We start from the raw sequence: 144,179 nt of genomic DNA on the forward strand, positions 1-144,179 counted from the left end.
CTTCACTAGCAGGTTTACCTTTGAATAGAAAATATTATTTATGTATAGTATATAACATATATAATATATATCACATCATATATGTATGAATATATCATATAGATAGAGATATTGACCACAGAAATATATATAGTTAGTATTAAAACACCTGGGAGTTTACAGAGTTGACCAAGTTGCACAGGAAGGTGAGGAGCTCTGTGTGTCCCAGACCCCTGGAGATATTTGCAACAGGCTCATAACATAGAATATGGTGGAAATACACAAAAAACCCTTGTTGTTTTATTGTTTTCTGTAGCTCTTTTTTCTGATGGCCATATAGCACTTACTTAACTTTCAGTAGTGTCAGCAAGTTCCCAAAGTTCTAGAATAGTTATCTCATTCTTTAACAATTTAATTTTGTGGAAAGTTTCTTATCATGTTTAAATTTGCAAACCCCAAACCTCTTTCCCTCTATATTTCTCTTAGTCCTGCTTTCTGTTGTAGCAACTCAGAAAAAAACTCTGCCTGCTCTTCCAGTTAGATAGTGGATACTTTGTGTATTTCCTTGGCTGCCCAACATCTGAACCCTCCTCTGTTTAGAGAACTCACTTATAGAGGGAGAGAGGAGAGGCTAAAGCAGAAATATTTATTCACAGTCTTCCTTAGCTCAACTTTAAGTCTAGTGCTGGTGAACCTAGAAAAAACGGACCGCAGACAATGCCCTGTAGCAGCAAGCAATGGCAAGAAAGATTGAAAGGTTGTGTTTCTACAGGCAGTAGAGTAGGAGAGCAACAGTGGCGTCTGGAGTTCAGAGCCAGGGTGACGGCAGTACAGGCCACGAGGTCACGTGTCCAGTGGCGTGGCAGCACAGGGGTGTGTTTGCTGGTTTTGTGGGATGATTCTGGATGGGATCCTGGCTGCTACTAAGCCTTCTTTGTTCATGCCCTTTCCCAAGCCTGGTTCTGAGTCTTCCTAGTGATTTTATGAGCTACTCCATAATTGACTTTTCTTCTTAAACCATTCAAAGTCCATCTCTGTTGCTTGTAACAAGCAACCCTGGCTGATACAATATGACAGCCATCCAAATGGTTGAAGATAGCTGCTGTGTCTTCCACAGTGTGCTGTTCACTTTTCTGCAGAGGCAGAGGCAGTTAACACCTATATCCTCAGTAACATGCTTTGCTTACATTCATGTGAAGGTCTGATGACTAACAAAAATTTTTAAGAATCCTTATAAATTTGAGATTTTTGGAAATGTTTACATTCTGGTTGTTTCTGCACATGGGATAAGATAATTGAACTTCTTAAATATAGACTATATACTGCATCCTCTTTCTGAAATTTCCTATTCTCCTCAGAGGAGACCAGGTTTTCCCTGGAACCTACTCTTCCATGGTCTGTTGAGCTATGGAATAAGACGAGACTGTAACCTGTTATCGTAACAGTGAACAACTGGATGAGCATGAATGGAAGGAAAATACAGATTAACGGAGTTTAAAAAGGACGCTGCTTATGCATTCTCTATGTAAAGTCTAATTTAAAAATAAGGTACAATGTATTGAATGTTTTCTATGTGTCCTTCAATAATCTGGGTGTTTTACATAAGATTTCTTTCCATTCAAAAAATCTTCTAGGTAGATTTAAATCCTACTTTCATAGGAAAACAAGCCCAAAAAGGTTGAACAATTTACCTCAAGGTCTGAATGTTGGTAGGTGGACTGGAAGTTCACTTTGATGTTTAAGATTCCAAAGCCCTTCCCCATGCCGTGTTGCTTCCTAAATGTGATCAATGTTTTAAATGATTCCTCATATGAAATATTAGTTAAAACAGATTATCATACTCAATATCACTTATTATCAAAATGAACTAAATGTAAGTTTGTAACCGTGTGTGTGTGTGTGCGCTCAAGTGCAACACTACGGTATTTTTGAACCATTCCTGTGGATTACTGCCAGACACATGTGAGTTTACATTACTTGACCTCTAAATTGAAATCTATAAAATTGTTCTTGAAAATTCAACATGTCAGCTAAGTGGAATTAGGGCGTAAGATCAAAACTTTTTAAAAGCCATAGCTGTATATTTAATGTATATATTTAGCACTACCTGTGTCTTAAATTGCTTCAAGGTAAACCTAAATCTAAATTGATTAATATTAAAAGATAAGTTCTAAAGAGATAAACTAAGTACTTTAAAATTAGAGAAAGAACTTCAGAATTTCAAACAGAGTAAAGCAAAGAATTTCAGAAGAAAGAAGTGAATTCTTTCTGGCTCTTTTGTATACACTGTGACCTTAAATGGACTCAACATCAGAAGACTTGGTCACAGTACTGACTGCCATGAAATAAATGAGTGACCTTGCATAATTTCTTAGTCTCTTTGAACCTCAGAATACTTATCTGTAAAATTAATGGGTTAAGCTGATGATCTCCTGTAGCCCTAAATCATTATATGATTGTAAGACTCTCTGCAAGTAACTGGAGAAACAAACCAATAACTATTAATTTTATATGACCCTATTAATTTTACAAGTCAAAAATTTATTCCTATTGTTAGCATGAAATAAAATTAACTTAAAGGTCTCAGCAAAATTTGTTACCATTGAATGATGAGGTTAAAAGCTCTTGTTAATTTTATATAAACTTAAATCTGTCATTACTTACTAGATACATTTATCTGCATAATCTATAGATTACATGCAAATATGCATGTAACATGAAGGAAAATTTATGTCTATTAAATATCAAATATGCATGAATCAAAACCTGAGAGAATATCAAATCTGAGGTAATATCTCAGAAAAGAAGACAAAAACTGATTTTTTTTTGTTAAAAGTTAAAAATACCATTTCTTTTATGGCAGAATAATGTTTGTTCATTGAGTAATATTAGAAATTTCAGATAAAGCAAGAAAACTTCCACAACTGTCACCTAAAGATAATCATTATGAATTCTTGCTTATATCTACTTAAATATTTTCTTTTTTTATTCCTTGCTCACAAAATTATTAATGACTATAAATATTGTTTTATAATTTACCTCTATCATTTTAACAATACATTGCAAATGTCCTCCCATATTAATAAATGTGATGTAATGGCATTCTCTATCTTATTTTTGAGATCAATTGCTAATTCATGCCCTTTCTCCAGGTTTGGCCAATCTGAGAGAGCTCCTCCATTCAGTCCAACAGAGACTTAGATCTAGAGCAGGAAAAGGTACCATCTTTCCCACAGCTTAGCTTAACCTCTTCCAGATACCAGATAAGTGTGAAAATTAACTCCCCATGTGGTGGTGTATTTCTAAGGACTTTAAACATTATCTAACAATACGACAGAGTGACATAGTTTGGAAAATTTGATGTAACTTTTTGAATCTGGTGTTTACAAAGTCACTCCCATGGAGCCTTACAATTTGTAGGTATTATATCTAAACAAAGTTGACTCAAGGAGGCAGGAATAAACCATGGAGAAAAGACCGCCTCTTCAGAAAGTGGTATTGGGAAAACTGAACAGCTGCATGTAAATCAATGAAGTTAGAACACTCTCTCACACAACGTAAAAAAATAAACTCAAAATGGCTTAAAGATTTAAATATAAGCCAAGACACTATAAGCCTCCTAGAAGAAAACACAGGCAAAGCATTCTTTGACATAAATCTTAGCAATGTTCTCCTAGGGCAGTCTACCAATGCAACTGAAATAAAAGCAAAAATAAACAAATGGGACATAATTAAACTTATAAAGCTTTTGCACAGCAAAGGAAACTACAAACAAAATGAAAAGACAACCTACAGAATGGGAGAAAATATTTGCAAACAATGAGACTGACAAAGGCTTAATTCCCAGAATATACAAACAGCTAATAACAAAAAAACAAGCAATCCAATAAAAAATGGGCAGAAAACCTAAACAAACATTTCTCCAATGAAGACATACAAATGGCTCATGAAAAAATGCTCAATATTGCTAACTATTATAGGAATGCAAATCAAAACCACAATGAGGTATCACCTCACACCAGTCAGAATGGCCATCATACAAAAAAATCCACAAACAATAAGTGCTGAAGAGGGTGTGGAGAAAAGGAAATTCTCCTACACTGTTGGTGGGAATATAGTTTGGTATAGCCATTATGGAAAACAGTGTGAAGATTTCTTAAAAAACTAAAAATAGACTTACCATATGATCCAGCAATCTCATCCTGGGTGCATATCTAGAGGAAACTCTAATTTAAAAAGATACATGCACCCCAATGTTCATAGCAGCACTATTTACAATATCCAAGACGTGGAAGCAACCTAAATGTCCTTTGACAGATGATTGGATAAAGATGTGGTATATATATACAATGGAATAATACTCAGCCATAACAAATAATAAAATAATGCTATTTGCAACAACATGGATGGACCTGGAGATCATCATACTAAGTGAAGTAAGACAGGAAGAGAAAGAAAAATACCATATGATATCACTTAGATGCAGAATCTAAAAACATGAGACAAATGCACTTATTTACAAAACAGAAACACACTCACAGATATAGGAAACAAAATTGCGGTTACCAGGTGGGGAAAGGGTGGGGCATGGAGGGATAAACTGGGAGCTTGATATTTGCAGATACTAACTACTATATATAAAATAGATAAACAACAAGGTCCTACTGTATATATAGCACAGGGAACTATGTTCAGTACTTTGTGATGGCCTATAATGAAAAAGAATTTGAAAAGAAATATATGTATGTATATATATGACTGAAACATTATGCTGTACACCAGAAATTGACACATTGTAAACAACTATCCTTCAAAAAAATAAGCACAGTTGACTCAGTATGTCCTATACTTATTTAACTATACTACATTAGCAACATATGCTTTTTTAATTTCTAAGCTGTTCTTACAACCGCATCACATACAATTAGAATGAGGTGTAAATAAGCATGGCTCACAACTCAATTGATGTGTGTGTGTGTGTGTGTGTGTGTATGTGGGATTGGGTATCAGCGGACTTTAAAATCAACTTTTGTTACATGAATAGACTTAACCTCAACTCTGGCCTTTTTTTCCACCTCTCCCAGACTATTCCTGGCTATTTTTTAGAATATGGTTGTATATTTTTCTAATATCATTCTTTGAATTCTGAGAAATATCTGAATTGTGTAGGAATTTTCATAAACACAATTGACATTTGGGGCTATAAGTTGAAATGGACTATGTATATTTACCCAGATTCTTAAAATTATAGAGAATTTATAAAAGTGTTTTAAAAATATTTATAAAGCATCTTTAATTGCATTTAGGCTTTGAATGCATCATTTCTTTTGTTTAATGTGCACATATCATTCAGTGTCTGAAAATAAGTTATTGTTGCTTGATAAAATCAGAGTAAAGTGTGTCTAATATCTATAGAAAGAAAGTATAAATAAAATTTGGAAGAGAGATTAGAATGACCCAAGCTTGTGCTGCTTGATGGAAAACCGTATTTTGAAGAAACCACATACAAATACTAAAACGTCACTCTAGATCTTGCCTTACCAGTGGCAGGGATAGCCAGGGCTGCAAACAAGGGAGAGGTGTGAAAGAGATGTTGAAAATAGGTGAAAAGTTTTCCCTCCTAATGGAAACTTTTCCTTCCGAAACCATGCCTAAATATGTGTCAATGTCTCAACTATTTTCACTCTAGTAGTTTGACTTTATGTTTCCCCTTCCAAGAGACTCTTTTTTAATTTACCCAAGTATTGTTTCCAGACGTTTGTATTTGTTTCACACTGACCTCTAGGACTCTTCTCTATCATATGTGTCACTGCTTTAAACTAATACTTGTCACATGGTATTTACTGCAAAGTTATTTTTGAGGTTCATCTCTTACATTTCAGCAATTGTTTGGGTAGGTAAGGAGAGATTCTTTTTATTTCTGCTTTTAAAGGTGTGGCAAGTGAGTAGAGATGAATTTTAATTGATTTGCCAGAGGTCAGAAAGCAAGTCAAAGACAGTTCTTGGCCCTGGGCTTCAATTTGCTGAAATCAGCTCAGTGTTCTTAATCATCTATATGTATTGATCAATTTTTTTTTTTTTACTCCTCCACTACCTCCTTGAGAAGTAAAATGACACATAAACCCTATTTTTATTTGCAAATCATCAAGCAATTAATCATTTGATACATATAATTTTTTAAAATTCTGGTATTAGATGGTATAACCCACTTATGGCCTTGAAATCAGACAGATAAGCAGGGAAATAACATCGCTGGCATGTGAAAAAAATTTTTTTTTCTTTTCAGCAGAGAGCCTACTTTCTGAGTCAAGGAGATGAAATAAGTTGTTTTCATGTATTTTGATTTACAATTATGGCTACCCTGTGATCCAGCAACTAAAATAGAAATATTGGCCAATGTGTCCTGCACCCTAGTCCAGCATGATGGCCAGTGAGGTACTGGATGTGTATTATTTTTAATGTCATATTTGCAGGCCCTCTGATAAGTCCCATAGCACCCCCCTTCCTATCCCTACTTCCTTCCAGGCGAATGTCATCATTGGCTTAGTTTGCTTTTAAAATTCTCTCATTTAGGAATAAAGATTTGTCTTCTGTAATTAGTGGTGACTTCGCAGGAATAAGCCAGATAAAGTGGGCACATCATGCACTACAGATAAATGATTATGGACGTATTTCTCCAAAGCACAGAGTTCTATCAGGGAAACTAGAGAAATATTAAGCCAAATGTGGAAGATGGAAAAAAGAGGAGATTTGAGGATACTAAAAACTTCCCCTTTTCTGAGAGTGCTGCTTGCTAATGTTCCCCAGGACTGAGGGATGTAAGTAGCACAGTGACTGTGGATTCCAGGGGAGACGGTCATTAAAGGAGAAAGTTGATGTGATTCCTGCAAAGCAGGCTTCCTGGCTGGGGCTCTGCGGTAGGGCGAGGAACGCTGGGTGTGTATCACACAGCTCTAGAGCTAGGAGAGCTATTTTGGGGAGTGATTTTCAGGAGTGGCTTTTTTCAGTACTTCTGCAAGGATGACTTCACTAGTCTCTAATAGGATGGCTTGGTAAGAAAAGTTAGGAAGTATTATTTTCACATTGACCATGGCTTCACTGTGTCCTTCTGGTCCGTGTTCGCACTGTGTTCTCTGTTCTCCGTGTGAGTACAGCCAGCCCGCGCTGTGCGGCTTTCCCTCTTCCTTGCATCAGCTACTCCTGCTCCTTTTAGGTCCACGGAGCCTGTGTGCTCAGTCACGTCAGTGTCACCACCTTTCTTCACCATCCTCATTTTTGGGGTAAGCCACCAAAATTTCACTTTTGAAGTGTACCTCTCCCAGTCATTAATGAAAAAGGTAAACAAAAGTGCATTATTTCTGAAATTTGTGAACACTTATTATATCCTTTTTCTAACTCAGTCAGTTCTCCACACACTTTGTTGTTTTCTGTTTGTGCTCTTTTCTTCTTAAGAAAATATAAGAAATTCAATTCCATAATAAATGCAGTTAGTGTGGTAGGGTTTGGTAGAAAAGAAATGTAAAAATACAAAATGAGAGAATGATCTGGTCACATCTTTTGGAGTTCACAGTTTTGTTTCTTGTCTAAACCTTTGAAAATACACTCTTTGTGTTTATGAAATACCTTCTCACTTCCCTTCACTTGGTTAACTCCTCTTGTTTCCTTCTATGGCCCACCGTCCCCTTGACTAGCCCTGGCTGGGTTACCTACTCCCTTACATCATTCTGGACCCCCTGGGTTTTGTACTCTTTCACTGACTCTCACACTGTCACTATCACCATTACTCTGAGAATTATTTGAGGACAGTCATACATGTTTGCATGTTGTTACCGTTAAATCTCACAGTCTGGTCCAGCGGATTCAATAAATATTTGAAGTGGGCAGCAAGGAAGGAGGGCAGGCAGAGAGGAAGGAAGATGGAGAGGAAGGGAGGGGGAGAGGAGGAAGGGCAGAAGGAAAAGAAAATGCAGTTTTTAAGTGATTAATGAACATTAAGTAATGCCACTTACCCTTTTGACTTTAACTTCACAATTCTGTGACTATTTACATTATTTTTTATTGTTGAAATATAATTGATTTACAGTATGTCAGGTGTACAGCAAAGTGATTCAGTTATATATATGTGTGTGTATATATTTACATATCCTTCTTCAGATTCTTTCCCATTATAGGCTACTACAAGATGGTAATTATAGTTCCCTGTGTTACACAGTAGGTCTTTGTTGTTTATCTATTTTATATATAGTAGTGTGTATCTGTTAATCCCCAATTCCTAATTTATCTCTCCCCACTTCCCCCTTTAGTAACCATAAGTTTATTTTTTATGTCTGTGAGACCATTTCTATTTACATTCTTTTTATTGGTTCTTGGAAACGCAGCAGGAGGCTGATGGGTGGAGCAGTTCTCAACTCTAAGCACATCCTCAAAAAGTGGAGTATTTTTATTTTTTGTTTTTAAAGATCATACTGTGCCATGATAGTTGAGAAGACAATAACAAAAGGCATGAGATGAATCACTGTGAAATCCAAACTCAGAGACAGAAAAGGAATGACGCCCCCCTCAAACCACTCCCTGGCTTTAGTGTCATACACAAGTATGTATTTATAACCATGCCTTGATGGTGATGGTGCTGATGAAAGTAGCAATGGACAGTAATTTCCAGGAGCTTTCCTTTCCATTATACATACGCACATTCCCTTGAGTCTAGGGATAGTTTGGACTAACACCTGTACTGCTTCATTTAATGCAAACAGATTAGAGATGCAACTCTCTATGAGAAATAACTCAAGAAATTTAAATGCAGTTAAGTGGCTTCCATTTTCACTTGTGTGGAATAGTGCTATTTCTATGAAAATGCCAACTATTTGTGATTTATACAGCTAATGTGAACTCTTCGCCAGATCATGTATTTCTAAAAACTGCAAAATAAGGGTGGGCATTATCTGCGTTGTCACCATGACTCAGGTTATGGGTGGCTGGATTTCTAAAGATTCCAAGGATTTCCTTTAAACACCTAGTCCTAGAAAAGCTCCGGGCTGGATTCTTCAGTCTCCTTCCAAGCGAGCTATTAAGAAATGCTGCGGAAGGCATTTCCTGTTTCCTCTGCGCTTCTCTCAGATTTCCATGACATATTTAATCTGGGTCTTGTGACCTGTCAACTTTTAATAGTTCTAATTGCCCAACTCTCTGCTCTTATGTGATCATAAAATCCTTTTAACATTTTACTTTTCCCCTCAAGAAAATGTATCCCGATTTCCGGGACGTGACCTTCAGCTTCTCTGGTAAATACACAGGCAGAGAATTCATTGAGGCTCTCAGCAAAGGCAGCCTCCTCTGTTGCCAACTGCCCACTCACCCCCTTAATGGCCCTAAGGATGCCTTGCTGGGTTGAGTGCTTTTAATGTCATCAAAGAAGTTTATCCTCTGATTTGGTAAAATTTTTGGTCACATTTTCTCCCCTGGGCCCTTTCAGCGTTCCCTTCCAAGGGTACAGGATTTGATTTTCAATTTCTTTAAAATTTCTGGATCTTGGAAAAGGGTAGGGGAGCCTTTTCTTTGCTGCATCATTCTAGAAACATTACTTTTCCACTTTGATCTTGTAAAATGCTAAAACAAATTTACCACTTATTAGTGGGACTGGCATTCTGGGTGATGCTGTGTTTTTAAAAACAACTTCCCTGTTATTTACCCTAACCTTAATTCAGTGGCCTGTCTCTTTCTGAATTAATGATTATATGCTGTATTTTATTTTCGGTCTTCCTAAATTTCCATGTCTCTAAACACCTCTAGCTTCTATTTGGGATTAAATCATATGCTTAATGAGATTTAATCACTGCTTTCCATATTCTCTCTTTCCTTTGAGTCCTAAATATTATTTAATTGGAAGCCTGGCATTCTTTCCTTCCTTTTCAGGTTGATGTACACATTAAATTAGAAAGCAGCTTTGCACCAGATCCAACCCTACTTCCTCCACTTGATGTAATCCTGTCCTATGCGTAGGTAATTAAAATCTTCCACTATTACTGCCCTGCCCTTTTCTTGCTCTGTGCACGTGTGTGAGTGTATGAGTGTGCGTGTGATATTTCATAGTTCATTTCTGCAAGACAGCCTATAACATTACTGTTACCACATTTTCAACCAATTTATAATACATAACCCCCGCCCTTCCTCACACCTTGTTTCAGAAAATCATCAATCAGGAATAATCAAATTTGCCCTATAAACAAAGTATATTTTTAAATTTCTGTTGGTTCTTAAAAATACGAGTGCCTAATATAGAACAGTCATTAAAAGGTTTATAAAAGCCGCAGATTTAATGTACTTACATTAACAAGGTTTTGCTCAACCATAATTGACCACTTTAGGTAAGCAGTTAGAACGAGGTGGCTGGGAAATTATGAAAATATACGCACACGTCGCAGGTGGGCTGATGACCTTATAAAATGGCCGCATATTTTAAAAAGAAACAGAGCCCTGCGTAGAAAGGAAATTTTGAAAATCTAGGAGCAGTCTTTGGATTGTTTGCTGCCACTGCTTCTAGGCAACAGGCAAGAGATGTTTACAATCTGGGCTCTCCCCTGCCCCCACCTCTGGAAGCTTTTCATCTGCTGCCGCCGCCGCCGCCGCCGCCGCCGCCGCTGCCGCTTAGATGGAACCACAGGCCCGGGTGCTGGTCCTGCCCCTCCCCCGCGCGCTGCCGGCTCCGGAGCCCAGCTGTTCAGGCCTATCTAGCTAATCACCCCGTTTACCACCAGGCTCCTTTGTGGAAGTTAATGTCCTGTTCAGAGAGGACAGTGCTGCCGGGAGAGGCAGGGATTTGATTTCCCGTTTCACCTGTGAGAAACACAGCATCAGGACGAAGGTGCCTCTTTTGTCCTTGACGCTTGACTCCCTTGCCACCGCGGTGGGGCAGCCCAGTGAGGTGCGAGCAGGGCCCCCAGCTGAAGCAGGCCTTCGAACGGGGACCCTTGACCTGAGTGTCACAAAGAATGCTTTTCTTCAAGTGAATGCCCACGTTTTCCAAAATAACAGGAAGGAATATGATTTTGACTTTTTAAAAACGTGTAACCTCTGTCTGTTAAGAAATGGAGGGGTGGAAATTAAAAAGATAACATTGTATTAAAAAAAATAGCAATAATGGGGTATCAAACCCTGAAAATAACTCATTTCTGGCCTCATGAAACAAGCTTTAATTCTTCTTTTTTCTTTTGGAAAGCCAGAAGATATTTGACAAAGAAAGGAAAGACACGTACGGGTGAATTGAGGGAAAGAAAAATCGAGGGCTGGGGCTGTTCGGCCAAGGTTACGGTTCTAGTTGCCAGGAAACCTCTTACACCTGGATTTGCCACCACCCAGAGCTGGCTCAGGCTGACCAAACAGCAGCAGCTGAATTTGAGATGTGTCAGCTCGACAGAGGCGGGGTGGTGATCTTTCAGGGATGTTGTAGGCCGACTCTCTCCATCTGAGGGAAGGGTAGACTAGGGGATCTTTTTGCTTCCTTTCGTTCTGACTTTGACTGATTAACAGTCCTCTCAGTATACAGTAGTCATGTGGAGAGGTCTTCCAGTCCACTCGTTATGAACCCAGGCTCGGGGGCTGATGGCTCTGTTCCAACTGTGGCACCGTTGCTTCTCCCTCAGGTAAATGCTCTTCTGCTCTTTCCTTTCTTCATCTGTAAAGTGGGGACAATTCCTCATAGGACTGTTACAACGATTTAATGAGATAACACACGTGTTCACTTAGAACACTGCCTGGAACATAGTAAGCATTCCAAGAAGTGTTGGCTGTTAAAATTCATATCCTTTTTAATGAACTAAAGGAGAGAATTGGTCATTAAAATGCATCTTCATGCTATTTGCTATCATAGTATCACCAACAAAATGTGGTTAGTATTCAGTATTACTGGGCCTGATGTCAGAATTCCACACAAATTAGAAGAAAAGAATCCAACCTAAAAATCAGAATTTAAAAATGGAACTTAAACATAGACATTTATGAGGTCAGCATGGCACCTTTGCTATTCATATGCCTATGAATCCTTGTTTCCTTCAAACTCTTTAAGGAATATTAATAAGGAGCACTTATTTACTGCAAGATGCTTTAACGAAGATGATATCTGATCCTCAACTCAGATCTTAAAATAGTATGGTGATTATTCCCATTTCACAAAGTAGGAATTAAGTTCACAAGGATTCAAAGATTTTTCTGATTTTCACAGCTATCAAGTGATGGAGCTGAGGACTCTTGAGTCTTCTGATTTTAGATTCTGGGCTTTTCTCACTATGCACTTGTGTTTCTGCCATGGGAAATGGGGCATTAGGGTTGGGGGGGCAGATTGAAAATACAGAAAAAATGAATGAGAGGGAAGGGAAAGAAGGACATAAGTGTGAGGGATAGTAAGTTATTTATATTTGTATCCTGCGTAGCAAGAAATATGTTGCTGGAAGGAAGCCACCCCAGACCCTATTGTCTATGCAACCTTTATCATCAGGGCCTTAGTTCTGTTTAAAGACACATTAGGAAAAGGCATGACCCTGACTTCTGGCTTTTACCCACTAATCCAGGTACAAACAGAGTCTCTTTCTCAAGGACTCCTTGTCTTTTCTGTCTGTCTAAATTTCTCTTGTATTTCAAACAGTTACCATTCCAGGTAAAGCTTTATCAGGAGAACAAAGCTAGAGTTTGGCTGGAAGTTTTGAACTAAGATGCTGTAATTACAACCTGTTTGGTTAAGGCTGTTGGTCATAGAGAGTATGGAACACCTGCACCTCACAGCCAGTCCAGGATACCATTTCGTTTTAATTTTAAAGTGTTGACTTTAATCTGTATGGCTTTATTTGACTTGGACACTTGTTACCTTAGAGATCAGCTGTCTTCCTTTATAACCTCATAGCAACTGGGAGCTACTAAGCAGCGTTTGGTCATAATTTTTAACTGCCAAAGGCAGAGGGGTATGAGTGTGTGTGTGTGTGTGTGTGTGTGAGAGAGAGAGAGAGAGAGAGAGAGAGAGAGAGAGAAAGAGAGAGAGAGATAGAGAGAAGAGAGAGACAGCTTCTTGTTTTCCTTCCCAATCAGCCCCCTTTGATGCATTTATGAATTGTGCCTATATGCAGGATTTCAACTCAGGGTCTTTCTTAAGAGGGCACTTTCAATGGACTGAAAGAATACCAGAAGCCATGGTATATGTTGGCAGTCACCTCCCTCACATACTCTGGATCTTCAACTAGATCAGGAGTCCAACTCTAGAATTGAGATTTCAGGAGGAGGAACGGGGTAAAGTTTGGCCCACCCCTCTCTTGAAGAATTCTGAAGAATTCCAAGGAATGAGAATTTTAAATGATCATAAGACATACCTAAACTCACCAGGAAAGGAAGCTGTAGTGGGTCTAGTTTCAATGTTGTCCTATCTTGAAATTGAGAGGGATTTTTGGCCTCTGTTTCTAGGAGTGCTATTAGATTTTTCTTTTTAAAGCATATTAATAAATACAATACTGACAGAGGGGGAAGAAATATCTCCTCATTAAAATGGAAGTAATGAGAGAGAGAGAGTTGATATTGCCTGGGGATTAAGAGAAAGCAATATCTAAGAGGGACACCAAAGCACCCAGGGGGAAAGAGCCAGTATGAAGCCCTGAAACCAGTGGAGCTGCGGGAACTGAGAACGCGGATGATGTAGGACCCCGGAGACCATGGAAACAGACAGAGGAGGCATTATGAGGGATTGAGGATAATTTTTAAGGAGTATGGTACTTTTGTGACTTGATGTCCATTGCATTGTGTAGTTAGAGAATTTGCTGATATTATTTTATATTAATTTAGCAACATTCTATAATGCTGTTCTGTGAGAACTTATAATTGGCCACATAGAGCTATTTAAGGACATTATTTCTCCAGTAGATAGATTGAGTCCATTGTAATTCTGCTCAAAAATACCTTGCTCCTCTGTGGACAGGGTGTTTCTGCTACAAGAGTTATAGCACATTTTACATCCTAGAAGCCAAGCCACATGATATACCTTAGACTGGTTGAAAATCAGAGGTTTAATCTCTCATGAGTCTGTCCCAAAAGACATAGCTGAAGGTGGAGAGTCTTATGCTGAAAAAAGTGAGATTATGTAAAAATCTACATTCTGAAAAGTGAGAGAACTTCCCTACTTGAATCTAAGAACAGTGGCAGCCAGGCTATAAATCCCAGATGGGAAAGTAAAGCATTCCTTTTGGTAGAAGAAATCCTAGAGGTATTGAGTGTTCCAGATTCCCTGGTAAAACGGTTCAGCCTGATGAGAGACAGTAAATAAGACCAGCCCATGGACACAGAGTATCCAAGCAGCTTCTTAGCACTGCAACTGAAATATGAATGGACGGCCATTTTATGGAGGGAAAAAAGGCCCCATAACATGGGAGAGAGAGCACAAATAAACCAAAGGCAAAAGAACTTTGAAGAATTACTAAACAATTCAGAGAGCAGAAAAAATATTAAAAACATTATAATTAATGTCTTCAGATAAATAGTGAAGTGGCTGCAACCTTAAAATGAGAATCAGAGGCTGTAAAAAAGAGAAAATTGAAAGCAGGAGATGTCCAACCACTAGAATGAGGGGGTAGGGAGGGTACAGCTCAAGTAGTAGGGCACATGCTTAGCATGCATGAGGTTCTGGGTTCAATCCCCAGGACCTCCCCCAAGAATAAATAAATAAATAAACCTAATTATCTCCCCCCACCAGAAAACAAAAAAGAAAAATTAAATTTACAATGAATAGTGAGAAAAGGAATCCTAGGAGAAGAGGATACATATAAATCTAGTTGGTCCTCATCACAGACCAAGAAAAGTTCCCAGAAAGCTGTTTAAACAAGGAGGCAGTGTTACCAGGCATCAGTAAAGGATGTGGAATATGGTAGGCATTTGGTTTAATATTCGCAGATACTCTGGAAGGTGAAAAACCATATAAAGTGGCTCATGAATGTCTCTATGTTGGCACAAACTCTTCATAATTATTTCATGAAACCTGCCTGCTACCTTTTGTTTGAACAGAAAATTCAAAAATTATTAGTAGCTGATTGCTAATTAGGGTGTTTAAAATATTTACTAAGAAAAATAAGTTTCTGAATTGTCTCCATAATGTTGAAAATGTTCTTTCTATGAATAATTTGCTAATAATTCAATATTGTGGTGGCCAAGTCTTGATCTATATGGACTACAAAGGCAGTTTTCAACCATCATAACAAAGATACTACATGTATATTTATGAAAATGACTTATGGAAAACAGATCTGTTACTTACAAAGGAAGAGGAAGTATCAAATTACAACAAACTGTAGAAGTCTGATAACTTTATTTGGTGTGTATCAGGAAGGATTTTTATAATCTCTTTTTGAAACCTACATAGTCAAGTCTTCCATTTTTTGACGTCTAGGCAGTACCTGGTATGTGGTGGGCACTCAGATATCTTCTAAAAGAATTATTAAATAAAATTCAATTGAGTAAAATTGAATAAAATTTTGGAAGGTGAACTATCTAGAATCACAATTATAGCAAACCAGAGAGAAAATGACCTATTCTGTTAAAAAGCAAAAACCTTAAGTCATAGAAATTCTGTAGTCCTCATTCTAGTCTCTTGAAGTCCCACTATCATAAAACATATTTTTGTACTTAAATTAGACTTCTAGTTTCAGAGTTTAAGATCATTTCCTCTTTTCCGCCCCGTCATTTTTGGATATGAAAGCTCTACTAGCCGAATGAATTGATCGCACGCAGGCCTAAAGCCTGAGCAGGCAAGGGGTGTGCTATGCCCGGAAAACATTCAACTCAGATCTGTGCTGAGGTTTTTACAAATTTCTTGAACCTGGTGAAGAGTCAAGCACATGGCCAGAGTTTCAATAACAGGTAGAAATAGCCAGAAGTTACAAAACCTTTGAGAATGATAAGCCAAGTCTGTTTGAAGGATGTGACAGAATCTTAACTCCGATTAGGTAGTATCCAAGTAGAAAGACTGCTTCATAAGGACTTGAAGGGTCAGGAGGCCTGGCTTGCCTCTCTGTCTGGATGTGGCGCTCTTTTTGCCTGGCTTGTACAGCTGTCTGTTTGTAGTAAATTATATGTTTTACCTGCCCTAAGAGAACTCATATCCTTTGCCTGTATGTGTTGCTGTCTTCCTGTCAATCACAGAATCATCACCTTTTTGACAACCATGCAGACCTATTAGTAAGAATCCTTCACATATGTGAAGACCATTCTGCCTTTCAGCTTTCTCGTCTCTGGATGTAGTACCCTTTTTTTTAATGAATTATTTCCAAGCCATCTAATCATCACTGTTTCCATCTACCTGCCACTAACATGTTCAAGCTCTTAGAACTTTTTTGATATTTTTTCTTAATAGTTTTAACTACGATCTTCTTCTTCTTCTTCTTCTTTTTTTTTTTTTTTTTTTTTTTTTTTTTTTTTGCTGTAATCCAGTACAAAAGGCATCTCTACTTTGACATCAGAGACCCATGTTCAGATCACGTTTTGCCATATATTCTGGATCCTTTGGGAATTATTTCACCTGTGAGCCTAATTTTTAAATGAGTATCAACGTAAATTAGAGAATACTCTACAATGCAGTTGTGAGGATTATTATGGTAATGTGAAAGGTGCTGAGAAATATTTCATGCATAATGAACATTCAGTGGAAGTTGATTTTTCTTTTATGCATTTAATTATCAATATATGATAGTTCTTACTATCTCAAACACACACAAAGCATTTATTCTTATATATTTACCACAGGATTTAATAGTCAGTGATAAAAATAAGACATGATAATTTATCATAGAGGTTGAGAAGTGGTCTTATTGGGAAATACATTTCCCAGAATTCTCTTCTCTGTGTGGGTCCAAGTTAGGGCTGGCTGTAAGAAAATTTATGCAAGATTTAAAAGATGGGCGTGAAGCAGCAGTAATTATGCTGGGAGGGTTAGTGTGCAGGACGCCAGAGGCTGTATTGTAGCTGATCTTCAGATACACGTTGCTGATGTCCTGCAGCAGCTGGGTCTGCGGCTTCTCTGGCTCTCACTGGATACTCCCAGCTTCCCTGAGACCTGGGCCAGACGTGTACACAACTGTGAGGTCGAGTGTGCCAGCTTTGTATACAGCCATTGTGTGGTCAAGTTTAGAGGCACGGAGAGGGAGAGCCGCCGGCAACTTCTAGTTTGTCTTGTGGGTTCCTGTTTACTCTTTCACATTCCAATTTGCATTTGCTTTCACCCATTTCATGCCCAGCTTTTTATCTTAAATATGTGCCTGTTTACATTCCATGACTTCAGACCTCCCCAGACACAGAGACAGCGGCTTTTCATAGACGCCATCACCAGTTCCCAAAATTCAGTAAGTTCTATCATAAATCCTTTATTCCTTATCGTTCATAGTGGACCTTCTTGCTTGAACTGATATGCCATAGGTAACTGGCTTACTTTTCCCCAAAATAGTTTTTTTCTTTTGTATTTGAAAAGATGACCCTTTTTTATATCTGAGGCTCAGGAACTGGTCATGTTTAATCATTCCATAGCCAATGTAGTGTGAGTTACAAAAGCATTATTTAAAAAAAAAAAAGCATTATTTGTGCTCACTTCTCTATCTGAGGCCCCAAAACTGGTCTTGTTTAATCATTGTAGTGTGATATACTGGGAGTTACAAAAGCATCATTTGTGTCCAACTCTCACTCACATTTATTATCCTTCTTTTTCCTTTTATCCTTTCTTTCCCTTTAGATAGTCCAGGTTTATTGAATCTCTGTTATGTGCCAGGGACTTCTTTGCCAAGTAGTTTGCATTGTATCATTCAATCTTTACAGAAATTCCATGAGACAGGTTACTATTGCTATTCTCTTTAGAAATGAGAGAGTAAAAGTTCAGAGACAGCTGAGTTTGATATTATTGTCTCTGTGTTCCTGGAACATAGTTGGTGGCCCATTTGAAAAACTACCAACACATCAGTTTATAGAAAATCATAAGTGTTATTTACAAAGTAAGGGGACATACCAAATTTCAGACAGAGCAAATATCACAGTGAATTGTGGAACTTTATTTGGTCAAAGGTCACACATGGGAATAGAAAATGGTAGAGCCAGGAGTCTGCGTGCAGGGTCTGAGAGCTGAACCAACTCTCTACACTACTACACATTTTAGCATCGCACTCTGAATCAGTTTGGCATTCTCCACAAAAACCTGCTAGAATGGTTATTGGGATTATACTAAATAGATTGATCCATTTGGGAAGAATTAACAGCTTAAAAATATTGATTTTTTCAGTCTATAAATTTGTTATATTTCTCCATTTGTTTCCATCTTCTTTACTTTCACACAACAATTCATTTTTATATTTAAGTATAGAGGATTTACACATCTTTTGTTAAATCTATTCTAAGTATTTTAATCTTATATGAATTACCCTTCCAAGGCCAAGGAATTAGGTAACTTGAATAATGTAGCAAAACACACAGTGACAGAATTAAACTAGAAAAGAGCTACTAGTTAATGGCAAAATTTTCAAGTTGGGTAAACCCTTTGCAACACTGTTGGGTAATATAAACATATAGACCAAAATATAGATAAATGTAGATCATTGTACCCTGAATAAGTACACTAGAGTACATCGTTAAATGATGCTCCAAATTAGGATGCCTTGAATTGTTCTTAGTGAGTTGCTGGATTTTGATGTTAGATGGCAGAGTAAAAATTAGCAAATAATAATAGGAACAAAGAGAAAATTGGTTCCATAGGCTGTTCAACTAAGATTGTCAACCCAGTAAATGGCCTAAATGGTTCTCGGAGCAAGGCTGGTGGAAATTTCTAGAGCAACAGGAATAGAGCGCTTCATCCTCTCACAATTTGTGGGCATTTATGAAGGATAATGTGAGACTTAGTACAAACTTCTAAGTGATAGCAGATAAGATGAGCATTTTGAGGACCAAGTGGCAGTTCTAATACTATGACAATGAGAAGAAAGGAGATGATAACCTTCATCATGAGTCTTAGCATTTTGTTCATTCACATAAGAGTTTCCAGCACCGAAACAGGTAGGTAACATAAGGTGTTTTTAGAGTGAACTGACAACAACATGTACATTTTTACCAGTGACAAACTAGAAGTTATAGAATAATGAGGCACCAGCTGATTATAATTCTAGTATTAAGGATTTATCAATAAAGAAGCAGATATTCTTTGTGCTGGTCCTGCTTATAAATTCTTGGTGGAAGACAGGACTATTTGGGACTCTCGAAGTGTGGTATTTTAAATTATTGACCCCAATCCTTCCCTGCATGAGTATTCTGCCATGGCCTCATCAAGAGTGGTATATATTTCTTTGTTACTGGATTTTAGGCTTAGCTAAGGGACTTCCTTGGTCAATGGCAGGTAGGGGAAGGAATAACACAGTGCCAGTTCCAAGAGTAGGCTGTAGGGGCCTCAGGTGTTTCCACCATTCTCTTCGGACCTCTGCCACCATCAGAGAAAAGCTTCCCTGTGTAGCTATTATTCCTTCAGCCAGAGCCCTGGGGTGATCACACGTGGAGTAGACCTGAATGACGGTCAGGATTACCTGGACCTACAGCTCAATGCAGGAGCCACCAGGCCATGCCTTACCTCACATCTCTGAGAATAAATGATTATCTTGTTTTGAGCTTCTGAGTTGAAGTTGTTTGTTCAGCAACAACACTGTAGCAATAATTAACTGATACAAACTTGGTACTGGAAGTGGGGTGCAGATGGAAGTAAAACAAATGAAGTACAAGCCATTGGATTTGAGACTGAGTGGTGGGTGAAGACTGGGAAAATGGCAAGGAATTGAAAAATACCTGGAAAAATAATGACTCATGTGGCAAAGAGGCAAAACATTGAGATTTCCACCTCATACAACTTGGATGATAAAAATGGACCTCACCAAACTGTAGACTTGGGCAAGATGATTTCTAAGCAAACTATAAAAAGGGTGAGCTGTATATTATCTATTTCTAAAAGAGATTGGAAAAGAATTTACCAGTTTGTAAGCAGAATGTTATAAATCCAGAAATTGTGGGCTTTGAAAGTTAAACCATTCCTCCTCGTCAGTTTTCCAGTCAGTAAAAGATTTTCAGATTAAGGTACAGAGTGGGAGCAAAATTAAATCAGTATTAGCATACTGCCTGGGACATAGAACAAATCAAAGTTTGGCCTTCAGAACTTTTGTTAAGATTTTGGAAAGTATTAATTTGGTACCTAGTAGATCTCTTTCAGCTCTAAAAAAAGGGCATCTTTAGGAAGGTTTTCTGGAAAAAGAGCTTGTTGTTTTTTTTCAGCTGTTTATCAATAACATGTAAAAACACTGACAATTTTATATAAATCTGGCAAGCTTAATTTTTAACATAATTATTTATTTCAAATTATACAGAAGAATCAGTTTATATATTTCTAGAAGAGTAACATTTTATTGTTGGTAGATACCTTTTTTGAACCTCAGGAGCAATTTTTTTTTTTAATCACAAAATAAAGCATTTGCTACGTAGGAAGATAGTCACAGTAAGAAAATCTACTGGCATAGTCCCACAGAAGCCTCATGGGTCCAAGATTTCAAGTAGGGGGAAAAGTGGACATTTAAGAAACTTGTGTCTGTGTTTTGGGGCCCATGAAATATATTGAAAAAAATAGAGAAAGTGCACGACACTTTTAAGAGATTTGGTTGGCAAAGTACTGAAATCCAGGACTGAGAGAGCTGGACCTGGTGGAAATGTTGGAAGATCTCTGGGCTCCCAACTGTCTACAGCAGGGAACAGTCTGAGAGAGTTGGTCGGTTTCCATAAAGGGCACTTGAGACAAAATTCTTTTCAGAAATGGCCAAAGAGGATAACTGAGGAGAAAGGCCATTCAAGAAGGCAGAACAGCAAACCTGGAGAGTGAGTGATTGGGGAACCATCCCCTGGAAGCAGAATTAGGATCTTATCTAAGACCACTCCCTATCTCCAAAAAAGGGGTGCCTGGCAGCATTCTCCCAGTGGGATTTCAAAATGTTTATAGTCCAATGCCTACTATAAGCCTGCATTTCATTCTTCCCTCTTCCCCTTTCAAATAGGAGTGTTTATTGCAATTATTCTTTCACTCTTCCAGTAGTGTCTGTTGTGTTTGGGGGAAGTAACTTGCCATTTTAGTTGATAAGTTTCCAGATCAAAAAAGGCCTCATCTGGACTGCTGCTGATGGCAAGATCCTGGATGTTGAGCCTTATGTCACGTGGCATGAGACTTCTAATGATTCTGGGAAGAGGGTGAGATTTTTGTTTGTTTCTGGTTTTTTTGTTTTGATTTGTTTTTATATGCGGGATGTTTTGCAAATGAATAATTGTGGTCAGAGCAGGGTAGATTGTAGTAGACTGAAACTTTATCTCCAATTTTTCATCCCTTTCCACATCCCTGTTCTTGCCATGACCTTATCTGGAGCATGATAATTCTTTCCTATGCCTTGTTTCTGACCTTAGCCATGTGTCTTGCACTGTTCAATTTCTTGTGGAGCAAGCACTGTCCAGTGTGCCTACTCTGAGCCTAGACCTGAAGTGGCATTATTGTTTCTGTACTAGACCTCTTTGTATATCTGCCATCTCCATGAAAAGAGCATCCTTGCAGCCTCTTCAGCCAGAATGAACTAAGCGAACCAAGTCCAACCAGACATACAGATTGAAGCAGAGCCATTTAGTTGGGTCCGATCTAGATTAGTTGATCCCCAGCCTACCTGCAGCTCTTTGAGAAAGAACAGATTATTGTGTTTTAAGCCACTGAGTTTTGGAATGACTTGTTTAACAGCATTAGTGTGGCAGAATGTAACTGATACATGCTGTATTGGCACTCACAAAGGAGGAGAGAGTATGTCTACTAGTGCAGCCACCTGCTTGCCAGTGAGACTGCCCATTTTAGTTTCTGACTCCTGCCCTGTTCATCCTAACCTTGTTAAACCCTTTCTCATATTCAGATGACCTTAGTTTGCAGTGTTTTGTGCTACAGAGATCTAGAATGAAGTGGACCAACAATATCCCCTGGTTAAGAAGACACTGTCTTCTAGAAAGCATTCTGAATGAATGGAGATGAAAGATATTTTTTTCCTGTGTGAGAAAAGAGAGTGGAGTGATAAATTCAAAGTCCTGAAGGAAAAAGAAAAACTACCAACCAAGAGCACTCTATCTAGCAAACTTGTCCTTCAGAAATGAAGGAGAGATAAAGACTTTCCAGACAGAAGTGGAGGTAGTTCGTCACTACTAGAAATGCCTTACAAGAAATAATGAAAGGATTTTTTTCAAGCTGAAATGAAAGGATGCTAATGAGTAACATGAAGACATATGAAAATATACATCACATGCTAAAAGTAAATATACAGTCAAAACCAGAATCCTATCATACTGTTATATAGCTACAGTAACTTGTTAATGAATATACATTATAAAAGATCATATTGTCTGCAAAGACAGTTTTACTTCTTCCTTTTGATTTGGGTGCCTTTCATTTCTTTTTCTTGCCTGATTGTTCTGGCTAGTATTTTTAAAAAATGCACATCTTTTCATGATGAAAACTCAACAAATTGGGTATAAAAGGAACATACTTCAACATAAAAAAGGCCATATATGACAAACTGACAGCTAACATCAACAGTGAAGGGTTAAAAGCTTTTTTTCTAAAATCAGCAATAGGACAAGGGTCCCTACTCTCACCACTGCTATTCAACATCGTAATGGAAATCCTAGCCAGAATAATCAGGCAAGGAAAAGTAAATGAAAGGCATTCAAATCAAAAAGAAGTAAAATTGTCTGTTTGCAGGCAATATGACCTTATAGATAGAAAATCCTAAAGACTCTGTAAAAAAAAAAAACCTGTTATAACTAATTACAGGATAATAATCATCATAAGAAATCAGTTGCATTTTTGTAAACAGTGAACTATCTGAAAAAGATATAAAGAAAATCTCATTCACAAAAGCATAAAAACAATAAAATATTTAAGAATAAATTTAGCCAAGAAGATAAAAGACTGTACACTGAAAACTAAAATTTTGATTAAAGAAATTGAAGAAAACACAAATACATGAAAAGATATGTGTTGTTCATGGATTGGAAGACTTAATATAGTTAAAATATCCATTCTACCCAAAGCCATCTATAGATTCAAAGCAATCCTTATCAAAATCAAATTCATTTTTCGCAGATAAAAATAAAAATCCCTAAATTTATATGGAACCACAAAAGACCCTGTATAACCAAAGCAATCATGAGAAAGGACAATCCTGGAGACCTCACACTTCTTGGTTTCAAACTACTACAAATCTGTAGTAATCAAAACAGTATGGTTCTAGCATAAAAATGGATGCATAGACCAATGGAACAGAATTAAGAGCCCAGAAATAAACCCTCACATATATAGTCAACTAATATTTGACAAGAGAGCCAAGAATACCCAATGGAGAGAGGATAGTCTCTTCAATAAATGATTTTGCGAAAACTCAATAATCATATGCAGATTGATTGGATCCAATGAAATTGGATCTCTATCTTACATTACTCACAAAAAATTAACTCGAAATAGATTAAAGACTTAAACATAAGACCTGAAACCATAAAACTCCTAGAAGAAAGGGAAAATGCTCCTTGACATTAGTCCTGGCAACAATACGTTGTATATAACATCAAAAGTGCAGGCAACAAAAGCATAAACAAACATGACTACATCAAACTAAAAAGCTCCTTCACAGTGAAGGAAACAATCACCACAATGAAAAGGCAACCTATGGAATGGGAGAAAAAAATCTGTAAATCAGATATGTGATAAGCAGGTAATATCCAAACTGTTAGGAACTCATATAACTCAATAGCAAAAAAAAAAAAAAAAAAAAAAAAACAAAACTGATTTAAAAACAGGCAGAGGAACTGAACAGACATTTTCCCAAAGATGACATACAAATGTCCAATAGGCACATGAAAACATGCTTAACATCATTAATCATCAGGGAAATGCAAATCCATATCACCTCATACCTGTTAGAACTGTTATTATCAAAAAGACAAGAGATAACAAATGTTGGCAAGGCTGTAGGGGAAAGGGAGATCATGTGCATTGTTGGTGGGAGGGTAAGTCGGTACAGCCATAATGGAAAACACTATGGAGGTCCGCAAAAAATTAAAAGTTGAACTACCATGTGACCCAGCAATCCTACTACTTGGATATATACTTTGACATATGAAATGAAGTCAGTGTCTTGAAGAGATATCTGTATTCTTGTATTCACTGCAGCATTATTTACACTATCCAACGTATGGAAACAACCTAAGTGGCTGTCAACAGATGAACAGTTAAAAAAGATTAGGTATGTGTATACAATGTAATATTGTTTGGCTACGAGAATAAAGGAAACCCTGACATGTGAATGGACCTTGAAGGCATTATGCTAAGTGAAATAAGTCAGAGAGAGAAAATACCATATGATCTCACTTTTAGGTTGAATTTTTTAAAGGTTAACTCAGAAACAGAGGCTAGAATGGTGGTTGCTAAGGGCAGGGCATGGGGGAAATGGAGAGATGTTGGACAAACTTCCAATTGTAAGAATAAGTTCTGAGGATCTCATGTATAGCATGGTGACTAGTTAACAATGTTATGTTACACACATGAAAGTTGCTAACAGAGTGGATTTTAAACGGTCTCACAACAAAAAAGAAATGGAAATTATGTGAGGGGATGGAGGTGTTAACAAATCCTACTGTAGTAATCATTTTGCAATATATGTATCAAATCATCACATTGCACACCTTAAACTTACACAATGTTGTATGTCAAGTATATCTCAATAAAGCTGAGAAAATAAAATGAGGCATGAAATAGGTACAATTTATCATTATTTCTTTCACTGCACTGTGCAGTAAATCTGTTTGCCCAACTAGATACACTATCCACCTTTATCCATGTTGCTCTCTGCCCTAAGTGTTAACCTATATGGATTACCTTGTGTGGTCCCCAGCCCTCTGGCTTCTGGTGGTGTTCTCCCAATAAGGAGCCCTGGCAGGAGATCAGGGATGGGGAGGAGACTGAGATCAGGGTACTTATTCTTCTGGCTCCTTCTGTTCAGGGTCACCATGGGTTGGCAACTTTCCTAAGTGAAGAAGTCACAGATCCTCTCTTGGCAGTGCTCCTTGCCTGACCTGCCTGTTCCTGCTAAGTTCCTGTAAGAGCTACCTCTCCTCAGGTCCCCAGGGAGGTAATATCATTCTCAGGGATGACCTTCTGGCTTGTGATTTCCCTATACCCTGTCCTTTATATGGTCATCCCAATTCAGTGCTGGAACCTTGATGGAAACACAAATAATCAGATCCACATAATATAAATCATGGCTAGTTGATCTCACCTGAAATAATCAGAAAACAATAGTGTATAAAGATAACACATTTCTTAAAAATTGTGACTCCTCAGCATTTCCACATATACTGTCATAACATAAGTATTAATTAGATACACTTGTGTCTCTAGTTTTAATTTATGATATCTAAAACTCTAATATTGATAATAGTTTTATACAAATCAGGCACATTTAATTTTGAGACATTTTAAACTATATGAAAGCAATCAAGTTATACATTTTGGAGAACAAATGTTGCTATTTGTGATAGCATGTTTTGATTTTTGACCCCCGGGGCAATTTTTCCTTTTATCATACAACTAAAGGGTTATATAGAAAGTTAGTCATGTTATCTGGAAATATGTCTAAGTTGAGAAAGCATTGAATACATTAAAACATTAGCAGGATTCATCCATCTGTTTGGGGGTCACACATTTATGTTTCATTACTCGTGACTCAAGTCAGATTCTTTAGAGCTCTGTTCTCAGCCAATGCTGGAAAAGCGTTGGTGTGTATTATCACCAGAAACCTGTGCCTCACATTAAAGCTATGGCAATCTGGCCACGTTACAGCATGAAGCTGGCCGTGCACAACTGAAATGGATCCATCTAACTTTTTAAGAGAAGAAGTCGATATCCACTTAGGGTGTTCTTACAAAATGTAAATTGACCGATGTGGGGACCTCAGCATGAATCCCCTGATTTTACTTGATGACATTTAACACCATCCCTTCCTAAAGAAAGGAATAAAGCAGGATGAAGCTAAATTGCTAACTTTAGAAAAGAGAGAACATTTATAGAAAATATAGTGTATTTTAAGATAAACTGATAACTGCTGTCACTCAGAATTATAGAAATTCTGTATGCTTCCATTTGAGAAAAAGGAGCCCAAATATTTATGTTGAGTAAAACTGTGGTGTCTCACACACACATACACACAGAGTGGTTACAAGACATGATTCGTTCTTTCCATTGAAAACATTGGTTAAGTTTTTTCTGAGGCCTGGACTGCAGTGCTAGCTCTGTAGCTGCCCATGATGCTGTATGTTTGAACCACTAATTTTAACAGGCTGAGATGGAGGGGAATATAGTAGAACTGAAAAACTGAAAAGCAGAGGATGGAGGATGAGATCAGCTAGTTTTATTTCCTTTCCCAGTTCCTTCACAGAGAGTCTGGCTAAGGGGTCACCTTCCATGAGACCTCAAAGACAAAATAAGACCCTGTATCTCAGCACCGTATCAAGACCTCATCGTGAAAAAGCGATTCAGATCTAAATTGTAGAAAACAAGGCCTATGCAGTAATAAAAGTGTCCAAGGATCCAAAAGTATGCATTGAAAATAATAAAAGAACGTTATAAAGATCCTGTAGGAGGATACCCACCAACAAAGGAAACCTAAAGTTTAGCTTAGACATGAGGTAAAATTCAGAGTAATTCAGTTTACCACATAGCATCTTTGACTCTTTTCTACTTTACCAATCAGTCACCAAAAACTAATGGTTTTCACAGCCTAAATGCCTCATCAGTCTATTCCTCCCTTTCCATTTCCATGACCACTACTCAGCCTTTTGGCCAAATACCTGTGTACAGGATAGTAAGCCCCTACATTAACCCTCCAGTCTCAGAACTTTCTCTCTCCAGTCCCTGCATCACGACTAGATAACTTATTGCTAGCACTCAGCTTCTAACCTGTCTCTACCTTGCTTTAAATCTTTAAGGATACTGGAAAGTAAAGTCCAAACCCTTTTACTAGCTATGCAAATCCAGCACAACTTAAAATTTTAAAACCTAATGGAGCCATGAATAAAAGTAATCTTATTACGACCATTAAAATCTAGACCTACTTAACAATTTACAAATTGTATTCACACACATAATCGCATTATACCCTCTAAACAACCTTGTAGAAAGGTGATATTTACTATGAATATCATTATTACCATGTTTAGATACTTGGGCATGAATGGTTTTTATCTCTGTGCCTTGTGCTGGCATGAAGGGAGACAGTAAAATAGGAAAGTGGCAAAGAAAAGGAGCTGAGACAGGCTTTTCAAAGCAGCCTGATATCTAGGGCAGGGCTGCTCTGTGTGGTCAAAGACACCAACTTCCCGGCATCTGAAGAGCAAGAGAAGCAAGTGTTTGACCGTCTTGGGACAAGTTGGCCTCTGTAGGGGAAGAAGTGCCTTTGCTATTAGGGATAAGCAATTTGCTAGAAAGAAGTTGGCACTATAAGGTTTTAATGCTCCTGGCGTGGTGCTGTTGGTGCATGGTGGTGTGGGTGTGTGTTTGTGTGAGAATCACAAGAAGAGAAGTGGAATTTAGGGAGGGGATTAGGGAAGTGACTTACCAGCCCTGTGTCCTGTTACTTCCTGACTAAAAGACCTCCACCCATTCAGATTGGGCTCCACAGCTGACCATCCAAATGCCTTGCTCCTCAAGTCTCCTTGCCTTTTTCTTATGTTACATAAAGGATTAGGGTTCATCTTAGATTATATTTACTCAGGGTACCTAAAAAAGGAATTTAAGAATACTCATAAGTGAAAATTGGCCAAAAAAAAATATACTGGATAAAAGATCTAAAGAAAAGCTTGTCTTTATGTTTTTCTCATGTTGTACTGCCTTTCCCTGTATATAAGTTCAATAGTTCTTGCTACCCACTGACGGTTCCCCCTACATAGTCCATAGTCTGAATCCAAATAGTTGGCTTAGTTAGTTACCAGTGTTAATTAATTGCTGGCAGAGCGCTTCATGCAAAGTCTGTCCATGGGTTACTGACAAGATTGTCGATCCCACTTTTGTATCAAGTACCTGCCCTTAGTCCAATAAGTAATTTTAATAAGGCTTTGGGGTGCAACAGTTAAAGCTAGGGGGAGATAAACAGGACAGCCATCACGAGTGACATGCCCAGTAAACGGCCCCTCCTGTAATGCCTCCTCTTTCCTTTCTACTGACGCATATTTCACGAATCCTTCAAAGAACAGCTCTTATCTTTATTTCCTTCATAAAACTCTCTCAACTAGTCCAGGTCCCAGCATGCTGCAGTGGCAAAGATGTGAGGTTTGCCCTCACACGGATCTCACAATCAACACAGACCTTAGCCAGGTGCTCTCCAGACTTCAAGGTGAAGGTGCATTTAGAATCACCTAGAAAGCTGATTGAAACACAAATTTCTGAACATAAGTCCCAAGGGTCTGATTCCACAGGTCTGGGTTGGGCCTCGGAATTTGCATTTTTAAACAAGCTCCCAAGTGATGCTCATGCTGCTTGTCCATGGAATAGACTTCAAGTACAGCTGCCTTACTTCACTCACCTCCTGACTACATGGGTTTGGACATGTTCCTTCACCTCCATCTGTAAAATGAGGGGTGCTCATAATATTTCATTAGACTGTCATGCAATTTGTATGAATCAAAATAGTTTCTGTGTTTAACGTATACGGGCAATAAAAACTAACCTGTCCCCCTTCCCTTTCTCTGATCTTTCTCATTTATTCCATTAACAGTGATAATTCAGTATCTGTTATATGGTACTTCCTTAAAATTAATTGAACACAGATATAAATTTAGATGGTGGTGCATTGTAGCTCTCCAGTTAGATTCCGAGTCATCGAGAGAGGTGACCTAGCCCCCACAGCGCTCTACACAGCTCGCGCTTCCGGCCCCCTGGAGAGGCAGTGCGGCCACAGGGTGAGGAGCAGAAGCGCGCGCTGAAGAACTTCAGTTGGAGTTCTGCCACTTAGAATCTGTGTGACTTCAGGCAAGTTGTTTAGCTTCTTTCTTCCTCTGTAAATAAGGAGTAATCATACGAGTTTCCTCAAAAGTGTGATGTAGTAAATGAGACAATATGTATAAAACACTTGAAAAGCACATTTTTCACTACTTCACACATAGTAAGAACTATATAAGTGCTAGTTGTTATTATTGAATTCATTGTGCAATTTCTCCTAGTAGAAAGATCAAACATTTTTTAAAATGTGAATAAAAGTTGGACATTAAGATAGCATAAAATGCATTACTAAAATACAAGCATTTTTTATTTTTAAGTCTTACAAATTTCAGATTTCAGGTTATCCTGGGTTCTTTGTTCATAGATACAAATCCACATACATATATTCACAAAATATATGATAACTACTGCCACATTTTAAAGATAGCTGTAAATGTTTCAATCTCCTTCAAATTTACATGAGCTGCAGGTGTCAGAGATGACCCCATCATCCTTCTTTCACCCATGGGACACAGCTACTTTGGTAAACACATTTCTTGAACATGTGCTTTCTACACGTTATAAAAAGTGGCCTTGGGATATGGCTAAGAAAGAAAGCCTGTGTGCAAAGCTGTGGACTATTGAATCAGCTATGGTATAAACATAATAAACATAACGAGTAAAGCATTAAAATAAACCTAGAGCAATAGCATTTTCTTCATTGTTTTATAACTGTTCACTTGTTTCTCTCCCTGCTAAAATGTCACCTACTTGATCATAAACATTTTGCTCTTTCCAAAAGCCAGGGAGGGTGTGGATATCACAACAGGAAGAGGACAATCTGTAGAGTCAGACTGCTGTAACTCCAAGTTAGAACTTCTTCAAACCAGCTGTGTACACGTGGGAAAGATCAAAGAGTGGAAATAAAACTTGTTGATAGTATCGCTTACCGTGAAGTATCACAGTAAAGATGATATTTGATAATACACGTAAAAGCACTTGGCTTAAAGTACATATTCAATTCATAGTTAGTATTTATTCTTCTTTCTTGTGTTCTTGGCATCTACCATGGTGAGTAATATAGCCTAGGCACTTGAAAATATTTCTCATATAAAATAAACAACAAGTTTCTACTTTATATCACAGGGAACTATATTCAATATCTTGTAGTAACCCATAATGAAAAGGAATTTGAAAAGGAATATATGTATGTATATGGATGACTGAAACATTATGCTGTACACCAGAAATTGATGCAGCATTGTAAATTGACTATACTTCAATACAAAAACAGTAATAATTAAAAAAGAAAATGTTTCTTGCAATAATCAATGTATGAATTCAGCAGCTTGGTGGTGCTTCATTTTCAATGCTGATTAATTTCAGATCACAGATCAGCGTGTTCAGTAGCACTAAGTCACTAAGTTACGGCTCTCCCCACATTTTCCCTCAAAAATTATGACGATTGTAGGTCACTCAGTGCATTAAGTAAATAACCAAATTACTCTGTGGGTTAGCTCAACCCAAGGACTCAACCACATGAGATAAGAAATTCAAACTCAACTCTCCCTTTTGCCTCTCCCCGAATTATCTTCCTCTTCTGTTTTGCTTGTCTCCATGGAAGGCCATAAAAGTTACTTTATTGCAATAGGATAAACCCCATCTAAAAGCAACTGTCTGAGGGAATTCCAAAATAGCATGTTCTGGGATGAGCGTAATTGTTGGTTATGATTCTTTGGACAAGTTATTTAAAACATTTCCAGACCTCAGGTTTCACAGAGTCTAATAGGAATGCTAATACTCACTAAACTGTGCTGTAATGAGATTTACATGTCTGTCTAGCCCTTTTCCTGGCTATTTTTATTCACTAGAGCCCACAGTTGAAGATGCCTTGATTATCCTAATTCCTTCTGTTTATATAGTCAAAATATTTATCAGTGTGGATTTCTTCTTATGTGAGGCTCCTGTTCAGACAGTTTCACTTATTGCCTTGTCGATAGGCAGGGTGGGAGTGGCAGTCGCAGCTATCTGTACACTGGAAGTCACACTTTTCCTACAGTGTAGACCTGGGACTGGAAAACAGCTGCCCAGCCAAGGCAATATTCCTTTAGGTGTGGCCGTGTGACTAGCTCTCTCCAAAGGGATGTATGCCAAGATGGTTATCAGTGGGCAAGCCTTCTCCACTCTCTCTTCCCCGCCTGCCGGTTGGATGCAGAGGACTTCAGGCCCCAGGAGATGGTAGAGACATAATCCTCGTAAACCTGGATGCCTGTGTAGGGAAAAGCCTCTGGCCGAAAGGGAACAATTGCACCAAACTATTACATGAATGAGAAGGAAATTTCTGTTGTGTTAAGGGACTAATACTGGGGGATTTATTTGTTAGAGTACCTAGCATTACCTAAAGAAATACAGTAGAGAAATGAATTTTTCGTAGAATGGCTATGGGGTTCTCTGTACATAAGCCTGGCAGAAGACTTCACACTGAGAAAAAAGTAATAAACTGTTACATAAGTTGTAAGTGGAAGTTATACATTTCTAACCTTCAAGTTATATGGGGTCTGCAGAGATGTTTAATTTGGCCTGCAATCTTTTCAATTAGCTGCCAATGTTTTCTAGACAGCAGATTTTATGTAAAAATCTGAATGTTCAGCTTCTTGTGAAAATTTGGAAAGTTTTTGACCATACTACATCCGTGCTCCTACAATATGCCAACTGACCATAGGCGAGGAGCAGGTGGCCAGAAGGTTCCCACCATTCCTGGAATCTTGTCAGCTATTCTTGTGTCTCAGCTTATAGATTCCATCAGTCAGAGTCTAACCAGGAATAGAGAAACCAGAACTGTAACATAGGAAACTAGTGACACAGGTGATGGAGTAGAGGAGAGAATCATGGAAATGTGAAGCAAACCAGAGACTGACATAGCAAGGAGCTGTTTCTACCACTTGGCTGGAGAGAAAAAGGAGAGAGTGTTGTAGGAGCCCAGGGGCCATGGCTACTCACAGGTACTGGAACCATAGGAGAAGCTGCTGTTGCTGGAGAAGCTGTTAGAGGCAAAGAGGGCGGGGATAACTTGGCTTCCCTCTTTACCTTTGCCTTCTGGCCCACTGTTGACTTCACCTTGCAGGAAGCCAGCTGACCGAGGAGACTGGGGAATGCATCCTGCAGGGATGAACCCTTCTATGGTACAGAGCAGAGCAAGGAAAGGAAGGCCTAGATATCTGAAGGCAAACAAGCCTGGAACCTGGATATACATCTGCTTTAATCATTTATGTTGTCTGCCTGACCCCTGTCAATATTTCAGTGTATCATGTCTTTATAGGGTGAGAAGGTATGCCTTTCAGTTTCTTCTCGGAGAAGTAGCAACTTATCCACTTCTTTTACTGTCTTATTTCAATGCAGCAGTATTGATGAAACCACTTTATTTCTTACTTTAAATTGCATTTTTCTATGTCATGAGAAAACTTTCCCTAATCTCAAGAGTTATGTTGGGGTAAGATCAATAATATGTACAATAATGACTATCACTTACTAAACACACAGTACGTATCAGGCCCTGTATTGTGTGGCTGATCATGACAACAGTATTGCAAGGTAAGTTATTATTTCCCTCATTTTGCTGAAGACAAACCTGAATCCCAGGTAGGTTAAGGAAATTTCCAATGTCATATAGCTGACAAATAGCAGAACAGAATTCCAACTGAGGTCAACTAGACCACTATAGACACTGGTTATTTCCATTACTTATTCTCCATCTCAGAGTAATCATATTTTTCTTCCTGTGGAATTCCAGGTATCTGGTTGTCCTGAGTGCCTCATAATCACCTGCCTTTTTGCTTAGATGTCAGAGTGATGTGACTGCACAGTGCAACTCTTCGACTGTACGTACAAGAGCAAATACACGGTTAGCTAAGAATCTTCCCTAATAAGGCCAAACACGTTTGTATGGAAGAAAAGTCCAGCTGGAACATTTTGTCAAAGGAAATTTAGATTTTAGTTCAGGATAAAGTGACAGGTTCCTTCCAACATGTATATAACTGCCGCACCGACATATATACAGATCCTGAGAGATGTAGGAAGGCTCCCAGAGAACATTTTGGAAGACACCTACAGAAGATTTAGAGATGAAAAAGAGTCCATATTGGGGTTCTGATGTAGGTAAAATAATAATAATAATAATAACAATTTTAGTTACCTCTGGAATCAAGTATGTGTTATTTTTGCTTTCCGCCCTCCTCATTTATTATTTAAGTCACTACCCAAGACTGATACTTCAGCAAATAACTAGAGTACCTGGCTTTTCAAAGAAGATGAGTAAAATTCAATTCCTAGAAAGGCTTAATTTTAGTTTCTTTGTGTACTTGGCTTTTCTGCTGTGATTCATATTGATGATGGCTCCCCTCCTTCTGAAACGCTTCACTCCCATTATTTCAGACAATACCTGCTTTGGGCCCTCCTCTATCTTGAGCTCACTTGTCCACATCCTGAAGCGTCCTCTCTCTTTGTGCGGGGGAGGCGGGGCAGTGCCAGGTAAGGGTCCAGAGCACGGGCTCTGGAGCCAGACCACCTGCACATGAACTTTTTTTTCCTGTGGACCAGAAAGTTTATGATAAACTTTGCCCCAGGCCTTTGGAAATCTCTTATTTGAAAGATGAAGAAAGTTGCTTATAAGGAAGATATGATAAAATATTATATAAGTTAAAATTCATTTCTCTTGGTAACATGATCCTGGGTCACTGGATAAGGGAGCTTCATGTGAGGGTGATCCGTGACCTCTGGTCCACAACACTTCATAGGATTCTGCTGAATCACAGCACCTCATTTCCCACAATAAGAAGGTACAATATACAAAATCTCCAATTTCAAGACAAATGAGTTAAGTATGTTTTCAAAAGACTCTTTACTTTTAAAAAATTCTTATTTTTTTATTGAAGTGTAGTCAATTTTCAATGTTAGTGTCATGTGTACAGCAAAGTGATTCAGTTATACATATGCATATATATATATATATATATATATATATATATATATATATATATAATATATATATATATATATATTTAGCTTCTTTTCCATTACAGCTCATTACAAGAAATTGAATGTAGTTCTCTGTGCTATATAGTAGGTCCTTACTATTTATCTATTTTCTATGTATTAATATATATCTATTAATCCCAAACTCCTAATCTATACTCCCTGTTTCCCTGCTGGTAACCAGTTTGTTTTCTATGTCCATGAGTCTATTTCTGGTTTGTAAATAAAATTTGCATTTTTTTTTTTTTTAGATTCCACATATAATTGACATCATATGATAGTTGTCTTTCTCTGTCCGACTTACTTCACTTAATATGATAATCTCTAGGTCCATCCAGGTTGCTGCAAATGGCATTATTTCATTCTTTTTATGGCTGAGTAGTATTTGTGTGTGTGTGTGTGTGTGTGTGTGTGTGTGTGTGTGTGTATGCTGCATCTTCTTTATCCAGTCATCTGTTGATGGACATTTAGGCTGTTTCCATGTCTTAGCTATTGTAGATAGTGCTGCTGTGAACATTGGGGTGCATGTGTCTTTTTGAATTAGAGTTTTCTCCAGGAGTGGGATTACTGGATCATATGGTAACTCTGCACTTACTAACTCTCTGACCTTGGACTGGTTATAGAACTTCTCCTTACTAGGCATTTGTGGTATAGAATATGCATTAAGCTGAAAAAGTTTGATTTTCATGTCTAATCTGAACAAACATCTAGATGCTTACCAGATTCTATACAGAATGTTCACTCTCCTGCTCAGTTTAAGCTCACAAAGTATATGCTTAATATCTAAATGAGCTTTTGGCTCTGTGTAACAGAAATCCTCTTTGGATAGACTTTTAGAGAAAGGGCATTTGTGTGTTTGTAAATGAGCAAGACCAGAGCTAGGCTATGCTGTTCTGCGGGGTAGGTCCCAGGTTCTTTCACTGGTTCAGTGGAATCACGTGGACCAGGTTCTTTCTGTCTACTTGGCTTGCCACATTCAGAGTCCAGTCTCAGGTTCCTCTATTGTGGCAAGTTTGCTGCCAGTGGTAATCTGGGCTTTGTGCCTAGTCACATGGCTTGGGATGGGAGAAGTCAAGGGGTGATGAGGAGAAGTCAGGGAGTGAAGAGAGAAGATACTGAATTCCTGAGAAAGGACTCCTTTCCCAGAACCACTAGCAAGTGTCTTCTACCCTTTCATGGGCCCACAATGCCTTAGTCCTCCCCATCCCTAAAAAGAGTGAAATTAGATGATGAGTTGGCTTAATCTGGTTGAGGAAGAGAAATGGGACATAGGAAAATGACTACTACAGTGTCAAACTTCTTCATGTGTAATGATAGAACTTCTGATGAAATGAGAGTATTTGATTAAATTAAACAAATTTTGTTGTTATGGGAATTACTTCATAATCATATGACTCAAGTTATGTGTTAGGAACATCTTGGCAGCTATGTAGGGGACATTTTCATTTAAATTATCATTTCTACATGGCCTTTGATTAGATAATTTAAATCTCTGTACTGCAGGGGAGATAGAAAAAAACACTAATTGATTACTATTCCGTGTGTGACCAATAAAATGGAGGCCAACTTAAAAACAAACAAACAAACAAAAAAAACGAAGGCTATACTAGTATTTACTGTGTGAATATCTGTTCTGTTATGGGAAAATGTACTGAAAGTAGTAATACACATGGCCCTCTTTCCATCTGCCTCAACTGGGAGAGGTATTTCTCACAATCATTCAAATTAGAAGGCAAGTAAAATTAGAATGGAGTGGAAAGCCAACTGAATTCTACTGAAGTATGTTCATATTCATATCACCAAAAAACACAAGTATGTCTTAAGTTGCCTAGGAATTAATATTTGAAAATGAAATATAAATGGTGCCTCTCAGACTGACTTTAAGAAGACCAGCAATATTATAAAGTCCTAAAAAAGCTTTGTAGACCTTTAAACCCCTCCAAGATAAATGCATCATGTTTCAAAGATAACTTGGATTTACAGATTAATTTTACAGGTCAATGAGGTTGCCAATAATTTTTACAGAATTATCCTTAATGAATGTGAGAAATGCAGCAGGAAGAACATATTTGATTTTAGTCATCTTAGATAGTCACTGAAATGTTAAAATTAAGTTGCATTGAACATTCTCATGCCACCAAAAAATAAAATGGATAGAAAAACTACAAATGAGGAATAATGATGAATAATGCTATTTTTTTTATCAAAGAAATATCCAACCAAGTCCTGAAGGGATTGATGTTAGGTATAGTCATGTTTAATATCCACATTAATCCCCTGGAGATGGGAGTAAACAATATGTTAATGAAATTTGCAGATGGTACTAAATTGAAGGGTGCTGTTAGTATGTATAATGACAAGATGGATAAATGATAGGAAAAAGTGAATGTGAGAAAAAAATAACTTTTTACTTAAAAAATCAGATGATACAATGGGTATAAAAACTTTTTAAATAGTCATTCTATGGAAGGAGAAGCAAGGCATATGTAATGTTCATAAAGAATTTAATGTCTTCTTACAGAAGATTTGACTTTAGTAATAATGTAATGGAATTAAAAACTAATACAGTATTTGAGGACTAGCTATATTGAATTTTCACTTTACAACGAGAGGAAAACACTGTCTCTATAAAGTTCTAATGAGACTAGGGTTTAAATAATGAAACCAATTTGGTATTTATCAATGCACCCAAATTTAGGAAAATGGGAAGAAACACATCTGAGATAAGATGGGCAATAAAAATGGTTAAGGAGTTAGCCTGATGAACTTCTAAGAAAAGATTAATCTTGTAGTCTGCAAACCCCAGAAAAGGAAGCACAAAGGATGGTATGTTGTAACTTTCTTCACTAAGGAATAGTCGAATAAACCTCTGTTCCCTCAAAGTGCTAGGCATTCCTCTGAGTAATCCAGATTATCTGGTATTTCATTAAAACAACTACGATGTCTCTGATAGAATAGTAAATAAGCAGTTGTATCAAGTTATACAACTATCTACTATGTAATCATTTTGTGAACTCCAGGGCCACGTGAGAAAAGGAAGGTGATGAAATGAGAATCATTTACAAGAGCAGTAAGGGCTGAAAAGTCAACTAGTTGTCCAATTGCAGTCTTGACAATCCTACCTTCCAGCAAGAGCAGGTGGGATTTCCTCGTTGGGTTTCAGGCATGGCCACAAGACCACCGCAGTTGAGATGAACCCTCTGACTAAAGCCCAAAGGAAACAATAGCATTTTGCTTTCCCACTTCTTCAATCTTCAAAAAATTCATATACTTATTTTACTCACTAACTGTTTCAAAAACTATTTTATTGGTGAAGTTTTTATTTCTTGGCATGTTTTTGTTTTGTTTTAATCTTGGAAACATAGATAGTAAATGATGTCACACAAGTCTGGGCAAGTCATGCAAGCAAGAGTTTTGTCCTCTCTGTATAGGTTACTCACCCTTCTCAGAAAGAATTAATTTTAACAACAACCAGGAAATGGGTTTTTATCCAATTTGAGGGGCAATGAGTTTTAACAGTTTTTGTCTGGGGTCAAAGGTAGGTGATCAGTAAAGGCAACAGTTCCAGCAAGTAATTAAAGGGAACATTTCTGCCACGTTTCTTCATCATCCCCCTCTATACACTAGTTGATTTGCTCATAAACTGTAGACAGAAGAGGGGGACACGTGCTAACTCGGGGAAAATGCAACTAAGTTTTGCTGGCTGTTGAAACACTATACCTGTGTTATGGAGCAGTCTTAATGTGTTTTAAAATATTTAGAAGAAAGAAAGGACATTACTCTATTTAAAAAAAAAAAAACTAATTTAGAAAGATCCAGAAAACTGCTGAGTTACCATATAACCTTTAGCATTGTATGTCTTCAGGGCTAACTTCAATGATTTGGAAGGCCTTTCATGATTTGTCTCCAAATCGTCATAGTGTCATCTCCTGCCACTCCCCCCACCCCCATAAATGATCCACACCAAAAAACTTGATATTTCCCAAACATGTTGTTGCGTTTAATTAGAATGCTGTCCTACTCCCTATCTGGCTAGAAAATCACTGCTGATCGTTCTAGACACAGTTCAGATGCCACCTGCTTTGGCGAGCCTCACAGTCCTTCCTTACAGCCCCTTCCCTGCTCAGTCAGACAGAATCGGTCGCTTTTGTCTCCACAACACTTACATATGTCATCACGCTGATAACGAAATAGCAACCACAGCCACGACAAATTGCGAGCATCATTCATGAGGTACTGAATATGTGCCACGCACTGTGGTCGTATTTTTGATGTCTTCTTGTCCTTACAACAACACTTGAAGGTTCTCTCCGCGAATAACTTGAGACCCAGAACATTTGAGGAATGTGTCCAGAGTCACAAGACAGTTGACAGAACCCCACATGCTCCAAAATCTGCACTTTTCACGTGGCCCTCTTGCCCCTTCTGCCTGTCTCACTTCTTGCCCTTATCACTGGATTCAGTCATTCTGTCATTGTGAGGATGCAGTACATCATTATCTTTAAAAACCAGGCTTGGTAGCCATACTGTTTGGTTTGAAATTCTGGTTCTGACTTCTATGAGTTGAATAACCTTGAGTGATTGATTTAGCCCCTCCATGCCGCAGGTTTGTGATCTATGAAGGGAGGAGGCTAAGACAGCCCCTACCTCATAGGGTGGGTTTGAGGATTAAATGAGGTAATACATACAATGGACATAATAGCACCTGCCCTGAGTAATCACACCTTATTACAGTGCCCCATACCTGTTAGCTGTGATTATTGGTTTATATGCTTCTCTTTTTTATGGATTGTGAACTCCTCAAAGGCAGGAAAAAGATCTCATTCATCTTTTCATATCCTCCACCTATCACAATGTCTTGCCAATACCAGCAACATGAAATGTAGAAATAGGAAAGTAGATGCACATCGGTGGTGAGTGTGGCAGGGGAAGGGTCACAGGCTTGGGGCGGACAGAGCCACATATATGACACCAGTATACGGTTGCTATGAGTCGCTTCTTCCTGACAGGGGAAAAAAAGAAAGAGCCTGTCAGCCGTGGTGGACTCCAGCAATCTGTAATTGCACTCTTCCAGCTGGGAAGCTACGATAGAGGCTGCCGAGCCAATTTCCTCCTGCAAGAGGTACTGAACAGATAGCGGAAGCTCTCAAGAGCGAAGACGGCACGCTAAGGTGTCAGGAGCCGCTCACCAGCAGCTGCTACTGATCCCCTGTCCCCTTAGCCCAGAGCTGCCAATTCTGCTTCTTCATGCTGTGCCTAGTGCTGCAATCCAGAGTTTGCGCCCGCTAAGTGCAGTGGTACAGAGTCCCCCGAGGGAGGGATGCGCTTCAGTGATGAAGAGCTCCGGACACTATTGTGGGCTCTGCTCTCCTGCTTGCTGCTGTCTGACTCTATTCTGATGTATTTCCTAATTTCTGTCCACTTTCCAGGATTTCAAACTGTCCTCCTTCTCCTCAATCCATCAAAAATATCCTGTATTTTAGTTCTGTGTGCCCCGTTGTCTGTCCTCTTGCTTGTGGCTGACTCCTATACACACTGACACAGGATGTTTATCTTTGCCTTGCTTCATGCTTGATGGAACCTCCTCGTCCTAATCCTGTGTCCAGCCCAGCAACACTGATGATCTGCCTGGGTGTCAGGAAGCAAATTTGCACCTCTTCTCAAATAATGGACACTTTACATATGCACACGTACACACACAATTCTTACAAAATAAGCTGTATGAAATAACAGATAACAGTTAAGATCATAGGAATCAGAATTAGACAGGTCTGATTTCAAGTCCCAGCTCTACCATGCCCTCCTCTATGACCTTGGCAAAATATTTACCTATTTAAACCTCAGTTTCCTCATCTGTATAATGAGGCATATAATGATATCTTACCTTCTAGGATTGTGAAATTTGAAACCGAATTAATGTGTAAGTTAGAACTAATATTGTTTTTTATAAAATTTCCCAATTTACTGGTTCAGAGATGAACCACAGATGAATGTTTCAAAAAATTAAAAATCATCATTATCTCTGTTGCTTATTTTATACAGAGAAAATCACCTTAAATATCCAATTATCTTCTTTACAAGGTGAGGAGACTGTGAACCAGAGAGCACGATTCATATAGTTCTGTCACTAACTAATTAAAGGAAAATTTCCCACTCCCATGTCCCAAGTGAAGATTTTTGGTCTAAATTTCATAATTGCAGTTTTGAATGTCTTTATTCAATTTAGTCATGTCTCCATCCATCCATCCATCCATCCATCCATATCCTTTAGGAAATATTAATATAGAGTACCTGCTGTGTGCCAGTCTCCTTCCTAAGTCCTGGGAATTTGCAATCATAGTCCTCTTCATGGTGCTTTCATTCTTCCTTCTACTGCTTCCTCTATTACTTTAAGCTTCTATTTTTGCCATTAAACGTTGCGTTAGTGTCTTTTCTACATGTCAAGAGTAACACTTTTAGAATGACATAAGCAGCAGCAAATTTTGAGGAAAGAAAGTTCTCACTGATAGAACTGGATCTCACAGATAAGTCACTTTCATCAACACATCACTTAGAAGCTTTTAGGTAAACATATTCTTCATGTAAACATAGTGAACTCTCTTTTCCTCTTTTTGTCTTCTCTTGTCTTTGATGTTCTCTCTCTCTCCGTATTACAGACTAGGACCTTGAGCAAACGTAGACACCTGAAAAATTTGTGTGTTTTAATAGATTGTAAACCATGCAACAACAGTGGCTGCATTTTATGTCATTTTTGGACCCTGAGAACTTGCTGGGTCCCCAAGAAATGTGTTGATAATAACAATAAGGTTTCAGTGAATAGTCAGAAGCTCTTCTGCCAAATGGTTAATTAATGACTATTGTTAACAGCTGAAACTGTCAGCCTGTTGCGTTTCACCTTTGCTTTTGTCTAGGATAAATGTGCTTTGGGATTAGTCAGCAGGTGGGGTAAGTACCATTGACTGACAGCTGATAATAATCAATGCAATTAAAGAGTTGTCCCTTTCAGCATTTATACCTCAAAGTTTCCCATTTATGACAAGGCTATGCTCACCCAGAAAGCTTTTTGACATCTTAAGAACCCTAGCTATTTGGAAGCTGAAAATATTCAAGATAAAAAGGATGGGAGCCTAGGTGAAAATTTTAGCTCGTGGAAACCATTCACAAGGGGATCCTTGAAGTGTGGGAAAGACACGAGCTGCTGGAGAGACTCCTGAGCTGTCTTGTTTGACATAATACTGGGTGAGGACAGCTTTCCTTTTTCTCAAAGGATACAACTCATTTATCTATGTCCTTGTTTGTTAAACAAACAAACAACTCACAGGTATTTTTGGTCTTGCAAAGAAGAATCAATTTTTGAATCAGATGCTCCTTTTAAATCTCAGCAGAACATTCAGGCACCTAGCCCTCCTTTTCTATTCATACTTTCCCAGCTTCATCTTTCCAGTAAATCTACCCAGTTGTTCAACCCAAAGATTTTGTCATCATCCTTGACTCTTTTCTTATAGTCTACAGCCCCTACCTCATCAGGAGCTGTTGTTCCCATCCTCAGAATACATGCAGGATCAGATGACTTCTCATCACCATCATTGCTACTATCTTAGCCCACTTATCTGTATGATTTCAGTTGCTTCTGAACCAGGTTCCCTATGCGGTCCATGCTTCCATTAGTCTGTTCTCAACAAAGGAGCCAGAGTGAGTCTGTTAAAGGGGGAGTTACTTCATTTCGTTTATGAGCTAAAAATCCATCAATTGCTTCCCCCCTCTCTCAGAGTCAATGCCAAATCACTGACCATGGCCAATAGTTCCCTACATAACATGGCCCACATTCCCACTGGGACCTCGTTTCCTACCACTTCCTCAGTCCATCGCTATTCCTTCAGCACATGCCAGGCCCACTACTGCCTTAGGAACTTGGCACCTCCTGTGCTTTCTACCTGGAGTCCTCTTCCTCCAGCGTCTATGTGGCTCACTCTCTCACCTCCTTTAGGTCTTTGCTCCAATATTTTTGTGTAAGTGAGGCCTTTCCTAGTAATACTATCTAACATGGCAATCCACCATGTGTGCTTTCTGTCTCCCTTCCTGTGTGTTTTTTCCTTCTTTGTATGTATCACTATCTAATATACTATATATTATGCTTATTATTTATTGCTGGCCCCTGATGAGACTATAAAGAACAATGAGGGTAGAATGTTTGTCTGTTTGTTTATTACTTTACTTCTAGTGCCCATAGCTCTACCTGAAACAGAGAAGACACTCTACAAATATTTGTATAAAAAATAGATGAATTATTTTACAGGAAGGGTGTGGTAAATTAATTTCATTGCTATTTTATCCAGTTCATGGCCTCCTGGTATCACTTTTGTGGCAGGTTTTATTTTCCAACAATATCTCCTCTATTGTATGTTCTTCCATAATGTGATCTTGCCACTGTCCCATCAAGAGGTCAAGATGGGCTCATAACTGTTTCAACTATTAGGGTCTGGGTAAAGCCAAGGGTCTGATGATATAACCCTTTGTTAAGACTGCAAAAAGATTAAGAGACATACTTCATAGACCCTTCAAACAGATGACCATCTTTCTAAGGACTTAAGGGCATGACTTCTAGATGGTTTCTGTTAAAAACTAGGGCTCCTAAGAATCTTAAGAGCATTGTTCCAGGGTAGCCTGCCAGGGAGACTTGTTAGATCACAGATCCCTAGAATCAGAGAACCAGTGGGGCTCTAGTCCAGGAGCTCAAGGCACTGTACCAAATCAGCCTCATCCACAGCTGGACCCAGTGTAGATAACAAGCTACTGGACTACCATAATGGGGGTTTTGAGGAACGAGATGAGTGTATTTTGCATGTGGGGTCGTGTGAACTGCTGTGGCTAGAGCACGGATTAGAGCAGATTGTATGTTTCTAAGATGACTGCAACAATACGTCCTGTCCCGACAGTGTGGTTCTGGCACTTTCCTATCCAGAGGTGGAAGCTGATTCCTCTCCCCTTGAGTCCAGGCAGGCTTGTGATCACCTAGACCAATAAAGTATGGTGCAATTTTTGCTGTATGACTTCCAAGACTGTGTCATAGAAGGCGATGCAGCTTCTGCTGTGGAGCCCTGGCCTGGCGGCCTGAACTACCATGTAATGAGTCTGACCTTTTGGCTGCTGTATTGTGAGAAAGCTTGACCACAAGGGGGAGGCTACACATGGGCTCCCCATCCAGTACTCCCAGGGACCTCAGCCCAGGTCCCTGACATGTGAGTTAAGGAGCCTTCAGATAATTCTGGCACCCAGATGCCAAGTCACTCCTAGGCTTCAAAGTCTTCCCTGACACAGTGGGGTAGAGATGAGCCACTGATTCTGTCCAAGTTCCTGACTCACAGAATCTGTGAGAAACATAATATGACTGTTTTAAGCTGCTTTGTTTTGGAGAACCTGAAACAAATGGCTTTGCAGCTTCTCCATCAGTAAGTGCAGTCTCACTTGCATCTTTTAAATCTGGGCCAGGAATGAGGCGGAAGTGGAGGTGTGCCTGTTCTGAGCCTAGGCCACACAGGGCCTTGTGCACTTCTGCTCATGGGACTCTGCCTCTGCCTTAAGTTTGGGCTGGCCTGATGCAAGATCAGTGACCAAGACTAGCTTACAGCAAATTGATCAGGTGTTCAATTGATCACGTGGTCAATTTGCCCAGCCTCGCTCACCAGAACTACTTACTTGACCTATAGTTAACCACAGGTGCATGAGTGAGCCTAGCTAGGACCAGAAAAACCACCCAGCTGATTTATATAGATGCATGAGAAACAATATATGCCTAATTTTAAGCTTCTGAGAGCTTTTTCTTTTTTCTTTCTTTCTTTCTTTTTTTTTTTTTTTTTTTTTTGGTTGGGGATGGTGGGGGGATGTGGGCAGGGTGGGAAGGATTGTTACACAGCAATAGCTAACTGGTACAAGAGGAGAAAGACCTTTCAGGTAACTGAGCTCATGCATATTTTTGAGTGGGAAAAACTAGGGTTTGAATGTTGGAAATATTTATTGTGGTCAACAAGTTATTCCCAGTCTTCTCATACTTAAACACTTCCAAGCTGATAGGCCAAAAAAACATGCAAGAGGGACTATTTCCTCTATGTTATTCCTTAATGGGATAAAATAATTTTCTTCTTCTCATTCTACCATTCTACTCCTTGCATCAAATCCAATGAATATACCTTGGCTGACTTTATAACAGCCTACTTCCTCTGTAGGATCAGACTTAACACATATAATGACATAAAGTGCTATATAAACAAACAGTGTTACCATGCTCCCAAGCCTAGAAAGAGGAAAAAAAAAAAGAATAACTTTTAAAGTGCAGCTCAAGAATTCAGTTTTTCTCAAAGCCAAATTGGAATGTGGAAAGAGATTTTTAAAAATTCTAAATTTAGGTGCAATGGTTTTCCTGTGTTTAGAATCTGGCAAACCAGCTTCTTCTCTGCCCTACTTTATAAAGGTTGTGTAGACGAGGGAAAACGAAGTTTTGTTTAGTTGTAGATGAACGTTTATGGTCCCTCCCCCCAAAATAATAATATATGAATGCTTCTATCTTCCAAATGTCAAAAAGAGGAATTAAATGTATAATTTTTAAGAGCATCTGTTTTTAAATTAAGGTATACTGCATTTCTTGAAAGACTAAACATCTAATTTTTTATATAGAAATAGTCAATTTCCTAGTGTAGTAAGGTGTTCTTTATAGAACACAACTTTCTATCCTTGGGATAAGAATGATGCAATGAGGACAGTTAAACTTGTGAATTTCAGGAGATAATGAAAATAAGAATAATGCAATATAAGGGAAGTAATTTAATAAGAAAATGAACACCAAGAATTTAAAATGTGTGTTTTTAGTTTCTTTGAAATGATATTTTAATGATAATTTATAAGAATTCAAGTAACCTATGATCAAATTGCCTTCCTTGCTGCCACATACACTATGGCTGGTTAAGCCAAAGTCACCTACAGCCCAATCCATTGCTGGGAGTAGGCATGAGGTTTAGAAGGAGTCTATAACCTAGTATGGGTGCCTGTGTGTTTTCTGGTTCTGTTTTCTAAGCCCACGTCTTCTGGAGGAGAAGAGAATTATTTTGTCAAATCTGTTTTGTTAAATTCTAGTTTCCTCTAGAACATTCAGGAGGGGATGGGATTCAGAGTTGGATGACTGTTGTAGATACTTGATATTTGTATAAATCATGAAATATGTGATATTGCCCTAAGAGGCAGCAGAAAGTGAGAAGCCAATGGAACTACAAGGAGTTCCAGTGTTTTAAAGGGATCAGAGGAGGAAGACCCAAAGGAGGTGACTGAGACTGCAATAAGGATGAACTTATCAAAGGAGTTAAGTACCAGAGAGACTTGATAAGATGGTGTCTGAGACAAGTCCGTAGGATTTGGCAACTAGGACACCACTGTAGGGACATTCCCAGGGATAGTTCTGGTGGGATGGGAGGGGTGGCAGCCAACTGTCAGAGGCCTGAGATGTGAATATTGTTGAGGAAATAATCATGGCTGTAAAAGTAAGTTAGGAAGGTTTGTATGGGAAGGAAAAGGAAGAGTAAATATAAGGAGGTCAAAATCAGTAAGAGAGAAAAAAATGAGGGAGCAGTTGAAGAAATGGAAAGTTGATAAACCAGTTATTGGGAACTTTGTCCACTTTATGCTACTTGCAGATATATCAACTTTTCATCCAGGACCTCATCTAAATTATTGACAGAAATGTCCATCTGAACAGAGATGGAAGGATTCCTGAGACATGTCCTTGAAGTTCTCTACCAAGAAATTCCCCATCACTAGTTAAAACATCTTTATATATCTTGTTCAACCATATTTCTGCTCTGTGAAATTTTCTAGATCCATTTGGGTCACCCATAGTATCCTTTATTTATGGGTCCTTTGGCTTTCATTTGAATGCTTCTACTCTATCCTCATGGACTTCCCCACAGTTAGAGAGCTCCTTGGTGTTCTGTGCTACTTGGCCCCCCCCCCCCATCTATATCCTTTAAACCAAGAATCATTCTACTTCCACTTTCCATGTATGGCCTTGTCTTATTAAAGTAGAGTTCCCTTTAGAGGGCTCATTTATTTTCTTAGTTTAAAATTCAAGTTAACTCAGTTGATTTTCTATATCAGACAAACAAGTGGCTGCAAATTTTGTTTCTCACTCCATCCTCAGTATATTTTCCAGTGAATTATAAGTCATCTTCACCTCCAATTGCCATCCTGTTTTAGGCAACCAAGGCCATTGTACACACAGAGATTACATCTGGAAATGTTCCTGTCTCTTCCTGATGTCTCAGATTAGAATATCCCTCTTCTCTCTCTCTTGATTTTTTGAAAATATTATGAGTCTCAGAGCTATATCAATAATCAATTAATTCTGAGCTTTTGCCAAATTACAAAAGTTCGTTATATTTCTGGCAGGCAGCGGGTCACAGGACAGGAAGGACAATAGGCAGGAACCTGAGAGCAGGTCTGCAGAGCAAGAAATAGGGAAGCTCGTGTTTAACATTTCTCCACAGTCACCTGAGTCAGTGCTTTCTTGACTCCGGTACAAACTGAAAAAATCTCTCTAAAACTGGTTTATCAAGTATAAGTCATCAAAAAGTAAGCCTTGCCTAATCGGCTTTAAGCCCCTCTATAATAGGAGCCTTAACTTCATGATTTCTACACAATTTAAATTTAGTCTGCTTACCTCATTCCCAAAGTTGGCTTCTCCACAGTTTTCTACGGAAACATTCTAATTCGACTAAAATGCTGCCCTAAGATTCTATGACATTCTGGCTTACTCTATGACATTCTGGCATAATTCTTTGTTTTTTAATCAGTAAAGTTTATAGAACTTTTTTATTGTTTTTCTTTTTCTTTTTTTTCCCCTCTATGCTTAGATGGCAAATGTTTTTTCTGGGGTTTTTTTTTTTTTTAATGTCTTTACTCATCACACATTTGAAGAAGGCCATGAATTTTTATCCACCTTGGAGTTCATCCTGTACCAAATGAGTCCACAGGCCTTCTTTGCTCTCACTTGTTCAAGTTCTGAAATTTTAAATCAGATTGGTTTTATTGAGCACCGAAGTGAATGATAGCATTTTCACAGAAGCCTCTGAGAAGTATAATTGTGTCTGAGTTAAACTGGGAAAGTTGTCTGTATTGACTGAAAGGAGAAACTTGGAAAAGGCTAAAGTTTGGAAAGGCTTCGGAATAATTAAGAAGAATGACTGCTAAGCCAAGTACCATATTCTTAGTGGTATAGTCTATAGAAATTGAGAGTGGGAAACAGATGGAAGTTGAGGTATAGGCTCAATATCACTGGGAGTGTCAGATCAGAAATCATTTTTGGAAGTGTAAAAGGAGCTTTGTGTGTGGGTGGAGCTCAAGAGGTGGGATGCAAATCCTGGGAGGTACCAGACAAAGAATGAAAAATCGAGTCTTCGGTAGTAAGTAGGGCTCATCTGCTTTGCGGAAGAGCTATGTGATATTTCCCTAAGTACTGATTACACGTATTTTCAAATCCCATAGCTTCTGAATTTTTAAAATTTGAATGCAAACCCAGACGATGTGTAACTATTCTACAGCAAGAGCAGGGAGTTTTTAGGTGATTTTCTTCACTTAGGCTTCTCTTCTTTTGCACTCTGGTGTTCTAGAGGTATCACGTTTATCTAGATTTAATTCTCACATGGATTTTTAGCTTCCAAAGATCACAAAGTAGATGGAACAGCTCTACGGGTAAGGCAAAATAATGAAAGGATTTACCAGACTTAAGGACTGGAGGAAGAGACTGAACGCAGGGAAGCTGCTGTGCGAGCGTGCTTGCCGGGACTTGCTGGGCTCCTGCGATCCTGGGGAGGAACAAAGGGCTGGCAGGTGGAAGACAGCCGCAAACACTGTCGGGCCAGGTGCTCGGCATGAAAACTCGGCTGTAGCCGGGATCCCAGATGGCTTGAAAGAGAGGTGCGAATGAAATGACCCAGAGACGTCAGGAGATGGGAGAGGAAGGCAATAAGCTACATTTAGGGTCCTCGCAATTAGAAGAATTTCACTTGCTTGGCAGCTATCTGAGCGATAATGAACGTTTGAATCATTCTTGAATTGTGGATAGGTGGATTTACTTCTGGAGAAGTATTGTCTAGCTTCCTTCGGCTTTAGCTTTCCCCAACCCACTCTCAATTGTTTTCATTTGAAAAGAGCGTGAATATATTTAAGGACTTCTTAAAGCCAGAATGAAAGGCTGGAATTTTTAATTAAACATATGCTACATAATCATATGTATTATCAAAGTACGAGAATCTAAGGCACTAAAAATAAGTTGTCCATATTGAAATATTATATATAAAACATATATATACACTATATAATACTATGTATATTCTATATAATATATTCTATATAATATATTCTATATATATTATATTGATGGGCCACATATGTTTTATAGTTAGAATACTGGTGGGATTTTTCTTTTCTGGAGATGTAAGCACGTTAAATAATAGTATCTGTTATGTGTGTGTGTGTTTGTCAGTAGCAAACTTATAAATTTTAATTTTGCTTAACAAACAATATTCCCTATGGTTTTCATAAGTAGCATAAAATAATTTTGTGTACATTTCTGTAAAATTTTTCAATATACAGATATTTCATGAATATAGTACTAATTCTTCCAAGTGCTGTTTCCTTATCCTAAATTTTTTTTGGCATTTTGATTGAGTTTTATGATTGACAAATTTACTTGGAAATACATTCTTTAAAAACATTGAACTATTTTTTTTTTTAATGTGTCAGTTTGAAGATAAAAACATAGCCACAAGCTAGCTCTAAAAAATGCCAAAAACTGATAAAGGCTTTATATACCTATATATTTTGTGTATTTGAGAAGTTGAAGAACAGGTTCACAATCTTGAAACATACACAGGCATTATCACTAGACATGAAATATTGAAGCTGTAAAAGAAAGGAAAGATCATATATCCCAATAAGGTTAATGTGACTATGTAGTTCAGTATTCTTTTTATATGGTCAGAAATCATCACAAAGTACTAAATATATAGCAAATGATGGGAAAACATTCTCCGTGGTGTGTTGTATTTCTATACATCTTCGGAGTGAGATACTCACTTCCCTTTGTTCTTGACTACCTTTCAAAGATTTTTGTTTTAGCAAACATCCTTGGGAGATAGAGATAGTATCTTTGTCCAGAGTAGAGGGCAGACATGGCATCTGCCCATTTATACAAAAAGGATACAGGAGCTCCAAGGCAGAGTTCTGTAATGCAACCTCTTGGGTGCGTTGCTCTGTAGAAAATGAAGCTTGAGGAATCAGCACAAGAAATGCTGATACTCTGGCTGTTGCTAGCACCATAAATAACAAAGTTTTTTATTTGTGACTCAGGAATCTCATGAGTCTGGGACAGCATTTATGAAACTATGGCAAGCTAGCTTGTTTCCTAGAAAGTGGAGGTCCTTTAAAGTCCTCCACAATGATCATTAGTAGGAAAAAATGCAGGTAAAGTACCCTGAAAGTAAGGAAATCCTTTTCTACGAGACTATGGAATCATAGTGTGTACCATACAGTAATCAAATGGCAAGTGCATCAATTTTCATATGGTACAAAACTCACATACTTGTTATGATATAATGTCTCCTATTTTTAAAAATAATTTGCAATTCTAAAAAGTACGTACACTATATATATATATATTTCTAATTTTTAGCAATGCTACAAAAGATTTAATGCAAGAATCTGATGAAATGTATATTTTAGGAGTTTATATTATAAAGCCTATCAAATTTGAAATATATTGTATTTAAATAATGAAGGGTCCACTCCACATCAATTGATGATTCAAAAGATGTGAGTTATAGGGTGTTTAGATTATTACAGTACTTTCAAGCAGAGGTGGTACCTAGTTATAGAGCGAAAAAGATAAAGTATGTTAGCTTGTTCCCTTTTGATGAGCATCTCTCCCCCTTTATCCTTGGTCATCATTCATTTCTCACATTTGTTGTTAGTCTTTCTCTCCAAACATATTAATATATACTCAGGTTTTTTCCTTAAAGAAAAGTATGGCTTAATTTTTCCTGGTAATTTTATATTTTAAATGGGCTTTCTGAAGAAATTTTAAAAATTTCTTAGGGACCTATTTAGTCAATCCAGGATGGTAGAATTCTAGGATTGGAATGAATGAAACTTTTCAACATGTATCATGACTGACACCAGTCTTTACAGTCTTCACTCCAGTCCGCAAAGGCTATTCCTCTGTCTCTTGGTCTCATAATTACATAAATTTTGTAAGAAAAGATCAACACAGTAGGTTTAGCAAACAATATTTGGAATCAGAAGACTGTCTATAAATTTTATGCTAACTGCTAGTTGGATAAACTGGGGAAAGTTACTGAATTGCTCTGAGCACCTTTTCTCGGATTTATAAAATAGAGAAACAATAGCCAAACTTTCCTCTGATAGCCATGTTGAGGATCAAACTAAATGACATGCCTGAGTGGTCTTATAAATGGTTAAGTTATATACAAATGTAACTAGGAAACATAAAAATGAGCAAATAATTTTTGAGGCAGAATTGAATGATCTATGCACTTTAATACTTGTCAAGGTCTTTATAAGTTTATATCACTACATGAGCCTGAATGTTTATCAGCATCACACATTTAATACTATTATTTGATAGTCAGCCAGTTCAGCACTGTGAACATGTTGATAAGTCTTGTTTTATGACTTAAGAAAAAAGATGCCAATGTCTGATTCTCTTCATTGCTGGCCCTTGATGAAGTTACTCTAATAAATATTAATTTACTTTAATAAGGTTCCTCTGGAACAATGATCCTAGGCATAGCCTAATAAAAACTGTTAAGCTTATGGATGAAGAAAATGTCTTATAAAAAATCAGACAGGAAAAATAAAAGACACCTGAAAAAACTGAAAACATGGTGGCTGGATATTTCTGCTTCACAATACTAATTTGCAGAACATAATCTGAAATATCAAATTTTTATAAGGCAAAAATATGACATAAGAATTCCATGGTAAACGAAATAGTTAACAATTTGTGAGGAGTACAAGAATTATACTTTCTCTAATATGTAAGTGCTTGGAAAAACCACCCTCTTACCTTAACTGAAAAAAAAAAAAAAGAAACGTTATTAGTTGTGACAATAAATGTGAATAAATTAAACTCTACATTTAAAAAGCTAAAATTTGTATTTTGAGCTAAAATGTATTTGTATATAGAAGCAAGTAAAATGTCAAACAATAGGGAAGGAGGAATGCTTAAATAAACCAGTACAAAATCTGTATAATTTAATGTCATCCAACTATAAAAATCACATTGAAAAAATATTTAATAAAACTGGATGGAAAATATATAAAACAGTACTTAATTTAAAAAGTGGAAAACAAAACTCAAGGTGGATATTATTTCATTTCTGTTAAATATATTAGGCATAAAGAAAGCAGGGGAAGTATCAGTCTGTGACAGTAGTAATTGCTAGGTGGCATGATTATGCATGATTGTATTTTATGTTATTTTCAGGGTAATGTTTAATATCTAATGTACTATAATGGCCGTATTTTACTTTTATAATCAGAAATTAAAGAAAGGGACATAAGAGAGCCATTGACAAATCCTGCAAAAAGTAAACATACTAGTGAGCCTACAAAAGAGTTTGAGAAAAAACAGATGGAGGAGGAACTGCCAAGAGAGGAGACGATTTAAAGATAAAGGAAACAGCTAACAGTCTCAAATACTGTGGTGAGATCAAATAAGATGGGGTGAAAAGAAGCCATGGGGAAAGTCTAATTGAAAGGGTCATGGATGGACTTCTCAACAGTAGTCCCAGGCCTTGCCAGGGTCGTTTGCCAGATTCTTTGCTTCTGCAGCCTAAGGAGTGAATGCAGGAAGAGATCATAATCCATTCTTTTGAGGAACTTGTCTTTGAAAAGGAGAAAAACTGGGTCTCGGCTAAAGGGTAGTACAAAACTAAAGGTTTTTGTTTTTGTTGTCCTTTGTTTTTTAAGGTATGAAGAGTTAGGCAAGAATTGAATAATGTTACCATAGTGGTTAAAAGCAAAGGGTTTGGAATCAGATGAACCAGACTTGAATCTGGGTTTCAGGGAGGCTGTGGTATAGAGGGGAGCATACAGTAGATGCCATCCAATGCTGTAGGAGACTTTGGTTGATTTGTTAATTTAAAATATAAGTTCAAATAGGAAATAATGAAGTCTAACACATTTTTTGATGTTTATTTTAACTTAAAGTATATAAAGACATATTTTTTCATCAAACTCTACATATAGGTTAAAGCTTTTATTTAATTCTTTAACGATTTTTTGGAATAAATTACACTCATATGACATCATTTGTAATTTCCAGTTGTGAATTCTTTAAAGTGGAGTTAAAATGTAAAGCCCTTAGGAAACAAAGGCTTTCCCAAACTTACAGATGGTTCCTGTCCACATCTAATTGAACTACAAATTACAGTTTAACTTAATCGAGGCTTTTCAAAGCATTCAATTTAATTTTCATAGAAACAAATTGTTTTTTTGTTGGTGGTGTTTATTTTTGCACATATGCTTAAATGGTTTACAAAATGTTTATTTAAATTTAAAATGACAACAAGTGAGATTGAATAAAATAACTTTGGGGGCAAACTCAGCTGACTCTTGGTAAACCTACAACTCAACTGGAGGGCACAGAGTGCTTGAGCCTATGGGAGGGTGGCTGACCAGCCCGAGAGCCCTGGGTGAGTTTTACAGAGGAATGGAGTGTTGGTTACCAGTGATTTGGGTAAATGAGGGTGGGTTAAGAGACTCTACAGAAACTAGATTGAACAAACAGTAAAGCAAGTTCCTAATCCAGAAAAAAAAAATCTATACATTGAAATGTATATGACAGAAAATATGTTTCTTTTTTTTTTTAAAGAATGATTTATTGGATGATAATAAGGTTACAGAGATGATAGCAGGTATCTGAAAACTAACTAATAAAAGCACAGTAGAAGCACTGCAGTACTTATCAAAAGTCCAAGAGTAAAATAGTACCATTATAATTAACTGGAAATCATACACCTTACTGATATGCAATGTGAGACTTTCCTAGTATAAAATGATAAAAACAACAACAACAAAAACTGGAACCACATGAACCAGATATTGAAATATTATTTGAAATAAATGTTTATTTCACAAGAAATAAAATGTTGAATGCTTTTTTTGGCTGGAGGTTTGAAGGGAGATAATTTTAGTAGGAATCCTTAAAGAGATAGACTGAGAATCAAGGTCTGTGATGATTTTTATTTTAAGAAAGTAATGTGGAAGTTTAGTTTTTTGCCATTTTCATCTCTCAACTGTAAATTTTCATGAAGCAAACTGGACAGTAGATCAAGTTATATAAATTTCTGCTGTGATTGAAATCAAGATCATTTTGTTAAAAATGGCTGGTTACTTGTTAGGGTGCTAACTTGTTATAAGTGTTGAGGAAAATGAGGCCAGATACATAGCCCATGAATGTGGGGAGAATACACACCCACAGGACTGCCTACTGAGGCATGTATACAAAGCATGTTTCTGAGCCAAGACAAAGAGGTCAGTGACCAGAAGCACTTTCCAAAACAAGTGGTAAGCCAGAGAGGAAATTAAGCCATCAGCTGGGGAATAAAGAGAAGCAGTAGAGAGCCAGAGAAACAGAATGATTGGTTTGCCAAACTGGGAAATCTAGAGCAGACAGCAGATTGCTGAGACAAAAAGAGACAGGGCTGAGACAGATGGAGGTAGGGGAGCTCAAGGGCCAGTTTCCAGTCTTCTGAACATTGAGCACCATCACTCCACTTCTGTTTCCTGTGTCTGTACTTCCTTTTTCTGGGATCATCCCACTGGGTCTGAAGGTGGAGTTCGTGCTTATTGCTGCTTTCAGGCAAGTCTCCCTTTCTTCTTCCTGAAGTGTCCCATGTCATCACAGCACAGTATCTTTTACCCTCCATTTTTACTGTCTGCAATTCCTCAGAACCTTCTTCTCAAATGTCAACCGTTTATCTCTTAGTTTTTTATTATTCTATGCACTGATGCTGTCTTCTTATTTTAGACCACTTCAGTATTTCACAAGGATGAGACTATGGTGAGGCCAATAAAATTTTAAGGAGACATTCACTTTCACTCTTAGGGTCATGCCAGTTTCTTATCATTACCAATAATTTCAACTCCTTGAAAACCTCAATGTCCTTTCCAGCGCAACACTTCTGGTACCCCTATTCCAATAGTTCTTCAACCCCACCAATTGATTGTTCCTACTAACTTAATTGCCCCTCATCCCCTTTATCCCTTCACTCTTTTTGTTACCATCTTTAATTCTGTGCACCATCATTATCATCATCATCATTCCCTTGCATATACATCCTCTACTCCCCTGCCTTTCCTGACTTCCTTGTATTCACTTGGAAAAAACACAGACCCAAATAAATTCAACTCACTGCCTACTTCATACTGGCACCATGCAGCTAAATGTGGTTGGAGAAAAGCATACAGTCCTGCTGAAAGCATTTTCTTTACATTGATGGTTACTAAGCTCAAGTAGGATATCCAGGCTGCTGGGAAAGCATACTGTATTTCCCTAGTTTCTTTATTCTGTCATCCTCCTACATGACAATTTCCTGCTTCCTCCTCTCCCCTCAAACCCAGCCCATCCTTCCCCATCTAATGCTAGTTGATTTTGCTTCCTACTTCATTGAGAACATTCAACATTGAGGAAAAAATATATTTATAATATATAGAGATAGATGATGGATGGATAGATATAGATAAGTTGATAGATAGATGGTTAATTAGTTAGACAGCTATCTCTCTGGCTAGGATGTAAGCTCCTTTAGGACAAAGATCTTTGTTTTGTTCACTGATATTCTGACAGCTTAATATAGAGTGACACCTAGTAAATTCAAATAAATATTTATTAAATGAATGAACAGGAAATACAGAAAGTAGTTTAGAATTATACTTTATACCACAATAAATTTTAGTTTTATATAGTTAAATATTTTTTAAAAATCAAAGTATTGAAACCCAGAAAAAAATATGTGTATATGTTTTGACTGTGAGTCTGGCTGATAATTTTCTAAACTTAAAAGCAATGGGGAAAAATCACAGGGAAACTGTATAAACTTGATCACATAAAAATTTGAAATTTCTAAATGGCACAAAACATTACAAACATAATTTTAAAAAGAAACACACATGATAGATATTATTTAACAGGAGTAGAGCTGCAATGAATTAATTTCCTTACCATGTAATCATAAAGTAACTGAACAAACATGGTGCAAAAAACATAAAGAAGCTTACAAAATCTAGAGAAAATGTTAAATTCTATTGATTTAAGAAATATAGATTTACACAGTAGAATTTTACTTCTTTTAAATTACCAAAGTAGAATAATAATAATTTTAAATTTTTAATAATTGTTATTAAACTTAATCAGTAAATACTAAAATATAATGTAATAAATTTAACATAATTTAATTTAGAATAATAATAATTTAAAAACTAGGGCTGTAGTGAGCAGGAAACTCATTTTTCTCCTAAAACAATTTAAAAATATATGTACTAAATTTAAAAAAAGTATTCCTGTATTTTTGATGCAATAATTTAACATCTGGGAATCATTTGCATTTCAAAAGAAAGCAGCAGTTTCAAATATATAGATGTCCTTGTATAAATAAAAAAAAATTATGATAGTAATTTTCCTAAAAGCAAAAATTGGTAATGAAGAAATCTAACTTTATAAAAATAAAGGGGAAAAAAAGACAATTTTTGTGTAGTCATAGGGTGGAGAATCATGCATCCATTAGAATTGCTATTTTTAAAATAGAGGCTTTAATATGATAAATTAGTTATATAATTTTTTTAAAAAGGAAATAAACTTGTAATCACTATGCCCTTAATTCAGAAAAACAAATGTATAGAAAAAAGACAGGAAGGAAATAAAGCAAAATGTATACAGCAGTTATATACTAAATAGTTATATACAGCATTACAGGTTATTTTGATTTTTTAAAAAATGTTTACATAGTTTTCAAAGGTGCTCCAACAAGCACATTTTACTTTTTTATTCAGAAAGAGACTTTATTTTTTTTAATAAGGAGAAGAATATAGATATAATTAGCAGAACATCATAAGCGAATCACCGTACTTGGGCATGTCCTATAAAGATCTGAGTAAAAGTACATATCTATATACAATTACATATATATATATATAGTGAATATAAATATTCATTTCAAAGTCAATCAATTCTGTTGACCTAGATTTGTTAAATATAGTCCAGGCTCTCTTTCTCTGTATTATTGTTCTGTCCTCCTAGTTTACTTTACTTCTATTTCTAAACCGAGTCTGACTACTCTGTCTCCTTCCCTCACTACCTTTGTAATAAAGATATGGGGAAGTTGCTTGGCAGCCTCATCTTCCTGCTTACTCTTGAGTCTCTTCTACACAAGTTAAGCTCTTCTACCTGTGGCTTATCTGGTTCTTGCATTGTGTGTCCTAGATTTCTGCCTCTGTCCAGTTCCCATGCCATAGAAATGTAAGAGCCCTTCTGGGAGAGAGACGGCAATTCAGGATAGACTTTCCCCTCTTCTATTCTGTCTGGGTTTGAAATGCTCCCCCTTACTACCACTTCAGGTCTGTAATGATCTATTTCTAACTACTTAACATCTGAGCTGTTGCAATTTTCAGGGCCTTGCTAACTGAATGCCTGATAAGCGTCACTTACACTCCTGAGTATCTCCCTCAGTCCTCCAAAGTAGTATGCCCCAACCCGTTCAACACTTGGATTCTTTCTTTTCCCCTCTTCCTCTCTTCAGGCTCTCTTTTCTCTTTAGGTGCGCCTGCCATCATTTGTTGTTGTTCCCAGCCTACCTGCATGATCTGGAGCTTCCAGCCTCATCGGGCATCTCTTCTTTTAGGTACATCCTCATCTCTGGAAATTGTTCCTTCACAACAACACTTACACAGATCACAGAAACATTAGAAATTAATTATAGTTCAATTCTGCTTTTCCTGAAATCAGAGGATGACTTTTGTAACTTTGTGGCAGGAAAGAGTCATGTTGGGAGCATTGCCACATTAACGTTGCAGTTGTATGTTAATGTGAAATTACACTGTAATCCAGTATTTAGAGATTATTGGAAAAAAGTGATGATAGGCTCTTTGTTACTGTTGTTATATTTGAATCTCAGATAAGCACTCATCTTCATACATTTAGCAAGCTGCAGGAATTAGCTGCATGAATATGATCTATCACTGAGATTAGTGTCCTGTTTGTATGAACAAAAATACTCATTTCTGAATCATGTCATGGCCAATGAAACCCCAGTTCCTTGTACATGTAGAGCTTAATCATCAGGTGCATAAATGATTTTACTATACTTCCTGTCCAACTTCACATTCGTTGTATTCCTCTTCCAGTCCCGAATGCCTATTTATTATATTCTGTACCCACATCCTTGAGATATTTCTGCATAATGAAAACAGCAATGTCAGTAAGCTCTACCACTTTATTGAGTTTAGCCGACAGCAGAGTATCTAATATATTAACAACAATATACTGGTTGCCATCAAAATTTTGCCAATATATCTTATAGCTACTATTTCAACCATTTGAAATTTGTACTTATACCACACTTATACATATTTTTATAACAATTCTCACTTAGGAAGCAACCATACAACCTTAGTAAAACCATAAGAATTTCACCAATATTGTATAACATAAGCAACTATAGTTTCTATCATCAAATTATGTATTTTAATAGCTAACTTGCATCTTACCTACGTCAGTTGTGCTTGCTATCTTTTATCTTTGCAAACAGCCTATCTTGAATTGCCACAGTCTCTCTCCAAAAAGGACTCATATCTTCCACAATATGGAAACAGGGCAGAAGCAGAATTCTGGGTGGTGCAACGTAAGAAGATGAGCCACAGGCAAAAGAACTCCTTTCACGACCTGAGAAGGAGATCTAAGAGCAGGCAGAAAGAAGAGGCTGCTAGGAGTCTTTTTGAAGCAATTTCCCTGTACCCTCTGATACAAGAGGAAACCAAACCAAGATCAGTGGCTGTAGAAGAAAATATGTATCAGCAGATAGGGTTCGAGGAATCATTCTTTTCACCCAGCATATTTTTGATATTCTGCAGCACTTTTTGTTGTTGTTCTGTGGATTTTTAAAAATACCAGTCTGCTTCTGAGACTATGATTTATCTCTCCTGGTCATCAGGAGGCGGGGGTGGAATTAAACATTGAGTTGGGATCCCAGCTCCCATCTTTGGATAAATATAGTTCACTAAGTTCTAGAGGAACCTGCCCCAACCTCAGCTGCCATTAATCATAGCACCTAAGTATATGAAAGTTGTCGGATTCTTTTTGGAACAAGAGGAAAACTTTTCCCACTTAGGATACTCTATCCAAAGTAACATCTGATGCTCATAGGTGCTGGCGAAGGGCTGCCCACAGAGTATGGGATCCTGCCTGGTCCTACTTAGATAGAGCACTGGGGAAAAAAAATCTTTCCAGATGGTGGGAGTTGTAGGTGAAAGCCACAGAATTAATAACTTTCTGTCATCAGGGTTTCTAATATGGCTGAATAAGCTGGAGGAGATCAAGAAAATTTCATGCTAAGAAAAGCTAGGAGTTCAACTCCTATTAGTGTTGGCTTTAAAACAGTCTGTAGTGTGACCTGACAGTTGATCTGAACCACATTCCTATAGATAATTATTTATAGTAAAATTGCAGATGTAGCTAGGGTGAAATACTTGGCCTAAACAATATAGGAGCACTAGAATGGGATATTCTGAGGTGAGGGGTAGGCTGTGTTAATAAAACACGGTAGTTGGCAAAGTAGCCAGCCGCACTGTCAGTGTGAAATGCAGCACCGGGCGAACTGCTCTTGCATGCTGTTTATACAGTGGAGCTGGCCTTCAGGTGAGCATTGTTGTTCAAACAGCAGAAGTACCTTGATGTGAAAGTTGTTTAAAAACAGAGATCACTAGATGTCCAAGGTCCAGGATACTTGGTTTTGTCAGCTAATGTAGGAGGGAAACCAATCTTTTTTTTTTAAGTGATAGCCTTTTGGTGGTAGTCACGTTTCTTTAAACAGCCCTTTCCTGTCCACAGTTATCAGGCTACACTCCATCCGCCTGCCCGCCCCTTCGCCCCACCCTTGCCCTGGGCTGGCTCTTGTCTTTTGCAAAGTCCAACCCAAGTCTTACCTCTACCTCTTCCTCTCTATCCTGGTCCTCCAACCATCAAATTTTTTATTCCTGTTAAACCTCTGCCTTGTCTTTCAAATCCATTGCACACCATTGCTTTCTCCTTTACAAGCTGTGTTCTATAGAATCCATTTATTTGCCCAAGAGGAAGGACTACAGTAGCTTCTTGGTGATAGGAAAAAGGTGAGTAAAAGGATGGAGCTGCACTGTTGTACTGCTGCACAGGATGTAAGAGCTTTTATTAGAAGCTCTCTTAGCAATAGCAATACAGAAAACAAGTGTAATGAATGAGAGTGCATGTAAGAAACTCTGAACTGGTTCAAAGTTTATATCCCTCTATCTATGTACCTATATATCTATGTATCTATGTATCTATCTATCTATCTATCTATCTATCTATCTATCTATCTACTGATCTATGTTTCTATCTATGTACATTTTGAATCAGTTCAGAGTCTCTTATTCACATTCATTCATCACTTTTATTTTACATACTGATAGATGGATACAGATATAGCTATAGGTGTAGATGATATAGAGCTAGAGAGACACTGTTGTCTACCACACTGGATTGAAAATTTAGGCATCAAAATTTGCTTGATAACTGAAAATTCACCAGTTGGCTTTATAATGTGTAAATGACAAAAATTTTCCAAAATACAATTTTTCTACTGGTATTCTTCCGCACAAGAATGGTTTTACATTTCAAAAAACATCTTTATGTATTTGTTTTCATACCATTTATTTGAGTTTTTCACCAAAGTGCTGAATTTTGGTATATTCCAATTGGAAGTCAATTTGGAAAAATCTGAGCACTTTGGTTAAGTTAGTACCAAAGATATTCTTCCAGATAAATTTTGCCAGAAAAGATTTTGATTTTTTTCCCTCAAGTCAAACTCAGATTAATCTAAGAAATGTAGTGTTAACCAAGTAATTTAATTGATTAGGACTCACAAATTATTCTTTCTTGTCTACTGTAATTTTTACTTCTTTACAATTTGAGTAATAAATGTCTATAATTTAATAAATTAAAAAAAACAATTACCTCTATTTTAAGAGTAGTAAAGGAGAGTATCCAGGATGCTAAAACAATAAGATCTGGTGCTAAAGTTATATTGTATAGTGTTTCCTAGAGCAGGAAAGACGAATGTGCATATGCGTGGCCCCCGACAAAGTAACAGAATAAAACATCACTTTCAAAATAGGTTAGATTAAAAATGAGCTAATTTCACACCAAGTTCAGAATGATTAAAAACTCACTGCCAACACCTTGTGACTTCACATTCAGCATCATACTATACCGTATAAAGATGGTAAGCATTACTGCTGAGTGATGTAAAAGATTTGCTAGAAACAGCTTTCTGTGTGATGTCTGAAGATAAGGCACAAAATTCCTGCTCCACTAGAGAGCACTAATGACCAGACTCCCACTGCTGAAACCTCGGCAGAGACAACTTCACATCTTATACGTCTCCTCCACACACCTTAACCACTTCACTGGGAGATGCAGGAATTCCACTGATACATATGGGAATGAATATAGCATCCTTCACAGAGAAGATGCTTCAGTGTTTTTTCTCATGGTTAATATTTGACAAAAAATATAGAAGTAGATTGAAAAATCATTGATATTACCCTTCCTTCTTTTCTTAATTTTTTTAATTTTTAAACTTCAACATAGCACCATAGGACTTCCAAGTTGCAAACAATGTCAATATCAGGAGAGGAAAGTGATAAATACGACTGTGTGGGATGTGGTGTCATTTCATGTCTCAAAATGCTGACGTGATATCAGCCAGAGTTATGAAATGCTCTCTCCTTTCCCAAATAGCAGTTGTGTGTTCCCTGAGGTTCACTGGCAAACTTACAGGACTCTCCTAGTTTTTTGGATACCAAAGAAATCCAGAAAGCAACACCCAGATTATTACGTCGTTATTGAAAAACTACAAAACCATTGGGTAGAAGTGATGCTAATGGGTATTAAATATATTTCATTTCAGCAACCCCAAACTAAAATAAAATAGCAATTTAAAAGTTTCTAACTAAAATAATTTTTTAACTTTTATTTGCATTTGCGTTGTGCTGTATTTATTCCCAGGATATATGTTTCGGTTTCTTCTGTTTCTTTAGAGGTATATTCTTCTGTGCAACCTGGTCTTGTGATTTAAGAACGAGTGGTTCTTTTTAAGTAAGAGCATCTCGCTTTGGCAGGTGGAGCTCATGTAAGGGTTAATCCACCCATGAGTTCTGGAGTGGGAAGCATATCTAAGGGGCTTTGTTCACCTGGATGTGCTTAATGATTAGAGAATTTACATCTAAGCCATTAAGTTCAGTATTACTCTGCATTTTTAAGTAAGTGCAGCAAAAATTCAGCATTCTTTTTGGGCCCCTGACCCTATGTGCAGCCCCACTGTTTTGTCTGGACAAATGTACCAACTCCACCACTGTAGTGATAGAACGGCACACACTTGCTTCTGCAAAGTGATGTCTTTCAGATACTTGGTGGCTTTTCAGATAGTCTGGGCAGTTTCACAGGTGCTCTCAAAATGACCACAATGATTTAAACTCTTGATTTGCATGATTTGCTGGGGTTCTCTGGGTCAAATAAATAGCAAACTGATTTCAGAGATCACCACTGGCTGCTTATAGGAAGAGCAAAATGCAATATTTTTGAAGAGAACATTTTTATCTTGTCCTGGGAAACTTTGAGAAATGGTGTTGTGTTGAGCAGTCTTGTACAGAAACACGTTTGGTTGCCAGCTCCTTCTGAGTCAAAGTCCATAGGTAATTAGGAACTAAAACTTCCTGGATATCAGATGAGTATTAGACACAGAATTTTCAGGCTGGGTTGTAAGCATGCTGACTTGGGATCTCTTTGTTGTGGTCTCTTTCCCTCTCCTCCGTGTCTCACACATATTTCATAGTTGGCTCCACACTTCCTTCTCAAATCTGTTCTCTCGCCGATGTTTCCGTTTTCATTGAGATACACCAAGCCATTCAGCTAGAAAGCTCTGTCATCGGTCTCTCCCTATCCAACTGGCCAAGTCCTAGTGCTTCTGCTTCTTAAACCTCCCTCCATTCTTGCCTCTCATTTCTAGCCTCTCTCTGATCCCTGTAGTTCAGCCCTCATTTCCCTCACTTGGATTTAGAAATTATTACTTCATCTCTGCCTCGAGTCTCCTCCTTTCCCATTCACCCTCCCTATTAGCATATGTGTTTTCTCTCTCAGCTGTCTAAGTGATATGTCATTCCCTACTTAGATACTCAAATACTTGTACGGCTCCTTATTGCCTGTGAGCGTACTCTTTGTATTTTTTTAATGTTACAATATGCTGTAATAAGTGCTAGAATGGACATTTGCGAAGCGTGTCAGTGTTGCAAAGGTGGGAAAGGTCAACACCAACCCGTTAGGCGGCAAAACCTCTTTGTCTTCCCCACCACTCAGAGGAAGGCTCGCACCCTTGGTATACGGGAGGACTGGCAAGAAAGTAGGTGTTTAATTAAGCTGAAACTAGAACACAGGCTTTGAAGTCAGTCATCAGTTCAGTTTTCTGACCTACCTTGTACAAGATGCGTATCGGGGCGCGTTGTTAAACCTTTCTAAATCCAGTTTTCACCTGTGAATTTGGGATAATTAAGCCTATATTAGAATTTCCAAGACAGTTCATTAAGGCCATTGACTTACTGCCCTGAACACCATGCCTAGTGCATAGCAAGTATCCATAAATGTTTGTGCTTGTCCCTGTAAAGATACATAGGGATACAATATGGCCTCACTGTGAAAATGATTTCTAGCAGGAAAAAGCACACAAAATGGCCTGTGCATGTGACACAGCGTGGCCCATCTGAGGAACTCTAAGTGACAAAGAAGCTTGAAAGGGATAGAAAACAGAAAATGAGAATTGGGAAGAAAAGAGCGGCTTGCTCATAGATGGTCTTATGCTCTGCTTCACCTTCTGACCTTTCTTCTCTTCGATCTCTTCAATCGAGCCTTTTCAGTTTTCCTGTCATTTTCATTCCCCTCATAACTGGGCTTATGAACTGAGTAGATCACAGTCACTGTTTTTTCTTCCTCCGCCCACTCAGTCTAGAATCCAGCCCCACCCCGCCGCTGACACCAGCAGCAGAAGCAGCAGCACATCTTAACGGTCACATCAAGTGGACGCTTGTCAGCCCACAGGCTTCTTGAACTCTTGGCAGGACTTTGGTATATTAATTGCCTTCTGAAAGGTTACTTCCTTCTTGATTTTGGTTATTTTTTCACTCTCATGGTTTTATTTTTATCTCACTGGACGTTCCTTTGCCATCTCTTTCAAGAGATCTTAATCCGAGTCCATCTCTTAAATATGTGATTCTGTCCTTGGATCTTTTGATTCTCTCTTGTAGAACTTATCCTCAAAAGTGATGTCAGGTATCCACTAAGTACTTATGATTCTCAAACCTGGAATGTATCTGTACTCCACACCTATCTACTGATAATTTCCATCTCCCCACTAGGCTGATTTTTGTAAAAACCCAAACCATATCTTTCCTGTTCTCTCCTTTGAACAACTGTCTAACTGTGGTCAGTAGCCCTTCTGTTCTCAATTCTTTGCCCGCTGCTGTATTCACACCACTGTGACTTTATATTCTTTCCTTTAGAGACAGCATACTTTTCCCAACACATGGATTCGACTTGGCCAGATGACTTGCTTTGGCCAATGCAGTATGGGCAAAATGACAGTATGTTAGCTGCAAACCTAGTCATAAGAAGTGCCATGTGTTCCTACCCTCCCCTCTGGGGGTTTTCAGACTCAGTCATGAGAAGCTAGATGCCCAATATCATTGGCCTGCTTCTCATTGGCTTTATTCCTTCTATTTCCTCAATCGAGAGGGAGAAGACACAATTACTTGAGACACGGACTAGGTGCAGAAGGAAGCGGTGAGAAGAAATTGAAATTAGAAAAGTCTTGAAGTATGGGGAAGTGGAGAATGGGAAAAGGGAACTAGTTACTTTTTCAGGCAGTCTAGTGCTTTTATTCATAAGTTTACTAGCCATAAAATTTTGCCTTTTGTGAGTCTTTTTTTATATTTTCTACTTATTTTTAAAAATATGAGTCATAATTTTCTTTTGAATTTGTGTGAGTTTTTTCATATATAAATATAATTTTGCTTTGGCATATTTCTTATAAATATTTTTACATTTGGGAGGTTGCCTTTTTTTGTTTATATTTTTTGGGCATAGAGTAATTTATTTTTATTTACATGGCATAGAGAATGTTTTATTTTATCTGAGTGGTAAAAATCTATCAGTCTCTTCCTTTATAAATATAATATAAATTGGAATTTATATGGAAAGTTCGGTAAAATAAGGATTTTTTTTTCACACTAGAGAATCTTAAGCTGGAAGTTGTCATTTTCATATGGTGAATTTCATCGAGAAAAATGAGGGTTAGAGAGGTTAGAAGACTAACTCAGCAAGGAGTACAGCCTAGGGTAGAGAGCAGTTCTGCCTCACTCCTGGGCAACTTATGAAATTAACTGATGGTCCCAATCCCATCTCTTTTGGTAATATCTAATATCTCAAAGCTAAGGAGCTTCAGAGTTCACTTATGGTTCATATGGCATAGAAATGATGAGAAAGTAACTTGGCTCTCTGGATAGTCTAGAGCATTAGGCTTTTGGGTCCTCAGACTGGACTAATGATCTGTTTGACCGTGGGATAGCATTCAAATACTATTAATAGTTTAAAGCATAACAGTAAGAGTAGGATTATCTGCTGTAAACATGATTTTGATATTTGGGGCTGTACTGATGATACTCTCTGCAGTCTGTGCTTTTGGCGGGAATGTCCCTGATAGAACGGTATTTTCCTTCAGTTGCTAGTGCAAAAAGGGAAAAAAAGGATACTAATTTTTGAGAATTTTAGCATGTAGAATAGCACATAGAAGTTGGAACATAGTCCTAGGATCAAGGAGGCACTTTAATCTATTTATATGGATTTCAAAATAAGAATTTTGCCTTAAAATCTTTCCTAGATGAAAATTATTCTGATATTAAGTAAAATTTCTAATTAAATAGTCACTTTGCAATAAGATCTTTAAGAGAACTGTTGAATCAGATGTAAAGAAAGGCTCTTGTATTCTTCTTCATAAATGCACATTGAAAAGAGGAGGGGAGCATTCTAATTGTCCTCTGTTCTTATATTCCACAAATCCACCCAATGCTAGTCAGAAAAATTATGTTACAGCTGTTAGTCCAGGCAGGTATAACTTCTTCCACGTGATGATGTGAATGTCTAAACCTCCATCCCACTAACAATACAGCACAATAGCACTTTTACAAATAGCTAAAAACAATTTTAGCTGGCAGAAGTTCTTACCGGGTTGGGAAATTTTCACTAGCCCTGCTATTTACATCGTGATAATGACTATGCATCTCTTAGCCCTCAGTGTCTGTATCTAGAGGATACCCAACATCATTCCTGTGGATTATCATTTACATTTTTATTCCAGCTCCACTTCTCAGAGAATTTTTCTTTTAGTAAACAGAGCCTGTCTCAGTCTTATTTGCATAACAAGTTGTGTGCGGGTAACTGTGTGTTTGTATGCACGTGTCTGTCTGTGGCCTACGTGAGCTTTGTTCTCTGGGTCTGAGCAGCTTGTTTTCTTGGTTGTGTGCATTTTCTTGAAAACAGGAGTTCTCAGACGATCAGAAGTATATCCTAGAAAGGAGCAAGTCTTTTTAAAAATTTTATTGAAATATAGTTGATTTACAATTTGTATTAGTTTCAGGTATACAGCAAAGTGTTTTGTTATACATATACATATATATATATTCTTTTTTAGATTCTTTTTGCTTATAGGTTATTAGAGATATGGAATATAGTTCCCTGTGCTATATAGTAGGTCCTTTTTGTTTGTCTATTTTATATATAGTAGTGTGTATATGCTAATCCCAAACTCTAGGCTTTTTTTTTTTTTCTGATTTCCCATAGCAAGGGATTGTTTAGACTTTCTGTTCTTGATATTGAATATGCCAGCTTGAATACTGTAGAATATACTTACATAGCCAGAGTTGTAGGTGATGGATGCAGAAGTAACTGCTTTGTTATAGACTGAGTCCTACTAAGTAACATGTAAAACCATGAGGTTATGTTTAGTCTAGCAGCGTATCTGCATCTATACTGTATTTCTCAGTTGGAGTACCAATGACATTTCATGTAAACCAGTTCTTTATGAGGCTAGATTTCCAGGAATATACACAAGATATTTACATCCTTGGTCACTGCCAACAATATGAAAGTAATACATCTCAGTCACTGTGATGATCTGAATGCCCCACTTATTTTCAGATGCTTCATAGAGTGACAGGTAACATTCCAGGTTGTGAATCACTAAATGAGAGATTACATAAAGATGTTTGACAAATTTAATAAAATTTTGCTAAGTGAATATTTGTTTTACCATTAGACTTTCTAATGGCTTGTTCTAAGTGTTACTTTGTTATACTACATAAAATATAGAATTTTTTCTCTGTAATATTTCACAAAACACAGTATCCAAATGGGATTTGAGTGCTGGCTCCATCTTGGGTTCATTCTCTGCTGCCACAAACTTTGGGTAAAGATTTAGAGAGATTTCCTTAAAAACCTAAAAGTAGAGTTACCATATGACCCAGCAATCCTATTCCTGGGCATTTATCTGGAAAAGACAAAAGTTCTAATTCAAAAGGATACGTGCATCCCAGTGTTCATAGCAGCACAACTTACAATAGCCAACACATTAAAGCAACCTAAATGTTCATCAACAGATGAATGGATAAAGAGTATGTGGTGTTTATATACAGTGGAATATTACTCAGCCATAAAAAAGAATGAAATAATGCCATTTGCAGGAACATGGATGGACCTAGAGATTATCATACTAAGTGAAGTAAAGACAAATATCATATGATATCACTTATATGTGGAACCAAAAAAAATGAAACAAATGAACTTATTTACAAAATGGAAATAGACTCACGGACAAAGGAAAGAAACTTATGGTTACCAAAGGGGAAGAAGGGGAGGGATAAAATAGGATTTTGAGATCAATAGATACACACTACTATATATAAAATATATAAACAACAAGGACCTACTGTATAGCACAGAGAACTATATTCAGTATCTTATAATAACCTACAATAGAAAAAAATCTGAAAAAGAATATATATATATACACATATATAAGAACTGAATCATATTGCTATACACCTGAAACTAACATAACATTGTAAACAACTATAATCTAATAAAAATTAATTAATTAAAAATGTATAGATTTTAATATTTTTTTCAGTGCACATGGGTTAGATTAAGACAAGAGTAAAAGTGGCCTTATTACTTTTATGGGAGTGATTTATCCCAGCTAGAGAATATTGATAGTACTGTTTTCAGATTTTCACAAAATTAAGAAAATTAAGAAAAGAATGACTGAGAAATTATAAAGAATTTTGATTCTATAGATATCAGCCATAAATCCCTTAAATGATTGACCTGTGTTGATAATACTGGAACTCTCAGAAAGTAGATGAAGATGTAACTGGACTACTGTAGACTTGATTAAAGAAATAAAGGAGAGTTGATGAGCGAAAAGAAAGTAATAGGAACTTTGCAAGTAATCATGTAGTTTTGAGTTTGATTGGTCTGTGACAGGGACATTTATTTCAGAACTTTTCATGTGGTTAAAAATAAAATTTGGAAACTACTAGAATGTTCCCTTGTATGAAAAGTTGAACAAATTGTGGTACATGAAAACCCTGGAAAATTACACAGTCATTCAAAAGAAAGCATTAGATCTATGTCATTTGTCTGGGACAGAATCCATGATTATAGTGAGGGAGAAAAGCAAGATGCAGAGATGAATACATAATGTGATCCGTTACTCAGGTTGGATTCTCCAGGAAGCAGAATCTGAGATGGAGTTTAGACTCTATGATATTTATTAGGGAGTGTTTTAGAATCAACACCTGTGGAAGGGAGGGGAGGGAAAGCCAAGATAGGGGCAGAGGGTGAAACTGAACTGTGAAACAGACCTGATGAGAATCTTGGCTGACCCAGGGGGTAGTCTAGGACCAAAGTGGGTCATCAGCATGTCTCTGCACTGGGCCAAAATGGCCAGTAGGTCATACTCTGACCTATATCAGGTATTTACTTGATCTGGGCTGCTTGGGAAATACTGTGATCTTGGGTGTGGCAGCTCTCTGCAGCTGAGGCAATCCCTGATGGAAATGAGAGCTGACAGCAGTCCTAGCTTCTAGTCTTTCATTAAAGGGGGATCTGGGTGGTACCTCTACAATACCTGAAGCAAATGGTGCCCAAACTTGCAAGGTGCAAATGTATTTGTAAATGATTATATATACATGGAGAAAAGTAGAATATAAAACTTAGTGATGGGGAGAGCAATTGGGCTGGGAGTAGTGCAAATAATCAAAACAAAACAAAAGATAGAAATATTAATAACAAAGATAAATCTTACTTAGGTAAACTTAAAAATATATTTATGTAGTCCTTAGAAAGAATATTAAAGAATGGTCATCTGACAGTATTTCTCTCTGGATTGCAACATTACCTGTCCATTGTGCATCTCTTTGCTATCTGAGTAAAAATTACTTAGGTAATTTGAAAAATTATAAAGGCATTTAAAAATTAATTGCAAATTATATAATCACTAGATATACTTAAAATAAGGTTTTAGGTAGATTTCAAGACATTTATTTCATATAGTAAAGTGCTCTAAAACAAGATAATTTTAGAGGCATTAAAATTACCAAACCAGTCATAACCTCCAAAAGTTAAAGTTAATAAATTAAGCCTTCAGATACAACACTCATTTATTCAAATATTTCTTGAGTGCTTTCAATGAACCAGGACCTGTTCTAGGATGATAGATTATACTTGAAAAGGAAGCAAACAAAAATTCCTGCCCTCATGGATCTCACATTCTATAGGGAAGAAAGAGAAAATAAGCAATAAGAACAATAAATGAGTAAATTCTATGCTAGATTTCAAGTTGTTGAAGGCCAATTCTCAGGGAAACAGGCTGTCAGACTCTGTAATTCGGAGAATGCTCTTGGGAAGAACAGCGAAGATGGGGAAAGGAAATAGGCGCAATTAGCCCAAAGTGACCCATTGGCAGCCGTAACTTAAAGATGAAGGCACGCTCACCAGGACTCCTGTTGGAAGTGTTCTCTATCTGGGACCATGTCCACTGGGCTAGTAGAAGCTATAGTTGAGGAACCTTTAGACTATATATCTTGACTCAGGACAGGAGAGTTAACACAGTGCTGAACTGAGACTGTGAATCTGAAGTGAATACAAATGGTTTCTTGCTCTCTTTCCTGAAGAGATAGAAAAGAACACTCTGGCCACATCACTTACTCTGTGCCATGTACCTAAGGAGTTGTTAACTAGCTCTGGCAAAGATACCACATTTAGCAAAGCAACTGGACTTGGGATTTCTAGGCTGAGTTTTCAGTAAGTAGTCCACTGTAAAATTCAGGACCCATCTGGGTTTTGTAGGGACCCGACTGGTGAATTAAATGGAAGTATAAGGTGGGTCACTAGTCCTGAATCCATTATGTCTTTCACAGAGGCAGTAATATTTCCTTACCCTCCCCTGGTTTCAGTATACTACATCCAGATATATCCGAAGGGCAAGTTTCAGAGACTTTGCCTTTGCATTTCTCACTTTGATAGTTCTTAACCTAAAAGCCAAGCAGCCAATATCGGCAATTTTCAAAAGCTAAGTATGTCAGTTTTAATTGTGCATTCAGAGACCAAGTGAGTCCAAAAACCCAGTGATGCCGGTGAACCCACTGTGAGCCATGCTTGGGACTACTCCATTGATTAAGTCCCCCTACTTCTACCCCAAACAGAAGGGCCCTAATGATGCTTTGGGTCTCCATATAGCTATGTCAACTTGGACCCCGTCTCAAGAGATCTTGAAAGGTTTGGACTTTCTCTCTCACTCCAGTGTAAAGTTACCCAAGTAAATGTCAAGGTCTACTTAGAAGGGACTGAGATAATCATTACTGTGTGGGTACTGTGTACTCTTTCCATGGTATTGCAGGTTTCTTCCTTCTGAAGTATGTCTCTCCTTCAAGTAAACATTTCTAGCTCTGAAAACTCACTCAGGTCTGGAATTGGGTAAGAGATTGAAACTTTTTAGGATAACTATTTCAGTCTCCTGATCATCCATCCTTTATTTTTTGTTTTACAGCTTGAGCAGAACCTCTGTTGGCTGCCCATACAGCTTACCCTTAGCTGCACTTCTGTAGCTCTCTGCAGGTCCTCTCCTGGCCTCCACGCTGATGTTGCAGTTCATTATAATAATTGCGCCAACTGGTTTCTGACAGTTCAGCCCTGCCACCCTGCCTCTATTAACTAGAGATCCTATGGGTCTCATTGCTGTCAGTGAGCCCAGTTATTAACTGTTATCTCCTACTGTCATCCCTAATCTCTAGAGGACAGGCACCACTGAGCATCTCAGTAATGCTCGCAGTCTTCTCACCAGCATATCCCTTATCTCTCTGGTAAATGGAATTTTCTCCGTAGAACATAGTGTTCTGGTAGGTATTCTGACCTGAGTGTACCCGCTTGGGCATGCCTGCCTCTGTGAGCCCTTTGATCCCTCTACGTCTGTACTGTACAGTCCCTGTACTTCTGCCTCACAGAGTAGAGTCCATCATTTTCTCTAAGCTTCTGGGAGCTATCCCAGCATCCTGTTTGCCCCCCTTCCAGGACTTTGCATGGGTTTTAAATCCTGTAACCTGGATCAAAAAGCTCTCTTTTATCTGACATCCTCAGAAAGCCATCCCATGTGTACTCTCCTGGATCCAGCTACTCCACATTGGCTAGCTTTTCATTCAGCTTACAATCTCCTTGCTGATTTAGCAGACTCAGTACTCCCCCAGATCAGCTAGTTTGTAACTTAACCATAGTCATTGGCTTAGGGACTAGGAGGGAGGAAGGGGGAGAAGTGGAGGCATATCCTGAGAAGAGCACATCTGGTCTTGCAGTGAAGACACTTCAAACAAAGTTAGTCTAGCTGATTAATTAATAAGGAGTGCATCACTTTGACAGTCTCAGTGGGTTCAGGAATATCTGGACATTTACTGTGTGGAACTTCGGCAACCCAGACATGTACATCCCAGGTTTCAGAGTTCTTCTCCTTCCCAGGCTGGGGCCTGACTTTCCCATAGCAGACCTCCTGGAGTAGAGGGGTCTGCTTTCTAAAGATCTCTACTCTTCTTTAGTTAAATACCGAGTCTTCACTTTTCATTCTCTGCTGGCCACAGGGGATGAATCGTAGTGTTAACAATAGACTGTATGAGAAAAGGAGGGAAGGAGAGGATCAACCATGAGGGTCTCTAGGTGAGAGATGCTGATGGTATGAACCAGAGTGTCAATAGCTTAGGTGGTAAGAAGTTGTCTGATTCTTGATACCTTATGGCAGCAGGGCAAATAGGATTTGCTAATGATTAGTTGTGGGTTCTGAGAGAGAAAGAAGAGTCAAGAATGATACCAAGATTTCTGATATGAGTAACTGGAGTGATATAGTTGACATTAACTGAGTTTCAGTTTTGGTGGCAGTAGGAACAGAGGTGTTCAATTTTAAATAATTTCAGTGGAATTTTCAAATTGTCAGATATAAAAATCTGGATAGGAGATCTACATATTGAAGACTTTAGGATATAGATATAATTGAAAACTATGAGATTGGATAAAAACAAAAAGGGAGTGAGTGTAGACAGACAACAAAAAGAAGACTAATGTCTAAACCATGGGTCACTTCACTGTTAAGAGGTTAGCAAGGCAGGAGGTAAACCAGGAACGTGGTTTCCTAAAAGCCAAGTGAAGAAAATGTCAAATGCTACTGATGGGTCAAATAAAAGGAAGACTGAAAACTCTGGACTTAACGAGGTACAAGTCATTGAAAATCTTGATGAGAGCCTGATTGGAGTCAATTCAATACATAAAAAGGACAATGTGACATTTCATATATACCATTCCACCAGGAAACTTTTCTGTCAAAGGAAGCGACTATACTCTAGGTTGGGGGAAATGGGGCTAAATATATTTATTTATTATCTATCTATCTATCTATCTCTCTATCTCTCTCTTTGTGTAGTGATAGTCTGATGGTAATGGTACAGTTAAGAGGACTAATTTGATGATGAAGGAGAGGGTAGAATTGCAAGAATGAGGTTCTTGAGTGGGGCCAGAGCAGATAAAGTCTAATGAAAATATGGCAGGGGGAGGGCACAGCTCAGTGGTAGAGCACATGCTTAGCACGCATGAGGTCCTGGGTTCAATCCCCTGCACCTCCATTAAAACAAGAAAGAAAGGAAGGAAGGAAGGAAGGAAGGAAGGAAGGAAGGAAGGAAGGAAGGAAAACATTGATTTTAAAAAAGGAAATGTGCAGTTTGACTTTAAGTAAGAACATTTAGAGTTTATTCTGATAGGAGGAAAAGAAAAAATGTCTGTATACAGATTCTAGATGAGTAGTTGTGATGATGGGAGCTTATAGAATTTTTATTCTCATGGTTTCCATGAATTCAGTGAATGTAGAGAACTGGAATAAAGAACCAGGAAGAAGTTTTAAAGGTTTGATATATGAAACAGAAAGAGAGGAAAGAGGGACACTCAAAGTAATATAATTATTCTGTATCATTAAATGCCCACTTGAGTAATCGCCACAAAGCTAAAGAGAGAAAGAGATTTGTAAATTTTTTTTTTCAGCCACATTCAGCAGTTCAGGCACAGGAATGAAGGAAGTATCAGGCTGTGTTTAACTAGAGTAAGGGTTTTGCTTACGAAGTTTAGCCAAGAGAAAACCAAATGAATTGAGTCCTATGTAAGAGTGTTCAAACTGACCAATCACGGGAAATGGAGAATGTTTGAAAGGGAGTGTTTATAATAATTGAGTAATCTGGGTATAAAGGGAATCAAAGTCATGATGGGTGAGGGAAACTGTTATAGGATCAGTGGATTTTAGGTCTGGTGGGAGGGAGAGTTGAAAGATATTTGAGAGCTAAGGATTTGAGGAAGTGATCTAGAAAGATATGAGGTGATGAGTAGACAGTGGGTCTAGAGTGTGAACACAGAGTTTGGTGACTGAGTCAATGTGGAAGAAACTACCATTGGAGGGAGACGGTCTAGGACTCAAGAGTACTTGAATAATTACATACCTAAATACTGAAATTACTCCAAATCAAGGAAAGAGTTATGGTGGAGTGAGCCAGGAGCTAATGCTAAATTTGTCCAAGATTAAGGAGAACTCCAAAGTCCTTTAGATGATTGAAACAAGGAACAGAAGTAGATGGTATACGGTGGTGACATTAATGTTAAAGCAGGAAAGACAGGTGTTGGGGAGCATAGACTAGTCTGTAAGTGACAACAAAGAGCAAGGATGAACCTTCCATATCTTCACCATTTGAGATACAGGGCATGCAGTGCCTCTAAAGGAACCACATTTCATCATGGGCAAGAAGATAAAGGGAACTTTCAGAGAAGTTGTTGAAGACACGGGGGATTTTGCCAATGACAACCCGCTTTAGGAGTCAGGGAGCTAGCTGGCTACTGAAAGCACAAGTAGAGAGCTGTATGGAAATAAGAATGTGGAAAATAAACTACGTCCTGGGAATCCAGGGTTACTGGTTTTGAATGACAAAAATAGTGGTAAAGTGCATGAGTCTTGACGATCCTGATGAGTCCTGATGAGGAGGTGAGTGTTGGGAAGTAGGCAAGGTTAGAATCTGTGGACCTCTCTTCATCATCTTGATGGAGGTGCAGAGACCTTCATCAAGGTGTGGCCTAACTGCATAGTTATCCTTGTAACCATAAAGTCTTTGTTAATGGCAAAAAGCCCTTATTGCCAAAAGTGTTGGCTTCTACGTGGGGCAAGCTCAAATACACAGCAGGCACCTCTAGTTTCTGTTTTTTCCACATAAAGTAAATAATAGGTTCCCATAAAATATCCCTAGTTTTGGTACATGAATGAGCAGAAGCCAGTTGTGGGGTATACTCAGAGCAGTGATAGTAGTGGGAGTCTGCCATCTCTTCCTGAACCAATTAGTGGTGAGAATAAAACTGCTCTAGTACAATCCTGGCATTGCCCCTGGCAGCTTCTTTCAAGCCTTTCTGGACCTCTCAGCATCGTTATTTCTGTGGACCACTCAGCAATTTAGGAATATCCCTCCTTTTGGGAATTCCTTTCACTATCTCCCTTCCTGATGACTCTTTCTTGTCTTCTGAAGCTCGTCTGTCCTTTAAATAAACTGTAGGCATTTCTAAAGTTTTCTACGTGGTCTCCTTCCTGTTTTATTTTGTAGCAAGGATCTGAATCTAAAATGTCCTCAAGGGACAGAATGTCTCTCCTTCCTCCAAATCATACTCCAATGTAAATCAGAAGGACTTTCTTCAAAAACCCATAACCAAAAACCAAAAACTGATAGTAAACATCCTGTACTCAAAATATTTAACGGTCTCTTTTTACTACTAAGCAGGTCTCTTTTTTTTCCTTAGCATAATGTTAAGGTTATATGCAATTTGACTCTGTTCTTCCTGGGTCTCATTTTCCATCACTTTTTCTCTTCTTAGAGGGTCCCTGAACTGTAGCCACATTTACCAACACACTGTTTGTGGGTTCTGATACATTCTTGTGTTTCTTCAGCTTTTGCTTACACTATTTCCTTTACCCCACATATTCTTTCTTCTCTTCTCCATTTATAGTCAATCCAGTTCAAAGAAGAATTCTTTTGTGAGGTCTTTCTAAGGAGCATCCCAACCCTCCAAATTGTCCAGTCCTTCCTATTTGCTGTCACGACACTCTACTTAACACTTCCAATATAGATGTTCGCAGGGTCTGTTTTTTGTTACACTTTACTATTCATTTCAATTCTTCTTGTTAAAAAAAAGTGAGATAATTGTCATGCAATCTGCACGTGTGTGTGTGCTTTCTCCTTGGCTGGGTCGTCTCTGTTAGATGATCAGTTTCTCTGGGGCAGTATCTCATTCCCTCAGTTCTTGACCCTATGCCGTGTATCTAACCGGTATTTAAGAAATGTTTATTTAGTTAAAACATGATAGAGAATAATCGAGGCTGGAAAGGAAGAGTGGATGGCCATCAGCTGACCATCCATGAGTCAGGAGAAGTCAGCAGGATGTGAGTTCCAGAGATAGGGATTTTTAAATTGTTTTATCTCTTGGGAGTGCTGTCAAAATTCACTGAGTGAAAAATACTAATACGGGAGATGACACACTTATATTTCAGCACTTAACCTTGAACAACATACAGGTATTATATAAAAGGTGGAGTTTGCTACCTCCCAAGTCAAATACAATTTCGAGAAATGGTGGCTACTTTACTCACAGTCAACCTTTAAGAAAATCTCAATATACATAAAGGAGAAAAATGTTTTCCCAAGTATAATATTACAATAAAATGGTCATTCTTCTTTTTTACCAAACTTTTAGGTTTAAGGAATGCTTCTCCTCCTTAATTCTATTCAATTTTTTAAATCAATCACTCTTGTGCTGAATATTTTTAAATGAATATGGCACTTTTGCATGGATCCCATAAATAAACAAAACGTGCACAGCTTTGTTTATGTTAGGAACCTTCTGCTAAGTGTTGCTTCTATTTATTTACTTTTAAATTATGCCAGATTTTTGCAAATTTGAGTCAGTTTGGGGATCAACTTGAAATTTTAAAGACTGGCTATTTACTTTGCTTCAGATACCTTGCAAATATAGCAAAGTAATAGTTGTGAGGGCCAGCAGAAGTTATAAGAGGAAATTATTCATGACGGACTTAGTTATAGAAATAGATGTGTCATACCAGAAAATTTTTTACGATTTCTCTTAATTTAACTTACTTTAACTTCCTCAGTCTCTTTGCTTTTATCCAGAGCTTTTAGCCCCATCTCTTTTATCTTCAGCTCAGATATTTCTTGATTTGTGTAGCATAACACACACTTTTAAGAAGAACTTGATGGAATCTCGAAGGATAGGTTGATAAATCAAAACCTGGCCCAGAAAGCCATGTTGCTAAAAAAAAAAACCTCTGCCTACAGACATTCATGGCCGAAATTATAATTCACTATTTCATTCGTGATAAAGAGCTGGCATCCATAAGCTGACTTCCTCTTATCATGTATAATCTGGCAGGATTCATGAGATTTAGAACTGGTTAGCTTTTCTAAGAGAGCAGGAATGAGGTGATGGAGTTATATAAAGCAACGGGAGACACTGATACCCACCTCACCAACACCCATCTAATCCCCTACCTCCTTCTTCCTCTTTCCTAATTGAACCAAGATTATGCTCAGGTATTTCCTATCCGCCACACTGGCGTGGCTTCAGGATGATCTCATCTCTAGCTCCAGGGATAGCAGATACTTATGAAACCAAGTCAATCTCATTCTCTTTGAGAGCGGTTGGTTTAGGGGGTGGGCATGGGACCTAATTTTGCCTAATGAGATCTTAGTGGAAGTCAGCCTCAGTGCTTCTAGGAAGTGTTCTCACTCTAAAAGACACAGACACACGAAAAAAGACAGTCCTTTTCTTTACTTGAATGTTTTTTATGCCTGGATGTGATGCCTGGAACTGCTGTAACAGGAACTGTGAGGGAAGCCTGCCTTGGGGAAGAGCCAAAATGATGAGGATGTCAGAGCCAAGAGGTGGGAAGAGCCTGCGATGCCCGTGACACGCCGGAGCCTCAGATGGCTCCATGCCTGGAGCCTGCCCAACCTGCGAACTTCTCACCTAAGCCAGTTGGAGGAATTCTCTCTTTCTTGTAGTCAGTAGAAATCTGACAATGTCCCTTCTCTATATGGTTAAAGAACCAAGTTATATTATGTTTTGTATAGAGAAAAGATCCACATAGCTGGATTTCTTTGGGGAGTACCTTAGTGGTCAGCAACATAGCTAGAGGTTAGCTTTCATTGGACAGTGTTCAAATTTTGGATGCTTGAAATTTGGTAAGGGAAGAGGTGTAAATCAATTAGTGTTGCCCTTGGATAACAGAATTGTTTCTTCTTCACTGATGCAAGGTAGCCAAAATTACAAGGATAGAATAGCTTTAAAAATAGAAACACTCAAAAGGAAATGTCATCAAATCATCATGCATTTTGAAAGAGCTAAGTTACAAATAGGTTAAAAACCACCCCTGTTCTTTCAAGCCATGGTACCATCATATAATGTTAGCGGTTACGGGAAAGAGACTAGGGTGTGAACAGTGGCCTCCTCTTTCAAAGAGCAGTTGTCTCCAAAGAAAGAAATATGACATTATGATGACTATCCAATATGTGTTACCGTTTTAATCATTTTGCTAATTTTCAATTAAATACAGTTCCTCTTTCAGCTGCAGTGAGTTAACACAGTTAAAATTTTCATTCTGTTTGTAAAGTAGTTCATACTGGAGTGTGTTTCAGGTGAAAATGGGTCCATAAAATAGGAGGCTGAGATAAAACTGACTATGATTTTAAGCTTAGTCTAGATGTAATTTTGCAGGATATAATTTCAAAGATTGGATGCTGATTTTCTAACACTGATTAAGGTGGCTGTGACAGTCACGGCTGTATTTCATCGACTGATAGCTGGGGTACCAAGCAGGCCATTTCCGGTCCCCAGAATGCCTTTATGCAAATGAGGCCCACCAGAACATGGCATGGCAAGCAGAGCTCCGGGCTGGAGTCCAGCTCCTGCTTGTCCTTCCGGCCAGGCATTGTGGTGCAGTGAGCAGCTAGAGCAAGTGTCCTCAGAGGCGCTGGGTTGCAAATTCCAGTGTTTCGGTGGACACGTGTTAGGTGCTAGGGAGCGCTAAGAATGGGCTCACTAGAGCCTTCGTCTCTAATCTCAGAGTCAGCTATTATTTTGGGGAGAGAATGTAGACACAGTGTTTTCAGATCCCCCAATTTTTGAAAGAGACTGGAAGTCTAATTCAGTTTATTCAACACCACAGACCCAAGCTAAAGGTGTTTGAGGCCCCAGTGTAAATTGTGGACAGGCGGTTTGTGATTCTTACCTAAAGGAAGCGCGGAGCCACCGCTGCTTACTCAGATACCACGTTTATCCTGATCCTGTTGGGTTCAGGAATGTCTGAGCTCCTAGTGACGGTGTAACTGAGAGAAGTGGGGCAGAGGCCATTTTTCATCCAAGGTGTGAACAAAAAATACTGCGAACCATATCAGTAAACAAAGAATGCTGGAGCCATCAAGTCATCAGTGGCTGCCACCAGACCCCAGTGAAGACAAGCCTGCAGCCCAGCCTCTGCAGCCACTCACAATGGTGCACCCTGAGGGGACTCAGAATAAGAAAGGACAGGATACTGGCCCTAGATAGCTAGGTGCTCGTCAAAGGAGTGAATTCAATGAGCCCAAATGTTTGCTTCCTCCCATACATAGAAAAGCGCTAAATTCCTTAACTTCAGGTGTCTGGTTTTCTTCAGTTAACAAGTAAGATTTTAATGTTCCAACTACCTGGTCTTTGTTGCAAAACTCCTTATATCCTAGCTCCTCCCCTGTCTCTTCAGAGCAGTCCCTCAGAGTGATCTGAGAGGCTGTCATCCCAGCTCGAGTCCTCCCGCCAAATAAAACATAACTCTCAACTTTTAGGCTGTGCATTTATTACAGTTGACAAAGGTAAGTCTCAAGTAGAAAAGACCATAGACAGAGATATAGCAGGCAGGGGGCAAAGTAATAAATGTGATGCTAACGCTGAAGACGAAAGAGAAGGAGTGTATAACATTAAATACTATGCAGGGAGGAGGGAGATGTGATTTTCAGGTAGTTTGCCTTTTATAGTACTGTTCTACTAAATAGCTCCAACACTTTGCTAACATTAACTAAACCTCACAAACCCTTGAGATAGGTAATTACTATAATTAAACTGATATTCCAGATCAGTAAAATGAAACTTAGAATGCCCAAGGTCATAGCGAGATTGTGTGGCCACATTTGGCAGACAAACTACATGTTCTTACAATGTATTAATCCCCCGGAGAGGACTGTTCTAGTTCTCTTTCAATCTCTCTCTCTCCCCATGTTTAGATTAAGAAGATATAATGATAGGATAAATAAACTTGATCACTGAGAAGTTAAACTGCAAGTTGATTAGGGAAACTTAAAAGACTACATGGAAAAATATCTAAAGGAACAATCCATAGTGCTAAACCTTTACAATATGCAAATTCCATTTCAATTAATTGAATTTATTTAAAATATTTCCATTTAAATTGCTGGTTTAGCTGAATTCATCAATAAATCAAGAAATCAATGCACGTAACGCTTTCTTCATACTATACAACAGCTTAGAAAAGACTGTCATTAGTTTGGAAAGAGAGCACAACAGACAGACAGAAGGAACTCTTCTTGTTGCTATAACTACAGCATAACAAAGGTCAGCCCTGGGGAAAAAAACACAACAAACCTTCCTGGATTGAACGTTAACAACTCAGGGGTCTTATCCTGAATTCTTCCTCCCAACAAAGAAAGATAATAATCCTTTATATTGAGAAGGGTTAGTTGAAGACAAACTAAACAATGGAGACCTATATTTTTTTAAAATTCAAGCATAAAAAATTGGTTTTTATTTGAAATCTTGAGAGTAATATCAGAAATCTGTGCTTTTGCAAGTAGGGACATCCAGGTTATGATGGAAGTCAAAATCTCAAATATAGGAGAAAAAAAAATAAAAATCACATTTTATGAAAAATTTCTCCATTGTATTTAACCCAGCAAATTTTTTTAAATGAGTTCAATTAACAGTATTTACTAGAAAATAGTTTAAAATAAATTTAATTTCAAAGTTGTTTCACAGAGCTTAAGAAGTATGACTTTAACAAGCCTAATTTTGTGTCTGTAAAAAGTGAATTTTAGAAATAATGTCATTATTCAAATTCTTGGAGATTTTTTACTTGTTTGTTCTGAATAATTACGCTAGTCCTGTCTGGTAATTTGAAGATTCAGATGCCTATTTACAAGATGTCCAGTTTCTGCAAATAGGTTCATTCAAAACAAAGGTCTACCTCTGCCTTTGAGCTAAGGATAACATTAGTTACCTGAGTTTGAGGTTTTGACTGGGAAGAAGGAGAGGGATTGAGAGAGGAGACTCTGTCACTTGCTTTCCAGTGCTCAGTTGACACTTGTATACGGGGAGGATGGCTGGAAGCAGAGGAACTGATGCAGTCTCAGCCTGGATGGCTCTCCGGGAAACATGGCCGCTGTGACAGTCAGTGCTTGTTGACGGAGCTCTAAGAAGTGTTTTCTGGTTAGCTCATAAGATTCCCAAACTTCATATTACTTTATCATTACTTATCTACCTTAATAAGGAAGGAAGCGTGCATGTCTAAGGCAAATTTTCCTGGGAGAAAGACCAGTGAAGGGTGCCTTGATCTGCCAGGCAGAGGAAAGAGAGACTTCAGACAGCAACTTGGGGCTCAAATTGCAAATGTATGTTTATATCTGTGAGTGTCTGGAAGCTACCCACCATGACTTGGTGGGGTTTTTGTTGTTGTTGTTGTTTTTGTTTTTGTTTTTTTACGAAAGTTGACCCATTATTTCCTTCATGATACTTTGAACAAATCTGGAATGTTATTGCTTGGATTTTTTCATAATCCAATGAACAAAACATACCAAATATTTACGGTAAAATACAAGGAAGCCCAGATCTTATCAAATCAAGCCAAGTTAGGGAGCCTATGGAAGAAGTGTTCTTCTGGAGATTTTCATTTCTAGCCTATTGTTATTTCATCTGTATGGCTTTGTGCATTTGGGGACAATTCTATTATACTGCCATGGAGTACTAAAGGTGTAATTTTATAGAAATGAGAATTTATATAATGAGAAGAAGTACCATGAAGAAATAAGAAATGGCCTAGACCAAATAAGGTCTTGCAAAGAACAATTCTAAAAATTAATGCCCAGGCTAGTATTTGATACATATACATCTAGTGTCCAAATTGTATGTAAAAGTGAATGAATGTGGGTACTTGATTGGCGTGGTTGATTTGAATATGGTGCTAATGAGGCCAAGGTGATGGGTTCAACCCTGTGACTCATTATTTTCATTATCCTCTATAGTCACCGGTTTTATTCTTACTAGTGGTCAGCCATCCCATAAATGCATCCTAATAGTCATTAGAAAGACAAGGCAAGAGAGTGTAGATAGCTTAAGACAAGTGTATTATTGCTGGAAAACAGCTCAAAGCACACGATCTGCTGTTGGTAGGTTAAGAGTACCAGCTCCGAAGATGAAGGTCAACATTGTGATAATGATGTATCAATACTGAATTTAAAGTGGAAGAAAATAACAGGTGTGCAGAATATCAATTTTAATGACTAATTTCATCAAATTCTACTTTATTGAGTCACTAAGAAAATCTGAAAGTTCCCTTAAAATGTTCACTTAAGGGATTTTAAAATGTCATTTTATTATGAAAGAATAACTCATTATAAGCAAAAAGTCTCTTTTAGATCAATAATAATACTACTTTCATCTTAGCTTGTGGTTCTTTACTAATTAAAGAGTTTTTTGATATGGTCATGGTAAGGTGATCAGCGTTTTCTGGAAGAAGTGAGTCTACTACCAGAAATAGAGAGTTCTTGCCAGATGTAATGGAAGACAAGATTCAAAAACTGGGGCCAATTGGAGAAGAGCTTTGAATGCCGTTTAATGAATTTTGCATTTTTATCCCGTGAACAATGGGGAACGTCCTTCTGCGTTTTGTGTCTGCTACTTCCTTCCATGCGCAGAGCATGGAAGGTTAGGTGCCCTCTGTGAGACAGGCGCTGTATGAGGCGGGGCACAACGCTGAGCAAGACACAGTCCCTGATGTCAAGGACCTCCAGTTCTGGTAAAGAAGAGAGATAAATAAAAATCCCAGGTAGTTATAGTCAAAGAAGACTTAAAGGAATTTTTCCCTATTTGTTTTATCGGCACATTGCTCCTAAGAAGGGTGTGATTACTGTATCATTATTTTCAGCATGGATCACTACGGAAGAGGCACGGGCTCAGAGACTGTGAACAGGAATTGGGAAGGTGGGTTCTAGGATGTTAGGTGAGATTGCTCCACACTCCTTTCCCAACCTGGATGGTGAGCAGTTTTTGTGACTAATAGGGAACACCTTATTGGTGGAGGGAGGAAAACTTACCTCTAGGTTGTGAAAACACCAGCAGAGAAGCTGCTAATGCCTGAGATTTATCTCTAAATCAGTTTATTTTAGATTTATGGTATTTCCTCTGCTTGTGTTACTTCTGCTTTCTTTATTCTTTAGTGAATTCTTGTTTGATTATTTTAACCATAGCTTGGCTGTCCTACAGGTATTTAAGAAAGCATAATTTGTTCATAGTTGCCAAACTTTCCCCAAAGTCATTAAGACTGCTTTTAGTGGTAATCTCTAAGTGCGGTAATCAGCAAAAATGATCCCAAGGGAAGAGGACACTCACCGTCGGTTCAGGGCGGTTTGGTCTAACTTAACCTCTCCAGCAGGTTAGTCTCCTTCTAGTGCTGCTCTGTGTGAGAAGCTGTCAGTGGCCCACCGAAAATGTCTCTCCACTCCACAGTAATAGAGTCGCATCTAGGAAGTTGATACCCAGCTTCTTTGCAGCCAGTTGTTGTCTGTGACTGGTGCCTGACAATTGAGAGTGAGCTGTGGTGCTGTGGGTCACTTCAAGACCAAGGTCTTTAAGAGAGGATCATGGTCCCTCTGTGACCTTCCGCTCGTTTGATGTCGTTGATGAGCAGCCCCTTGGGGATGGCAAAATCCCAAGATAAAAGGAAGCTGAGCCCATGAATCACTCATAGAAGAGAGCCATCCTCTGATCTGAGAGTCCCACCCTGGATTGTTACATGCACAAAAAACCTGCTTCTACGGTTTTTGCGCTGACACATTTTGAAGTCTATTCATTACAACAGATAAACTTCCTTTTTAGAGATTCTGAATGATGATGATATTGATCACGATCATGATGAAAGCAGCAGTGCTTTAAAGATATTTCACAGCATAACACAAAATTCCTGTGGGGTAGGAGATACTTTTTCAAGTGATACTCAAATTGCAATTTTTAATTTTTCCCATGAAGGTATCAGTGAAGCACCTGAACCCCTACTTCAGGTCACAAAACTTACAAAGCATAGTAAAGGCCCAAACCACTTCCAGGGAATTAGAAGCTATAGCCGGCATTTTGCAAAGGGAATGAACTTTAAATTTTAGTACTTTATCGAACTATGAATTCCAAAGGAGAGTTAACAGAGGACTCAGTGTTCTGGATGATTGTTCTAAAAACTTTGACACATCATCCAGGAGAAGACAGCTTAGAACATGGAATAGTCTGAATTGTGGCAGATATGCGAGTGGCAAAACTAGTACGGATAAAAAAATAAAGGATATGAGGTAGACCGGAAAAGAGATGTTTTGCTTTGTCACATTTGGCTTAAGGATGTAATCAATTCCCTAGTAGAAATGTAATGGATGTTATATCAAAGCCATGAGGTATACTGTCTATAATATACTTTGTATGTTCAGTTAGTGTCATGTTAATGGGGAGCCCATGACTATAATGAAGGCCAAGGTTTTAGTATGCAGAGAGGGTTATTGATTAATTAATTATTAATAGTGACACTAGGGTAGAGGTTATAAGCATAAGGTTTTGGACATAGAAAGGAATGGGTACAGATTTCAGCCCTGTTACATACTAACTTTTTGACCCATTTGGGTTATTTCTATGGACCACAATGTCCCCAGCTTTTCATCGAAATTTCTAGTTTCTATGGGCTTATTATTTCCACTGGATATAAAAATAACTACCTCATGTTATTTCAAGGACAAAATAAAACATCTGCAAATTATTTAGTACAGCGTCTGACACAGGTGGGTCATTAACAATCACTCTTATTAATTGTTAAGACTAAACATTCTGAGTTTTTCCTTTATAGGCTAGAAGGTAAAATTCTTTGGAATTTTTAGCTTATTTTCTCTCATTTGTTTAAAGTTTCATTTTGAAAGTGAGCTTGAAGGATTCTGAAAAGGAAAGCAAGTTTGGCATAAGAAAGCATGATGTCTTTATTTGATTAAAAAAATTGTTTATTTGCAAACTGCAAGAACCCTAATGTTGGACTGATATTTTAAATATTTTGGAAAAATGTTTTAAGAATCTTTCATCTTTCCAATGTGTTTTCATTCATTCAGAAGTGCCTATATTTTGCTGATTTCCTATGATGTTCGGCTCAAAAAAAAAAAAAACCAAATGGAAAATTCCCTTGCTTCCACAAAGCATTAACAAGAGTATAAAAATATCTTATCAATGAACTTAAGCAATTATTAATCATGCAGTTATTTTGTCTATAAATGCTAACTAAATGGTTTGATTGATTTTTTAACTGAACTTATTCTATTTCCTTTAAATTACAAAACATGCATATTGATCAATGAGTCCCCAAACCATCTGCCTCCAATTTCAATAGTTGCCTAGTCTTGAAGCAGCACCTCCATTTATGCACACCACAGTTCTTAACATCTTATTAATACTCAGTCCTCCAGAGTTGGCAGAATCTTGATATAGTCAAGGTCAGTCTTTTGAAAATTCAAATACAAAATGATTTAAAATGTCTTTTCAGCATTTTGTTGTTATAAAAGAGTCATTATTATACTTTTCTTCCGTCTCTGAAACCATACTATTGCACTTTCCTATAATTTTAATACAGAACTTTTACTTTGCTTTATGACCAGTGTAAGTAATCTGAATTTTTCCTCCTTCTGTAGCTTATCATTGACCATATTTTCTTTTAAATTTATCAAAAGATTCTTATTTATATATTTCATGACCATTTATTTACACTAGAACATACTTCAATAATAGGACAGCATGTAACTAGGAATATCTCATTTCTATAGGGCAGCAGTGAAGAAGTTAATTCATAGCTGCATTTATGAGTTTTATTTATATCTGACCTGTGGTAAAAAGATTTATCTTTCAATTACTAAACTATTTTCCCCAAGTGTCAAGAAGTCGTACATAGATTAATGTAGCTATAAAAATAGTTTTTGTTTAAGTAAAGTTTGGAATTAAAAATAGGGCAGTAAGTTAAAAATCAGATTTAATCATTGGAACTAGCAGATGGAATAGTGAAAGCATGGGGTTGGGGAAGTAGTGGGGGAGAGGAAGAGGGAAGAGAAACGGGAGATTGATTTTGAGATCGGTGAAGCTGCACATCACCAATTTTTTACATTCTGGCATCATAATATTTGAAAGATCTGGACAACGAGAACACCGATCCGTTTTCCCTTACTTTAAAGATCTAAATGATAATGATGTTTTAAAAAGTCTTCCCGGGCACATCAGGAATATTATTTGAAAGTCATGCGGTAGGGTGCGAACTAAGAGTGTTCTCCAAACAAACACGACCTTTTTCTCTGTTTCTTGTACTGCTCTTCTCAACCCAGCCAGAAAACCCAGACAAGTTTATTTACACACACACCCGCACACGCACACACGCACACACACCCCCCAACACGCAGAGAGAGAGAGAGAGAGAGAGAGAGAGAGAGAGAGAGAGAGAGAGAGAGAGAGAGAGAGAGAGGCGGAAACGCCCTCTTTCCATCCCTTCCAAACAATTATCTCGAAGAGCAAAAGAAAATAATCAACAGCCCTCGGTGCTGGGCGGCTGAGCCGGAGAGCCGGGCGCGAGGAGGGAGGGCGATCGGCAGGCGAGCCGGGAAACGTGGCTCCTCGGGCGAGGAGAGGATTTGTGAAGGGGAGCGCCGGCCCGCGTGCGCCTCTTGTTCCCCGTGTAATTTGCAGCCAATCATCAGTAGGTGTCCACGTCCCTGCGTCCTCCTCACCTCGGCGCCAATCACCCCCCGCCCCCGCCCCCAGCCTCCACACCTCCTCCCTCGCCTTTCTCTCCCGCTCCCCTCCCCCAGCAACCACACACGCACACACACAAACAGAGGTGGGGGGGGGGAGAGGAGAGAGAGAGGGAGAGAGGGGAGAGAGAGAGCGAGAGAGAGAGAGAGGGAGAGAGAGAGAAGAGACGAGAGAGAGAGAAAGAGAGGAGAGAGAGAGAGAAGAGGAGAGAGAGAGAGAGAGAAGAGACAGACGAGAGAGAGAGAGGAGAGGGAGAGGAGGGGGGGCAGAGAGAGAGAGGAGAGACTCCCCGGCTCCCTCCCTCCCTCGCACACAGCGACTGGAGACGGACGGAGAGCAACGCGCTGGGAGAGGAGAGACCACCGAGAACAGCCCCGCGCTCTCACACATACACTCACACTCGGCTCTTTCCTCTCCCCCCCCCCACCTCCTCCTCCTTCCACCCCCACCACTAACACCATCTCCTCCTCCTTCTCTCTGCAACAAGAAAAAAAAAAGCCATTTACAGGTATTTTTTTTTTCATCCGCATATTTATTTATCCTCCCCCCCCAACAGTTTGTTTACAAGTATTAAAGTTGTAATTGGGAGCTGCCAAGACACATCTGGATTTGTGTTTCTTTGTGTTAGGGGGTGATGTGCAACTAATTAAAGGCAGACTGGCAGCGTCTGCAAATTCTAAGGCTCCCCAAATAAAAAGAGACTGGTAAGTGATTGTTCTTTCTCTTTCTCTGGCTTTTTTTGCTCTTAAATGTTTGCTGTCCGTTGGGATTGTAAAAGTAGATTATTAATGCTGGACTCCAGCAATAAAAGGCGTCGCTGTATTAATTTATTAATTAATCTGCACCCGCCCCTCCTCCTGAATGTTAAATATGACCTTTGATCTCTATGTCTCTGGTAGACCAGACATACAATATTAGGCATGTACAGTCACATTGTTTAAAGGCGAAACAGGATCATGAAGTATGGATGTCTAATTTAGCTTTGCAATAGGACTATAGTTATTTGTGTGTGTTTTATTTTGTTTTTTAAAGAAAATCCAAACAATAACTGTGGCTTTTTCATGCTCCAGAGATGCATTGATTAAACAATAATGACCTGGATACTGGGCACAATCATTTTCTACAGTTTCTGGGGGCATTAAACCTTGAGGGAGGAAAGGGGAGGTGATGGTAATAAGGAAAGCTTCTGTTTGGAGACACCACTCTAATACTCTGAAAAAGGGACATTAAATTATTTCTCTATTTGGAACAAGGTCAAAAGACTAAAATGTTGAAATTTTTTCCCACCACTCAATGTGATGATATCTGATGCATGGTTGGCATAACTAGTTTTTACTGAGTAGCAGTTATTATGGTCTTGCAGTTACAATGTGATTCACAGAAACTGAAGCTATATGCATATTCTTCTGTGTCTTCTCCCACCCCCTTCCCAGCATCAAGAATGTTTAGCCAGGAGTATTTTGGGGGCACCCTTTGTATTGCCATCAGACTTCTGAAGGGAGCAGTGTTCCCTAACGCGAAACCACAGAGGTGGTTCCTGAGTGATTAGGGACTTGCTGTGATTGAAAGATGCCTGCTAGCTTCTAATCCAGCCTGGGGTGAGGTTCCTTATCTTGATTTACTTTGCCTAATAGGGATTTGTTTACATAAACCCCTCTTTTTAGGGCACCTCATCATCAGGTCTTGAAGTTTTTGCACTTGGAGTTTGGGCATAGATGGTTCATTAATCTAATTATAAGCATAATTGCTATAATTGATATCCATTTCGAACTGAGTATTCCAGACTGACTACTGGGCCCCCATTTAGAATTCCCTGAACTCCACATTCTAGACCAACATGTGGGCTTCAGAAGAGGTCACAAAAAGGTATTCTGGCCAAAAAAAATCTGGAAACAAAGAAACTGTTTTTCTTTAGGTTAGTAGGCACTTTATGTTTTTGCTTTACTTCTTAAATGGCTGTGAGGTACCTCTGTCTCTGTAATAAACAACTAAAATACCTCTTCCTAAGCATAATAATGGCCTGTAAGCAAGGAGCTGAATGCAGATATCCAGTTAACATTAAACTTTCCTCTTAAACAGAGCAAAAGAAAAAAAATCATTTAATGGCCATTTCTTCAGGTAACACCTTAAATGCCCCCCCTTTTACTCAATGTAAAAATCAGTGACTGTGAGAGATCCTCAAAAAGTCCATGCTTTCCTCTTGTCTTGGGAAGAGACCTGAGTCTCCATTAGGAATTATTGGGAATATTCTTACAGAGGCTGCAGGCACTTGGTTTAAAACCTGTGACATTGTGTTATTTAATTTTTTTTTTTTACCTAGTCCATCTTTCTTTTCTTTCTTTCTTTTTAACAAGTAGAACACCACCCTTTTACCCCCTCCAAGCCCCACCACCAAATGGCTTGTACAATTGAGACCTGTCCTTGGTCCATTGAATTAAGACCCTAACAGAGCCAGCTGTGCTGGGATTCAAACTAATGACCGCAGACACAGAAGGACACTGTGGCAGCTGGTAGTTCTTTTTTCCCTGCCTCTTTAGTTCAGATTGTATGTGGGCAGTCTCTTAGCTCTCAGTTGTATTGTGTTTGCTTACAGTTTATACTCGGATGTATTGTAGACTTTCTCAGTACTTCATTTGCTAATTTCCTGTTCATTTTCCTCATAGGGCCATAGCTGTTTTCTACTTTAGAGCATTTGCATGCCCAGGCAGCGCTTGTTCACACATTTCATAATGTTTAAATGCCCTCTGCTTATAGGTAGTATCGCCCTCCCACCCCTGATTTGCATGTCTTTAGCACTCCAATTGCCCTTTTCCCTCGGCATTTGTCACCCCCGTCTTTCCTCTTTCCCTGGGTATCCTGGCTATTAATACATTTTCTCAGGAGGGTTATAAGAATAGGGGGGAGGAGCTGTGGTGTGCAGTGGGGAGGGAGGGAGCGGGGTTGGGAGCGGAGGGGAAGGATGGGAATGGGGGGGGTCACGTCTTGATGATTGTTATGCAAACGACCTGACGAGGAATGTGGGAGCTTTCTGTGTCTACGGTGGGGTAGTGAGGGAGGCTGTTTATTTATTTTTAATCTTCTTCCTCGTGCAGCTCGTTGGAATGACTTTCTTTATTTTAGTTGTAACAGTTGGAGGATAATGCAAAGGAAGACGCTGCCTGGGAATTCACCGTCTGTGGAAATGCGCCCCAGAGAGGAATAAAGCAGTCCTCACCTTGCTCTCCCCACCCGGACCCACTTTCCCCTCCCGCCTCGGCCCCCACCCCAACACCACCATCACCCCCTTCCCTCCCCCCCACCTTCCCCCCTTTCCCGCCCAGGTGTCGGACCAGACGGTCCCCACTTCCACCCTGCACCCCTTCTTCCCCCCCTGCACCATGAACACCAATGTCTGCGTGGAGCCTGGGCCAAGCCCGGAGGCCCCGGGCTTGCCCAAGGAAAGCCACCTGCCCGAGGGGGCCTTGAACAGCCTTGTGGATTACAACTCGGAGATGGAGCGCTACCGCTCCTTTGCCACCTCCTTCTACAAGACCAACGGGGGCGCCTTCCCGCAGGCGGCCAAGATCGCGCGCATCACCACCCCCATCTTCCCCAGCAGCGCCGCCGCCGCCGCGGCCGCCGCGCGCATCGGCATGTCCCCCTGGAACTGCGACAACGCGGCCACCGCCGCCGCCGCCACCGCCATGCTCTGGGGCAGCGGCGGGGGCGGGGGCGGCGGCGGGAGCGGCGGCGGCGGCGGCGGTGGCGGGGGCGGTGGGGGCGGCAGGAAATCCTCCTCCGCCGCCGCCTCCTCCTCCGCCTCCTCCTCGGCGATCCTCCCCGCCGGCGGTGGCGGCGGCGGCGGTGGTGGTGGTGGCGGCGGCGGCGGCGGCGGCGGTGGCGGCGGCAGCAGGACCAGCATGCACCACCGAAACGACTCCCAGAGGCTGGGGAAAGCTGGCTGCCCGCCAGAGCCGTCGTTGCAAATGGCAAATACTAATTTCCTCTCCACCTTATCCCCTGAACACTGCAGACCTTTGGCGGGGGAATGCATGAACAAGCTCAAATGCGGCGCTGCTGAAGCAGAGATAATGAATCTCCCCGAGCGCGTGGGGACTTTTTCCGCTATCCCGGCTTTAGGGGGCATCTCATTACCTCCAGGGGTCATCGTCATGACAGCCCTTCACTCCCCCGCAGCAGCCTCAGCAGCCGTCACAGACAGTGCGTTTCAAATTGCCAATCTGGCAGACTGCCCGCAGAATCATTCCTCCTCCTCCTCGTCCTCCTCAGGGGGAGCTGGCGGAGCCAACCCGGCCAAGAAGAAGAGGAAAAGGTGTGGGGTCTGCGTGCCCTGCAAGAGGCTCATCAACTGTGGCGTCTGCAGCAGTTGCAGGAACCGCAAAACGGGACACCAGATCTGCAAATTTAGAAAATGTGAAGAGCTAAAGAAAAAACCTGGCACTTCGCTAGAGGTCAGAGGAGATGATTTCTTGTTTCCCAGTCTTACCCCTTCCCTCCCCCCTCCCCTCTCCTCTCCCCTTCAGGGTTTCTTGTCTGGCTTCAAGACGCAGTACCCCTTCCCTGAAGCTTCTTTCAGGTTGTAAGATACAGTTGTAGGTGGTTTGCGGAGGGCATGGCCTCTCCACCACCCTCTCCAGCCGCACTTCGCGTGGAACCGCCCTCCAGATGGGGAGGGCGCCCCTCCTTTTTAGCTCTTGGGGGAAAAACTAATGTAATGGGTTTGAAAAAAATCAGAAGTTTCACAGTCAATATGGTCAGAAATTTCCCTTGGTGGTTTAAAATGCCCCTCCCCCTTGTTATTATTTTTTAAAGCATCCCTGCCCGAAGGGTTGGACACATCATATTCTGTATACTTTTACTGGGTAAGAGAGACTTACTAGTAACAGTGAGGACACAGTTTGTGGCACACAAGTCGGCTACATTCCCCTTAACACACACGCACAGCTAGCACTGAAACTGAAATACATGCATTCAAAAGGGGATTTTCTAACCTCTTCTAGAACCATTTTTCTCTTTGCCATGGCAAAATGTTTCTGTTTCCCATTTTATTTTCTGCCTATTTGGTGTTTTTTTCAGAAAGCAGAAATAGTATAGAAAGCAGAACACCATTTGCAATTTTTAAGGAGCTAGGACTTAAACAGATACAGTTAATTCATTTGCGGCAGGTGGTGGTAATAATGTGTTTAAGAATTGTTTTACATAGTTCAAAAATGAATGATTCCTAAAACTCAGTTACACAAAATATAAGTTTTGGGTTCTGCATTTAACAAAGTGACCATTTTGTGATCACAGAATTGTTTTATACACCAAGCACAGTTTTGGTTGATACCCTACTTGGTTAGTAATAGTTTTTTTCTTATATGTGCTTAAAACATGATGTACAGATTATCACTAGAGTTCTTGTCAAATTAGATTTTTTGTTATGTTAAATACAAAGATTGTTGTGTTTACTGGGAACTTTATATGATAACCTGATCAAAACAAAAAGGTAAAAAGAATGGAAAGTCAGAGGTAAATGGTTTTGGTGGTATATTTAGTAAAGAAATATGGACAGGTAGTCGTATTCAGCCCCTTGATAAAATTTACAGAGCAGATGGCTAGATATTCTTATATAGGTGCCAGATGTAGCATTTGGGAATATTCTATGGGCTGGATTGTAGGCTGAGATTGGTTCTTACAAGTTATCATCAGAGGGACACCTGCACATTCTTTAAAAAATTGTGAGTATGGCTTAAAGGAGTTTCTCCAAGAAGGACTGGTCTTTAAAAGGAGAAAAGAGAAAAGTTAGAGATCTTTGTTGCAGGTTTGAACACAAATAAGGTATGGATTTAAAAAAAAGTTTTATTAATATAAATCAAAGCAAATAGCACTTTGAGATTCCCCCCAAATCAGTATTATATTGATATCATTACTGATTGTGATCAGTTCCATCAAAATATTGCATTTATTCCTCTTTATAAGAGAACCCGTCTCTGTTGAAAGTTTGACTTTACTCAGAGGTGGTTTATTACATTTCCTTTGGCAACTCTGCTTAAGTAAAGATAATAGCAATTATACAGACGTAGGTCCATGTATTTTCTTAGGTGACAAAAATTAGTTTTTGTTTTTGAATGATCTTTTCTGGATTAATTTATGTGACTTTTGTATGCCTCTAAGGCCCATCGGAAATTAAATTTCAGTTCATACTAAAACCTCCTGTTAATGCCCAGTTGATAAGGACTACATGGCTTTTTTTTTTCCCTCTTGAATTGTAGTGTCTAGAATTATCGATTTGGTGTTGCTAAGTAACCCTTATCTTTAGACCCATGCATTACCTGCGTCCCAGTTTAGAATATGTAGTGGATAGGACCACTCAATAATTCTGACTTATTCAGTAAGCAACCTCTCTGAAAGAGTTTAATGTGAGTACCAGTAGATTTTCTGCCTAAGTTTCTATGCTGATGTATAGTCTAAACAAGTTTCATAAGTTTCCTTCTTTCTTCCTCTTAATAGTTTTCCCACAAACCTTTTGTGATGTTTAAATTCCTTAGGCTTTTTAATCACAGAAATCCCATGGTGTTACCTTTTCTTCTTTTTTAAAAATCACGTGTAAAAAGTTCTGCTGATCTTCAGAAAGTGGGCTATGGATGGGAGGGGAAACACATTTCCTCTTTGTAGAGCTTTCTGAAGATGTCCCCCTAGCTATACACCCCTTCCTCACAGAGAATTGTGCTTGGTTCAAGGCTAAGGTTATTAGTGGAATGCAATTTGGCAGAAAGAAAGAAAGTTTTTTTTTTTCTTTTTTAATTGGCTAAGATTCTATCTAGGTCATTTTTAAAAGGCAAAGGCAACATGATTGCCTTAAGCACATGTGTAACCACACAGTTATGGTTGTAGGAAACCAGCTGGACGTGTGTCAGAGTGACAGGGTTTACATGACTGAACCAAAGCTGGAACAGTGGTTGCGGGAGGGTGAAACGTCCCCCTGCTGACCCGCTTCCCTCTCTAATTTGGTTTCTGTAACTTATCATCATCTGTGGCGATGCTGTAGATGTTGGATAGACTCCCTAGTTGAGGATAGTGATTTGTGGGTTCATTATGGACATTACCTGTGGATTTCAGGTGTGAGTTTAGTAGCTAATATTTGTTGGCTTTAAATCATGGACACCAATTAATATCTGGATTATAGTCATTACTAGTGTTCTTATTTATCACTTCAGACCCCATGTGCCCTTCTTCCCTTTGGCTTATTCTCATGCCAAAGACTGGAGGCATAATCAGATTTTCAGGGTGAGTAAACAGAAATTAAGACAGACTCACTTGGATGTGTTGGGATTCTTGCCCACATTTTTTTTTTAAAGTCTCCCCTCTGGCATTCCTTTTAAAACTACTTTACTTATTTCCACATTTTCCTGCTTAGTCTCATGTTAAGAGCATCTTAATTCTTTAGGAATATGTTTATAAAGTTACCCCTTTATAATATTCCATATGGTAACAGTGCACATAAAACAAATTTAGTTTTCTATGATATTATACACCATATATTTGCATGTAACACACTATTCATTTATTAATTACTATATTAAACATTATCAGTAATTATTCAAAGCAGTTACAAATGCTGTATGTCCCTGTAGGACAAAACTTATCTTAAAAATTTGTATCCTAAATGATCAATACTAAGTTCCCAGTATTTTAAGAAAAGTGATTATATATAATAAGTTATATAGTGGACTGTTGTCTCATACCAAGGTAATCTTTTAGTTTTTATATTCACAGCAGTTACATTTCTGATACTAAGATCTAACTTTTTAAAATATCTCAACCTGATATGACTCAAGGGATAAAATAGTCCCGTGGGCAACCCCAGCCTCTTAGTCCCTGAACATTGTTCAGGTGACATGATTGATCTCTGTGGGACAGCATTAGAGACCACACAGATCTGGTTTCTCTCCCATTAGCTGATTTATGGAATTACATTAGTAAGCAGCGCCTCGGGAGAGTTCCCCGCACCCACCCTCTGGCTCTGCTGCACGGTGCACACCACCACCTCCCAGGCTTGCCAGGAGCTGGAGGAGGGACTTGAAAGAGGCACATTAGGTGAAGAGGCTGAGAAACTGGAAAGTCAGGAAGGATAATCTGCTTCTCTTTCTTTTCTTTTCTTGCTTTTTAAAATTTATCTTCGGAAGGTACAGGTCCAAAATAATTTTCTGCGAGTTAAGTTGAGCTTCTAAGGGGGCTGGTGGAAAACATTCAAATGTTGCCGCACACTTGATACCTTGATTTAGGAGAATGTTTTAAGGGAGGAGGAACACGTTTCATACTCATGAAGTTAAGTTCCAAGTGTCTCAGCCACGCAAATGGTGATTGTAAAGTTCTGGACAAAGCGTTCTCAGCAATTTGTGTGGGAAGGTGGCACCTGCTTCCCTAAGGAATTCATTTGTAGACCATATATAAAATAAGGTGTGTCACTCACACTCAGAATCTGTATAGTTAAATAATGAAAGGAGTCAATAATTAAAACATGGCATAAGTTTTTGAAGTTGAGTGATAAAAAAAATTATAGGTAAAATACGAATGTTTCATATCTTAAATTGAAACATCTACCAAGGTGTTATGTTATATCAGAATTCGACAATGAGATTTCCATTTTCAGTTTCAAGAATCAAAAACATGCCAGTATAAAAATATAAATTTTGTTTTAATCTGAAGATGCAAATATGTAACTGTCAAAAGGAATGAGAAAACTTTTCAGTAAGTTCAAAAAAAAAGATAGTATATTAACACTGGAATGTAATAAAGAAATAACATAGAGAAAAGATCATGAATTTCCTAAATGATAAGTAAAATGCTCAGAAAAATTCAGCTTTGACTAAAGTCACAAAATAGATTTGTAGCCAAGGCATCAAAGTGTAATACAGGTCCAGTGAGATTCTCTTTCCATCACTAGATTTAATACAAGATAGTCAAAGTTGCTTTTAAAAGAACCACACATTTTAAAATAATTCCTAAATGAAAATAATGCCTGGGGGAGGGTATAGCTCAAGCGGTAGAGCGCATCCTTAGCGTGCATGAGGTCCTGGGTTCAATCCCCAGTACCTCCTCTAAGAATAAATAAATAAATAAACCTAATTACCTCCCCCCAAAAAATAAATTAAAAAAAAAAAAAGAAAATAATGCGCCTTCCCATCCAAACATGTAAATTCTAAGCAATCTTTTGGATGGCTATTAGGAATAGTAAAGTAAGAGCAATTAAAAAGTATTTGTAAATTATCCTATAAGAGTATCTGTTTGAAATTCAACCATCATCAAACAAAATACAAATAATCAGAAAGCCAATAAGAACAGAGCAAAATAACAAACTTTAGACTTTAATCACATAAAAATATTTGGATATTTTTAAATGAGAATGGAAAGTGTATCTAGTGATGAAGGAAATAAAAGGTACTTGATTTTTAAACTTTATACTGAATTGATTACTGAAGCATTGCTACATATTTTGGTTAGTCTTAGTCAACTGTTTTCTTGGGTGAATAGTTAAGATTTTTGCTCAGTTCGAGTTTACAGATTGACAAATACAGGGCAATTTAATAAAATAGTCAGACTGAAAATTGAAAGATGTATGAAAAAAAGATGGGCATTTCATCCATATTTGCTCTCGTGTACAAGTTTGGAGATTGAAGATCTGTATCATGGTGACCCTAGGAACACTGGTAGAATATTCCTTCTGGATACAAACATTAAACAAAAAAACTGTTGACATGTACCCCAGGAATAGGTTGAGGTATGTTTTAAAAAACTCTTCTGAGGTAGTTAGTGCTCTTACTTAAGTTCAATCTCAGTTGGTCAGATTGCCTGAATATGTAGTTTGCTTTTACCAAACCTGCTTTGAAAAAGTGTAGCAAAATGTTTGGCCATCCAATAAGTTTCACAAGAGTGGATATGCTTCAGTGTCTTACATTTATTTTTATTCATATTATGCAAAATATTAAAAAATAAATTTGTTCATCATATAAAATATCTGAGTAAATTAATAGGTTAGATTCAGGATTTATTGAAAGAGCTATGTAAATATGCAAGTGGGAGAAGGGACTACTTCTCTTTTAGTTTTCCTCTTATTTTTAGATTAGTTTTTAAAGAACAAAAATGAACCCCAAATAATGATAAAATCTTTCCTTTCTATAAGTGTGATTTTTTTCAGGCACTGATTAGAATGTCAGATGATCTTGGCTGGGGGTGTAGAGCACACTAGAAAAATACCATATTTTACGAAAACTTGTTTTTAAGAAAATAGTTTTTTTGGTTTGACCAGTGCAAATTTTGAGGATTTTGTGCATGCATAACTTGATTCCTTTACTTGCGCTGCAGTGCTTTCTGCTGATTCTTAGCAGACTTCTTTCATCTAGCATTCAGCTGTTATCCTTCGGAGTTTTAAAATATTGGGGGGAAGGGCACACGGGTGGCTTTATCCTTCAGTCATGTCTGGTTCCATCATATGCAAACACCTGTCCTGAAATTGAATTATTCTGCAGGGTAATTGAAAAGCCTGCCTCCATTCAGCATCATATGTTTTCTGTTGTTTATTGAGTTATGTTGCACCATACTTCAGATGCGACAACCATTTAATAATGTTGAAGACTTAGCTCTGCAGGGGCTAAAAGGATCCCAGCAGGCTTGTTAACTTCTACTCTAAAACATTATGAGAAATATTTTTTCCTCTGTGAAACTTCGGGGCTTTCTCTTCATTTATTTTAAGAGCATAAGTATCCATAGCCAGGTAAGAGAGTGAGCCTGTTAAATTTTTTCTGTTTTTCTTTTTTTTAATTTCAATTATTTTTATTGTTTATTGACATGTAGTTGATTTATAGTGTTAGTTTCAGGAGTACAGCACAGCAATTCAGTTATACGTATACATACATACATACTTTTACTTTTCAGATTCTTTTCCATCATATGTTATTACAAAAGACTGAATATAGTTATACAGTAGGTCCTTGTTGTTTATCTGTTTTATATGTAGTAATGGGTATCCATTTAATCATTTTTCTATTTTTTTAATATTTGACCTACCTATTTCACATTGCATTTCTTGTTGAAGAGAAATTGGCAAAGCAAATAACTGATTTTCAAAGAACTAATACTGAAGATGTATTTCTTTGGCTGATATAAAACCATATATAAATTATATTTAGAAAGCAGAGTACTAGTTTCTGGCCTTTTTGTTTCTTTTATAATTAAAAATTATATTTGGGCCACGTGGCCACATTTAAGTGATGGGTTGTGGGAGGAGCCACTAGTTCAAGTAACTTACTGGTTGAACAATGTTAGGGACATCAGCATAACTTCTCTGAACTTGACTTCCTCAACTGTGAAAGGGACATAGTAGTATCTACCTACATTACAGCTTTTTAATATTGTATATAGGGTAATGTTTTTGTGTACTGAAAGATGCTGTATGATATCTTGGTCCTAATTTAGTCATTAATAAAGAGTAGAGAAGAAAACAATTATATTTACAGATAATTCAATACACCAACAGGTTACTTATAGTTTTGAGAAACTAAAGCCCAAGTAGACTATTTTGTGGCTTGAGTTTTCTGAATATTTGTTTTAATTATCCAGGTCGCCAAAGATCTGGCTTGATTTCACTTGGGAAGAGATAAACCTGATAAACAAGTTTCCCTTGTTCTTGTACCTGTGTTGTCAAATGCCTGGGAAAACTGCCCGGATGACCTAGTGACGTTGGTCAGTGTGCTGATAATTTAGTGCTCTTCCTCCTTCCTCACCAGAGGCACACCACTACTGTTAATTTTTGTATCCTTTAATAGGTTGTGTGTGTGTGTGTGTGTGTGTGTTTCACTTTACTAACTCAGTACCTTTGTTTGGCTTATGTTTCTTTTATTTGGACAGACACAAGGAGTTATACTAAATGTGCATTACTGAGTTTGGGAAAATCACTATAAGAAATGATTAAATACTTATCATGAATTCTGGTTGGAGAACATATGTAACAAATATTGGAAAATTGTAGCATTACTTTCATTTTGGAAAATAGGGGAGTGTGTATGAGTGTAGGAAATAAAACAGGTAGATATACATTTTGAGACAAAAAACCAAAGTGACTATGCAGAGCTTTCTTTTCTTTTTTCCTTGTAATAAAAAGAGAGTTTTTATGAATAAAGAAAGTGAGCAATAAGAGAAGAGGCTGGTGGGTTTCTGGGAGAAAATAATGATAGCCCTGAAAGATTTGGAATCCTAACCAAGAAAACATTAGAAACAAAGGAGAAAGGGGTATTCAAGCCAGGATGCTATGCAGCGTCTAGAAGGAGCTTTGTTAAGGCAGAGTATGGATGTCTGCTTCGCTTCATCAATTACAGAAGTTTTGCAGAGAATGGAAACTATCCAGGGGAGAGAGAATATTTTCATGACTTGACTCAATACGTTTGGTTTGGGAGTCAAGGCTGAGTCTCAAGTTCAGTGAAGTGTCCGCTGAATTAGAGACAAGAAAAAACAGATTGTGCTATAGCTGATGGTATTATATTTACTTTTGCCTTTGAAACATTTGGTAGAATTATTCCAAAGTGTAACTAAAAGAATACCTTCAAGAAGGGTGGAAAATGGGATCTCATTTGGGTCTCATCTTCATCTAAATTCATATTTCAGAGAGCATTCTGGAGGAAGGGAAGGAAAGTGTCCAACTGTGGAGAAAACTGTGCTGAAAGAGCTGTTTCTTGCTCAAGGACTTAAAAAAAAAACACACACCCTGAATGATTGATAGTATTAAAAGGACAGAGATCAAGTAGGACGAGAAGAGAATGGGGTAAATGTGTATAGATCAGGAAGAGTCGCGGGCATTCCTGTGTCTGTCAGCAAATCTGGCAAACTCAGGAGAAGATATATTTTCTCTAAAACTTTACAGAGTGAAAAGAGGTGAAATAAATTTGGGGAAGAATAGATTAGATGAATTTAATTGTGTGGAAATGATGATTATGAGCAATGGTGGATCAGTGATAGAAAAATAACTGAGCTGAGGAAAGGCTTCTCTATGGGAAATGTTCTTATTTATAGGTTAAATGAGATCAGTGATGGTTTTAACGGAGTTGAGAATAAGGAAAAGAGATAACATTTTCATTTGTACTGGAAATGAGATGCGGAATCTTCTGGCAAATGCTAAATGCTTGGTGTGCCTGATTTTCATTCATGAAAAACGAAGTAGAACACTGGGCTTTTGAGATTCCAAAGGATATACATACTGGATCTTCTATATGAGGCTGCTGTCTATGGAGTTAAATGAGTTACGAAGTGGACTGGTTTTGGATTTTCCTTATGTGATTCTCTTTACATGTGTGTGTTATTTGTATGTCCTGAAGCTATGTTTTTCAAACTGCAGATGATAACACACTAGTGGTCCATGAGTGTTGGCTTACCATCAGGATTTTTATTTTTATTTTTTTATTGAGTTATAGTCAGTTTACAATGCCGTCGGGATTTTTAGAAAGTAGAATCGAATAGAGTGGAACAGAAAATATATGAATGCATCACATGTAGTAAGAGTACATATTGTTTCAGTTGTGTATGTATACATAAATGTATGTGTATGCATGTACTAGGCTGCTATGTAAAATGTACTTCTAACTGTTGGTTGCAGTCAAAAAAAGTTTGAAAAACACTAGTTTAGTGACAGCAACAACACTATTGAACAAATCTGTAATGAGGAAGGAAATTATATTTGTAAGTGGAACAATGTTAATAAGATAAAGAGTAAAATGTCAGTGTTTCTGTAAATAGTGTGTCTTTACTTCTCCTAGGCAGGTCTATACCTATGAGGTATATTCATGAGTTTATGGTATATACTAAGCACATGGCAAGCCCTTGAAAAATTCAATTCAGTTTAGCAGATCTTTAGGGAGGAACTCTTATTTTCAAAGATTTGTCGTAAATGCTGTGGATACACACACACACACACACACACACACACACACACACACACATATATATCCTGGCTTAAGGAGCTCAAACATTTCTTTTTTTCTCACTGCCTTTTTAAAATATCCATGTTAACTCCCTAGCTCTACATCTTAGTCCCTCATCCAAGATAGTTAGTTACCTACTTACATTCTTAATTCTCAGTCCAAAAAATGGACACATTTAAAATGATATAATGGTAATTTTAGAAAACTCTGGAAGCAATCTCACACCTATTTAAAAGCCTTGGGATCCCTTCATTCATCCCAAATTTAGATAAGAAATACGGACTGCTCTCTGTGACCTCCACTTGGCCACCTCATGTGGTTATGTAGTGTAGTATTAACGGTTCTTTTGGTATTCCAGAACTTTTCAAGGAATAAGAAAAGGAAAAGGAATACTTGCCTTGAAATTTGAACATACTGAGAATCTACAGTATAGTTGTTATTCAGAGTACTGGAAACTCTTCTATGACCTGAACAGGAGAAAGGGCTATATTGAAAGAAAGACGTGAAGGAAGAGAAGAAGGGAGGGAGGGAAGGCGGGTGGGCAGACTGTAGTGTTAAAGATTAAAGGGAAATAAGAAAGGAGCATGTTGGCAGAAGGGGCTGTCATGCTTAAGGTTTTAAATAAGAAATTAGTAAAAAATGGTTAATGCCTCAAAAATTTTTTAAAGAATTTTTTTCTTTTTTAAAAAAATTTGTGGGGGAAGGTAATTAGGTTTTTATTTATCTATTCATTTATTTTAGAGGGGGTACTGGGAATTGAACCCAGGACTTCATGCATGCTGAGCAAGTGCTCTACCACTGAACTATCCCCTCTCCACCTCAAATCTTTTTTTTTTTTAAAGATGCCATGGGTCTGGGTTTAGATTCACCAGAACCACTCAGCATTGTTTCTTTTCATTTACCATGGGGGAAAAATAGTTTCATGCAAACGAACTAATTTTTTTTCTCCTAATTTCTCTTTAAGGGTAATTTGCTCAGGTCTGCATTTAGAAACATAGAAATGCCAAGATGGGAAAACTAATCTCAAAATTGATGATGATGTCTAGAGAGGTAGAGACCATCCACCATCTCTAAGCAACTAATTGTTCAAAAATATCAGTGTGATATTTAAGTGGTTATACAGAGAACTTCCTGCAAAATGCAGAATTGTGCATATTAAAGACTCCAGAAAAATGATAAAAAGTATTACTCACTGCATCCTATAAATCTCATGCCTGAAAAAAGTTAGGCTTACTAATTTTCTCTGTTAGTTAGTTAACTGTGTGATTGTGACTGTGTTTGCATGAAGGTGGAGCATATGATATATATAGAAAAAGAGTACATAGACATTTTCCGAGGAGACATTTGCATCCTGAGGACTTGGTCTAGCACCAACCAGCTGTTCTGCCACCATGGTAGTGGAGACAGCTTACGAGTGTATGTCCTCTTAATGAGGGAGATTAAAAGACATTTCTAAAAAGCTAAGTAACATGTAGTAACTGGATTAAATTGTAGCTGTTGTCTGTATACATTTGAACTTTATTATTTAAAAAGAAAATTAAGGTTAGAGACCAAAAAGAGTGATTGTGAATTTAAAGATTTGATGTAATGGCCATTGCAGTTATTAAAAACATTTTTTAAAAGAAACATCAAAAGCAACATGTGATTCTCAGAAGTATAGTTTAAACCAAGTACATTATTTTGACGATAACATCTCATGACCGTGAAATGTTTGGAATTTTCTCTAAATTCCTTTAAGTAATTCATGGGCATAAAACATGCTTTGGTTTCTAAGCTGGGTCTGTCTCAGTGGTTACATTTTTGTCATAGGAGATTCTGAAGCAACTGAAGTTCAATGACTGCATTCAAAACGCTGCAGAACTTAGTCCAAGAGAATATATCAATTAAACTTATTTTCACTTTTTACATAATAGAGAAAAAAATGGATGTTTCTCAAGTTCTCAGATCTATAATAATCAAAGAAAAGCACCATAACTTGACTTTCTTATACAGATGAGTTGTAGCTACTGTATTTTATTTGAATATGAGATAGAAGCTGTCCAAATCATAGCTTTGATAGTTTTTAAAAAGTCACCTCTAAATGTTTTTTTAAGTGACCTCTCATTTCTTCACATTTTGCATATTTCTTCTTCTCTTCAATAATAGAAGGAGACAGATCTGCTTTAAAAAATAATCAAAAATTTAAAAATTGTCCAACAACTTGTTCATGAAAGGAATGCTGATGGTTTTTCAATAGCTAATTAGCAAAGGTCTCACCTAAAGGTATTGTTGCAGTCAACAGGGATTAGTGGAGTGAATTTGAGGGGAAACAGAATTATTTAGCTTATGTCTCTGCCATATATATATGTATATATGAATTCACGTATGCATGTATATATTCAGATTCATTTATCATATAACCATATATGCTTGTATGTATTTTCATAAAAATTTAGACAGATGAACATATATAGATAAAATGAACTCTAAATATTTTAATCCTTCTTGACAGTATTGATTTTATAAACCTAATTTTTGCATTTTTAATCTCAATTTTACTTTTAATTTCCTTTCACACTCCCTGTTATACATCTGCTAAAATACTATATAAAATAAGTGTTTAAAAATACTTTTTAAATTTGTGGATTGTTGAAAATTTTTCCTCTTTCTGCTCACCTTGGTATCATTCCTATATAGTTTATTTTTATATGTCAAAGAACATTTTAATCTCTAAGCTACCCATGTATAATAGAACAAATTTACTTTTTTGTTGGAAGGATGTAGTTTGAAGTGTTTTTACCAAAAGTAATTGAAATACAAGCCTATATAGCACTGAGTTAGAAACTACATGAATAAATTCTGGAAAGATATCTTTACCTTTAGTTACAGAGTTTGTCAAGACACTTGCCTAAATAAAGTAGTTAGATTAGATACTAGGGCCAACAGTGAGTGCCTATTTTGGCCATTTCTGGGCCAGTCTGAATCTTGGTGTCAAACTCTTACCTTCCTTCCTGCCAACCCACTCCTTCCTCCTACATCCACCCCCCTTTGTTGTCCTAACTGGCTCTACCACCATATTGACTTCACTTATCACCTTTACAATGTAATATATGATCTTATCTTTCCATTTACAAAAGTTAGCTGGGTTTTCCTTCGCAGTGGTGATGGGGAGGGTGGTGGTGTTCTCTTAGGACGGGGAGGAAGGGGAAGAGCCCTGAGTTTGCAAGGCCAAAGGAGTAGCGGGAGCAACCATCCACGGAGAATCAACACTAATGAAAAGCCATCGCTAGTCCCAGCATTAATCGGCAAAGTCCTGGCCACGGATGTCAGTTTGGAAACTGAAAAAGTAGAATGCTCCTTCTAATCATATTTAAGACCTCCAAATAATTGCATCATAAAAGTTATCCAGTTACTTATTTGGTGCTTTCTCCCTTTTAAAAAAGGGTCTAATATTCTAGTTAGAGGTAATTGATAACGTTTTTAGTTTATATCTGGATCATGGCCAAATAAGATATGAGTGTACCAGAGACTTACACAGTTACATGATGAATGAATCTGAATTATGAGAAAAATTAATCTATCCCATCTATAATACGTATGTATGACAACAGGACAGAAAGAGAAAGTAAGTTAAGTGTGCTTTAAAAAGTGGAAGCACTGTAAACTTATTTTAATTCATATATTTTTAATTGAGGTATTATTATTAAAGTATAAAGTTTGTTATTGTAATAGTAAATTATTGGACTATGAGCTTATCATTTATCATAAGTTAATTGTTCTCTCAAACTTATTGACCTATACTGTACTTGGGCTTGCTGATAATTCTACTCTAGTTATTAGATTATGATTTTTTAAATATATTATTTATAAATAGGATATAGAGAAATACTTTTGCTAAAGCATTTTGGGGAGTCTCTAACATTTGCTAGCTATCATTTTAGACCATAATTACTAGTCATCCAAAGATTTGTAATAATGTGAATCTGTTTGTATTCACATTCACAGTAATATACAGTATATTTGATACAATTTTTGAAATTCTGTCAGTAGAAGAATTAAGAACCTATTTAGCTTGATATTTTAGTATTCTTTGTGAGTCAAATCTGAAAAATAAGTATTTTTTTTTCATCACCAGGAACCTTTTCCTTTTGTTCATCCACAATATTCCAAAGTTTGAACGTTTCATAGGAAGCCAAAACAAAAGAGAACGAAATAGCTAAAGGCAAACAATGAGCCCTACTATTTTGTTGTTGCATTTATTCATGTGCTTCCTATTACAGAATTCAGAGATTCATCATTAAGGTTTTCAAGTTCTGGTGCAAAAAGGTAAATCGAATACAGTGAGAGGTTCCAGTTTCAAGGACTTAGATGCTCAGAAACTTGTAGTGGGGCTTCTTATAGTGAGAACAAAATTCAAAAGAGTTTATAAGAGGCTGCATTGTCTACCTACAGTTCGATATTGCTTTGCTTTTGGTTGGAAAAAGCACACTTCCCATCATTATATGGGAATCAGAAAATGATTGGGTTATATTTGTTTCTGTAATTAATAGTACACGGGGAAACAGGACATTATTTTTTGATGAGTGTAAGGATAATGGTGCTCCAAAATACTGACCTCCACTTGGGATGTACTGTATCAGAGCCATCCTGTTTCACAGCAGAATTCTGAAGGCCTAGGTGAACCACTGAGATTTTTGGGTTAGAAACTACATGAATAAATATTGGAAAGCTATAATAACAAGTTACAGAATTTGCTAATGTCATAAGTATTATCTCAGTTTATAACTTTTATGCATTCTGAAGTAAATTTCAACATCAAGTTGTCTTATTTGCTCTTTGAAAACTCATGTCTAGCTTTATTCAAAATGATTAGTTTTGTTTGAAGTCTTGAATACTGCAACATTTTACTAGAACGATTTATCATATGCAACATTTTAGCTACACATGATGGCTAATCCTATATATCTTCATATGTATCGAAGTCTAGATATGCAGTCTAGCTTTGAGGAGGTGAGGTTTACTAGACTTGACATATCTTAAGCAAGAGTATGTAGCTGTGTGCGTGAGCTACCACAGTTCACGTGACTGCTTAGCAAGTCCCTAAAGAGAAAGTTACGCTCAAATTCTTAAGGTAGCAGCTTTGGGGATTCTTACTAATTTTAGGTCATTTAATTATTTCTTCATTGCTGATTTAATGAAAATCAGACTGAAATAGATTTCTGCCAGAGACATATGGATAATTTTTGTATTCATTTTTTTAAAAAGGTAATTGTGAAATATACTTAGGCTTGGATTATATAATTATTTTATGCAATAATTTGCTTTTTAAAGTTATTTCGGAGGAAAACAGAAGGCATTCCTTTAAACTTGAAGGTTGTTCCGGGTCTGGCTCCTGTAGGGATGAATTCCCTGGAACGCCATACTTTACAGCAGGACCGGAAGGAGAGCTGGGGCTGCAGGTTCCTGCCCGGGCCTCCTGGGAGCAAGGCTGCTGTTTGCCAGCGTTTGCACCTGTCTGAGCAGTGAAGGCTGCCTTAAACAATGCTGATCAACTCCCTTCTAGTGTTTACCCCCGTCTGCCTTCTCTTCCTGGGGAATCTGGCTTCCCTGTCATTCAGGATAACGATTTCCTGCAAGCATCACTGAGATCCCAAAAGTCATTGTAATCTCATCAAGAGTGTGATTCCCCAGCTGTGACTCATGAATCTATAAAGAAGGTAGCTGGTCAGGGTGTTTAACCCCCAATATTGGGGTGCTGAGCACCCCCAAACCGTTGAAAATAGAAGTCCTCTTACAAAGATGACCTCATTACTTAACCGAATTAGAGAAGATGTGTCCCCAAAGTAGGACAGACTTAATCAAGACCCCTGATTTTACCCAGTATTTTACATAGGAAGACAGTGTTGCTACCTTCATCTTGGCTGAAAAGAACTCAGTCTAGGCCTAAAGTAACTTTCCAGTGAACCCAGTGGAAATTGGGCCAGAGGTTGGATATACCCCTTCCGTTCTGTGTGGCCTCTGGGACACTGGAGCATTTTGTTGCTTTTTTAACCCTGAACTAAAACTTAGAGAAACCTCACTTTGAGTTTCTCGTGAATGCCTTGCTAGTTTGTTCCAGTTAACGCACAGTGGTTTTCCTAAATTTTCTCGCACATTTTTGGGGATTTTCCAACAAATCATTTTTAGGATTCAATCCCAAAGATCTTAATGTAAAAGAGAAATATTTTTTAAAAGGTGAATCGCTGCTTATCTTCTCCCTTCCCCTGTTCCCATGCAGCAGTGGATTATCTGCATCCTTATTTATGGAGATCCGTACTCGACTCAACGTATGCAAACTGATAAGTACACATCAGAGTGCTGTTTTGTGACAGGTTGTGATAGTCCAGAAAACTAGCTCTTAGCTTTTCTTATATTTGCATGATCTAATTATTTTTTAGTTCTCACAAGCATAAAGAAGTGATTATCTTTTTCCTTACAATGATCTTTGGTCGCAGGTGGCATTTTATAAAGTTTACTTTTTCTAAAGATTGCAGATAAAAAAATTGAGTGGTGGAGAGGGGCACCAGAAGAGCAAAGAGTTAGAAAAGAGATCTGAAAATGAAATTGAGACATAAGGAATGCGTCTCATTTGAAAAAATGTGCTCCATATATTTTTTCTGTTTATCTTCATAAACATATATGTTTATCAAGATACAGGATATATGAGTATATACTTACAGTCTTGTTTCCAGTTGGCATCTGAGAGTAAGTTGGCATCTCTGTACACATGTCATATACTGTACACATAAATGTGAGTATATATGAATATATATGCACATGTTTATTTTTCATATGTGATTCTGTAATGCATGGATATGCTTGGATCTAACAGATCTTGTTAAAAATGACTACATTTATATAAGTATGCATACTTATATAAAATTTATTCTTAGTTGGCATCAGGCAGCAAGTTAGCATCTGGTGTAAACTTCTAAGTTTTCATTTACTGCTTATATATGTATGTGTGTGTATAATGTATGAATATTAGGATGAATGAATATGGTGTGTCCTTTATTACTTCCTATAGTACCTTTATTAATGATTAAATAAGTGTAATGAGCATATATAATTTCATTTATCATTTAAAAGTTAATTTTAAAAGTGGTAAAGTAGTTTTTCACACCAACCCAATCAAATGTTGGGGATCCAGGAATGCATAGTGAACTGGAGAGAAGACAGATTAAACCAGGAGGAGTAAGGAGTCAAATATCAATAAGTACTATTTTTATGGGAATAGTGGACCTTTTTGTGTTTTTAGAAAATACTTCATGAGTTAAATTTTTTTATACATATATGCAAACTTGAATTCGATAACATTAGTTTGTTCTCAACGCATTCATTTTGAAACGTATTATGTTGACTATGAGGACAGTTTTTAAAAACTTCTTTTTAGTGCAGAGAGCCAAAATGGTTATTTTATTCATTTAAATTTCAGTTAAAATTCATTTAAACATCTTAATCAATTAATACACCTTTATTTTTAGATGACATTACTGTAGCAGGGCGGTGGCTACCAAATAAGTCATATTTGAGAAAGTAAATAAAAGCTAACCTCAATTATTAACGAGTGTTTGTAGTAGAATTTTTTATGGCTTTTCTGAAAATTCAAGTGTTGTTAGCACTGTCTTAAGATGTGTTTACAAGGCGAATGTGTGTGTGTGTGTGTGTGTGTATGTGTGTGTGTCTATACCTACTCAATATTTTGGTGATATTCAACACACCAATTTACATACTTATGAATGTCTAGTAGCAATCTTATAGTCTACACAGGCTTGTTGGACAGGCCTAAGGAAGAAAACCTACTTCTCCACTTGCCTGAGGAAAAATTTACTCTTAGCTTGTTGTTTCTTGCGTATCTTCAATATACATGCATGTGATTCTGTTTTATAAAGAAGAGTATGGCATGATGAATTACTGTAATGTTAATATATAAAGGAAATTCCATAGCTTAACTACTGTTTATCTAACCCAAAAATCCCATAGTAACTTTAAGCTTTTGGTTAAAAGGTTCGCTCATACATTTAGTGCTAGCTTATTACTCCTTTCGAAAACTGTAGTAGTTTTATTGTGCAAAAGGCACAATATGCTCCATTGAGTATCATTGGTTACTTACAAGTTTGTCTCATGTATATGACATTAATTTGTTGAAAATGCAGACTTATTTTAAAATATCGGTATGTTTTGTCAGTATAGTTCTCGTTAGGTTATATGTAGGAACGTTTAGCATTAGGAGTTGCTAAATGATAGAGGTAGTATTGATGTAATATTTGTTGTTGTCCTGTCATAAAGAGAAATTCTCCAGAATAAAGAAATTATTTCACTGAATTCTAAACATCAGGCTTAGAGAGGCTGCATATGTCTGTAGCAGATAGAGGTTTTTTTTTTTTTAACTTTTTTTATTGAGTTATAGTCATTTTACAATGTTGTGTCAAATTCCCAGTGTAGAGCACACTTTTTCAGTTATACATGAACATACACAGATAGAGGTTTTAAGTGCACTTACTGGCTGGTCTTCCTACTGTTGGTTAATAGTTTGAACCTTCCCCTTTCTTCTGATTGCCATCCACATTTTAGGCTGTATTTCCTATATTTTTTTTAGACAAATGTGTTTTAATCATTATATTTAGTAAATGAGCATGAAATTTAATACTCTAATTTTTGTGATGTTCTAAGATTAAACGTTTGATTTTTATTAAATGTTGAAATATACAAGTCATTTTGTTGTGTATTGTGGGACTAAAAATATTGCTGAAATGTAAAGGAGAAAAATCTAATTTTATATTGGCATAGAAAGAAAGCTTAACTTATTTTCTTGCTCTTTTTTTATAGAGAACACCTGTTCCCAGCGCTGAAGCTTTCCGATGGTTCTTTTAAGGCAGTAGTATCTCTTATTTTCAAGGCATTTGGAAGTGAAGGGCAAACTAATGTCTTGTTTTAAGAAACTGCTTAGTCCACCACTGAAGAAAATATCCAGATATTATTTTCATTTTATGTATAGGGGTTTCTTCAAAAAAAAAATAATAATAAAGGAAAAGAAAAGAAAAGAAAAAAGACATATAAAAATAATCCGGGAGCTCGGGGAATCGGCCAGTCTATTTACTTTCAATACACTGATTCTTTCTTTGATGTAATTTAGCTATCCTAGTGAAGTTGTTGTCTATTTTGAAGGTGGCTGTAAAAAAATAAGTTTGGGTAAACCCCTGCTGTAAAATCATGTATCTTTGCAAAGTACATATCTATACTTCATTTTCAAATATATGTGTTTCAGTACTGTAAACTGTACAGATAGCAGCTTGTATTTTGTGTGTTTAGACACAAGGAGACAATCACGTCTGAGCATCTATGGAGATTAACAGTTTGTACACAACACTATGGTTCTGCGAGTTAAATCTGGAGCAATAAATTTTAGCTTTAAATATTTTTTTGACAGTTGTTTCTAGAAGCAGCAACAGCAGTGGCACTTGTCGCCACGCATCTTTCCGTAGAGACTTGACGCCGAGTTTTACAAGACTAAAAGATGAGGATGCATCCAGCGGTTACCTTCAGTTGTATTGTGCGAAGAGGGGAAGATGTTATGAAAGTTTCAATTAATCTTTTGAGCACTATATTAGAGTAGTGGTTATGCACTTGCATTGCTTACAAACGAGCTGTACAGAAGGGTGTACCTCCCAAATCCTTAGTGTAGTTGACTTGTCTTGGGTTGCACTGTTAAGGCGGAGTACTCGGAGTAGTTGGAACATGCAGAACAGTTGTATAATTTTTTTTTCTTTTAAGCAGTGTTTTCTAGGATACAGAATAAAGTATCATATCTTAGGAGAGAAATTCATGACTGATTTTTTTTTTCCCAGCCCAACATGGGTTATATGTATTTTTTGTTTGTTTATTTTTTGCTTTTTTTGTGTTTTGGAAGAAAAAAGTAAAAACTTACTAAAATGTCTCCAAATGCCTTTTAATTCCATGTATGATATTAAATGGGTAGTTTGGTTTTCAACTTTGAATACCTAAAGGCCTCCAGCATTGAGACGAGGCTAGGTACATTTTTAAGTCAAAAAGAATTCAAGGCATTCATGAAAGTGAGGCTTTTAAATCTCTTTTTTATTTTCCTTCCTCAGAGCCTCCCAGTTGGAACAGTGGCTTTCCTCTAGGCCCTCGGTGGAATGTTCCATTGCTCTGATTCCCATACTTGTCACTGGACGCTTTCATTCCTGAGAAGGCGGGCAGGGCCACAGTCTGCGGATTCCATAAACGCACACAGCTCCCAGACAAAAGGAGCTAATGCTTCATGGGACCTGTGCTACCTTTTCATGTGGTGTTTGGTTTTCCCCTGGCAGTCAGGGTTCTTCAGGCTGTGCCATTAGGACAAATATTTGTGATGACACGACACCTAAGAATTTTCTTTCTTTCTTTCTTTGTTTTTTTCTTTTGGCCAGATGTATAAAGGAGATTTTCAGCTTCAGGAATAAAACAGAGTTGAGCAAAAACACAGAGAGTATCGAAGTTGCCATGTGACTGTAACTTTTTGTTCTTGATCCGCTAGCCAGCTCTTTTAGCCTGAGACATCCGTTAGCCTGCTGAAAAGTGTTAGCAAAATGGATCATTGGAAGAAAAATAACTTGAGGAGAGAAAGGGTGATAAGAAGGACTGTAAAGTTTTAGGAAGACTAGCAGATGAATACTTTTAAAAGGCTAGTTGTAGTTTTGAATGGAAAATAATATGACAGGAGATTTTGTTCATCGCAGAAGGAGCGAGCACTGCATTCGAGTGCTGGCGGGAGGGGTGGAAAAGATACTCACAAATGCCAACGTGGGAAACAGTTGTGACTTAACTTGCCTAGAGGTTGAATGCTCGGTCTACAGTTACTGTCAAATAGCCTTTTTGAGGAAATTTCATAATGTATGACACTTATCCATGTTTAGAGGAGAGAATTATGTGATCACACATTAAAACGTGCTGTATATTAATTTTGAGGTAGCTTTCTACTTGATGTATATTCCTTTGAGGGTTTCTAGTTAGAATTTCTATTTCTGCTGTGGGACCAATGAGAGCTATATGAGTTCTTTCTTGTTCCATTTTTTCTTATTTTACTTAATTTCTTTAACCAACTTGCTAATTATTTACAAGTAAGTGAAAACTTACTTTACACTTGAATGGTAAGCTTGCCTTGCTTTTTGGAAAATGATGATTGTTATTACAGAATTGAAACAAACTTTTATTCGGGCTGCATTAGGCATACGGTGACGTATAAAGATCTCATAGCAATGGACTGAGAGTCTAAAATACATGCTAGTATTGCATGTCTTGATGTGTTTTTGTTTGTTTTCATAAAGAATCGATGAATCTGTATATTGTAAAATGTGATGTTTTACATGTCAATTCAGTTTTTTTTCCATGAAAGAAAATCTGTTGATGATTGAAATGGGAAAGTGCAGCTTCTCTTTAATTTTCTTACGTGTCTTTATTCTTGGTATGGTTCTTTCACACTGCCCATTTTTTATGTTTTTGGTAAAATTCTATTTATATAATGTAGGGTGCACATAAAGTTCTCGTTGGTGATGTTCGAGAAAGATACTGCTCTTCCGGCCTCCCCCCCAACTTCTCTTTCCTGTAAGTCCATATACTGAGAACTTGTAGAGCGTATCATTCTAGCCCTGGTAGGATGACTTCAAGATTTACACTTTTCAGGATCCTAAAATACCAATGAAATGTAACTTTAAAAAAATTCCTCACTGTATGTTTCATAGTCAGTATCAGGAAAATTCAAAATAGAGCAATCCAAATATAGACCATGTGGACCACCTGTACAACTTAAAAATTACATGTCAGATAAGACAAATAAACAACTTTGTAAGAGGGGTCTACACACACAGGAGTCTTGCCTTCTCTAGGTGTGCATGAGGAGATACCATATTCTGTCAGGATTTGGGGAGAGCTTGGAAAGTACTTAGGGTGCTGGCACATAGTGCAGTGAATCTGTTCTTTGCCAGCTGTCCCTCAGCACCCTGACATCACCCTAACGTCATAGTGCAGAGCTGGCTCTTTCCAGGCCTTCAGACCGGAGTGGCTTTCTGATGGAGTCTGCCTGTCTATGCACAAGTAGACATTTATTTCCAAATTAGAAATCTGTCCATCCTTGGGAGAGAAAGCAGTAATAGTCTTCCACCGGTGTAAGAACATATAAAAGTGTCTCCTGGCTGCTTAATTCCTAACATCCAACTTTCTTCTTCTGAACACGTTTATCAGGAGCAAGAGATGGGAGGCTTCCTATGAATTCATATTAAGCAATCACTAAAAGAAAGGAATATTCCCTTCCTTTCATTTAGAACCCCTGGCATGAAGGTCGTACAATTAATACTAAAGCACAGAAAGTCTTTAAGCTGATAGTATCTGTAATCACATAATGAAAAGAGGAAAGCAGTTCAATGCACACACTATTCAGGGTCAAATATGTTCAGCAAAAAGCCCTAGTGGGTCTTTGATCATGGCTAGATTCACAGTGATATCAAACAGTTGGTTCTCATGTAACAGCTAAATGTTTCAGATTTTGTTTTTATTAAATTTGGCAGTTTCACACTGAGATCTGTATTCCTAGTGAATAAAAGACAGCTACTATGTTAGGCGGGATTCCATTTTCACAATTGCAAGGAAGTTAGAGATATTTCAGGAACATGGGCCACAAAATGTACTCCTTTCACAGTGTTCTCCTATTCTGAACTGTGCAGTTATCTATTAAATTTTCTAATAGATATTTGTGTAAGGTGTATGTATGCTTGTGCAATTATTAAAAAAGCAGTTTTGGAAAACAGTGTATTTATTAAAGAAAATTACTTATGGGGCATGTACAAAACTGTAAAAAAAAAAAAAAAAAAACCTTAAAAAAAAAAACACATTCAATTTGCCCAGTAAAGTTGTTTTTGTGAAATTTCTGTGTTGTTGAATAAAGGACTTTAGTATTCAAAATATCTCTATTTTTCCATGAACAAATTTCTATTTGTGGGATTTGAAGTAATCAGCATATGATCCTAAAAATCTCATTTTGTTTGTGATAAAACATCGTTTTTCATTCTCCACTCACCCTTATGTCAGCAGAATGAGTACTGGATATAAATCTTCCATAAAATATTCCAGTTTTGCTCATCTTGTTTTTCCTCAGATGTTTTGTCTTTCTTATATTTTTAGAAAAGGAAAAGAGACAAACACGATTCTTTTTACATTTCCAAAGGAGATATTTTTGTTGAAAGCTTTAAAAGGTCCCTGAAATAAAGAAAGAAAGGAATGCATCCAAAGTTTTTCCCTTCCTTCTCTGTCGTAAGTGTGCCAGGAGAGAGCAGCCCGTGAATTCCTTGTGCCATAAATAAAAAGTCCTGGTGATAATGCTTGAAAGCATTCAGGGCCATGAAGAAATGTGCAACACAGGAATTCTGTCTCCAGCCACACCCAGCAATACTCTGAGATTACCTTTTTATTGTGGAATATGTGGTTCACCCATGCTGCTTATGACTTGGTGGTGAATATGCTTAACTCTTGTTTCACTGCTTCTCAGAGCAAAGGTCCAATTTTTTGGATGCTTCATAAACTACAGGAAATGTAGAACACAGTATTATATCGTGGAAATCATGAATGTGGTTGCAAGCGTGGAACTTTAAATGATTTGAAAGAGTTCATGTCCACAGAAAAAGTACATTAGAAGAGTTTTTGTAAATTTTACAAATTCTAGGATGTGTTCTGTTAGCATAATATCACTCATGTAAAGTATCTTGGCCATGGCAAGAGAGTTGGATTACATAGGGTGAGAAAGAAGAATTAGGTAACTTGTATTAAAGAGTTCCTGGATATGCAGCAGTTTTGCAGGTGAGTTGCTATGTTTATTATATTTTGGTGTAAGCAACAATATGGCAAAAATATAAAACTGAATTTTCACAGATATTTTGCTTCCTTGATGTCTTCAAGGATGCAGATCCTTGGAGGTTTATAAATGATGATAAGAAGATAATTCATCAAAATAGTTTGAATTAATCAAAAAGGGAAGAGAAGTGAATTTTAGACATTGAACCAGATAACAATTTAGACATTGAACCAGATAATAATTTCATATGGTTTTTGAAAAATCATGTTTTTTTTCAAGTGTGTTTATTGGTAATAGTTGTTTTAGTTCACATGATTTATGCAGAAGCCATCCCCCATTTTATTTCCACTCTTTGTTTTGTCTTTTTTTTTAATAGAGAAAAAATGTTATTTGAAGGAAATACAGTGAAAACAAGTTTAGGGTTTTATTTGAATACACTACATGAGTGTTAGAGTTCTATAGGAACATTATGCTTATTTGGAAATTTTGCTTCTAATCTTTTATTCTACATATCTTGGCTTAGGATCAATCTTTGTGTCCTTTGCAATTCAGATTTTTTTGGCTAATTTTTAAGTCAATATTTCTTATTTTCAATGTATTTATATAAAATGAAATGTCAACCAAACTATCTTTTTAGTCTAAGTCTGTGCTTTGTTTACAATATATTACTTACGACAAAAATCATTCCTTTTAACAGGTGTTGTAACTTCACAAATTGGAAGCCGTATACAGATCTCTTTCCAAGAACAGCACTTTTAAAAGCTAGGTCTAATCATGTGTAAACTACATGTAAAGCATTTTTAATACAGGACTGAGTTACTTGACTTCTTTAATAGTTAGATGTTAGGAGAATCTGGTTGCCTGGTTTGAATTACGACCTTCTGCTTATGACTTTTCTGAAAAGTGATCTATTTAAAATTATATGGCTTCAGGAAAACTGCACAGTTGGAAAGGAGGTGGGAAGAGAACATTTAAATGATACTATTTAACCTTTGATACCATCATAGAACATATGTAGCTGAAAATTCTCATTTATTATAGCCTTCAAGAACTTTTCTCACCTTTCCATCAATTGCCATGTAATTTTCTTCAAAATTTTTATGCTTATAGGTATTTATAAGTGTATTAATATTGCATTAACGTGTGTATGGGTGGAGAGATATAGATGAATCTGCGTGTGTATGTGTGTATTGTTTTTAGTCGACAGTTGATCTCATGCCCCCAATAGCTAAGGGTCGGTGTAGGTTATTAAAGATCTTTGGTGGAAAAGATCCTGCCACCACGGTACAGTTGCAACTGAATTTGATGACTCAGCATCTTATAATACTTAGCCTATTCTCTGGGAAGCTGAGAATTTGGGGAAGCTACATGGAATCTTTTGGGCTTCTAGGGGCTGTTTAAAGAGTTAACACTTCAGTTTCCTGTGTCTTACCTGCAGTCATTTAAGGGACTCTTGAAAATCATGCATACAGTTTGCTCCCCAAGTGCATTATTTATCTTCATATAATTTGAGCATTTTAGGTGCATTTATATCTTATTGAGCTGTCTAGTGACATGTATGTGTATCTGAGTTTCAAGGGCACATCCAAATACTAATAGGTGACTTCATCTGTAGCTTATATACTTTGATCATATGGAAAAGGCCTTTATCCTCCCACCCAAATTCACAGTGTCTACAGAGCAGCAGCAAGAAGAACATTGTAAATAATGTTTTGTGTTGGCAAACCAGCAATTGATTTAATTTCTCATTTATTCAACATGTATTTTTGTGTATCTTCAATGTGCCAGCTACTGGGGGTATCAAGATGAATAAAACATTGTTCCTGACACAGTTACCATCCCCATGGAGCTCAACCAAGTGGTTGAAATAAATACACAAATAAATAAAAACAGCAGGAAATGTTTGTGGAGAATGGAGCAGGCGTCATGGAGGGAGTGTGGGAGAGGGCTAAGTAAAGCTCTTTGATTTCAAATTCCCCCCAGCTGAGAGGAGAAAGCGCACTCCTGGGATGTAACACCTGAGGGTAAAGTAGTGAACCGAAGCGACTGGAAAGGGGGATAAGGGAAAGAGGCAGGTTCAGAAGACCTGAGACATGCCCCAACCCACGTCCAAGCTGCTGTCGTTTCTCATGGGGGCTACTGTAGTAGCTGCCACCGTATTCTCCTTCCATTCATTCTTCTCTGTCTTGAGACATTCTCGGTGCTGCAGCTGGAGCAGTTCTTCTAAAACACACGCACGCATGCACGCGCGCGCGCGCGCACACACACACACACACACACACACACACACGAGTTCATGTGACCCCATGCGTATTGTCAGTGATGTCCCATTGCTCTTAGAATAAAATCCTACATGTGGTCTGCGAGGATCTTGTTGTCCAGCCCTACAGTCTCATCATGTATCATGTCATCCCTTTCTCTGTGCTCCAGCCACTCAGACTTTCTTCCAATCCTTCCACTTGCTAGCTGCGTTTTGCCTCTCACCTCAGGACATTTTGTTCATTTTGTTCTTAATACCTAGAATCTTCTTTCCTTCTCTGTTTTCCTGGGTAATGCCTCTTTGTTCTTTAGAACCTAGATGATGCTTCATTTTTTAAGGGAACTTCTACCCAACTTTTAAGATTATGTCAAATTCACCTATTACAGGCTCTCAAAGTAACTTGTACCTCTGCATAGCAATTATCAATGAATTAACTCATTCAATAAATAGATATTACACATTTACCCTGTGCACTTCACTCATCCAGAATTTATTTGTAAGCAAATAAGACAAAAATCCCTGCTCTCATGGAGTTCACATTCTGGTGGAAAGAAAAAGATCACAAACAAATAGAGAAGTAAGTAAATAGAAATGTCACTTGATAATATATATTGTGGGTCTAATTAAGGAGGGAAAATGAGATTAGAAATGCCAAGTGGGGTGACAGGATGAGGAAGAGAGTTGGAATTTTAAATGGGTCATTGGGTAAGGCTAACAGAGAAGGTATATTTGCGGTATGGCCTGAAGGAAGCAAGCAATTAAGTAAGTAAGTAAGTAGGTCCTGTGGAGATCTTGGGAAGAGCCTATATGACAAAGGGAATAGCAAGTACAAAGACCTTGTGACAAGAATGGATCTGGAGTTTTCAAGGACCAGCAAGGAACCCAATGTGTCTGCAATGCAATGGGTAAGAGAGGATAGTGGGCAGTGTGGCTAGAGAAGAAAGAGGGACAAGGTTGTGTAGTGCCATATTTGGGACTCTGACTTTATTCAGAGTGAGAAAGGAAATATGTGGAGGGTTTGATTAGAGGGAGACATGATCCAGCTTATATTATAAAAAGGTGACTTTGGCTACCATGTTGAGAATAGATGACTGAAGGTCAAGATTGGAGGAAGGGAGACCAATCTGGGGAGAGACCATTGACATAATCCAAGTGAGAGGAGATGGTGGAATCAGAGTTCAGTGCACGTTGTAAAAAACGGGCTGAATTAACCATATAGTTGGAAATAAAGGAAATAGAATTTGTGGACAGGTCGGGCTTTAGGTATGTAAGAAAGAGAAGAATTAATAATGACTCCAGCGTTTTTGATGTGAATAACTGGAAAATTGAAGTTGCCCTTCCCTTAACTGAGAAAGGGAAGACTGAATTTTGGGTTTAGAGGTACTAAGTTTGAGCTGCTTCTCAGACCATCAAGTAAAGATGTCAAGCATGCAGTTGAATATGTGGGCTTGGAGTTCAAGGTAGATTTATAGGCTGGAGGTATAGATGGTGTTTAAAATAATGAGCCTGGATGAGATTATCAAAGGAGTGAGTGTAGATAGATAAAGGAGGGCAAGGGCAAGGACTGAGATCTGGGATCACCTACAACAGTTGTACTTTCATCTAGCAGAGGTGAAATTATTATTTGATTAGCACCCATCTCTCATACTGAGCAAGGTAGAGAGAAAATGGAAACCCATGCAGAAATTCTACAGGTGAATTCTACCATTTTTCCCCTCTCTTCTGTGACCCAGGTTCTTTTGACCTTTAGATACTCCAATCTTTACCCTTCATCCACAAGTGACTGACCCTCTCCACTGCATGCAAAAGTTCACATTTATACACATATATTCCAATGCAATAATTGCATGTGACAATCTTTTCTCCTAACACAAATTTAAACACATTAAGTTCAAAGTTTGATGCTAACCAGAATTAGTGCACTAAAAAAGTTAAGCATAATTCTGTATTTGGTATAATATAATTTGTCTGTTTTTGTATTCTTCGTTGGCAATTCCATCAAAGGAGATAAAATCATTCTCTCTTATTTAACATCTCCGGGAACCAAAATGTTTGATCAGAATGTGGATAGATGTCAAAACTACAAGTTAAGAATTGAGATTAAGTTTGGTTGACTCCCAGGCATGAGAAAGGAATAATAAGGTTTTCAGATTTGCCTAAACTGTCCTTCACAAGGACAACTTCACAAGGAAGAAGTTGGCTCGAGACTATAAAAATACGAGAGGGTAAATTTCTTAATATTTATTGTTTTTGTTCCTTATCCTTGATTCTTTACAGAGTTAGTTATGCCCATTTTCATTAATAACCAAAATGCATTATTAACTGAGAGAAGCGTTGCTTTATATTTGTATGCAAGAGAAAGGATTTTGTACCAGAATTTCTTTAGACCACAGTTTCAGCTTCAAACCTACCATTTGGCAGAAACCTCTACATACCACACATTCCCCATTGAATACTTACCACCAGAATTCTGAGGACTAACCTACGAGTGGTTCCAAATCTGAAAGAACTGAATGGTAATTATTTCAGCTCATTAAAGTCTAGAGGACCCTCAATATACCCAGAATAAGAAAACAAGCAAGCAATGACTACAACAAAAGCTGAAATACTTGATTTCACAGTTGGTAGACAACATTGAGAATCTTATGCAATGTATGAGAATGAAAAAAAAAAAGAGTTGAAAAGAATTTTGCAATAGAACTATCATATACACATTTTTTGGGAACTTTTCCCCATGGATGGCCATAGAACTGGGGTTCATCAATAGATTCATCACTGAAAAGAAACCCCACGTAAGAGTCCACTGCACTCTGTTGCAACAAGTAAGGGGTAATTTATACTCTGGATTATTAAATGCATTCCCCACCATAGCAAAATTGCAACCCTGAGAAGATATAGTACTTTCCAGTTTATAACGTCTGTCAGAGACCGAGTTCTTAGATGGCTAATTTAAAGGAAGCTGGCACACAGTTTAAAGATGTAATTTGAGTCATGGCTGATGATACACTTTTACTTGTTTAGCCTTTCATGCAGCTTGTTTGCATTACTTGAACAGATTTGCTGTTTCTATTCTAACTGCATTGTGTATGGCATGAGGAATGCTGATTAATTCTTGTCGGTAATCATCACACACGCTGCCAATGTTGTACATTTATATCCCCCATTACATAATCTATGTATGCATTCCTTCTGCCATTAGTGGAAGTAGCATGTAATAGGTAAATAAACCTGTTCCTGATTCAGATTAAAAATGAGTGTTGATCCTTTTCCGTCTTTAAAAGATAGAAACTGCATTAAATGGAGGAATCTGGCATAGACTGTGTTTGCTTCAAGTAGCTTTAATTAGAATTCTTTAATTGTCCCTACAGCTGCCACCAATAGTAAACTCTAAAATATCAATTGTAATTGGACAATAAATTTGCATTTTGTTCACGACACAAAGTTGACATGTCTTACTTTGTGAACTTTAACACGGTGAGGCTATTCACTGCCATTGGAGTAACTCTGAATAGCCCTTTTTGATCATTTTGATACTTGTATTGCAAGTGACTGTCTCATCTACTTACTTTTAAAACGAGAAGTAAGTAAAAAATGACTTCTAGGTGAGCTTAATTTAATAGGCTACTTACTGCTTTATACAGAGACTAGTGAGTAAATAGGTTTTTAAATGATGGGTTATAGTTTGAAAATGGCATTTCACTAGAAGCCCTAAAGCATTTAAAAGGAAGTCAAGTGTGTCACTCCTTTATGTTCACAGTCAAATTACAATTTACTGCAAAGTTGTAGAGGGAAAGGATGAAAAAATAAATAACATTGAAAAAAAAAATCTAATGTACTCATATCTTCATAACTGTATTCCCAACTTCCTCAGGCTTTTCTTGAGTTGCTAAGCTGGAACCACAAATCAGATGATTAAATTCAGCAGAATTAGCCTTCTTGTTTTCTGGAAGAGTAAATGAAGAATTGGTTTTGATGAAAATCGGTCTGTTCAAAATTTTTTACTTTCAGTTAGTCATTCACACCTTAAAGAAAGTAACAGGTGTAACTCTTCACAATGGCTTAAACAACAAAACGAATTTGTTATTTCAGATAACTGAGTCCTGAGGAAAGACGAAAGCAAGGCTAACACTATTTTATGTTTCTCTCTGCCTCTGTAGTACTCTCAGTTGGCTTTATTCTGCGGCCTTATTTGTTCATGTTGTGGCCACAAGCACCTTTAAACATTTATTTTCCATTGCTAGGAATTCTTGTACAGGGAAAAATGTTCTTTCCTGACAAGTTCAGCAAAACTCCCAGAATTAGTTCTTGGTGGATCCAGTTGGCCTAAATGTGATGATGTGCCCAACACTTAGCTTGTCACTGTAAAGAGGGAAGTTTTCATTTATCTCATGCAAATACAATATGCAAAATTTTCTTTAATCTTAGCCTTTCCTTAAGATCTGGGGGAACATAAGCCTCTCCCTCCCACATTTACTGAGAATGAAAGAAGAGTAGGCTCCGGGGAGACCTGGGGTATGACAGAAGCAAAAAGAAAATTGATACTGGGCAGGAAGAAAAATGAAAGGAAGGAAAAGAAGCAAGGAAGGACTGAAAAGGGTGATAGGAAAGAAAGAGAGAGCATAAGAAAGAGAAATGGAGGGATAAAGGACGGAAGGAAGGGAGGGAGAGAGGAGGGAAGAATGGAGGACAAGGAAATGATGATAAATGTCTACCACGTTATGTTTTATTAAAGGGTTAATGGGCAAGGAAGCAGCAGGAGGGAGAAGGCAGAGAAACATCTTCACTGGAATTCTAATAGGATAATTAATTTCTGTATAATTGTATGATAACTCTATTTGGTTAACTTGAAGGATCCATTTCTATTAATTAGTCCTGTATATGCGTAAACACACACACAACACACAGGTGCACACAATACCATTATGTCTCTGATTGGATCTCCAGGAGCACATCAGTGCTTCTGGGATAAAGAAGATAATTTACAGTGAGTTTGATAGACTTACCAGCAAAATTCCATTCCTTATAGTTACCCCATTACTCTATAGAAATGTGTACAAAGGTTGATTGTGTAGTAGATTAGCCATAGGATTTTACATGAGAGGAATTTGTTTCAGAGAACTAAGACACAATCACAAAATCTTGAAATACAAACAAGACTTTGACCACCAACTTTAACGTGCATTTCACACAGATTCTTCAGTTGTGTTCGCTGCCTCATCGTTGAACCTACATTTCTCTGGATTCGGCCCAATGAGTATGACTGAAGCCAAAGGCTTACTAGTTTCAGCACACTTAACGTTTTTCATCTTGGACTCAGTTACTTTCTGCTCATGAGAAAATTCTTATTTGTTATTCTTAGGAAAAGCAAAGTCGTATTTCCCATTTGATGCTTTTATTTTATCAAACAAACTATCTGTAATAAAATACTTAAATGATTATAACAACATTGCTACGAAGACAAAGTGGGCACAATTTAAGCTGAACCATGGGCGGTAGTGACAGCTTAATATATTTGTTCCCTATTGAAATGGAAAGCCTGAGCCCCGTATACAGGACTTCCAGTTTCCACTTGGGAATACAGAGCTAGAAATTACACCGCTCTCAATGCTACGGAGAGGAGAGGAGGATCCTTGTATGAGGAAAAGTGGAGTCAGAAAGCACAATAAGGGGGCGTAGATGTCGTGTGGGCAACGCGGTAACTGTCCGCTGCGCAGGGAAGTGGAAACGCCCATCATTGCCCGAACTGAACTCACTTAGCTGGAGAAGGAAGAAGTAAGTACCCGGGGACTGTGATGCTGTTAGAGAAACAAGGCAGTATCCTGAGGGTTAAAACCCACGCTCTATTTGTTGCCGACAAGAGAGAGATCCTCCTCGCCTGTCGGTCCCTGTGGTGCAGGTGGACTGGCTTCACACCCCTAGTGTTGAGCAGGGAAGGCACACACGCCCATTTTGATTAATAAATGTACGGCCCAGTGATTCAGGGATGAGTACAGGATCCATGCCAAGCCAAACCAGATTAAATTATCTATGTATAAAAATAAAACACCTAAAATAGGCAATTCTGAGACAGAAAAAAATTTGAAAAATCCTGAATTAGGATTCTCTTTATTTTTGAATAGTAAGAGACAATTTTTTCGGATTAAAATAGATCTCTATTACAGATATCAACATGAAAATTCTGATCCAGGGACACTGCTGTGAAATCTAAGAAGTGTGACGTTTAAATATGCTTATAGGAACTTTAATTTATGACAATCAATGTTTTTAATCTTATGGGAATATCTTATTTAAAATAAATGGTTAGACTTAGTAATGAATCTATATCCATATTTATGAATTTTTAAATTATTTATCATTCCTGAGACATTAGGAGAATATACACCCATGCATATTAACACTGATTTTTTAAAAAGACATGGTACTCATCCTAGAAGCAAGACATTTGTGTTTACGACATTGGTAACATTGATGAATTCACATGTGTAAAAGCCTAACTGATAGCTGACATAAAGAATTCTTATGTAGTTTGATATTGAGTAATTCAAATATAGTTCCCGCTACTTTTATTTTTCTACAATATTTTGCATGTGATTATCCAATTACTTATTTGCAGCTCTCTCCTTTAGGGTAAGGAAGTCAACTAAGGGGACCCAGTGCTCTGTTCACTCCTGAAAAGGTAGCTACTTAGCATCAATGTCACAAATAGCTCACAAACTTTTGTGGTTACATAAAATATTGAATTTGTCAAAGGCTTCCACTAAAACAAGTCTACAGTTAAAGTGGACACCAAACATACAGTTTAATAAGCCTCATTTTACATATGATGTCAGTATCAGACTGACATTAATTTTAGTTCACTTTGTGTTTTTAAAGGAATGATCGATATCCCTGTGCATTATTTTCTGTTTTCTATGCAAGAACACATTTCAAAAAATGGAAAGTACTGGAAAAAATAAGAACTTAAAAAAAGTAGCAACTTTGAAAGAAGCCTACTCTTTTGAGGTCTTCCTCCTACCCTGCCTTCACTGGAATCACTCTTTCATCCAGTGACAAACAATTCCCTCATAATTATTACTTAATGATTTTTCATCAGACATCAACAAGGGTGACGATTCATTTGGAAATGAAATAATTCGTTTGTAAATGTATTCACTTTTCATATATAATCAGGTAACACTTTCTTAAATGGATGCTTGTCCCATCTCTTACTTCACCCCAGCATTGCTAAGGGTGAATGAAAGAGCCTCCCACTGGGCCTTGGGGTTTCTGGAACTGCTCCAAGGCAAAATGCAAATTGGACTTACTGACCTCCTATTATTTGCCGTTAGTTAGTCAATCATTTTACTATAACTCTATCACATATCCACACAAATGGTATGTGCATCACCTCAAGTTTTTTAAAAATTTAAATGACTTTCAGATGTTTGATTCCTAATCCCTTTTTTCCCTCATCCTGACTCTCCAGTTATTATACTCATGACAACCTTTGTTTATGTTGAATACTTGCTGTAAATCACCAGTTTTCTCACCAAAATACCTCACTGAGGGGTAAAGACATGATTTCTCCGCCTGGCTTTTAGGTACATAATCAGCTCCAGACCTTAATTTTCAGCCTCATTCCCTAGTTTTGCTCCTATAGAACCTCTGGCTGGCTTGCTTTGTTTACTTTCTGCATTAGTATAGGTTCATCTAGAAGCAGACAATAAGGCAGGATTTGAGGTGCAAGAAATTGATTATAGGAAGGATCAGGAGAAGACAGGGAGACCCTTTAATATGCAAAGGTTGCGTGACTCCTGTGTAAAGAGAGTGCAGGACTGAAGTTGGGTAGGATGATTGCTGGCCTGTAGCACAGTTTCAAGAAAGATCTGCTTAGGCTGATGCACGTGAGCAGCGAATCTGCCCACTCCCTGAGGGCCTCTGTCAGGATGTGAAATCTGGAGAAAGTGCCTTTCCCTCCAAGTCAGTGAATTCTTCCTTATCCATTCTTACCTCCTGGCCCTCTGGATTAACTAATTTCTAAATGCTTATCAGGGTTACTTTCCAGGCTCTTATTGAATACGAACTAGCTAATTCTTACAAGAACATTCAAATATAGTCTTCGTTCTTCCTTGTCAAGCCCAGCAACACCCAGCTGGGTAATCCTGAGATTTAACTTTAGTGATGATCCTGAAAGCCAGGAGAGGAGATGCAATAGGCCCTTTAGGGGACACCTGTACCAATCGGAGTAGTGGCCTCTGCAGCATCTTCTAACATGGCATGAAGCTGTAGGCCACCTCTGCCAGTTCTGCAGGCTTCGTGCAGAGCCAACTGCCTCGGAGGCATCTGTCCACATGTCCCCATCCGATATTTCAAGATCCCAGGTTTTCCCAAACAGGGCCTTAAGTGTAGAGTGACAGGTCTCCCTCCTCTGAGCATTCTGAGGCCTCTGATTTCTCAGGTCGTTGGCTGGGCTGCTCAGCGGTGCTGCTCGCCCGCTCTAGGGGACGAGGGCTCTTTGGAGGGCTACACAGAGTCCCTCTCACTCTGATATTTATTAACCACTTACAGTGGCCCTCGGTGTCTCAGTCCTGTAGGGGGTCAATATCAATACAGTTTAGCAGTAACCAGCCAACTCCACCCTATTTAAAATGTCTGAATGATTATACCTGATTGGCAAATCATCACCCACAGTGAAATCTTTAGCAATTGGGCCTTGTGCTGGGGGCTTACTGTCACCCCCCTCCCACCTGGAATGGGTGGTCAGTGAGACATAACCAAATCCCCATCTGCCCGCTTGTTTTCTCAGACCACTCTTAGGACCACTTGCATGAGTTGTGGGTTCACAGAGAAGCAGATGCCCAAAGTGGGTTCAACGTGCAAAAGACTGACTGGGGGAAGAAGCAGCAGAAGCTGAGGGCAAGATTCAGAGCATGATACAGGTTTGACAGCTGTGGCAGGAGAGAGGCAAGGAAGGGGAATCAGGTAGAGGCTCGAACTGCTGCATAGTTCCCGTGGAGATCTGGTTAGGCCAGCAGGAGTCCTTGAGCCAAAATCCCCATTGAAGGAGTCCCATAAGTGGCCTTGGCATGTTCAGTCAGTGGATGGAGCAACTGGTAAAAAGTGTAGCATTAGAACGAATGCACAGGTGGACCTAAAGGAACAGTAGTCACGTTGGGGCATCAGTCAGTCACGTTCCCCGTGGTACATGTAAGCAGTGCATTTGCATGGACACCACAGTTGCCATTTGTTAAGAAAGGCTGGCCTAGAAGGTGGGAACATGGATTTGGGAGTCAGGTTGCCTGAGTTCAAGTACTACTGGGCCACCTCCTAACTATGGCACCTTGGCCAAGTTAATATATATGATTTCCCACTTTTTCATATTTAAATTGATAATAATAGTTGCACTCATAGAGCCACTGGGAGAATTAAACGGGATCATTCAGGTAAAAGCTATCATTACCATGGTGATGACGTCCACAGTTCAGCCATGCAAAAGAACGTAACTTTCTTTTTCTACAACTGAACTTGTTTTCTTGTTGATCCCTAAGTCTAGGTGGTGTTAGAAACTAAATCTTCGGTAGCACAGTATGCCTTCCTTAGACAACATGAAATGTTTATGGGCACTACTTGGAATCCATCTACTGGGATTCAAATACCAACTCTACCATTTCTAATGGCATGCCTCTGGGTAAGTTATTTAACCTCTCTGTGACCTGGCTGTTCCGTCTATACAGTGGGGATACTGTAGTGGTCAATCCCTCAGAATCTGGTTGTGACTCGAAATTTGGTAAGAATCCTTCATGCCTGGCCCTACTAAGTGCTTGCTCAAGGCTGGTTCCTATTGTTCTTATTTTGGGGTTCGAATCTGTCCCATCCTGTTTTGGGTATCTCAATTCTAAGGGTTTAATTATACCTTCCAAAGTTAAGGTAGGGCAGAGTACAGGGTCCTTTTCAGGAATCTGACAACGTCTAAGCTCTGGCTTCCTCCTGGGTTATCTTCCATTTTCCTCAGTCTGTGGAATCTTTATGTAGTCTGAGTGGGGAGGTCTGGTTCTTTATTCCTTGTTTACGGCATAAACTTTATCCCTTGAATGGTTCAGGACTTGGTTTCTTTCACTGCAAAAGCCTTGCCTTTGGAGATTTAAGAGCTTTAGTTTTTGAAAATCAAAAGGTTTTCCTTTCTATATTGTGATATCCTATCTTTCCCCTAAGATGAGGGGAAGAATACAGGGCAAAGAGTAAAAGGAAATACATTACAAGAGGCAAATCTTAGTTAATATCTCAAAATATTATTCCTCTGCAATGTTTCTGTTCAGGCTCTTCTTTGTTCCTGAAATTCCTTTTTGCTACCAGTTAAAAAGGTGCGTCTTTGAGTTGCAGTTTGGATGCCCCCCTCCTGGAAGCACCGTTCAGTCGCCCCAGTCTAAAGAGCATCTCCTTCCAACTGTATTAATGCCGTCATTACCGTAGGCATTTTCAATGGCCTGGTACACACTCTACTTTCCTCTCTAGACTCCATGCCCCTTGTGAGCTGGGAATAAGCCCTATTCATTTTTTATATCTCTGTTCTCTTCAGGACCCAACATAGGGCCTGACATATAGAAGTACTTAAAATTGTTGAACATAATTATGCAAATTAAAAGAAGCTGGCTATATTACTGTATAGCATTTACAGGTTTCCAGCTCTACATGAATCTTTATGTACCTTTTCTTGGTTTTTCTGAAAAGGCTTGGGTGTTGCTGTGAATCATTAATATTTCTGTAACTAGATACAACTTACTCATCTTTATTTCGGTTAAAAAATATTAAGCACACGATGTGCCAGCCATTTTATCAGACTCGGGAGATGCAAAATTGACTAAGGCTGAGCATCAAGGATAGAAATTCTTAAAATAAGCCATTTAAATGACACATATACCTAGCACAGAACCTGACATGTGGTAGCCATGAGAACTTTACTGGACATGGAATTAATAATAATAATAAAAAAAAGAACTGATGGAATTATGCATGGGTTTACTTGGCAGCACAGAGCAGATAACTTTAGTTTTTCCCAACAAGTCTTGAAGGCAGCTATGACCAGGCTGAGTCACAGAGGATGAACAAGTCCAGTCAGGCAAAGAAAGAAAAAGCAGCGAGACAGACTCGGCAGTGCAAGCAGGAACATGGTAGTGCAAAGCAACAAAATTACGTACTTTATGTAAAAAATTTTCAGATTTGTTTGTATTTTAGCAAAAGATACATTTTCTGTGCAACATAGGATTATGATTTGGAGTGTGGACTCTGGAGCCGGACAGCCTAGCCTAGGTGGAAATCTTGGGTCCATCACTTATTAACTTGCCCTGCAATCTTAGTTAAGTGTTTTTCCCTCTCTGTGCTTAGACACTCCAGCTGTAAGGTTGGAAATCACACCTCTTAATGTTGTTATGAACTTCAAATGAAGCAATATATTTAAAATCTTCAAAAGCGTCTAAAAAATACTCAATAAATTTTAGCTTATGAAGGTTAAATATCTTTTTCTTTTTTTTACAACTTTCGGAATGGAAATTCCCATTTAGCATTGAGGTCCTTGTCTTCCACCCAGAGATTGTCAGTAGGGAGACAGTGGGAAGAAGGGTCCACTCCCTTAGGAAGCTCAGTAGAATCACTTGAGGGTCTTTGAAAATCACGTCCACTTGGCTTCTCTCCCACACCCCAATTTCAGAAGTACTATCACTGCTTTAGTGAATCACCGTTAGTGGGGGTGAGTGCACCATGTCACTTTATTCAGGGATGTTATGACAGAAGAAAGGCTTTGAATTCAGTTTTATAGGCCTTCGAGAGACAGAATTGAGACAGTCAGTTCTAGATTAAAATAGCTCAAGTATCTGACCGCAGGTCTCTTCATGTTTTACCAGTTTGTGTTGTTGCCTGGACTAGGGAAACACCAGGAGGCACGTTCTTCTGAGCGCCCTGCGGCCTCCATGACTTCCAGTAAGCACGCCATAAGCAACCCATTTCTTTGCTGTCTTCTGATGAAAAGCTATTTTTTGAACATTTTTCTACAATAAGAGAAAAGAGAAATGAACAGAAAAAATTCCAATGTTTTGACTCAAAAAAATCATAGTTTAAAAATTATGGCAAAGAAATTCCACATGATAAATATTACTTTAAGCAGGAATGCATTTGGCTTACCTGTAATTTTCATTTGTTGGAAGAAGTAGTTGGGAAGTGTGGTGTGGGAATGTAGAGTGTGTTTCAATGTTTTTCTTGGCTCAAACTTATTAATTCGTATTTAAAACCTGTTCATTTTTTAGCTAGATACATCGGTTATACTTACAAAGACTTTCATTTACCTAAAAGTGATTAATCATTAAGATTATATTTCTATGTGTTTCATTCCTGACTTTTACCATGATTTTAATCAAAACAAGTCTTACCTATTTGGTCAGAACATTTCAAGATTAAGCACCCACCATGTGTTAAAACACAAGTAGTTTGCTTTATTTGTAAAGTGAAATAACTCTTGAAATTAGGACTTAGATGATACAAATATAGTGTGTTCTGCCCTATTTTATTTGTTAAAAACATGTAACTCAATAAAAACATAATTTAAAAAACTGGGACACTTTATGCCATTGTAGTTAGTGACTAACATACAGTTAATTCACAAAATAATATTTTGCATTTCTCTATCACTGTAACATAAACAGTTGACCCTTGAACAACACAAGTTTGAACTTCGCAGGTGTACTTATTTATGGGTTTTCTCAATAAATACTACAGTAGTACACGGTCTGTGATTGGTTGGATCTCTGGATGATGAACTGTGGAAAAGGAGGAAGGACTATGGGACTTGAGCATCCTTGGATTTTGGTATCTGCAGCAGGTCCTGGAACCAAACACCCTGTGGATACCAAGGGACAACTGCATGACACAATATGATGATCCAACAATACAATATAGCTGTGGCATTTTGATGTGCTACAAATTACTACTTTCAAATTACTTTTTAGATCAATTCCCCTATATAAATATATCATAAATAATTATATGTAATAATGATTATATCTAAATTTGTGCAATATTTTGCAATCTTTAAAATACAACAGTTTTTGTAAGTTTCCTTTCAGCCTCTTGCAAATCAAGTAGAAAAGTAGCCTCCATTGGAGGTAATAATAGTTTAGGATTTGAACACGTAATGTGTGTCAGGCATTGTGTTAACATGTGTTAACTCTATATAATTAAAAGTGTCTCAGTTCTTCTAATCCTCGTAAGAAACCTCTGAGGGAGGGACTAACATTATCCTCATTTTACTGAAGAAGCAAGAATTGACATAAAGATACGCCCGATGTGAAGCCCACATTCTTAAGCGCTGTGTCACATTACCTCATACAATTTTTCCTTACTGTCATCGATGAAGTCATGCATTTCTTTCAAAAACAATACCTGGTTAGGATATTTTGATAACAAATCATTAGAACCGTAATCAACTATAATGATTCATTTGCAACTGGTTCCTTATAGACACAGAGTGTAAAAATGACCATCAGTTTAGCAAAGAATTAATATGTGCATGTGCAGTTAATGAAAGATATCTCTAAATAACTGATGGGAGTGCATTCATTTCTATCTGGATGGCCTGGGTCCAGATATTCTCATCTTTTGGTCTTATTTCCTTGTCTTCCTTCAGAGCCTACATTGGCCTTGCAGGTCCTGCTGGCTGAGCAGGCTGTCATTTCTTGGACAATCTTTCCAAGCGGGCAGACGTGCTATTCCCAGGCTCCCACAGTGGTTCTGGATTTCGTGGGAGATTTACAGATTCCTTCCGCAGATTTCTCATTTTCCTGCTGATACTACTGCTTGCTTTCCTGGCAGTAAATCCTTATTATCTCACTTTATTTCTCCATTTTCCCCTCCCTTTCTAGCCACTCTGCTGCTGCTTCTCTCCACTCACTTCTCTGTGTCCTGTGCTGTTGGCGTTCTCATTTAGACATCAGTCCTGTCTGCCTACTAGTTTATTTGTGGTGGTATGCAGGCCTTCCTCATTTTTTCGCATCTATCCTCCATAAACATCACCATTTTGTCAGAAAGGACCACCTTCTGGGTAACACCACCAGGAATACGTTCCTCCCCCAGGAAATCTGACAAACCCTTTCTCTCCAATGCTTCCTGTTCTTTCCCTTTAAAGCATTTCTCTGCTGAAGCAGCTAAGTGGCTGCACAACATAATCCTGTATAAAGCTGGCAGAAATGCTATTTCAGAGCATTCGTGTTTAACTCTTTACTGTCCAGGTTGTACACGTTGCAAAGGCACATGAAAAATCAGTTGATGAATTTTCACTCAATATACACCTTTTAAGCAATGAGGATCTGTCAGCCCCTTTAGACCTTGCACTATATATTTCCGTTCATTTTTCCAGTGGGCTCTGTCCCCACCTGCCACCCCCAAAAGCTAACCAGATGGGTTACATCAGTGGGGTTCATTTCCCTCTGGCTTGTGTGTTGTGTGCAGAGTACGGGAGACACTAGCAGGGAAGGAGGACATTGAAGTGGGAGGGTTTATGGCCTTGGTTCTCTCCCTGTGGGGTTTGCTTCAGGCTGATGGGCTCCCTGTAGAAAAGGCCATAGCTTTTGGGTCACCGGAAGCTCTCTCCATATTAACTACCCTCTCTGAGTTCTGTAATTACTCCGTCCTCTTCTCCTTCAGTAAGGCTTTCCACTGTGTTAACTTTCAAGTTCTGACATCCATTATTGGTCTCCCCAGTTTCTGCCACACTCCTTGAAATAAGTCTCATTACTGAACACTCCTCAAATTACAAACTCTGAGTGTGGCATCTGCCTTCTGAACTGACTGATACAGACCTGGAGTGCACCACGAGAAACTAGATATACTCGTTGCCCTTAAGTATAGAAAAGGAGTCAATCATGTAAACCAGTAAATGAAATGGGTTATAGGACACGTGATAGCAGCAGACATAAGGTACAGAGGAGTCACACCAGAGAAAGTGCCTTGTTCCAGCTCAGAAGAGGGTATCAGAGAGGGCTTCTTGGGGTCATGCTTGGAATGACGGACCAGTTATCAACGGTTTGATGAAAGGATTGGGCTGGGACTGGGGCAGAAAGGCCATCTTCGGTGAAAGGCCAGAACTGGTGAAGCAAGAAAGCCTGGAACGTTACTGTGTGTGTAGACCACTTCAAACTCACATAAGCCAGAACTTATAGGGAGAAGGAGCATGTAAGTCCAGTCAAGCCTGAAGACCTAGAGGGTCGAATATACCACATTGAAGTATTTGGACTTCATTCCATAGGTCATGGGGAGCCACAGATGTTTGTATCCTAAACAAGTGGAAAAATAAGGTTTGTCTTTAAACAGAGCACTTTGGTGACAGTGAAACTCATTTGAAGGCGAATAAGACTGGAGACATGAAGAAGAACAAAGAAGCAGGGGAAGAGGCAAGAGACTGATTAAAGCAATAATAATATCCAGAGATGTTAAAAGTTAAAACTGATAAAATGTGTCCATCTACTGGAAATGGAGGTGAAGGAAAACAGAGTTAGACTTAGCAAGAGAGACTGAAGAAAGACTGTGAGGAGACAAAAGGGGCAAGGGAGCTCTGTTTAAGTGATGTAGTGATTCTAGTGATGTAACCTGGAGTCTCAGATAGTTAAGGGAAAAGAGAATAGGACAGGGTCACGAGTAGTAAAAATGAGGACATTCGATGGATTACATTGGTGGTGGACTCAAAGACTTGTTGGGATGGGGCTACCTCAGGGAAAGAGATAGGTTCAAAAATAATTACCTTAAATTTTAAAAATTACTGAACAAGAACATTTTTTTTAAAAGCAAAAGAACAGTAAATACTCTAGATGTTAAAAATTTGAGAATATTGCAGCAAAAAGGTATGAGTACAGACATAAGGGACATTTTTTTTCCTTTTGCTAAACATCTGGTTACCTAGCTTAAAGTACATATTTGTACAGTATCCTCTTGATTATCTGCTAAACAAAATGAATTTGTTTCATGCATATAAATGCATGAATATCTCACAGTTAGATTCTAATTGATTTGTGTATAGTAAACCTATCACAGAAAGTGGGACCAAGGTATGCTAAGTGTCTATTTAAAACGCTCTCATTTCCAAAGGGCTCTAGCTAAGGAATTACTTTAGCTATGTGATCTCATATATCATAATTTCTTGGGGGACAAGATTATCCTATATTTTATAAGATATATGTTTGCTCCTAGGAAAGGAGAATTCTGAGAATGCCAATGGTATGAGCTTTCTGGAAAGGTATTTACTAAGTCAAAATTCTAAGAAAGCAAAGGATCTGATAAATTTGCAAAACTGATTTCAAGATGGTGTCTACCAATTAAACCACCTACAGTTAGTGTCTCTGTCTAATACATCTTCATCCAGTATTAGGTTTTATTATTGAATTATCCACTAATTTTATGATAAAATAATAACTCATAGATATTTCCACTGGCATTTGTCTGGTTACTAGTATAATTAAAGTCTTTCCCTAATTTTAGTCTCATGTTTAGTTTGTTAGGTATCAATTCATATCTTTTGTCTATTTTTCTCCTAAACTTTCAATTTATTTCTTAATAGCTTGTAAAATATTTTTAAACATGCTATTAATCCCTTAAATCTGGGGGTAAATATTTGTCTAATAAGTTGTTGTTAATCTGTTTATTCAGAATTTTTGACATGCATTTTATATGTAGTTATTCAAATCTCATAACAATTGTGCACAATAAGCATGATTATTCTCATTTTGCACATGAACACATGGTGGTTCAGACAGGTTGGATAATCTGCCACAGGTCCCTCCCACAAAGTGAAGTTTTGATGCCGGTTTGCCTGGCCCAGAACTCATTTAATTTTCTGTGTTACACTGTAACTGGAGACAAAGTCTGATGATGAGAGCATTTTAATAGGAAACATTTTAAGAAGGGGATGAAGTGAAAACATCAAGAAGAAGGACCATGCTTGGAAAGTATAAGTGTAATTACAGCCAGAGTTGAAGTAAATGGATGTATGGAACAAAGGACAGTGATGAGTTGACAATTACTCCAAGATTTCCTGCGTGGCTGGCTGCTGATATAGTGACATTACCCAATGTGACAAAGAAACCAGGCTCAGAGCTCTGTCACTGCAAGATGATAAGCTGAATTGTCTTCTCCACATTTCATTTCCATTCATGACAGGACATGCAGTTTGAAATGCCTTATACAGAAAACTCTCGCCAAGTTGGGTGGAGAGGCCAAGCTCACAGTTAGACAAGTAGATTTGGACAGGTTTTCTGTACACAGATGGAACTAAATGACGTGCCCAAGGTTTGGGGTATGGTGAGAAGAGGCATCTGTTAATTTCCAGAAGAAACTCCATAGATGCAGTTTCAGAAGGAGGAGGAAGATTGCTTAAGGAGGTAGAGGAGTTCCTTCTATAACATAACATATAGGTTTTGAAAACTCTCGTGTCCTGTAATATTTACAGAAGAAGAGCATTGGCTTGGGGTAGACCACTTGAAACTTTTATAGTTTCGTGAAACAATGAAACTTTGAAAGCGCGTAATGAATGCATTAACAAAAACCACTAATGATCCTAACAAAAATACTAACACAGTTTAAATGATATATTAAACTCCTTATATACGAAGGATTACTAGAGTAAAGGCAGGAAATTTTCCCTCTTTAAAAAAATAGGAGAAGGTAGGTTTACAGAAGAATTTTATCAAAAGGTGGAGGTGTCTGTGTTATGGAGAAAAGGGGAAAATGCAAAACCATCAGGGACTGGCATATACGGGATCAATAAATAATTGAGAACTAACTGAATACAAGCAGTATAATTATTCATTGAGTCCAAGATAGTGCTTACTCTGTGCCAGTCCGTGTGTCACAAGTCACAGGCCCGGTTTTGGAGAAGGTAGGTCTAGCGGGATAGAGAGATAAACAGGCAGTTGTAACAGTGTGCATAGTACGTGCTGAAGTGAGGTCGGCACAAGGTGTTCTGAAACCTAGACAGATTTGGCTTTGGGGAAGGGCGGCTTTCAGAAGAAGTGGAGCATAATCTGACAGGTGATCCGCAGTGAGAAATGATAAGAACAGGGAAGACAGAGAATTCTATACTTTTAACAGCAAGTACCAAACCCAGAACTGAGTAAACACTTGAAACATTCCAGGAGAAGGAGGCAGCTGGGGTCGGGCTGCAGGATCACGTAGAAACTAAGGGGATGCTAACTGCTATTAGAGATAAACCACAAATTCTAATCCACCCCCAGGGTTCCTTATGTGGGGGGCAATCTTCCTCAAAGTCCTCTCTCTTTAGCAGGCAGATGCAGAAAGACGTACCCATGTCTTAACCAGTCTGACTCAGAAGAGACATATTATTCCTGCTCACATTCTGTGGGTCCGATTTTTGAAGCAAAGAGTCTTTATCAAGTGTAGAAATTAATTACAAATGAAAGTACACCTTGAAAGTCTATGTTCATCCAACAGAAGTAAGCCTGAGGACTGAGCAGTTGCCTGGTAAATTTATGTAGGTAAACAGCCAGTTTGGATAATCTCACTTTTTTTGGTACAGAGCTCATCCAGAGTAACTGTTTAATTTTAATTCAAATTATTTTTGCTGGAATTAATTATCCAGAGGGATGGTACACATACTAAGATCATTCCTAGATAATTAGTCCATTTTCTTCCTAATTTTGACTGTCTACATCACATTGTTATGAGGACCCACAGACTCATTAACAGAGAAAAAGAAACAGAATTCCTGGTTTATGAACTCAGTTGTGTAAGCGGTACCTGGGTGTTTGGTGCATCACTTGACCCTTGGCAACCTGTTCCCAGGTCTTGTATAGGTCTCTGTACCTTCATCCAGCTCACACAACTTTGTGAAATTAATGAGGTAGTATGTATAAAGCTCTCTGAATCAAATGAGAAGGGAATTATCTAGCTACACGGAGATATGACAAAGAAGCCAACCATGATGAATGAGAGTTTTCTGGAAGGATCTTGGCTGGATTCATCTTGCTACTTTAACTGCTCTCAAACTCATTATTTTTATGAAGGAAAGGATATGGGCGAAAGGGGCTGTTCCACACTTTGTAAGTCAGCCCCTTTCCTCCAGGTATTTTTTTTTTTTTTAGAAGCAGACTGGAAAGATGATTAAAAAGAAGGATTTTTCTTTTTGAAAAGAGTTATGCCATTTTCAGTCCACATGGAAGAGAGTGCTTCAATCACAGCGCAGCTGCTGTTGTCTTGTGGCTCCTGGAAAAATGGGGAAGTCCTAGCTGCAAAGCGAAATGATAGTGTTTTGTTTGGTGATAATATAACTGGGTTTGTATCATTCAGACTCAATCCTACCTCTGACTTTTGTGAGTAAAAGGCAGTAAAAGTTCATATCACTCTCCCTCACCTCGCTGATTTTATTAATATTTAGTTATAGCTTCATTTGATGGACGCTTATTTTTATACGGCGTTAAAAGAAAAGCAGATCACATCATTTGCAAGACTGCAGTGTGTGTGTGAGCCTTTCACACAAAGAATGCTGGAACGTCTTTTCTCTGTTGTATTTGGCAAATGGAAAGAATCTTAAATTGCTGAATAACTCAGAGGTGAAGAAGGAGGGGCAGCAGGAGAGCTCACCACCATTTCGAGTGGGGTTGTATCTGACTGTGATCCTCAGGAAATTTGTGTCAGGAATTTCTCCTGAGCATGCTCTATAGAGGCCAGACATTCAGTAACGGGATTGTAATTTTGTATCCTCCCCTGAGCACACTCATTGGTGGGGTTGCATTGTAGAAATGAATCAGAATACCCTGGAACTACAGCTTTCTGCTTCTGCATGGATTTCATCATTTTAAACAAATATTTATTTATCATCTAGTTTGTGTAGGGCCCTGCCTAGGCTGGGGAGACACGTTTTGTCCCTGTCGTCACAGGAATTATAGTCCAGTTGGCGGGCAAATGTTAAATTAACATTAAATATTAAATGAAAACACTAATTGCTGTATTCTAAAGACCAATTTAGTGTCAATAGATACCAAATAATTATCTCCTATCCCATTCTAATGATGAATAACGGCTGCTTGCAGTGCTGTGTGGAGAAGGATTTTGAAAGTAATCCTGAGTTCAGTAAGAAAAAAAAAGTACTTTGATTCGTTTTTGATGTCCGTCCGTGGTGAGGGAGAGTCCCATCTATGTATCGAAATTACGAGTTACAAATTTTAGACTGTCTGGAAGTTAATGAATTTTTTTCGTGTTATTAATTCAAATACTGAGTACTAAACTATGTAATAAGTGCTTGTGAGTAAAATATATGCTCTAATTGCCTTCATGGCTTCATGCATTTGTCATCTCTTGTGTGAGTCTGTATTGTTTTTTTTAAGTTGACTTGAATTTGAATTTTGGTAAACGGTGCTCTTAAATTCAATTGAACATTTTCCAAAACACACATACACATACACTCACACTGGATGACAAATTCCAGTGAAGGGCACTGCGGTATATTTAGGTATGGATATTGGAGGATGTGGAAATAGGAGAAGAGGAACAATTTGATAAAGGGAATGATTTGATCGAAGGTGAAAAGGCAGAAACATGTGAATAATGTGGAGGGACCAGTGAATTGGAGCAGAGGATTCATGTAAATAAATCTTGAAAGATAGGGTTGGAATATTAGTTATATTGCAGACAGTAGAAGTTCTTGAATTGTGGGCCAGCTGGGCATTTATTGCTTTATCTTGTGTGCTGTGGGGAAATATTGAAATTATTTGAGCAGAGGAGTGATGTGGGCAAAGCTGGACTTTATCTTATCAGATCCTATAAAGGGAGATGAAGTATCCTAAATGTTACAGATAAATAGAATTTATTGGCTGCCTATCGTGGGCTTCGTTTTCCAAAGCTTTTACTGTATGCAGTCATTAAGTTTTGGTAAACTAAATAGCACCTGGGCATGTGTATATATATTTGTTATGATGACTTATTGGAATTAAGGTTTGCTATAAATACTGTTATTGCTGTGGACTTTTTGATGACTGTTATAATTTGGGACTATCTATCAAGTGTATTTTGATTAGAACAGAAATTTTAAAGTGTTCCTTGAAACTCTAGGCTTCTGCATAAGTGCTGCAGGAAATCTCCTAAGATTCAGTCGGAATTTTATGGAGCCTGACTTGCAAGTGGAATCCTTAACATGAAAAGTTTTCATTGCTCAAAGCAGCTTTATTCTCAACAACTTTTTTTTTTTTTGGCTTATCAACAACAAAAATTTGTTTCTCATAGTTCTGGAGGCCAGAAAGTCCAAGATCAAGGTGTCCGCATAGTCACATTCTGGTGAGAGCCCTCTTCCTGGTCCATAGTGGGCAGCTTCTTGCTTTGTCCTCATGTAGCAGAAGAAGCTAATGTTCCCCCATCATGACCTAGTCACCTCCCAAAGACCCCACCACCTATCCCATCACCCTTGGGGGTTAGGTTTCAACATATGAATTTTGGGGGACACAAACATTCAAACCATAGCAGTGTGCTTCCTCCTTCTGCCCTCCCTTCACTCCCTAGTACTCCTGAAGTTCCTTCTTTGGTTATTCTTTCCCTCATTTTTCTAAATTGAGGTATAGTCGATTTACAATGTTAGTTTCAGTTGTACAGCAAAGCGATTCATATATATATAATATCTGAATATATAAATATAAATATTTTATATATATATGTGTATATATATATAAATTTAGTTTCTTTTCCATTACGGCTCATTACAAGAAATTGACTAATCTCCCTGTACTATACAGTAGGTCCTTGTTGTTTTATATATAGTAATGTGAATCTATTAGCAACCTCTTTGTAACTTGTCTCTTGTATTATAACACATACAGACTTAAAATGTACATGCCCGATTTGGTCATTTAATGAGTATTAGTGCTTCTTAAATATACTGGTTTTGCTGCCAAAAACATTTGGAAATCACCAGTGTTAAACATGATTCTAAGCTGAGTTCCCAGTCCTTTCCCTACCACATTTGTACATTTTATATACCTCTATTGTTTTTCAACAAATGCTATCTAAAAAGCTACTGTGCTGGTTGTTTGTCTATTGTCTCTCAGATCCATTTCCACCCTTCATTGTTCTCCTTTGTATCCCCGCAGGCTGAAAGCCTGCGAACTACTTTTCTAGACTCTGTCATCAGCTGGCTTTTAGTTAGATTCCGCCAGTGGGAGGAATTAGTAGGAGTTTGAAAGACAAAAGGCAAAAAGAAGCCTGCCCCCACCCATCCCAGCTGCAGGAGATGCCTTCCACAGTGGCCAGCAGCAGGCACGTGGGACGAGCTTTTGCTCAGGCGATGCCTTCCTAACAGCAGAAGCGGCAGCACCTCCAGATCCAGAGGGGCCAGCACGAGTATACGCTCCTGGGTCTCTTTCCTCGGATGTGCTGCAGTTCCAACAGTGTCAGAGCAGTAGTGAGTACAGGCTCCTGGCTTCAGCCTTGGGGCGGAGGCAAGTCCCTGGTCTCTGGGTAATGCTCTTCTCTGTATTGTATCACCAGCCCCACCTTTCTTCTTTTAGCTCCTATAGCTCTTCAAACTCCCTGGTAAGGAGTTCTTGACATTAAATTCCCCTTTCCTGGAAATACCTTGAGAGGCTTCTTTTTTTTCCTGATGGGACATCAACTGACTGACTAATTAAGTGTCAGAGCAAGACTGTGCATTGGAGCTATTAGTGAGTCAAATGGACTGAAAAGGAGACATCATAGAACTAGAGGATACACTGAACTTCCTATATGATATTTTAAATACTATTTGCAGGTCATTCTCTTCTGTTAGAATATAAACACTATGTGGGCACTGAATCCCATTAGTTCTTCTGTTAGTAGAGCCTGTCACACTGGCTAAGATGTAAAGACACCCAGTTAATGCTCTCTAGTTGGATCCATGGAAGTATAAAGGAAGATCAGGGGCTCAAAGCCCTCAAGTTTATAATTTCATAAAGAATTCACTTACCTTATACTTCTCTTTCTTCTACTTTTTCCTTCTTCTTTGTATTTGTCATCTATTTAATCAAACACTATATTCTTATGGGCTGAAATATTGAGATAAAGAGAAAAGAAATGAACAACAAAGAAGAGAACTAATCTAGACAGAAATAAATAACATTGCATTTTAAATCTCTGCGTCAGATATTCCTATCTCATTGGAAGAAAGGGCACAGAACTTGTGGAACAAAGCCTTTCCCTTTTAGATTTGCACAAAATGTCAAGCTATGAAGCTGCCCTTTCATGATGCAACCTCAGAGTCCTCCCACATAGTAGTTTGATGCTAGGTTTTGAATGATCTCTAATCCCAGGTAGGAGCAGAAATGGTTGAATGCGCATCAACCTTATTTGGCTGGGTGGTGAAATTTACATCAATGATGTTGAGTGCAAAATAAAGATTTGGTTATTTTAACTGCTATGTTGGAGAATCTATTAACAAAGGAAAAATTCTCAATTTTTTTGGCTAGATGGACAGATCCATGAGAAATTTCAATAGCAATTTCTTGTAGTGCTCTAGCTTTTGTAGAAGCAGTTAATACATAATGAGGAGAAAGATGTTAAATGGTATAATTCTTCAGGGAGTCCATGTTCGATATCATTGTGGTGACACTATCAAAAAAGAAATGCCAAAAAAGTGATGAAAATTTATCAACAATGTATTTTTTCTAACTGTGAGGGTAAGAATATTAAACAAAAAATTCTCATTTTTTCCTTCTAGTCATAAACATTTTTGTACCTGTGCTCATTTTTATCAAATATTTTGTTATTGCTGTTATTTTACTATGTGTTTTGCTTGGTTTAGGCTTAGAAGCCAATATATTGATAAGAAGTCACCTTCAAAAAGTATCCTTTCTGAAGCGGACTCACAGATATAGAGAACAAACTAGTCGTTACCAGTGGGGTCCGGGGAGGGGCTACGTGGGGGTTGGGGAATGGGAGGTACAGACTGTTGGGTGTTAGACAAACTACAAGGCTATATTGTACAACACAGGAAATACAGCCAATATTTTGTGATAACTGTAAATGGAAAGTAACTTTTAAAAATTGCATGAAAATAAGACAAATTTTTTAAATATATCCTTTTTACCCTGACTTTACTTTCAGTGAATTTTCTTAAGAACAGTTACGCCTATTCAGCCAGTTTAGAAGCACACAGTTTAACATTCCTGCTTGGCTGTTTCTTTCCCCTTCCCCACCTTGTTTAAAAAAATTTTTTTTTGTTAAAAGCCCTCATTAATAAAGCTCCATTATAATTCCCCTTATGATTGCTGAAAGCTTATAGCCCCTGCTTCACAACATTACACCTCCCTGGGAGATGCGGAAAACACATATAGATTGTTTGTTTTCACAAATCTGTAATTGAAGGGTTGAGAGAGGGAGGAACTTTTAGACATTAGACTGCTGGGGATTTCTCATGTCAGATCATAACTGTTTGTGTGGTATATCCAGCTGAAAATTGAGCTAGCTGGCTTGTTTTCTCCACACTGGAGGACCGAGGAGAAAGAAATGACTCCAGTGGTACATTTATAAACGTTTACATTTTATTTGTGAGGTTTGGTGATATTTTAAATAAAGTTTGTCCATGGAATTCTATGTCCTCAACAAAGGAGTCAAAGAGCGGTTTGGTTTCTTGGGCTTTTAGCTTTTTTTTAAATTCCAATGATTCTCAAGTGCTGTTCCAGGTCACCTGAAAACATATCTGTGGTTGGCATCTCTAAAACAGAACAAGCACGCAAGACAGACTGCCTCAAAAGGGGCTTTTCTTATACAACGTCTAGGGGACTTGTGCTGAGGAGTATATTTACAGTTTAATGAGTTCAATTCCTACTAAAATTATTCTAAAATTTGGTAAATAAGTAGAAAAACCAGTATTTCTTAAAAAGAGTATATCTCTCTTTTTTCCCCCAAACAACTGAGTTGATATTACCCCAAAGCCTGAGAAGATTGGGGTATTTTTAAAGGCAACTCCATCGTAACCAGCCCTGTGCTTCCTTTAGGGTATTCCCAGCATCCAGCCCCATCTCCCTGATTGTGGGCTACGGCCTCCCACACCATCCAGAGAGGGCCCGATAAGCAGTCAGAGCAGTTTCAGAGGGTTGTCAGGTGCATTGCACTGCACTAAGTCAAGTGTGCAGGAAAAAAAAGAAAAGAGTTATATGCCAGTTCCTCAACCTTTGGTAGGCTGACAACCTCCCAAGGCAACAGAGCTGAAGGTGGCCGAAAAAATAAACGATCCTCTGGGGTGAGCCTCTCTTCTGTCCCACCTGCAGGGATTTGAACCCAGCCTGGCTGTGCGAAAAGCCTGATGAGTGTACGTGCGGGTTACAGGCCATCTGCCTCTTCCCCATTCATGCTAATCGCGAGAACGCCACCCCGAGTGAAGACGGAGCCCCTCAGCCAGTTGTTTCTGTGCCCTGCCCCTCCGTGCACTGTGCTGGACAGCTGGGTGCGAGCACTAACCCGGAAACAAAGAGGAAACAACCCGGAGACTGGCGCACAGGGCAGACCTAAGTCTCTCTGCAGGGCACTCCGCCCTGGGCTGCCTGAGAAGGGGCACAGTCATCAGTGGGGGCGGGTAACGTGGAACGTTAATGAACCACTTTCTTGCCCACGTTTAGCCCCAAATAACCGGACGGATACAAGAACAAATCATGAAATGGTATAATTGCATGATGGTGACAAAATTAATTTGTGGAGTTATCAAAAAAAAAGAAAAAAAGAAATCACTCGTGCAACAATTTTAATGTGAATAAATTATACGAAAAAGGACCATATACAAAGGTGTTCTCACCTAACGTGGGGAAAAGGACTCTGTTTTCCATAGATTATGACTCTTTTTCCCTCTTTTACATATCCTAGTCAAATAAAATGAACATCATTTGGTGATAGAACTGTGAGTTTGCTCATTTCATTTCTAATTGATGCCCTTCCCCAAGTAACACATCCTTAGCCTTAAAATATAATACCTTCCTCTAACTTGAAATAAAAGTTAAAAATAACATTTCACTCCTTAAAACTTTAAATTCCATCTTGTTTCTAATCAGCCATCTGGAGTGACTATACAAGGTTCCCCAGACCTGACTGATTTATTAATATAATTTTTGTTTTAATTGAAACAGCAACATTTAGGTTCCACCTTAACAGTGCACCTTAAAAGATTATCTCGGTTATTTCACAGGCACCGAGCCGGCACTAATAGTCCAAGGCAGATATTGAAAAGCAGCACAGGGCCAGGCAGATCTATTAGAAATTCCCATCCACGCGCCTCATACATATTGATTTCTGACACCAAGCAGCAGTGAAAGCCCCCGTGGGAATAATATATTTAGCAGGGTTCGCTGCGAGGAGGTCACAGAGTGCATACAGATTAGCTTCAGAGGACCAAGGCACTAGTGTTGGAGCCAAATGCTAGATTTTATATCATTTTAATCTGAACTTTTATAATCCTTTTAGTTCTTCTTTCTCTGGATGGCAGAGAGAAGGCTTCTTCACATGTACTGTGCATCTTTTTCTTTATTCCTCCTATAAATGTGCAAATGCCATTGTAATGGGGAGGAATGTTCCTTTAGCATAAGCAGCAGAGCCCCAACCAGATTTGCTTTTATAAACGGTGGTCAGTTCAGATGAAGACATCTTTATTTAAAGATTTCTCTTCGTGGGGGAGGGAAAAAAAATCACAAACCCGTATCTCCAGTTTTCAGATATAAGCAAAACTGGTTCTTATTAAAGAAACCATCCCTCCCCTCCCCCACCTCTGACACCAGGGCTTCATTGAGCAGAAGTTGCATTTATACTGTTATGTCCATGAAAACCAAAATCTAAACTTTTTTTTTTTTTTAAATTACCTTTCTAATGAGTAGGGAATGCCTGCTCATTATGCAAAGAAGTGTTGTGACTGTATCAGATAAAGGTGTCAGAGGAGAGTCAAACAGGCATTTTGGAGACTGGAGAGATGCCAGCAGTGCAAAAGGAAAGGTTAGAGTGGACATACTTTGACAGAAGGGTGAAATACATTCAGATAACAAAGGGAAATAGGAGGTTTCACTCAACAGACACAAAGACTTATTGTCTTCCTCTAGACTGCATTTGAATGTTAGGTGTTCTATAAAAAGTTCCCATGATTACCAATAATCAGAAACAATAACTACATCTTTTGAATCCAACTTATTACCCCTGGCATCCCAAATAAGCACAAAAGACTGGGAAAAGAAAATAAGAAGACAGTGTAGGGATAAGCAATCAAGATCTATCCTTGAAAATATAACAATAATTATACGGAAAAGGTGAATCTGAGTTTGGTTTTATTAATAAAGATTTGTTTTACCAAGAAGGAGTAATTAAAGTATCCAGTCAAGACTCGGAATTTTGCCTATCAGATTATCTAACTAAAATATGTCAAACTTTCAGATTAGCTTTTCAGGACTGGCTCCGGTAATATATGTTAACTTTTATTTTATTTTCTAATATCTTGAAGCTGAGTGCAAACCAATAAAAGGGAGCCATTAAGTTTGGAGAAAGAGAAAAAAGGAGACATAAAATCTCAAACATAATTTTTAAAGTAAAAGTCTGCTCTGGGCCAATGCCCCCATCAGAAATACTTGGCCACAGTGCTGCCTTAAAACCAGACTTAAAGCACACACGGGGATAGCCCCACATATTTTGCTATCTTGGCCTCTTCCTGGAATTACAAGCACACTGAAAATTAGACCAAACAAGAGTTCATCTCAGCAACTAGAGAAATGACAGGATTAAGAAGTATCTGGATGCTGAATAATCTGTACCATAGCATGCAGGTTAAAGGACGCAGGTGCAGAAAATTAGAGGGAGCTGGATCAGCTAACTAGTTGACAAAACCAGCAGAATGGAACTCTGTAGAAGTC

At 38.0% G+C, this 144,179-nt stretch overlaps 1 protein-coding gene and 1 pseudogene across 4 annotated transcripts; one reads left to right on the forward strand and one right to left on the reverse strand.

Annotated features, from left to right (window-relative positions):
• The first annotated feature begins 11,248 nt into the window (after window positions 1-11,248).
• On the forward strand, window positions 11,249-113,267 carry CXXC4 (CXXC finger protein 4). Of its 4 annotated transcripts, XM_064484471.1 has the most exons (4): window positions 85,535-86,745; window positions 86,866-86,941; window positions 89,358-90,688; window positions 109,037-113,267. In XM_064484471.1, the coding sequence occupies exons 3-4, from the start codon at window positions 89,615-89,617 to the stop codon at window positions 109,079-109,081; spliced, it is 1,119 nt and encodes a 372-aa protein (XP_064340541.1). In that variant the 5' UTR covers window positions 85,535-86,745; window positions 86,866-86,941; window positions 89,358-89,614; the 3' UTR covers window positions 109,082-113,267. The 4 variants fall into 4 exon arrangements, with proteins under 4 accessions (XP_064340530.1, XP_064340541.1, XP_064340525.1 ...); XM_064484455.1 differs by lacking the exon at window positions 109,037-113,267 and having other exon boundaries at window positions 89,358-91,394; XM_064484460.1 differs by lacking the exons at window positions 85,535-86,745; window positions 86,866-86,941; window positions 109,037-113,267 and adding an exon at window positions 11,249-11,618 and having other exon boundaries at window positions 89,358-91,394.
• Window positions 61,433-62,681, reverse strand: LOC105089597 (large ribosomal subunit protein uL22-like; annotated as a pseudogene).
• Window positions 113,268-144,179: the final 30,912 nt, after the last annotated feature.

Source organism: Camelus dromedarius, chromosome 1 (genome assembly GCF_036321535.1).
Source record: "Camelus dromedarius isolate mCamDro1 chromosome 1, mCamDro1.pat, whole genome shotgun sequence".
Classification (NCBI taxonomy): Eukaryota; Metazoa; Chordata; class Mammalia; order Artiodactyla; family Camelidae; genus Camelus; species Camelus dromedarius.

Bases quoted from the DNA above. Each gene is read 5' to 3' on its own strand.
- CXXC4 (XM_064484460.1), top strand. From the start codon at position 89,615: ATGAACACCAATGTCTGCGTGGAGCCTGGGCCAAGCCCGGAGGCCCCG.